The following is a 144,179-nucleotide window of genomic DNA, read 5'->3' on the forward strand; positions in this document are numbered from 1 at the left end:
GTAGTTACTCCAGGCTATTCCCCCACTATAACCAGACCATCAAAAATACTTACTCCATGCATTTTTCCCCACTTCAGCCAGACCATCATCAGGTAGTTTACTCCAGAATATTTTAAGACGACAACCAGACCATCATAAAGTGTTACTCCAGGCTATTCTCCCACTATAACCAGACCACCATAAGGTTGCTACTCCAGGCTATTCCCCCCTTATAACCAGACCTCCATAAAGTAGTTACTCCAGGCTATTGCCCCACTATAGCCAGACCATCATAAAGTAGTTACTCCGGGCTATTCCCCCATTATAACCAGACCATCATAAAGTAGTTACGCCGGGCTATTGCCCCACTATAACCAGACCATCATAAAGTAGTTACTCCGGGCTATTACCCCACAATAACCAGACCATCATAAAGTAATTACTCCGGGCTATTGCCCCACTATAACCAGACCATCATAAAGTAGTTACTCCGGGCTAATACCCCACTTTAACCAGACCATCATAAAGCAGTTACTCCAGGCTATTCCCCCATTATAACCAGACCATCATAAAGTGGTTACATCAGGCTTCCCTCCCACTATAACCAGACCATCATAAAGTAGTTACATCAGGCTTTCCTCCCACTATAACCAGACCATCATAAAGTAGTTACTCCAGGCTATTCCCCCACTATCACCAGACCATCATAAAGTAGTTACTCTGGGCTATTGCCCCACTATAACCAGACCATCATAAAGCAGTTACTCCAGGCTATTCCCCCATTATAACCAGACCATCATAAAGTAGTTACTCCAGGCTATTCCCCCACTATAACCAGACCATCATAAAGTAGTTACTCCGGGCTATTGCCCCACTATAACCAGACCATCATAAAGTAGTTACTCCAGGCTATTCCCCCACTATAACCAGACCATCATAAAGCAGTTACTCCAGGCTATTCCCCCATTATAACCAGACCATCATAAAGAAGTTACTCCAGGCTATTCCCCCACTATAACCAGACCATCATAAAGCAGTTACTCAAGGCTAGTACCCCACTATAACCAGACCATCATAAAGTGGTTACATCAGGCTTCCCTCCCACTATAACCAGACCATCATAAAGTAGTTACATCAGGCTTTCCTCCCACTATAACCAGACCATCATAAAGTAGTTACTCCAGGCTATTCCCCCACTATCACCAGACCATCATAAAGTAGTTACTCTGGGCTATTGCCCCACTATAACCAGACCATCATAAAGCAGTTACTCCAGGCTATTCCCCCATTATAACCAGACCATCATAAAGTAGTTACTCCGGGCTATTGCCCCACTATAACCAGACCATCATAAAGTAGTTACTCCAGGCTATTCCCCCACTATAACCAGACCATCATAAAGTAGTTACTCCAGGCTATTCCCCCACTATAACCAGACCATCATAAAGTAGTTACTCAAGGCTAGTACCCCACTTTAACCAGACCATCATAAAGAACTGTTCCAGGCTATAACCCGACCATTAAAAAGTAGTTACTCCAGGCTCATCCCCCACTTTAACCAGACCATCATAAAGTAGTTACTCCAGGCTATTCCCTCACTTTAACCAGACCATCATAATAAAGTTATTTGAGGATATATGAATTGCACACAACAATTAGCTATTTTTAGCTCTCAGATGCTCATAAAAACACTTTTATCTAAATATAAATAACGCTTACGCAATACCATTGCTTGCTGAAAATCAATGTCTATGTTGCAAGCAGTAATGGCGCAAGATGAAGCTGCCAAACATTTAATGTCCATTGAAGCACAACATCATCTCTTTGGAGGTGTTATCTTCAGCAAGGGAACCTTCCTAACTTTCCTCCGCTTGGTCATCCACCTGTGATGTCATGTCAACAAGGCAACCACCTCGGTTGGTGTGAAAGACAGGGAAAAAACATAAGTTCCAAAGTTTCTACTGAGTACATGAAGAATTATTTTTCTGGAATTAGAAATACAGTAAACTACGGTTAAAACAAACTCAAGGGGACCACTAATTTTAATTTGTAATAACCGTAGTTCATTATAATTATGCATACAGCACAGCATATATACAACAACTGGTCAGGCCTAAAAAATAAGTTTGTTATATCGGTCAGTTCGTTATAAGCGTGTTCGTTATAAACGTAGTTTACTGTATTTGAAAAAATATTTTATTTCAGCAATATTTCAGCTTAGTCTTAAAATCAGAGAAAGTGGAAGGAACCATTTTGAGATTATCTGGTAGGAACCCAGACCTTCAGTTCCTCATCGTGAACATCCTGATGGTTGAAGTTCCATGAGCAGGGGGATTTATCCAAGGTAAAACACACTCACAGATTCATTGTCCAGATAACTTTTATTTACACAATAACTCAACAAATATGGACATATATATATATATATATATACAGGTGAATTTGACTTCTCAAGCTTAACAGGTGATACGAAAATACTCTAGTAAACACAAATACACACAGCTGATGGAAACTCCTTCTGATTGTTGGTTCTTGTCCAGCTATGGCCCTATGACAACCACACATGCAGGCAGGACACTTGTCAAGCTATGGCCCTATGACAACCACACATGCAGGCAGGAAACTTGTCAAGCTATGGCCCTATGACAACCACACATGCAGGCAGGACACTTGTCAAGCTATGGCCCTATGACAACCACACATGCAGGCAGGACACTTGTCAAGCTATGGCCCTATGACAACCACACATACAGGCAGGACATATTGTACATGTATAAGTTCCTACAGTCCTTGGAATTCTGTAAAATCATAAATCTCCATTTTGGAAAATTTAAGGCACTTTCTTCTACATTCCAGTACGATAGCTGCTCAAAAATGTTACAACATTTTATCACCACCCTGTGATAACACAAACTGCCTCCCCTTGGAATTTGATGATCTAATGCCACTCCCATATCCCTCCCCTACTCACACCAACTCCCCCCCCAGAAATTTGAACACAAAGTCTTCATGATGCCACAACAGACAGGCCAGGCACAAATGATGAGAAACTATCCGATGAAACATCTCACAGCATTCACGGGGAAGCTGGGATGTTCAAGTAGAGTGGCTGAGATTGCTGTCTCAGCGCTGAGAGCAGTGATCATGAGTACAATCTCTCTGTTCAGCGTATCCCATTCACTGTCTCACCATAAGAAATGCAGAAATGACATAAAATAAATATTACATTTTGATTTAATGCTTTCAGCAGGAAAGGACTAGAAACAGCACACAAGTATGATGACCACTGGTCAAGAGACAATACACAAGGCACTTACATCACATTCAACATGACTGGTCCACCTTTCAGGTCTTTAACACTGGGCGTGATAACATGTTCATCTTCAGTTTGTCTTGCTGTAAAGATAGTTTTGAAGACAGAACATCCTCGTTGCCTACTTCTTGCAGAGATAGAACAACAGTTTCTTGTGATCACAGGCAACGATGTTGAGACACAATTTGAAACAAACAATCTTCTGAAATCTCTTGTCTATGAAATACTCTGTTCTGAAGTATTCTCAGCCTTCTTGATGAAAAATCAGTCACATGACTGTCACATGACAGACACAAGAGATCAATCACACATACACATCTTTGACTGGCATATAATCAAAATCTGGCATCTCGGACTTGGTATCGTCCAGTGTGATGCTGTAACTGCCGGATGTTGTTGTGTCATCACCATCCTCCTCACTCCGAGGGGAAGTCTGTAATGCATACGGATTGTAACCACTTGGTACAACATTGTCTTTCTTCGACGTCAAATTGAAATGTGACGGATAATGCACTTGACCATTTCTACCCCTAACTGCCATCTTCGTTCCTTTAATGGGCGACACCTTTGACCTTGGAGGGGCATTGTGCCCTGGATGTGACTGGTGTTTTATGGCACCAATACCAAGGCGTATTTTCTGTGGTGATGTGGATCTGTCGGAGAGGATGTGGGAGTCTTCGTCACTCCCATGGCCACTGTCACCTGTAGTTATTTCACCCGAACTGGTACTGTGGAAGTCATCAGCTCGCTTCTGGGCATCTCTCCATTCGATGACCTGTAAAACATAACATAAATATCAAAATAGTGATAAAAATCTAAACAAATATTGCTCCCAATTATTTGAATTTTCATCAAACTATCAGCATTATAGCATTGGCTGGTGAAGTTCTGGATGTCAAGACACACTTCGTTGAGTATCTCATTACTAACTGATCCAGACAATCTAATGTGGAAATTACTGAAGGAAAACCATTGTCCTTTCCCTTCCTGTTTGTCTCTATACATATTTTATTGCAGTGTTCCTGACCCTGGTCATTCCAGTAGTGGCCATGTGAAGCCCTGCATGCAGATGTCCCCTGTACTTTGTGATGGTATTTAAAGTGATGTATAACTATAGTTCGTCTATATCTCTTCAATCATCGAAAAATTAAGATTGTGAATATAATTATTGTGAAAATTCTTTAATGGTGTAAAAAAATAACTGTTAAATTGTTATAGTAAAAAACAGGTTAATTCCCATTCAAGGATTGAGTAAATGCTGCAGTTCTTCCTACAGAAAGTTTCCCTGATATTTTCCCCTACTGAAATCAACCTGCAACGGATGGGGAGGTGTGGGGTGGTGGGGTTCTTGACATAGACAATTACAACAAGCCTAGATGCTATCTAGCACTTAAGACAATATTTCCTCTCTGCAGTGCTGCCTTGATGGAATTTGATGGCTTACCCTGAATACAAACTTTCTTTGAGATTGGTATCAATTATGTTGGAAGAAGACAAAGACTTGGATATGTTTGTTTTAACAACACTAGAGACTTGTTTCTACACAGGTCAGTTACAGCATGCCATCAAGATAGCGCCCAGGGTATGGGCCACCAGTGTTGGCTTTGTTTCATGTACAAGACAATCTTCGTAATAGACCACTGTTTGTGTCCCAGTGGAAGACAAGCACACATATTTATAGCTCCAGTGGAATGTTTTGTCATTATAAATGAACAAAAAGTAATTAGCAAGAAGAACACTATGTTATTTATCATGTGCATGATTATATTTAACACATTGGCACTAAAGTAGCTGTATTTTGATTGTGCTTTTATAACAATTGTGATAGTAGAAACTTGTAGGTTTTACAGTGACATTATGTTCTGCTTCCAGTGAATTCCATAAGTAATAAGTAGAGTGATCCATCCAATATGTAACATACATAACACAATTGATGGACGCGCCCCCATCCTCATCTCTCATCCAGGAACATCAATAATGTGCTTGAACTATTTTTTCCCTCTACAACACACTGTGAGCTCAGATATCAACACTCATCTTACTCTGAAAACCCCACTAGAGTTTTTAGAAACACCCCTTTACCACTTAGATTTGCAGATCACATTAGTTTCCCAAATGACCTGACAGCATTGGGAGATGTTTACAAATCTGTTTTCACTCCAACCTTCTCAAAGTGCCCAAACCCTCCGAAACAATTCCCCAGGCCCCGCTCCCTCCATACTCTCTGCCCTTGTTGACAAAGGTCCTGATCTCTGAGTCTTACCACCTGCGATCTTTCAGCGTCTATTTGGTTGGGGTGCTCTAATTGTCTCCTGGGGATGAATCAGGTGAGACTAAACTGTGGCGATGCGTTATTTAGGAGACATAGGTTAAGTGCTTGGTGGGCACCGGCTGCAATGTCTAAAGGTGTTTAACAGACTAAATTAACTCTTGGGGGAGAGCTTCCATTGTGTTTGATAAAAGCATGAAATGGTGCAAGTACAGATTTGTGCTGGAAAAATTAGGAAACTGAGGGAAGCAATGGAAGACACTGATATGAAACAAGCCACTCTTGAAGACAAATACTTTCAAGTCTAGACACAGTAAATAAATGCCAACCAAAGACAACAATTGTATTTGAGAAATCAAATGCCAAACAGATAAGAGGAGAGAAAACTTTGCTGTGAGTGCTTCAAATAATTTTGAACTTTCCAAGACACAGAAACAGAATGTGTCCACTCACCACTGTAATAAGCATTCCACTACAGGAAAAACAAAACAGGAACAAATGAGTTTATATCCTATACATTTAATGTTATGATCAAAGTATCTATTAAGTTTACTGATTAACCCTTTCATGGACAAATTGGTACCTGTATATATATATACAAGTAATAGTTCATAACTTAAGGGGGATGGTCGGGTAAAGCATTTGGTCATCTCACCGAAGACCCGGGTTCGATTCCCCTTCATGGGTACAATGTGTGAAGCCCATTTCTGGTGTCCCCCACTGGGATATTGCTGGAATATTGCTAAAAGCGGCATGAAGCCATACTCACTCATAACCTAAGGCATAAGCCCCTGACAATGAATGATTACATATGTTTTAATTTTGTTTCTTAATTGTTTTACAAGCATTTAAGGAAAAGCTGGAGCTACATGTATATGGATAACACCTTTGTTCCTTTTTGTATTTTTGAACTTACTTCTACCTGTTATTCTCTAAATGTCTAGTTGCTTATATTCATACTCCTCCAGGAGTTAGATGTGTGATACTGACAAGCAGCACGACTTGTATATTCCCAACTTGTGCCCATATCACCAGCATTGAGGCAGTTAAATGTATCATAACTATGTATGATGGGTACAGAGACAGCCTTGATTACACCTATCTGTTAACAGCATACGTTAAGTTGCTCTTGCCTCCTCACAACGATCATTCCGGAGGCCCAGAGCTCAGCAAATTTAGTTTATTGTTGGTCATTTCCTGAGCTTGGACTGGACATATCTGGTGTAAACACACTAAAGAGGGTGTTAAACACTGCATGGTGTGGACATAGTTGTTGTGGAGGGGAGAGACTGCTCGTGTTTCCGCTAATTTATGATGGCAATCAAGTTTAGGACAGTCGTGAGGGCTGCCACAATTTGAGTTGCACCCAGCTAGATGAGGAGGTTATGATTGTAGACAGGTATAGTATGTAGATACAGAGATGTTTACGTGGCACACAATTTCTGTCAGGAAGATAATTCTTTATATGGGGTTAACTAAACTATTGGGGGTTTTGCTAAAATATTTTTTCACAATGTAAAAAGCAATGATAATTATGTAAGTCTATATTTTTAATCATTTTACATGAACTGTTCTCATACAAAATAAATGCCAAATCAAAGACTTTATTCTCCTAACACTAATAACGATGCATTACTGGGGGTAACCCTACATAATTGTCACTTGTCGTACAATGTTGATACATAATACCTCAATATTTACACATTTAGAAAGTTTTGACAAACTTACACAACTCTTTGCCTTCTAAATGACACAACTTGTTGTGGGCAAACTATCACACACAGTGTGATAAAAAGCAAGGAGAGAAGGGCCAACCCTGCAGGTCCCCACTAACAAGGGAGTTTACCTGACACTGCAGCCCCCCACCACACCTCTCTCTTCCTTCGCGATTGTATCACAACAATCACACAGATTGAGTTGTCAGGGGTTTACAGGGCATGAAATCCCCCACAGTTCTAATTATGGTGGTCGTCTCACTCCAACACAACACCCTATGATTGACCATTGTCTACTTGTCAATCAATTTTCCTTCATTTATTGGAAAAAAAGTTCTGAGCTGTTTTTGTAAATGTTTTCAAGTGGAGAGCAGAGGCTAGCATTCATTGTGGCGGATGTGTAGCATAGCATGTCCCATCTCTCTGGCGCAGGCTTGTCAGGTTTAATAGATGGAATCATTTTTAATATTGACTAAGTTTGATTTTTCTCATAATCTGAAATACTAGATTTGCGATAAGCATTCCAATAACACATTCTTTATTACTTTCAAATGACTTTGTGAATAGATACATATCTGATTTCTAATATCTATCATGGCATTAAAAAGTCCTATTTCTAATATCTATCATGACATTAAGTCCTATTTCTGATATCTATCATGACATTAAGTCCTATTTCTGATATCTATCATGACATTAAGTCCTATTTCTGATATCTATCATGACATTAAGTCTCATTTCCAATATTCATCATGCCATTAAATCCTACTGAACTAAAAACAGCAGTATCAAAGTAAAACAACAACCAATTGAATGATATTAGCCACTTAATGATGTTATTTTACTCAATCTGCTAGAACAATGCCAGTCATTATTGGATGTTTTAATGGATTTCACACAAGGGTGCAAAGAAGTATTTCCAAGTTCCCAATGTTTTATTGGTTTCACAATAGGCTGTGATAAATCACCAAGGAGGTGTCATACCTGGCTGAACCTAATTAACAAAGATCAATTAGTGGGCAGGTGAGGTGTCATAAACCAGCCAGGCGTGAAAACAAGGGTCACTCTGAGTCCCACCTTGAGTGTTTCCCCGCTCACCTTGCCTTTACCTGTGTTGTACTGCCTATTGTCCTGATGATAAGGTTCAACAGCAAATAAAAACTATCAATTTGTAATGAGGTTTCAAGTCACACTGACCACTTAGGTGGTATGGCAACAATTGGGTTTAGAAGAATGGTGAACTGAATGAGATCTGGTTTGTATAAGACAATGGACAGATGCACTTGAGAAGGAATAAGAGGTTTTGATTAGTGTCAACTTAGTAAGCTGTCCCTATGGCTTTATGATTTTACTTATTTATGACGTGGCCTTTGTGTGTCTTTTTTCGTTCGTTCGCTCGTTGGTTCGTTGGTTCGTTCGCTCGTTTGTTCGTTCGTTCGTTTGTCGTTCGTTCGTTCGTTCGTTCGTTCGTTCGTTCGTTCGTTCGTTCTTGCGTTCGTTCTTGCGTTCGTTCGTGCGTTCGTTCGTTCGTTCGTTCGTTCCCTCACCTTTGCATTAGCCGCCATGATCTTGTTTTGGTCGAGGGTGCTGGTTTCACTGTTCAGTCTCTGCAGCGCCTGGTGTAGGCGGAAGGACATGAGTTGGTTCTGGCGCTGGTGTTCCCGGTCTGGTACAACATGTTCTACACTGGTGCTGTATGTGGTGTTGGCTGGGGCGTCATGGGAGGAGGACACCTGCAAATAAAGGAAATCAAACTGCTCATTACTTCCATCAGCTAATTTGGGAGCAAACTATGTCCTCCTGATTGCACCACAGACTACCTAACTATATGGATGGAAATAGAGGCATTTCTCTCTAAACTGTCACTGCAGGTGCTCATAGTAACACATGAATGACTAGTACACTATAAACTACTCATGGGTGAACTTATCCAAGTTAATTGTCTCATGCCATATACACATTAGCAAACATATAGCTATTGATCAGTAATCCAGCCATCTGGATACTTATCCAGGAAGGCCCCCCCACCCGAGTATATTTGCCCCCAGATGTGTCCAGCTGCCACTACACAATTAATTAGTCAGAAAATAACAGTGACCATTTTTGAAAACCTTTGCATTTTGCATGACATCTTGTTCTGTGCAAATAACGTCTTTGACCCTCAGCTCCTAATCATTGTGTGCCTTACAAATGACAGATCCACCTTTGCATATTGACATATAATTTACTTCCAGACAAGAATCAGATTTGTTATGATGAGATACAGATTGCCAGGTGAATTGTACTCAGAAGCTTATTTAGTGCAACGTTAACAGTCATTGAAATAAATGTGATCTGCGACCCCCCATGACGGTGTGGATAGCTGCACTGACAAGCTGATATTTTGATAGTTCTACAAGCTCTGCTTAGATTAGCTGTACAGTTCCCCTGACAGATCACACAACGATCACACGACAAACCACATATTGCCTGACACCAAGGGCTACAGGGACTACAAGCTTCTAGAGTTAGGGGCACATGATATGAATTTCAATTTGACCAAAATTTGTTGGTGAATGGAGGGTGTACATTTTGAGTGACAAGATAAGCATGTTGATATCCTGATTGGGGTGTCGGTTTCAGGGGGATCACAGTTCAATTATAACCTCCACATGGGTCAGTCCTTCCACAGTAGTCTGTCAGCATAACGACAGGCATTGACATTTTCATACAGGATTAGTTGAATAAATAACCATGTATCCTTACAACACCACTGCTGATCAACACATTCATATCACTGAGGAATTAGATAATACTTTGTCAATAAATAAATCCTGAACACAGCTATTACCTGTCCATTGACAGTCCATAAACACAGTCTAGGGCCTAGGAACTGCCAATTATGTGATCACATGTTTAATATATTTAGTGTTCTAATCCAGTGAAACATTTAGAATTGAAATCAGTATATTTCAGTTTTAAAATCTGTCAATCAAGTATACAGTGAATTGTGAGGTATAACAGGGTTTGTGCCTTCAGTCTGTCTGGGAACTATATACATTTCACAATATATATGTTTGCCGGGCTAACAGGCTGGAGGCCAGTACATCATCATGTAGTCATACATTTCCATTTCATAAGTCCATATATGGAAAACCTAAGAAATGTAGTAACCAAGAAGGCCCTCTACCATGAGCACCATGGTCCCCGACGCTGGCTTGACAGAACCACTGTTGGCCATGTGAGCAGGGATGGAAGAAAGGCAGAGAGTCACATGTGTCAAACTAACATAATTTAGTTTGGGTTCATTAAATTGATATTTTGCATCCTTTTTAGGAAATATAATAATCTGTATTTTAAAAAAGAAGAAGACTCGTTGGCTCCTCATTTTAGACTGATGGAAACAAAATTTCCTCACTTTTACTCCCTCCAGGATCCAAAAAAAATGGCTTAATGTACAGTACCTGGTATATATATCTGAAGTCGAGTGGGGAGTATCTGGTCTAGGTTAAACCTGGGTAAGTTTAAAGTCTGAGTGATGATCTGTCTTGGGATTGGCAAGATCTGGTCTGGGATAATCCTTCCCCATGGAAGGTTCAGCCCAGGCTGTTTCTACCCCGGGGAAGATCTGGTCTGGGATAATCCTTCTCCATGGAAGGTTCAGCCCAGGGTGTTTCTACCCCGGGGAAGATCTGGTCTAGGATAAACCTTCTCCATGGAAGGTTCAGCCCAGGCTGTTTCTACTCCAGGGAAGATCTGGTCTGGGATAATCCTTCTCCATGGAAGGTTCAGCCCAGGCTGTTTCTACCCCGGGGAAGATCTGGTCTAGGATAATCCTTCTCCATGGAAGGTTCAGCCCAGGCTGTTTCTACCCCGGGGAAGATCTGGTCTAGGATAATCCTTCTCCATGGAAGGTTCAGCCCAGGCTGTTTCTACCCCGGGGAAGATCTGGTCTAGGATAAACCTTCTCCATGGAAGGTTCAGCCCAGGCTGTTTCTACCCCGGGGAAGATCTGGTCTGGGATAATCCTTCTCCATGGAAGGTTCAGCCCAGGCTGTTTCTACCCCGGGGAAGATCTGGTCTGGGATAATCCTTCTCCATGGAAGGTTCAGCCCAGGCTGTTTCTACCCCGGGGAAGATCTGGTCTAGGATAATCCTTCTCCATGGAAGGTTCAGCCCAGGCTGTTTCTACCCCGGGGAAGATCTGGTCTAGGATAATCCTTCTCCATGGAAGGTTCAGCCCAGGCTGTTTCTACCCCGGGGAAGATCTGGTCTAGGATAAACCTTCTCCATGGAAGGTTCAGCCCAGGCTGTTTCTTCCCCGGGAAAGATCTGGACGCAGCCAAACCTTCCCATGGAAAGAACTGGCCAAGGGAAGGATTAGCCTGGTACACCAGTAATCTGTGTACAGCATTAAACTACAACATAACAAAGAAAAACAAAAGCTCCTATATTTTCCACAAAATTGCCTTTCATATAGCATGCCAGCGCCGACTAGGATCATACCAAACAGGATGAGACTGAATACTGGACTTGATATTCTGTGATTAAAAGCATTCCTTACTAACACTGTTTTTATGATGAACAAATTAATGCAAAAAAGAACATCCATTCTGAATGAAGAGTAGTGTATATTATTGTAAGCATGATGCTGAGGTGCAGTGTTTCAGTCATACAAAGATATTGTAGCTTCATCCCACAAGTCTGTCCCCATCCATCACTGAGGCTGCTAATACCTCCCTCCCACATACTCTAACACGGGGCCAACATGTCACAGGACCTCTCACTGCCAATGTTTTACCCAATAACTTCAACAGGGATTTGGGGATTAAGTTTAAAGGGCCTGAGAGACCACATGGTTATAAACTGGGTTTTCATCTACATAAAGTTCTCCACTAGGGTAGAAGCTGATGAAGATAAAAATATTTGGGATTTATATCTCTCGAAGCATTCTGATGTGAACTTTGATGGATGAGGCCCAAGGCATTAAGTGTCATCAAGTGATGTTAATTTCACCGTATGGCACATTCATCTCACTGTGACATGTCAAATATAAGAATTGTGGGCATATACAGTGCATTATTATCCATAGAATTATTGCTGAGCAATATTAATATTCTATGAATACAATTCATACTCTTTCCCTTTAAAAATAGTTATCAATTAACCTCAACTCTTTGAAAAAAAGGATTTTCATATTTATATATCAACACTAGAGAATATTCTTTACCACAGAGTATGTTCCCAATGTCTACTGATATCACAAGTTTCAAGTATTAAACATTGAAACAATTGGCTACTGATATCACAAGTTTCAAGTATTAAACATTGAAACAATTGGCTACTGATATCACAAGTTTAAAGTATTAAACATTGAAACAATTGTCTACTGATATCACATGCATCAAGCATTAAACATTGACACAATTGTCTACTGATATCACATGCTTCAAGCATTAAACATTGAAACAATTGGCTACTGATATCACATGCTTCAAGCATTAAACATTGACACAATTGTCTACTGATATCACAAGTTTCAAGCATTAAACATTGAAACAATTGGCTACTGATATCACAAGTTTCAAGTATTAAACATTGAAACAATTGTCTACTGATATCACATGCTTCAAGCATTAAACATTGACACAATTGTCTACTGATATCACATGCTTCAAGCATTAAACATTGAAACAATTGTCTACTGATATCACAAGTTTCAAGCATTAAATATTGAAACAATTGGCTACTGATATCACAAGTTTCAAGTATTAAACATTGAAACAATTGGCTACTGATATCACATGCTTCAAGCATTAAACATTGAAACAATTGTCTACTGATATCACAAGTTTCAAGTATTAAACATTGAAACAATTGTCTACTGATATCACATGCATCAAGCATTAAACATTGACACAATTGTCTACTGATATCACATTCTTCAAGCATTAAACATTGAAACAATTGTCTACTGATATCACAAGTTTCAAGTATTAAACATTGAAACAATTGGCTACTGATATCACAAGTTTCAAGTATTAAACATTGAAACAATTGTCTACTGATATCACAAGTTTCAAGTATTAAACATTGAAACAATTGGCTACTGATATCACATGCATCAAGCATTAAACATTGAAACAATTGGATACTGATAATGCATGCTTAAAGCATTAAACATTGAAACAATTGTCTACTGATATCACATGCTTCAAGCATTAAACATTGACACAATTGTCTACTGATATCACATGCTTCAAGTATTAAACATTGAAACAATTGGCTACGGATATCACATGCTTCAAGTATTAAACATTGAAACAATTGTCTACTGATTTGACATGCTTCAAGTATTAAACATTGAAACAACTGCCCATACATAATGAATGGACCTGATACCTGGTGTTTTCCATTCAGCTGTATGTTTGTGATTTTGTGTTAATCTTGTGACTGATCCCTCCCAATGAGCTGCATGCGCCCATGTATCCTGTCTTGGACAAACATAGACGTTGCCAGAGTGTGTTCTATTCCTTCTTTGGAATAAATATAAGGAAATTCCCCTGCACATTTCCCCTTGACAACAAGCCAACCAAACAAAGAAACACTTTTGCTTTTTAGTTTCCCCTTTCAATTTGTTTAAAATTTTTAATCTGTGTGAGAAAAAGAACACATTGTTCTGTTTTGTTGTGAAATCTCTTAATCGGAGAAATCTAACTTCACATGACATCAGTGGCATGCAGACATTTTTATCACGTTTTTACCTCAATTTGAAATATTAGTTGTGTTTGTAGATTGGCATTCTGAATCTTAAAATAATCTGTCTAAAATATGAACATTGCTCTTAGATGGCACAAGACTTGCACTGTTAGTGACAAGATGAAATGATTTGAAAGTTTAAAGCCATGTAAAGAAATGGATCCCAAGGAGTTATTATTGATTTGAAAAAGGAAATCAATTACTGAACTAAAATACATTAGGATATTAAATCTAAATAAAATGAAAATAACAACTGTTTAAATCTTCTAACTCAGTTTTCATGGGCATTAAAAGTGATTCAGAGCTATTTCCACAATGTTAGTTTTTGCCTGTTTCATTCTGTGTCACTCAATGATGCAGAGGAAGGAAGGCGATGCAACCGTCTGCCTTGTCCCCTGGCAGCCCCCTACACCAGTATTTGTTTGGGGTGAGACTTCCTAGGGCGAGGGCTGCACTTTCTCCCCCAAAGTAGTTTTTTCAGGTATGTTGTCTGTGGGGAGAGGACATTCCTCCAACAAGGTGTGGATTGTCCCAGTGGGATCTCAGGTACATGAACAAGCTCCGTCGGGGAAGTGATGACGAGGTTTCACAGGTGTCATGCTAATCGACAAGTGACAAACTACTGAGAATGCTATTGGCGACTGAAATGCTGCTTGTTGAAATAGACAAGAGGTTCTCTATTGTCTATAGACACGTTTGATGTAATTACACTAGGGAAACAGGAGGTGGGGAGTTTCACATTTTTGCTTTGCAAACCCTGTATCTTGTCAAATGGCTTCCTTTGATGTTGGCTTTTTTCTGTGTAAGTTGATAAGGATTGCTCACTGGGGTAAGGAGGAGGGGGATATCCATGGTAAGACCATTATGACATCATCGTAAAAGATTTGATGTTCCAATACATCTCATTCATTACTTCATCCCCTACAATCTTGTTATTCTTATTGTTATAATCATCATATTGGTATCCAAGTTATTATTCAATAACTAACTAGTCATGTTTTGGGACATACACTGAGATTCCAGCAATCAATTTTAATGGAAATAGAAAGATTTTCAATATGAGCTGCTTCACTTCTGATTTTCATTCTTAAATGAATACAGTCATCATAAGAATAGGTTCAAACTTACCAGTTTCCCAGTAGAAATAATTTTTCCATTGACAGTGCTGGAAGATGTGTCAAGATCGGCTTTCTTGTCAGACTTGTGGATGCTCTGATGTCCGGTGGTGGCCTTGTCAGCAGCGGTCACTCCATCAACAGTGCTGACCGAGCTCTGTATACTGTAACTCAATGGTTCCTGTTGACAGTGCTCCTTCAGCTGTTGATCCTTGTCCCGCTTGCGTAGATAACATAAAGCCACAAGAATAGCTGCCGCAATGAACAAGGTAGAACACACCAGGACAATGACGGTGACGATGTACTGGTCACTAGATGGCAACAAATGTCCTGGCTCTGTGCGATGGGATATTAATATCTTCAGTCTCTGTGAGACAGATTTGGCATCTGGGTTTGTATTAGAAATCATAATTGCCAGGTAGAATGTGCCAATCATGTTTGTGTCAATGTCCTTAGTAGTGTAGATTTCACCCGAGGTGTTGTTCATTTCAAACAAGCCGGATGAATTCAAATCTCTGGTTGTGTATTTGATTTGGGCATTACTTTCATCATCAATGTCAGTAGCTTGTATCCTTACCACAACACTGCCTGATTTAGAGGGTATGAATACACTCACGCTGTAGTTGTCATCGTTTGGGAACACAAATGATGGGTCATTGTCATTCACATCATCAACAACAACAGTGACCTGGGCTGCCCCTGACAGTGGCATGGTTCCATGGTCCGTAGCAACTGCCCTGAAGATGTACTCACTCTTCACCTCCCTGTCCAGCTCCTCTGTTGTCAGAATAGTTCCGTTCTGGAGAATGGTAAATGGCAGATGATCAGTTGACAAGAGCGGTGAGAGTTTAAGGGTATATATGCCCCCATCTTCTGTGTCCCGATCGAAGGCAGACACGTTCCCCACTCCCATACCCAAGGGAAGGTTCTCGGACATGTGGAACCTGTACTCAGTCTCCAGGAAAAGAGGCTGCTCATCGTTGATGTCCAGGACATTGACGGTGATGGTTGCTGTGGCTGTTCTTGAAGGCACACCGCCATCAATGGCCAGAACATGGAACCTATACTGTACAGTGTCTTCTCTGTCAAATCTGATCTTTGTTCGGACGATGGGGATATTGGAGTCAACAGTGAAATTAATGCTTGCCTCTTTCAACACAGAAAATGTTAATTTTTTGTTGATACCTGAATCCTTGTCTGTAGCACCAAGTTGGACAATCATGTCACCCACTGCATTGTTTTCAGCAATGTTCAGTACGATCTCATTCTGCATGAACTCAGGGGAATTGTCGTTAGCGTCTAAAACATCCACCCCAAACTCTGCCGAGGCATTAAGTGTAGGACTACCGGCATCTCGGCAGAAAATTGTCACTTTATAATGTTTAGTTGTTTCATAGTCCAGTAGTTTGGCTACAACAGCCTTGTATTCCTTGTCGTCAAGAGGCTGCAGATCAAAGCCTGCTGTTTGACTGAAACATGTAACTATGCCATTAGCACCAGTGTCAGGGTCATGAATCTTTATGTGAGCCACTGGGAAACCAATGCGTACAGATTCTTTGACTTTTGCATTCCCAGTCTCAGAAAGAATATTGATAGTTACAGCTGGTGGGTTGTTTATTGTGTCGAGTATTTCAACCTCTACGAAAGCTTGTGATATTTTTGGTGGTGTGCCTTGATCACTGGCTTCAATGATGACCTTGACATGACCACTATTTAGTTGTTGCTTTAGAACCATGTTTCCACTGATGACATCCATTGCAAAATAACGATGTATTTCATCAGCTTGATGTGAACTCAGTCTGTAAAAAACATTGCCATTTTCACCTTCATCATTATCAGTGGCTGTCACTTGTAGAATGACCATTTCTAAATTGGTGTTTTCCTTGATGGTGACATTGTATATGGAATGGCTGAACACAGGAGAATTGTCATTAACATCGGTGATGCTGATCTGAACATCCATGCTGCTGCTGAGAGGTGGCGCTCCTCCATCTTCAGCTATCAGTTTCACGCTGTACGTATTCTGAGTCTCACGATCTAATTTCTCTGTCACAATGATCAGGACCACGGATGTCCCATCAAGATTCTTGGTGAATTCTACCCGGAATGGCACATTGCTTGGAACAATTTCCACACTCTGTAAGGAGTTATTGGGATCAGTGTCATTGTCTGAGGCACCAGGGAGAGAAAAAGAAGATCCGACAGTTGATGATTCAGGAATTTCTATATTCCGAGACTGGACTGGAAACTTTGGTGCATTATCATTAATATCTTTCACTGTGATCTCTATTTTCAAATTGCGAAAAATATCTGACACTGTTGACCTGGCTATAATTTCAATTTGAATATCACAAGTTACCTGGAATGGGCAGAGTGTTTCTCTGTTAATTCTTGTCTTAACTGAGAGAATGCCTGCAGTGTTGATGAGGAAGAGTTCACTGTGCTGATTGCCTTCAGTGAGGATACTGAACTGTAGCTGATCATCTGGATTCACGTTCAGGTTGGTGTCGCGGGGGATGTCTCCGATCACCTCGCCAACTCTCACTTCTTCTGGTATTGAATATTCTGCATCCTGGCCAGCCACAAAAACAATCACAGAAAACACCACCAAAACTACAAGTCTTAATCTACTTGCATCCATCTTGAAAAATATATTTTTTTACCGAAAGTGAATTATCTCATTTGTAGTATCTCCTCTTCAGTGTTGTCAATTCAGCTGTACACTTCACCCCAACTGTAACTCTGTCAATCTGAAATGCACAAGAGTACAAGAGTATTTGACCTGCTGATTAACTCAGACCAGTAATTAACAACTAATACCTTTCACCTGTACATGACCATGACAATATTGACAGTCAGTGATACAGACAGCACAGACAAATGGACACAGCATACCTCATAGCTCATCAGATGATATGAAAACACCAAGCCCTAGCGTAATGTGTAGGAACACACGAACACACACATAGTTGTGCCTAGGCTGAAGCCTTCCAGTAATTGAGCTCTCTTCTCTGTCACATGCCTTTCAGCCTGGCTCAGCCCACCCCTAGTCCAAGCAGCCAATCAGCAAACAGCCGCCACACCTGAGCCAGCCACCACCTCCCTCCCAGACTGGGGCTCTAATTGACAGCTTAAGGCCTATGTTCTGGCTGACTGGCCACCTAGCCACTGGCTACTGTGGGGGGCTGGCCCCTGACTACTGCAGGGTGCCTGCTACCCGGTCGGGCTGTACTGGGTCTACCTATACCTTACCCTGCTCTAATCTGGCTTAATAGCCGTGTTACAAGGGCAGTTACATTTACGATGTCTGTAAAATGAGTGCAATCAACAAGATTTGTCACAGCTCTTTAACAGTTAAATTAGCATGTGATATATGGATTGTACATTTCCTTCAACATGTTAACGTCATAAACAATTCTTTATAAGTATTTTGTAACTTTAAAGATACTATTTTTATAATAATACATAATATGCACGGCTATAATTCATGTTTCATAAATCAAACATGTTATTAAACATATGGTTTAATCAGTCAAAATCCAAATATTTATATTCATGTTGAGTGTTTTACATAAACCCAAAATATGGATTTTTCATGTCCTTTTGTCAAAAACGATGTGTTTAAATTTAATCATTGAACTGCATTGTAAAATAGAAACTTTATTTTGCTCTTAAACATATGATAGCATATATCATCCCTAATTAGATACAGGGGAAATCTGACTGACTGATTATACATACTTTATCATTTACACCTGGAAGCTGGTATATTGCGTTGTCATAGGGTTTAACAAGGGAGGTCTACCCCCTGGATGGTCTGCTGGTGAAACTGTGAGGGGCACTGGTCAGCCGACTGGACACTACATCACATACATGATGATACTCAACCAACAAAGCCAGCATCCTCTGATACCACAGCACACATGTGGCCAGTCAGAAGAATTTGTGGACTTGGTATGAATTTCTCCTCCTTGCTACAAACATCTTTGTTACCTGCCGTGGCGAGTCACAGTGTGCATTACTATTTCTGAGTCAACAACAGCACAATTAACGCACATACAACCCTTGTGAACAGTTCTCATATTTGCTCATAAAATCTCCAATAAATCTTCATGAGGATTCTTTGCAAGGGCGAGTTACATGGATACAACTGGACAGGAATAATAATACTGAAACACACACCATGAAATCTACATGCTAATATCAACATGTATTCCTACATCTAGACACCTTGAAGCAGACAGTCTTGAATTGATAATTGATAAATTGATAATTTGATAATTTAAACCTGATTTATATCATATTTATATACAAAGCATGTTTATATATAAAAATTTTCAAATATCACATTTTGACAAAATGGATATCTCTTGAAAAGACCTACATCTATCACAGTCACGCATGTTTTGCTCTCTCTCAACAAGGTATAACACCTCCAACATTAGATAATGAGCTACCTACATCTCCACACTTGTAACCCATGCTGCTGTATAGTGCAACTGTTGGATGTAGTTACAGGTGCAATGGCTGACACACCTATCTGAAATAGACAACTGTCCATCACTGCTGTAGGCTGTTGTCTTATCACAGCTGGGTGTAACAGAAATAACAGACAACCCTAACCATAACCAGAGATATGCTAATGACACCTGGTGCCCCAGCGAGCTGGTGATGATGTAACTGTTATCTGTTGCAGCCATTGACACTCATTTCATTACGCTATCAACACCACTCCATCTGATACTGACGGGGATGAGGACAACTAGCTCATTTCTAATTTGTAGATTTGGAGCTGGTCACAGGTGCTTTTTTTAGTGTTGGAACATTTGGTTCACAACAAAATTAAATTACCTGAGAGTGTACATTACAATCAGGAACTGATTGATATAAATTTGTGTATTTTGTCCTGACAAAATAACTGAAATTCACATCAGTTGTTGCCAAAGCTTTTACCATTGTCAGCTCACATAACAAGGTCACATATTTCAGGAAGCTATAGTCATTTGTCTGTGTAGATATATATTTCAGAGTTGAAACTGACATGTAATTAGCATTCTGGTGCATATTTCATTGCAGTTAATTGATTCATGACATCCTCTTCTCCACCTGAGTCAATAAGCAAATCTTTAATCAAACCTACAAGTTCCCATTACAAATGCTGACCCTTATCGACAAACCCCACGGCAAACCCTACACCAGAGAGGAAAACAAATTTCAGCACAGAATGGAGCTGAAACTGTATACCGTCTTTGGGTGACAAAAGATAAGATGTTCTCCGAGTTGTGAACACAGCTCTGGATTAAATGTTTATACTGATGGCAATGTCAGACTCTCTTATTTATCACCTAATGGTCTATTTCTACTTCAGGTGGGATTAACCGTCCTACAGTAACTCAGATGGGTTTGTGTGCAGGGCTTATATTATGTTCACATACTAATAGTTGGATTTCAAAGCAAGGTGATTCAGTTACATTTTGATTCACATTATAGGCTAATTGACAGGATGTTGGAGGTTGAAAAAACGGACAAAATGTTGTTCAGTTAAGTGAATGGTGAAATGGAATTTTAGGATTTGTTGGATGACTGAAGACAGAAGTTATCTAGTGATGAATGTAGGTGGGATATTATTGTTTGTAAATAATTACCTTATGACAAGAACAATAAAATGATATGTATTTCTATATCCCTGACACAAACATTTACAGCTAAGAATGGAGGGGAGAGAAGACTGTATCGTAAGGATGTATAGATAGATAAGACAGGTCCCATTAAGTCTGCAGTATCCCTCTCCAATAACCTCTCATGATCATGTAAACACCAACACTTCTATCACTCCCAGTTAGTGTGTGACAAGGTGATTTACCAATGTGACAAACCCATGAGTTTTATAACAAATACTAGCAATGTTTAGGATAAGTATATAAACACAAAGTGCCCTATCACATCTGCTCATTCACTTTAGAAATCCCCCCTCAAAATAACGAATTTATCCTCCCGGTATATCCCCCAGGTAAAGCCAGGTAACCATGCTGGGCAGAGGCCATACACCTATCAGGAGTAGAGTGATCCCCTGCAAGTCATGCTGTTCATATTAAACGGTCATTTTCTCTATTCACACGTAGATTTAATTCTCCTAATCCTCTAATGTGATAGTGTATCAGCTTGGAGGAAACATTCCTGTGTTGTCATTGACGTGCTATGTACCACCACCCATACCAACATACACCTGGCAAACTTACTTCCAGTTGGGCCAAATATCATAGATATTATCAAGAAACTACAATGTGTTCATAAACATAATGAAACATTTTGTTAAACAACATTATTTTTAAGATCAGAGAAGTTAAGTCAATTTCACTCCTGACAAGTGAAATGAAGCTGTATTTCCCTAGAACACAATGTGCCATGTTTCCATGACATATACCACATACATAGGTATGCCCACATGAAACAGGGATACCAATCAGATACATGTTCTACACAAAGGTCTACAATTGACATCCGGGACTAATGCTATTGTAGTTAAGACTACCTCTCATTATGAAGCACTCACAGTCCGCAGGTGGCCATAACAACATGACATGTACATGGCAATATACACTGCCGCTCCAACAAACCGGCCTCTGTGAATCTACGTTAATACTCACTCAAGTCCTTCATTGTGCAATCAGAGAAGCAGATTTATTTCACATGGCTGGTCGTCCACGAGGTGACGGGGGGACAATGCAGTCATTAGGATTACCAATGAGTCTTTTACAGGGCTACTAAAGCTGGGTTACATATTGACTTAATTCATGGTGAATCGGGAGTAATCAATTCCATTATTTATTCTGTAAATCTGATAAGTATGTGTTGCATGATTGCAAGTCTAAAGCTTGTGTTACGAAGATACCTTTTGATGTTAATTAGGATTAAGGTCTTCCATCTCAAATGTCACTGATAAAGTGGAATAAGTGTTGCACGTTCAATGTTGTGGAGATAAATGAAACATTTTCTTATTTGTTTTACTAAATCTTAATGCATCTTTTAATGATTTCAAAGCTTGTTTCATATAGTCATATCTTGATATATGATATTTTAAGTTTTTTTCTAAAACTAATTACTAATAACACAAATATGAAGTGAATTGACTAAACATAATCACTAAATATCATCTTTCTCGCTAAGGCGCCATTAGTGTTAATATTTAACAAACCACATTTTTCCAAATAATGGGACAGACAATCTTTTGTTATGAATATTCATGTGCTTTCCTTAGCTTAATAAATCAAGTAAAATCTACAAAATTGTCCCTCAGTTTGACCAGTACAAAAACACCTGTGGATGAAAAGAGGATGGTAAATCTTGTAATTTGTGGTCAGTGTTGACACAGGGTCATCTCTAATGATAGCAGGACACTAAAGAGGCTGGAACCCTGTCAGATAGCAAGATGTACACCCTTTTGTTACTGTTATCAGGGTAAGCTGATCCAATATGGCTGCTATGGCGGCCATATCTGTTTCAAGAAAAGACTTTGAGGATAATGGCACTTTATTAGGGACTCTTATCTCCTTTGAAAGCAGTTTCAGATAAATTGGAGAATCTTTCAGTTCCATGATCTTTGAGTCTCCTGCTGATGTCAATAAATCAATGTATGCGATATTGAACCTGTCTGTTGAAATCCCACATCAACTCAAAAGGTTATGAAAAAAATTGTTAAATGGGAATGGCATTTAAGATCAAAGAAACTTGATTAAAAAACGCATTAACTATCTCAAGGATTTTTTTTTTAAAAAGATGAAATTATTGGATGCTATCAATTGTATTTGGATGACTCAAATCAGTATCAATTGTCTTTAGTCTACACAGTCATGTGAACTTTACATTGTCACTTACAACCCACAAAGGTAAGGAAAAATGGCTACTGATTGACATACACAGGGCATCTTCACTAACAGGTATGTCAATGTTATTTTGAATCATTATGGGAAATTACACAATCTCGATACATTTTAAATAAATGTTTGAGGACAACAATCAGTTTGCATCTTAAGGTTATTGATAAATACAGAAGACTGTGAGCTTCTATTAATGCTTTATGTACAGCTACTACCAGCGACGGCTAGCTGAGAGATACAACCAGTTTGCTCCTTGCCATTAGAAACAATTCTATGCCAAACCCTATGCACAGTGCAGTAACTCAGGTGGAAACTTCTCCGAATCACCCCATCATATTGTATCAATACAGAAAAAGCTTTTACCGGTATATGTTGATCTAAAAGTGTTAAATCCGAAATTCATATTGACCAAATTCAAACTTTCTTACCTTGACAGAGCTAGCAAACCATTACAGGCCATGAACGCGTGAAGGTGAGCATGGCCACACACAACCTCCCTGATATTGTCTACTCTGGACCTCTGTCCACACCAATGACTAGCCACAGACCAATGTGCAAATTGACAGAGCATGCCACGTTAAGATAGATACATGCATGTCCTTCCCAGATGTGGAGGGAGGTGGGCCCAAATACATTAGATAGCCTTTCAAATACGGAGCTCACATGCAAATACTTAAGCACTAAAGGTTTAATTGTCAATGTGTACATCCCATTTTCGCTCTCAGCCTTGTCGACTAACTGCAAACAGTATGGATAGATCGCTATTTAAACTGGCCACCATATACATTTCTTAACAAGGTACTTATGGACAAAGACTATCAAGCAAAGAGTACAACATAAAATTTCCCATCAATGAAGGACTGTGAGAGTTTCGTGTTTTTCTCTGTGGAAAGCTGGGCTATGAGGCGTATGCAATGTGTTGCCACAATGTAAGCCTTTTTTACTGAAATGTATGAGCGTATATAATCACTGTGTGGATGACAAATATACACTGGAGATGAGAGTAAACTGTCACTGACATCGCAATGATTGGTGTTGGGAATGTCAGCAGATTTACTTTATAGTGATGACTTTTCTCATGTAACTTTCTTGTAACATATGGGGAATACCTTGGTTATTTTATGACATAAAATGAAAATAAAGAAATTTAAAAAATAATGAATATTATCCATTTAAAATAAATCAACTCTCATGCTGACAAATCCTATGTGTAAGAAACCTGTTTGTCATTTTCATACATATAGAAACTTGAATAGTAATTTTACAGTGAAAAATAAAATTACTAATAAACTATTTATATATGTGTTGAGGTAAAGAATTGTGGTTACTTCAGAGTTTGAAGAATAATGTGGAGAATCTAAGCAAAGGGAAAATAGGATTTATGTCACGTTATTTCAGTTTGTGATAAACATACATAAACTGTTTTCCCAAGTTGACTGTAAACAGATTGTTTCACATAGTTACGTGTGAGAGAACCGCAGATTGACACTGTACCACAGCTCATCATCACCCTACCACACAAAGAAAACAATATAATCTCCCTGTAAGTGGGGACCTTGGTAAGAAAAGCGTGAAAGGTGAGGACAGTTCAGTGATTTCCTGTAATGTTCCCCTGAGGAGGGTTTCAACAGTTTCAACTTATCAGATCTCTCGCTATCTGAGACAGGGACAATGGCCTCCTCCCCACCCCGGGGCTGAGTCAAGTTGGTGGTATATTGTCATACCCTGGGGGTGGAGATGGTAGCCATATTCCACCACATCCAAGGTAACATCAGGGTAGGTAATTAGACCAAAATCTTAGAAAACAAACTTTATTTATTTAATGATGTATGACTTTTCTCCTTTTTAGGCCATCCAATTTTATTTCTTGAATTACAGTTTGCTGGCTATGAATTGTTAGAAAAAAAGTGTCAATAAAAAAATAAATAAATAAACTTTCAAATCATTTTTTGAACCATGTAAAAAAAAAAAAAAAATTAACTTACAAACTTAGTCTTGGTTTGTGAAGTTCATGTGCAACTCCTGCAAATAGTCAAGTAACTGGACAAACAGAAAGAATAAGAATTGTCTGATGCAGGTTGTGTTGGTTTGCACTATTTCCTGTGCAGTAAATAAAACATAACAAGTCATTTGATAGCTGTGTTTTCAGGGCCCAGTTTGTTTTTACTCTAACCCTGAATACATTCCAATAATTACCATTTTATTTGCTCCAAAGAAATGACACTTATCTTAGGAATGATATACCCTTAATACATTCTGACTTGAATATAGATATATACTTGTAGGTTAACACTGCTGCTTCTAAAGTTCAGACAACATATGAGTGTTCGGGTAAACCAATGGTTTGGTTGCTGCAAGTGTGATTATCAGCTATTTAATATCAATTATTAAATTTGATGGCCATCTGACACTTCAGGGCCTCTCAATAACCCACATTGTCTTACATGGCTTAAAGGGGGGTTTGCGTGGTTTGGCATGATGGGGCAGGGGAATCTACAGTATTGATTTCTGGAATCCTCTGCTACAATTGCTGTGTTGTACCAGTGAAAACAATCTTATATTTCATGATTGAAAAAAGCACCACTTATGCAAGATATTTTGGGTTCATATGGTTTAAATTTGTAAGTTTGTTTAATGAATGTCTGCCTTTTGTAGAAGAGTCATTTGGCAGAGGTAAAATTGATTACTAAATTTAGATAGAAATAACAACCAATGAATTTCAAACAGATTGTTAATTAACAAACAAGTAAATTACATGCCATTAATCAGAATGAAATTGACATTTCTGCATCTCATACAGTGTGACTGTCTATCACTCAAACATACACTTGCACGATTAAATGTTGAAATTGACATGAAATTGATCAGCAAAACAGTACAAAGAAGAAACTTTTTCAGATTTGTTTTCTTGTCAAGCCAAATGTAAATGTACTTCCTATCCAGAATTTCCGATAATGAAAGAAGTGTATAATTTGGACCCACGCCTGCACTTCCCCCTGCGTCTGCCGGCGGGAACAACTATTGCTGGTTTGACAAACATTGACAGGGAAGAGAGGGATCTGGCCTTGGCACAGACTTGAGACAAGAAGAGGTTTTACAACAAGGAAACCACAAAAAAGCAGTGGTTGTCCTTTTTTTAATTGGGGGTATCCAGAACTAAGGTGGGGCAGTGGGAGCATCAACATAGCCAAACATCAGGATTGCATGGCAGGGTTTTCAAAGACTCATCAAAGAAAACAGTTTCATTTTCCATAGTACTTCTCATCTAAGTTGAATTTAATCAAAGTATTTCTGATAGTGAAGTTGTTTTAGCATTAATCATCAAACATCTCAATGATTAATATCATTGATACAAATAAATTATCTTAAAAGAAAAATGCATTGCCATTTCTGTATCAAAATTCATTAATAATAAAGCCAGATTCACATAAAATCATTTACACAAACAATTAATATGCTGATAAGGAGCAATGGGATATGGCAGACAATAATTGAAGCATTTGGTTGAAGAAGATGTTATTATCTTGAATTCTTCTCATGAACTAGCTCTTGTAGTGGTTAGATATGTGATCAGCACGATATCTGATAATACGAGGAAGACCCTGCCTCCTTACCTGCTGCCCAACTCACGTCTATCTCCACTGTGTGCAACTCTCTCAAATAAACACTCCAACACATGGAAATAAGTTCCGTTAAGTTCATCAAAACTTGATCTAAATAACTTGTCTTCCATAGTGATTCTCAGGGACAACCACTGACATGCTGCTGTTCCTCATCTCCCTTCACAAGGAAGGTTTCTGCTGCATGGAAGGGGAAACATTTAAGCCTGGTGGTGTTCATGTCATGTAAACATAGTATGGGGCTACGTTGATACATGACGCTGCTGATAACAGGTTAAAGTCAAACATACATATGTACATTTCGACTTCCCTGATAAAACACAGATAACATACCAACAAGTCTCCACTTTCCTTCATGACGAAACATTTGACAGCAATAATTTAATTATCTCATGTTATGTTTTGGAGAAATTAATATATATTTGCCAATAAATATATTAATATTGATATTCACTTTCATGAGATTATTAAAATGTCTGATGTGATAACTGTAAAAAAAATCCAATTTGGGGTAATGAGCATAGCTCTTGGAATATGATAATATGAAATGCAATAAATTGTAGAGGCAAGATTTGAAGACATGTTTTCCGGCCCGGAGCGGGACCATGAATTGTTGGTGGCATCTGACATGCACACCGCCCAGTAGGAAATGGGGCTGTTGTATCTATGTCAGGCATAATGATACAAAGTGCACTAAGGTGGCAAAGGTAAAACACATGCTTATAGATTATGAAATTCAACATACATCCTTCTTTGTTAAAAAGAACTGCCATTTAACAAATACATACAAGTTTCATATGGTTTCATGTCTTTTGATGATGTCGAGAAAGTTTATTTTGTCTCTTTCTGAAATGACTTTTTTATTGGCCCAAACCTGCCTTAATATTTTAAAACAATGTAATGTCTGCCTGTCTGTCTGTCTGTCTGACCCCTCTGTCACCTCACTAAAGAAGCTGCACACTTTCCCAGGTTGACATATTTCCCAGCAATATATGTGAACAAATATCAATTTGAACTGTTTGATTGGCAAATTTAGAACTTGGTAAGTAACAGTAAAGACAAAATATTTTGTGGACAACTTCTATTATGAAGCAACATTTTGGTATGGATCCTCATACCGTTGTCAAGCAGGAGTGACACAGTATGAGGATGTATACTGAAACATTGCATCACAATAGAATGAAGAAGTTGTCATCCATAAAATATGTTGTCTTTACAAATACCAATATGTATTCACATTATTTATTCCTGGCAATATATAGGAATCACATCACACTATATATCAATGTGTCCTGGCTGAATACACACACAAAAATATTATGTTCTTTACACTTTGTCCTTTGTTATTTTATACAGCATGACGGGATATATTCAAGAAAAGTGTATATATCCTGTCAATTTCAAGACTATTTCTGCCCATGTCTAGCGGTATGACAAGAAAGCACTGCCAGAGAACATGTATAAATAATGGTAAACCAATACACATGTACAACCAGGCATCCGGGCACTGAGATCCTTGACAAGATGTCTGATGCTCAACAAAATTCTGATCAACAAGATTACTCAATATATGTAACATTTTCAAATACAAATTATTAACAATTTCATATGTTTTTAACAATGGTATTAACTTCCTCAGAAAATAAAGAAGAAAAGTGACATCATTTCACATAAATATTCACAGAAGAGAGACAGTCTAACAAATGAAGAATGAAACTCACAAGATATGTGAAATCCACAGGTAACTATTGCAGTACCGAGCAGTCAGGTGAGATGCCGACACACTGTGAGATATTGGACAGTCGGCTCGCCACATCCTTTGTTAATGTTGTCAAGATGGAACAAGTAACATGCCAGGATACCCCTACCACAAGGTAGCTGAATAATTAATGGCTGCTGAATCATTTGCATATTGGCATTATGAATATTTGATGTGAGGCAGTGTGTAAACTGTTCCCATCTCTAGTTTCAGTAGGTGACAAGCGGGCAAGGCAGATTGCAATTAACCTGTAGTGTGCCTGTACAGCCCCACAGTAGACAGTACTGGAGGGTAACAAGTGGCCCAAGTTCATCGCACCCTGACCCTACATTATCACATTTCTCTCCTTAGAAACCTGCCTCATATCAACCATATGTTGACGGGAACACTAAAGAAATATTGACTTCGGAAGAAATCTATATCCATAATAACATTCATTTGAATAGAAAGTTTCATCACAGTATGATGACAAACATGTTCGAGATAGATAATTGTATGATTTAAGGTGATTTCTAAAACATGTATCTCTATATGAATGCAACTATGAAAAAGGTTAAATATGAATAGCATTGCTGAAAAGATCTCACCTTTCATACACATGAATATTACATACCATTCAAAAATCAATTTTTTGAATTTTGAATAAAAAGTTATCATTTATATTTTATTTTTAAGTGGATTTCAGAAGTCTTAGTTAATTACTAACTATTGTCAAATATAAAATCTTTTTGTCAAATTGCAGCCTTCATTTCATTTTCAGGGACCATCGATCAAGGTTTAGCTGAGAGATGAGTCCCATCAGCACAAGCAGAAAAAGACAAGTAGGATATATACATTGGAGGGGGTGGGGTGGGGGGGGGGGGTGGGGGTATATTGACATGGTGGTGTTGATAGATAGCTTATGGCGACAGGGATTTAATGTCTCTACTAGACGACAGCAAGCACTCATCAATCAACATTACTAGATGAAGGTAATGATCATTGCCAAAAATATTTCTTTTTCTTATATTTAGCTAAGACTACCATGTATGGATATGTAAATACCTTTTATACCTTTGTAAATGGCACTATATGGCTGTCCCTATTTGAATCATTCTACTAACTAATAAGTTTGTCTTTGCATGAGACATGTTTTATGTTTTATATGAAATACTATTTCCTTTAATTGTTATCAATAATGTCTATCAAAATAACTATAATAACATACAAGCAAATGTATTCATCATGTACAGATCCTTTGAACAAAATCTGAAAAATAATTTTCAAACATATAAATAACAGTAAAAAGTACCTTAGTAAACTACTAGCCCAAATTTTGAAACTAGCAAGATTTCCCAACATCCCTTACAATGAACCCATTTTCAAATGTGTCTACAATGCTCCCTACTGTATCCCTCATGAAAGGAAGTCCCAGCTTAATTAATACATGGAGTGAAATAAGCTTACCATTTCCATGTGCGCTGTACAGGAATCTGCCACTTAATGAGAAGCAAGCATGCAATCAGCGACAGTTGTCAGAAATTCACGCCAGGAAATGAGTGTCAAAGTGTAAGGTACATCGCTACATACTACAACAGTTCCGTCATGTGTGTCCTCACCTGTGCCGTTGCTAAAGACGTCGCCGCATCTCTGCATCACCTGCTGTCATGTTCGAGTGCAGCCCACGCCTCGCTGATAGCCGCTCTGTAAGAGACGAGCAAAACCTTTCAGCAAGAGAACACTACTTCCTGGGCCGGCCCCACTGTAGAGACAGCTCCCTTGTCTTGTAGCCAGCCAAAGACAAGAGTGTGTAATGATGCAATAAATACATCCTCACTATAACAACTAAGCTGAAATGAACATTATATATGTTAAATTTGAAACACACTTTGAAATAGAGATCGTAATCAGTTGCTATACCAACAGATACTGACATAACCTGACATATGTGAGATAAAGATTAAAATGTACATGTCCTTATAGTGAAGGTATTGAAATCGATTTCTACTTGTAGACTCAGGTAGAAGTGGCTGTATTCAACTTGTAGCCAGGGGATTTTAAGGTAAATTCATGAAATACTGTCAGATTCTCCTGCTCAGACCCAACTGAATCGTGGTGCCTTAAAGAGATTACCATATATTAGTGTAGGTACATGCATTCACACACAGCTCACCACCACCCAGTACTGTTGGCATTTGTCACACAAAAAGGGATAGATAATAGATGTAACCAACGGAAACAATTGTTCCATATTGACAGGAAGCAAGTGAAACAACTAAAGCATGCCAGACAGTGGGACTTTGTTGTTGCCAAGTGAAATCAACATCAGACTGACAGTTGATTAATGAATCAAAGCACTTGCACAGTGTCCTCACCTGCAAATTGTCATATTAAAACCAGAAACCCTTACCACAGAACCTTCATATTTTCTTTGTCAAAATAAACCAACAACACTTCTTTTACAATTCAATGTTTTTTAAGAGTACCGGTAAGTAGTATTTTGAAATAAGATTCCGGTCCGGGTTCAGATCAAACGTTGGTTCTTCATTTGGGTGAAGTAAACTTACATCAATAAGAAAATAGAAGAAATATTAGAGACAATTAAGTATGGGTAAATGTACCATAGAAGTATGGGTAGGTTGTGTTTGAGATGTTGGCCCTCGGAAGAATCTCTATCAAACTGATGTCTTACCTGAGATGTTCAAGCTGATGACATCAGCAGAAATGAAGGCACCAAGACAAACCCAGTCCAATCTATCTGTGATTGATTCCTCCAGCCTCCATCAACCAACCTAACATATACTTTATCTCCCAATTAACTATCACTGTCATGTGACTAAGTTCAATCTCCTTAGCATCTGCTTTCTTCTCTGTGGGAGAAATTATTTCACAAACAGAAACTTGCCTCAACTATTGTACTGCCAGCACTCAGTAATCAGGTTAAAGACAGCTGTTGATTTAATCCCAAGATGAAAGAGTGAAACATTGGCCACTCTGACGTTCTACTTTCACAGGTATATTGTTTTCCAATCACCGTCTACTGTCTCCCCATCTGCCCTTTTAACAGCTTAACACTCTGGGGTGAACTTGATAAAAAACACTTTTTCCACATTGTGAAGTAAACAAACACATTACTGTCTTCAAAGGAACCAGAGAGGTTTCCATAAACTGAAACTGGATTAATGAAATGTTTAGTTTTAAGTGTTGAAGAGGAATTGTAATCAACCTAAAGTCTAGCCGTGTGTTAATTAGGCCACAAAGAGTGGCCAGATAGCAGAACAATGGTCTTTAAATCCTGTGTGACCCAAGGTCTGTTAAACAATGACCTATCACAACACACTTAGTTTTAATGAGTTTAAAAGCAAATGTGGCAATTATTCATGTGAGATGTTTGAGGAGAGATAAATATTTGACATTTCCCAAGTGTACTTCACTGCTTTGGTATATTTGATTGATGAAGTCATTGTTTCAACTGAAGCACTTCAAGTAAATATTCCACTTCCTTTGATGTACAAAATGGAAGTCGGAAGTACTTTTGTCAACTTTGAAAAAACACATTCAAAAGTACACTTTAAAAACAAATCTTCTGGTATCTTTTAAATATAAAAATCAATTATGAATATGTTTTTTTCTATCAAAACAACTAATAATTAACTACCAGTGAATTATTCTACAAGTAAAGTTTAAGTAATAATAACAATAGTAATGAATAGAATTGTTTAATGAAACTATTATATTGATCACCAATATTAATCTCACTTATTGTAACATTGACCGAAGACATCACTAATTGTCTTACATACCATTATAATTGCTTCAGGTCCTTAAAACCACAGCCTTTTCTGATGATAATGAACATAAAACTCAGTCAAATGGAAATCCTACCAGGCGCCACCAGGTGCTCAACCATGAACAGTTTGAACATGTTGCTCACCCATAGAAATATGTTTCAGCTGATGTGTTTGTGTTCAAATTGTGGCACTCTTTGTATAAAGTGTTGTTTCTACTGTCATGAGAGTGGGCACAGCAGTGCTCATTAACTTGACATCTTTAATTACAGTCTTCTTTCTGGATGTTTTACAATTGACATATTCTAATCTTTAAAAAAACCTGACTTTATGACACTAAAAGGAATTTTGAGAAATAATTTATATTAAAATTAATGTTGATAATTCCTTTCTTTGTAGTCTGTAAACTCCTAGACATGTGAGTGACAAGACTCTGACAGCACTTTCATATCATGGTTTATTATTTTCTTATGAAATATTTATATCAATTACTTTGTTTTATTGAAAATTGATAGAAAATATCTGCTAGGCTGAGGTTAACTTGACCTGTGGCTTCTGACTTTCATTTACTGTGTTGGCAATGTGCAGCTTTTTGCTTTGTAGTTGGGCAAAGAAGTGACTTGTTCTCCAACTCCTAAATTTGTTTCCCTCCCAGGCATATATGGTATTTTATTAACATCACTAGAACAAATGAGATCTCAACATTCGGACATGGAGGTAAGGACATTTGTCACACTCTAAAGCCAAAATGGTTGCTTGTCTCAAACTGACATGGTCAAATTCTAAAAGCAATTAAATGACTTTAAGCTTCACTCTTGAAAACAATTGTGATGAAAATCTACAAAAGTCTACATTGTTTTCTAGCTGAAAAAAATATACTAACTAAGAAACAATATTTTGGTGTTTTAGCGATGGCATCTGCAGTGACAGTTGGACAACTGCTTTTGTTTTTCATGACAAAAGTAATTTTATCTTGAGAGGGACTAAGACAATTTTAAAAATTCATGCTGGTTCATCTTAAGCATCTTAGTTGTTCAAGCATGACTGGCTAAGGCTGCAACTTTGGATGACAAGTCACTTGTAACTACTGAAGCAGAACCATTCTTAATTTATAGCATCCAAATCAATCTAGTTATTCACAAGGCAGCTCTGTGTGTTCATCAGTTCTTGGGTAAGCTGAAGCTGGGTTTGTAAAGGTTGTGTAGATGACATCACTCATTCTCACCTCTCAACAAGGTGTTAATTGTCTCGTCACAGTTACATTCTTCTGGTCTAATTGTGTCTCATCAATAAAGCATGCACTGGTGCGGAAATAAACTCCCACTTGGAAAACATGTTGAGACAATACCATTGCAAAACAATATTTGTAAAAATTTAAGAAACAAATGACTTTGAAATCGATTTTTTAGATCATACATATTGCAACAATTGAAAGAGGATTGAAAATTGAAAACAAAAGTTTTAACAGCAAGGACCATGCAAAGAGCAGATCAGTGCAAACTGGCTTTGCATCATCTTGGCCTTCAGAGTGGAGTGAGTGTCGCTTCACACAGCAGTCATGAAACTCCAAGCCATATCATGCTAGCCTCTAAATAATCAAGTCGCTGGTTACTTGAAGCATGTGCAGTAATCTCCACCATGAGGGTATGATGACACAGCCAGGTCACCCAGCCTGACCATCGGATCCCCATTCAGTCTTACAACAAACAACATGAGGAACTGAAGGCCTATCTTCACCTGAAATCCCTAGAGGGATTGTTTTAATAAAAACAGACTTTCATAACTATTTGGTCAAGCATATTGGCTGTATAAATCATTTTGACAAACAAACACATCAGGATATCCCCATAAATATATATTGTTACACTGTATCTCCTATGAGATGGAAGACTGGGAGGCCACAGACTGGGAAGTGCATGGGTCTTGTCTTCACATCCTAGTTACCAGGCTCCGGGTTGATACTCACACGCTACATCAACTGATGCTAACAGATGGTTCAAGTGTGACCAACATTTGTCTCTCCTCTCTCAGACACCCATTAAATCCATTAATTTTCTCACCTTCTCACAAGTGATTTTGCAATCCTCTCACTGCACGCTATGTCTCTTGTTAGATAAGATATGACCCAATCTCCTAATCCTTTATTTACACAATCAGTCATCCTCCAATATTGGCTAACACCATTCATATTCAAGTAGCTATATCATTGCAATTCCCCTGTCTGTCAAATAGACACTTGATAACTACCATGTCTATTCTAGTATATTCTATTAACACACGTTTTCTATAGGCTGGTGCACACTTGATGCTTGATGAAGATGTGCATATATCAATGGTATGGCATGATAGGACCATGTAGAAGGTCCTTACAAGTATCAGGTCTTGTATCGGATCAAGGTTTCAGGGTTTCAAGCTGTTTGAAGGATGTAAACTATAATCATTTGCAAAATGATGGCTCCTGAAATTGTTTTAGATTTGACAATAAAATGCAAATCAATACACCAGTTGATGTTCTCTTCAACTTTGATTCCACACATTTGTCAGAGTCTACACAGAACACAACTGTGTCCACCAATGCCTTCCCAAGTTAAAACCTGGTTGTTTTCATTCATTAAATGTAAGTTACTATGAAAGTTAACAATAAAATTTAACCACCTATGTTTTTTAAACCATTTTGTAAACTGACATAAAAAATACAGAATAATGCTAGCTTTTTAAAGAACAGACTCTACAACATCTATTTGACACTGTCGACCTAACTGAAACAGTTTTGGTTCATGTGAGCAAACCGGGGAAGGCATTTACACCTTCTCCACATGGTCCACTGCACCTTGATATCTAGATGACAAATGGTGATGGATTGATGTTGACAGGCCTCGGGTGTGGCGGGATGCTGGAATAGGTACGTCTTGTGTCAGAAAGGCAATTATTCATAACATGTGACATACACAATGTAAACTGTATGAAGTGATGATCTGTGACAGTTTCATAATAATGGAGCCAATGAAAAAAGGTCATTAAAAGACAGCCACAAACTGTTGGAGAAAAATGTAACCAAACAACTGTGTTCACTTAATCAACATGTATTGTAGTGTCAGTATTCAAGTAAATTATTCTTACAAAGTCAGTATATAATGACATTAGATATGTATTTCATTTGTAATGTTCAACATATACATTTCTGCAGAGTTGTTTACGAAAGAAATCTGAAAAATTTAGAAATTTGTTTTGTACTTTTTCTGCGTGGCCAGGTGCAATGTGTATCGATGTCGAGGTAGGGGTCAGTGCTGACCCATTGACCTACAAGGGAGCATTGTCCACTCCCCTGACTTTGTGTCACCTTCCTCTCTTCAACAGGATTACTACAAAGTGCCACCTCTCCAGTCAGCCTGCACAACACAAGTTGCCTCTCATAGCCACTCCGTTTCAATGCCAAATCTCATTAAATTCTACAGAACACATTTTCCATTTACCATTCCCACACGGGTCAGATTGGTGGTCAAAGGGCTGTGGTCACTGTGACCTCTGCACTGACCACCACTTGGACAAACTCTTCAGGTTACTTTGATTCCACTTAACACTGGGCTGCACCCACTTTCCATCAATTACACCCTCCATGCAGCCATTGAGAACAGTTCTTGGGACTGTGTTGCCAGTGTGGCGAGTACTGCCAACATGGGCTCCTTTCAATAACTAGTCCCTGCACATGTTAAGGAGACAAACAAGGGTTCTAGTAGCATGGGTCAAGACCAACAAGGGTTTTAGTTTTCCTGAGGTCAAGGCGATGAAAACATTCAGTTTAAAAACAATTCTAAAAATATATAAAATAACTGGTTATCCTTTATTCTCTTTTATGATTTTTTTATCATATACTATACAAATTACATACAAGACTTGGGTAGAAACATTCATACTATTTGTGTCTTTAATAATTGTGTGTTTCCTTGTAGAATGAGTTTTACTTACCCTTATACATAACTATATTTCAAGGAGTTATGTTATGTTAATCTGGACATCATCCAGACAGGAGTAAAGTTATGTTAATCTGGACATCATTCAGAGAGGACTAAAGTTATGTTAATCTGGACATCATCCAGACAAGAGTAAAGTTATGTTAATCTGGACAACATCCAGACAGGACTAAAGTTATGTTAATCTGGACATCATTCAGACTGGGCTAAAGTTATGTTAATCTGGACATCATTCAGAGAGGACTAAAGTTATGTTAATCTGGACATCATCCAGACAAGAGTAAAGTTATGTTAATCTGGACATCATTCAGACAAGAGTAAAGTTATGTTAATCTGGACATCATTCAGAGAGGACTAAAGTTATGTTAATCTGGACATCATCCAGACAGGACTAAAGTTATGTTAATCTGGACATCATTCAGACAAGAGTAAAGTTATGTTAATCTGGACATCATCCAGACAAGAGTAAAGTTATGTTAATCTGGACATCATTCAGACAAGAGTAAAGTTATGTTAATCTGGACATCATTCAGACAGGACTAAAGTTATGTTAATCTGGTTATCATTCAGACAAGAGTAAAGTTATGTTAATCTGGACATCACCCAGACAGGACTAAAGTTATGTTAATCTGGACATCATCCAGACAGGAGTAAAGTTATGTTAATCTGGACATCATCCAGACAGGAGTAAAGTTATGTTAATCTGGACATCACCCAGACAGGACTAAAGTTATGTTAATCTGGACATCATCCAGACAGGACTAAAGTTATGTTAATCTGGACATCATTCAGAGAGGACTAAAGTTATGTTAATCTGGACATCATTCAGACAGGACTAAAGTTATGTAAATCTGGACATCATCCAGACAGGACTAAAGTTATGTTAATCTGGACATCATCCAGAGAGGACTAAAGTTATGTTAATCTGGACATCATCCAGACAAGAGTAAAGTTATGTTAATCTGGACAACATCCAGACAGGACTAAAGTTATGTTAATCTGGACATCATTCAGACTGGGCTAAAGTTATGTTAATCTGGACATCATTCAGAGAGGACTAAAGTTATGTTAATCTGGACATCATCCAGACAAGAGTAAAGTTATGTTAATCTGGACATCATTCAGACAAGAGTAAAGTTATGTTAATCTGGACATCATTCAGACAAGAGTAAAGTTATGTTAATCTGGACATCATTCAGAGAGGACTAAAGTTATGTTAATCTGGACATCATCCAGACAGGACTAAAGTTATGTTAATCTGGACATCATCCAGACAGGACTAAAGTTATGTTAATCTGGACATCATCCAGACAGGACTAAAGTTATGTTAATCTGGACATCATTCAGAGAGGACTAAAGTTATGTTAATCTGGACATCATCCAGACAGGACTAAAGTTATGTTAATCTGGACATCATTCAGACAAGAGTAAAGTTATGTTAATCTGGACATCATCCAGACAAGAGTAAAGTTATGTTAATCTGGACATCATTCAGACAAGAGTAAAGTTATGTTAATCTGGACATCATTCAGACAGGACTAAAGTTATGTTAATCTGGACATCATTCAGACAAGAGTAAAGTTATGTTAATCTGGACATCACCCAGACAGGACTAAAGTTATGTTAATCTGGACATCATCCAGACAGGAGTAAAGTTATGTTAATCTGGACATCATCCAGACAGGAGTAAAGTTATGTTAATCTGGACATCACCCAGACAGGACTAAAGTTATGTTAATCTGGACATCATCCAGACAGGACTAAAGTTATGTTAATCTGGACATCATCCAGACAGGACTAAAGTTATGTTAATCTGGACATCATTCAGAGAGGACTAAAGTTATGTTAATCTGGACATCATTCAGACAGGACTAAAGTTATGTAAATCTGGACATCATCCAGACAGGACTAAAGTTATGTTAATCTGGACATCATCCAGAGAGGACTAAAGTTATGTTAATCTGGACATCATTCAGACAAGAGTAAAGTTATGTTAATCTGGACATCATCCAGAGAGGACTAAAGTTATGTTAATCTGGACATCATCCAGACAGGACTAAAGTTATGTTAATCTGGACATCATTCAGACAAGAGTAAAGTTATGTTAATCTGGACATCATCCAGACAAGAGTAAAGTTATGTTAATCTGGACATCATTCAGACAAGAGTAAAGTTATGTTAATCTGGACATCATCCAGACAAGAGTAAAGTTATGTTAATCTGGACATCATTCAGACAAGAGTAAAGTTATGTTAATCTGGACATCATTCAGACAGGACTAAAGTTATGTTAATCTGGACATCATTCAGACAAGAGTAAAGTTATGTTAATCTGGACATCACCCAGACAGGACTAAAGTTATGTTAATCTGGACATCATCCAGACAGGAGTAAAGTTATGTTAATCTGGACATCATCCAGACAGGAGTAAAGTAATGTTAATCTGGACATCACCCAGACAGGACTAAAGTTATGTTAATCTGGACATCATCCAGACAGGACTAAAGTGATGTTAATCTGGACATCATCCAGACAGGACTAAAGTTATGTTAATCTGGACATCATTCAGAGAGGACTAAAGTTATGTTAATCTGGACATCATCCAGACAGGACTAAAGTTATGTTAATCTGGACATCATTCAGACAGGACTAAAGTTATGTTAATCTGGACATCATCCAGAGAGGACTAAAGTTATGTTAATCTGGACATCATCCAGAGAGGACTAAAGTTATGTTAATCTGGACATCATTCAGACAAGAGTAAAGTTATGTTAATCTGGACATCATCCAGACAAGAGTAAAGTTATGTTAATCTGGACATCATCCAGACAGAACTAAAGTTATGTTAATCTGGACATCATTCAGACAGGAGTAAAATAATTCTTATCTAAGTTTTCTCAGACTAACATCTAGTCTCTGAAATAAACATATTTTACAGAAAAAAACAGTTGTTAAATTATAGCTATAAAATATATCTTGACTTGCATGGGTTGTATTGGATATATTTGTTTCAGGGTCTATATGACAGACTAAAGTTTTTTTCACAACCCATGAATAAGAAAGTTTATACAAATACACATATTAATAAACAAATGGCAAAGCTTTATCAACAAATAATATATCCTAAAGAATTGTTTTTATGTTTCATTTTTTTTACAAATCTTTGTGGTTTAATCAAGACTTCACACTGAAATTGTACATATCTGGAATTCAACAAGCAGTTAACCTCTGTTAGGGTTCACATATGAATGATTCTTTACCCTGAAGTCAGGAGTCCAGCCACACAAGAAGTTTATCAACATGGTTCCCACTGAGAAGCCAACACTGATCATCGGATCTCCATCACACACTTCCCACTAACAAATCTCATTAAAACTTTTCAAAACTTTTTGACTCAGCTGGCCCGGAGAAGCTGAGTGAGGGAGCTGATAGATGAAGGAGGTAACTCTCTGCTATCAAGACCCTCATCACAAAGGCCTGACTCCTTCACAGAACCAGAAACTATAGAACCCTAATAGAAGCAGCCATCTTGAATCCCTCCTGGCAAGATCCTTTCTGTCCCTGTCACCTCCAGTCTAAAGAAATCCAGCTTGAAAAACTTCACGAGTTTGATTGAGCTAATGAAATTGAAAGGTGACTTGCATGAGAAGGCCCACAATTAGACAGATTGCATATGTCTTTTATATTCCCAGCATGCACCAGGGTAATCAGGGGTAGGGCAGGAAGGGGGAGGGGCTGTACTGCTGGTTCTGGGGGAGGGGAGGGGGACTTAGGCTTGTAAGTGGACATAATGTCTGTGATTGACCTTTAATGGAGTATGAAGCATGCTGGCAGAAGACCAACATCTGCTCCAATCTACAAGGGTCATTCTGATGACCTAGGTCAATTGCTTGTACATTTCAACTTGACTGTATTCGCTGTGAACCGTTGCTATTGTCTTTGGGACCTTACTTTATGTGCTTAAACATGGAGGTAATGTTAGCCTAAACACTGCAGGAGTAACAGGGCAGAATTATATCTGTGCATTCAGTGGCACTTATTCAAGGACCAACCCTAGGGTGACAAACAGTCCACACTTGGAAACAAACATGATTCACATGAAGATGAATATGGATAGTGCACAAATTACAAAAAAGCATATTTCTTTTCCAAACTGACTGTAGTTGGTTTGTTCTCAAATCCACAAATGATATCCTGTCTTCTAATGTGGGGTAACTAGGGTCATGCCTGGCTGAACTCCTGTTGAACCCTACTGGACAATTGCTGGACCCTTGCTGCACCCTACTTGGCCCTTGCTGAACCTCCTGACTCCTGTTGAACCCTACTGGACAATTGCTGGACCCTGCTGGACCCTTGCTGCACCTTCTGAAACCTGTTGAACCCCACTGGACAATTGTTGGACCATGAAGGACCCTACTGGACAATTGCTGGACCCTGCTGGACCCTTGCTGAACCTCCTGACTCCTGTTGAAACCTACTGGACAATTGCTGGACCCTGAAGGACCCCTGCTGATACCCAACTAGTCCCTTCCTGAACCCTTCTGGACAATTGCTGGACTCTCGGAGTCACTTTGCCAATAGTTGAAGAATATTTTTGACTGATATGGAAATAACCCACTGCCACAGGTTTGTTGAGTCCTTCCCATATGTCCTGCCTCAGCCTTTCTAACTGACTTGGATGCTGCAGAAATCATCTCCACATTAATAATCTACAAGTCTCATATTTAGTTATAATACTCAATTTATGCTCACTTACAACATATGTATTTGGGAAAGTGTGCTAACAAAACTGATTTCTCCTGAGAAATATATCATAGATGGATCCCCTCTCTTTACTTCACTGTCAACTTTTCCATATTAATAAACAACATTGTAGTTCAGTTTTGCTCATTGTCCAAGAAAAAGAACTTTTGTTTGAGGAATATAACCGGGGATATTAATCGTTAAATTCAACTTTCTCATGGGAAAATTATTTGATTTAACTTTATACCTGATAGGTATAGATAACAAGAAAATATCTGAGAAAATGTCAACTTTGTAATTCAGTGCCTCCGGGCCCCCAGCTATCTCCTGAGAAAGGTATAAACTAAAGCAGAAAGATGTGAATTATTGATAACCTCATTGTTTTGTCCCATAATGCCCCTTCAGGCCCAGCCCACCAATACACGACTGTAACCTCAAACACTCACATTCAAATCTGTCTGTCACCTATGTTTTTACAGAAATATGTTGGGTTCTGTTGGCCATACATCAGCATACTTGTCCTATGAACCAATATGACAAATGCTTCTATAAGATGGCTAAAATAGAAATAATGTAGACAAAAATAATGTGCAAAGCATTACATGGCTGACATATATGGCTGTTGTGACAATATTTGAACTGTTATATTACTCAAGGCAAGAGAATAATCAGTCTAGATTATCTGCTAAAACAGATTCCATTGGGTGTAAAAGGCAAAATAGTGATGAAAAATACATGAATGAATGGACCACTGAAAATCCGTGATGACACCCAGGTGAAACAAGGCATGGCTTCATCTTCAAGTGTCAGCTACAGTGTATTGGTGTCTGTAACATCGGGGAGATAGACTGCTCTCTCAAACACATGAAGGTACGAAGCTGCACGTGCATGTTGATGTGCAGTTGTGCATGTCAGTTCTTCAGCTGTGCACATGGAGCAGTGCGTTTAGCAGCTAGACCCAAATGATAATGATAGCTTGTGGTGCATTGTGACAGTTTTGCAGTGAATTACAGTGAACTTGGATGTTGACGACATTGGATCATATGAAACCTAAATAGCTTATTGAACTATTAGAATAGAAATACAATGGATGACAGTGTGAGCAACTAAATCCATGTGCTCACGAGTATGATTGTACACTACAACAGCCAGCACATCACCGGCTTGGTCTAAACACTGATCTGTGGCAACTACTCATGACAGAGTATGTTGCAGTTGATCAAGTCTGGACCAGGCTAACCAGTGGTTGATAGCATGAACACCAACCTATGCTGTCAGGTGACACACTGCAACCACCTAATCCCATACCATACAATACTAGTGGCCTAACCTTCCCCCACACTCCCAGGCAGGTGTAGTCATGTGGCACAATCATGGGAGCTACTGACTCAGCCTTTGTCCTCTTATATTCTATGTTGAAAGTAGAACTTGTTTATGCATCAACTGTTGGTGCACAGAGTAGAAGCAGCACCTTATCATTTGATGTGTTTCAATTTGACAGAGGAATATTGGAAGGATTTCTAACTGAGCTGATGCTTTCGAATATGGATTACAAAAAATGTATTTTAATTTAATCTACTGTTACTATTAGAGGATTATTTAACAAAAAAACCCATCTATTACATTATTCTCTGACAGCAACACATGTTGTTTGTTTCAAATACCACTCTTATTAAATATTCATTGTGAGCATGTTAATGCAGGAATGGAAGTGCTTACAAACATGTAGCCTTCATGCATGCCTTCATGGACAGTTGTGACTTGAGGATGCTGCAGGCTGCCTCACTCCAACACTGACATAAGTAATGCAGGAACCAGCCCACTGCCCATTCCACCATTGATCTGTGGGATAGTGTGTTCCACGCCAACATTCCTGTGCTATTCTCTCAACGGCTTACTGGCGGTGCTCATTCATCATACAATAATTCATTAGTAAATTGTTCAGAAGAAAAGGCATCACTTTCTCGATCAATGGATTTGTTGACTAAAACTGCGATCAAGTCAGGTGTCAATCTGTATCAAGGGTGAAATTAAACGATACAGCTGACAAGTTGTACATTGAACGCAAATAATGTTGTACCATGTTGATACCTGAAATGTTCAGTTTATTCTAGGACACAAGTTTTATTGATTTTTAAAACCGGATGGCATTCTGCACAAACACCACAATGTCATCAGGAAATATGTTTGTAGTTTGATAGTAATATTAGAATGATTTCTAGCTAAGGTAAAAGACTGTTGATTTAAAATACTTTCGATTTAAACTTTGGGCAAAAATGCCCCTTCTGGACACCGGATAGGTGTCCGGTATAGTGCATGTGTACCAAGCTTTTACCTATATATGTAATAGATAAAAAATGTTTTATACTTTTTACAAATTGTGACAAATACATAATACGATACAAACTAGTGACAGTGTCTAAGCAAACCTAGATGTCATTTTTCTTGGATGCTAGGGTGAAAATATTTCAACACACAATACACCTACAATATAAGTATTTCAGATCCCAAAGAGCACAGATTGTAATTGCCTCTCTTGGCTGTCAGTTTGAATACATGTCAAGTGCCATGTAACGTGTCCCTTGTCACCAGCCACACGAGCAGACAGTGTCAAGTACGTGGCTGGTGTAATGAAACATCAGAAACCCTCATTTAACTTTGTTCCTGGGGCAGTGAATAGCCACTCCAGTGTGGTCAGATAGTGTTTTGTTGATCTAGGATCCGATTTCAACTGGAGATCAATTCTGAATGTGTTGAAATGTGTTGACAAGATTCTATTTCTAACTGATACCATCTACAACTTTACATATTGACAGAACACTTTCCATGGCTGTGTGATTATATTCATAATGTTTTGTTCTAGTACTTCGATTAAATCTTGCCCCCCTCCATAGAAGTCGTGTCTGTTCACTATTTGGCTCCCGCTGAACTGTTGGGGGGGCATTTCACTCAGTCAGGACTTAGTTGACACCTGAGATGCAATGAATGCTTGTACATTTCACATCTATTTCAAACCAGAGATGTCAATTTCAAAGATGTATATTTGCTATAGAGTTATTGGAGCCACTGAAATATACATCCTAAGTAATTGTCATCCTGTTTCACACTCTTCACTATATTGCTAATCTCATTCCTAATATTAGGATATTTAAAAATGATTTCAAAATACAAGAGGAATGCTTTTAAAGGGGAAAAGCCAATGCAATTCCAGGAGGGGTCCCTAGGGTCCCCATTCAACGCAGGGTCACTTGTGATGGCGGGTTGTATTCAAACAATCCCCCTACACCCGCGTGAGGGATCTAGCGATCAGCGCCAAATGTCTGTGTTGAATGTTTGTCCTGAAATACAATGAAAACAGACACAACCCCACTAACTTCTGATGATATGACATGAACGTCTTTACTAGAATGAACCTTTAACATTGTTGCCAGATTATCAGTTCCCTCTTGACCGGACAGATGCATTATGGGAGAACAAGTATCCTAGTTTTCTGAAAAGGTTTTTAAAACGCACTTTTTCTTTAGAGTGTTCAAGTGGATCAGCTCAGCAAGGGAGAACTCGGAATAAAAAGCGTTCCACTTCAATAGTCTGCTAAAGATAAGCTGGAAATCCTATTTCATTGTCCATGTGTTTGGTGGCGAGAAGAAAGGCTTCAAAGGAAAGTAGCTCCGTGTGACTGTCACTTCTCTGATCACCTTCACCTGATATTGGAACTTACATTTATAAACTAACAACTCCGAAAGAGACATTGACAATAATTATAGTGTTGGATGTTCCACAGCATGGTCGTGAAATTTTTATTTACAACTTTCATTCTGGTAGGTTACTTGGATTAGTTAATGACTATACTTAGTGTATATCTTGTATCTACCTCCTTACATAGTTCACAATTACCACACACACAGAGTCTGGGTCAAGCGTCATGTGTGTCACGAGGTTATTTCATCATGTTTTTAGAGACAATGACATTTCAGAAGATATAATTTGACCTTTACAAAAATCAGTTATGTCACTGATACTGCACTGAAGGCCACTTGTAAAGTATACATTATGAATTATAAATTAGAATACTTGGGACACACCTCATGGCAAGGTGTCATTAACATAACACCAACATTAAGATGGCAATTTGTATTATTTTGGAGTTTACAGATTTTGCGTAAAAAATCCTGGTTCTAAAAAAAGTTCTGTGAATAGGGAAATAGTTCTTTTCACTTTTCATATTTTAGGGTCAGTATATCAGTAAACCATATGAATAAATACAACCCATGTTGAAGTTGTAACTATGTATCACTGACTGTATGTTGACAACCACATGCATGGCTCATGTGACCAGCTTGTAGAAAACCTGTAACCAGCTGTTCAGGGAGGCTGACATTTACATTTTCTTCTATTATATGTCGACTGTGAAAGTCTAAATTGTCTTTTATCTATTGCATAGAAAATACACAACCTAATCTATGTGTTATCTTGTGCATTCTACAGTATTATAAAGTGTACAGAAAATACAAGAAGAATGAATTGATCAAAGCAGGAATTTTTTGAATGAACAGGCCTATATATCTTAATGTCTTAAGGTATTTTCTTAAGATAAGGTCAACATATATGTATTTGTAACACTATACTTCATTGGACCGGATAGTGATTATCATATCCTACCTCCAGTATTGTGCAGCACCACTAGCATAGCAACATGAAAGACGAGCTGATTGATGAGTGACTAATAAGCCCTGATTGATGATGTAACGGATTAGACGAATCCATGTACTTGGTGAAGGGCCACACGAGTCAGCACTTGACTGGTGGTCATGTTTACATCAGTTGATATGTCAAAACTCACATAGCATGGTATTAAGACAACAACTGGCAATCAAATTGATGATATGGACATATAGATATAGATGTTACAAAACATCTCAATTATATTGGTAGAGTGGTGTTTGTGAGGTTATTTTTGAAACCCATTCCTCAAGATCAAATGCAGTCAACAGGACTCTTTTCTACTGGCTGATTAGAAAGCTAGGGTTTCTGACCGATCCTGATCAGGATAGAGCCCCCTAGTGTTTATAATGCCTCTATAATGAACCCTGAATAAATATTGGTAATCCATTACAAAGTGAAATTTGATTCAAATCACACAAATAAATGCTGGCTGAGTTATGCTGAACAATGGACTGGCAAGGACACCTGTTTTATTCACCTGCCAATGACATGATATTGACATCTGATAGACAGATATTGACAAGGCCATGGTCAAGTTTCCCTAAGGAAAAAGCACTACTTCCTACAGTACAGGGGAACAAGTTTAGGTTAAACAGTATATTAGGTCAGGAAATACATAAACAAATAATCAATCTCCTTGTGCCAAGGAGGTTTTCAATTAATACACTTTCCATGGCATGAATGTGCTGTAAGCCTTCAAATAATGGTAATTAACAGTTAAGATAATAGATGTCATGTAGTTTAAGCGTTGTCGTTAGTTGACGGCTTTATGTAAATTAGGTGTACACATGAAATCACCAGTCATAAGGAAATGATTAAAGGATTTACCAGTTGACTTGTTGGCTGACATAACATGTCAATCACACAAACATGTCAGTCAAAGACCTGGAATTGATGATGTCGCTGCCAGTGTGTGCGGTGTGGACCGTGGTCAGGGAAGGGGCACCTACTCGACTCATCTGTCAGTCAGTTGATATGGACATGCTATTGAGCTGTGATTTCCCTACAGATCCTCACTGTGACCAGCTACACGTGGTGGATTCCTACTCTCAGGCTTTCTATTGTACGTTAACCTTTCATGGCAAACTTACAACCATATGCTGGTCTAACATTTCTTGGTGTATGCACAGTGAATGCTTATGTTTTGATATATGTGTAATACTTATGTCATAATCTTGGCTGATTTTAGAAATCCACATCTAAAAAACAAATTGCTAAATGATTAAATGATTATGTTTAAGAACAGAATCAAACAAACAAAAAATCAAACCAGAATCCTGCCTCTTTAAGAAATACAACATCTGTAAGGGTTAAACATATATTTTAAGCTAAAAGCTTTCAACTAACATATGTTGATATCTTTATGTATTTGATAGAAGTCCATTTGTGTTTTGGGTCAACCCAGCTGAGGTAACCTGAACTTAGGCTTGTAGTGCTGACACTTATAATTCTCTTACCAAGTCTGAAGGACTTAATTCATATTGCCCTTAGTCAATTCACATACCAAATGTAATTCAATCCATTATGTTCACGCTGCTGAAAAACTCAAACTGATTTCAGTAAACACTGAGTCTTACTTCAGCATGAATACATATTACCTTCTAATTTGTACGTAAACAAGACCATTGTGTCTTGTAAACTTTACAGTATTTACAAGCCATACAAAAAAACGGGTGTGCCATTGCCTTCAAAGCTTTGAGTGTGTGCAAAGTTTGTCAATAGCATATCAATATCGCAGATGTATGAAATATACGCCATGGCACCAAATCAGGCATTAGACGTGAATAGTGAGCATGATTTGCACAAAAAACTTGGGGAGGATTCCAACAGGACATACACAAACCTGTCCTTGCTGGTTTCATCTGGTGCTAACAATGCTACAGCTGCAGAAACATAATCAAAATAAATTCAACCATGATTTTATATTCTTATAAGTCAATCAGCGGTTTTACCACATAAATTAAAAAAAGCAAATAATATAAATATTAGACTTAAATATAGATAAGAGGTATCAATTCTAAGATAATATGTCTCTAAATTCAAATACCAGTGGATTAATTTCCTTAAAAGTTTGCATTAATGATTTCAAGAAACTGAAAAATTGAATATTTGAACAACACATCATACTTGAACCAAGCCACACAGTGTAGAGCATCCTGCCCCACTCCTCACACGATATGTATAGAGACCTTCATTACCTGGGTACTGTGAAAATGCCCATTGTGAAGAATCACAATTCAATTATGTCAGATAGTTTGACAATGATGCTGTTTAGATGCTGTTTAGAGTGCGAGGAGAGTGTATAATGCTACCATGGAAAATATTCAATTTTGATTGGTCAATCAGAGCTTTCAGTGAGTGAGTGAGTATGGCTTTACGCCGCTTTTAGCAATATTCCAGCAATATCAGCAGGGGACACCAGAAATGGGCTTCACACATTGTACTCATGTCGGGAATCAAACCCGGGTCTTCGGCGTGACGAACCTACGCTTTAACCACTATGCTACCCGAACGATCCATCAGAGGTTTCAAATTACAATAACAACCTTTGTATCAAAAAGCTAATATTTACAGAAAAGAAGAAGAATGATATGTACAATGATATGTTAGAAAATGTAGAGTTCCAGTAACTTCAGTATTCAAACTATGTGCAACAACCAGGAATGGGCTACACACAAGACTAACATATGATCATAAATAATGATTAATTGTAAATGATAATGCTGGCAAAGTAGATTAATTCCATTTATTAATTAGATGTGATTTCAAAATAACATCTTCATCGTATGTTTATAGGAACCCACATTTATAGGTGGAAAGAAATAAGAAACAATAACCAAGTATATAATGACAGGAAAGAATGCACAATAAACAATGCCGAGACTGAGAACATGAAAGGGCATGTGAACTACAGTGCATGTGGCAGCTAAGCCCTGTCATTACCAGTAGTGTACACTGCTGCTGCTGACAGGCAACAAGGGGATGACAGACAGCACCGTGTAATGTAATCATCTGTAGCAATCAATATGAGGTGGATAAACCCTCTACTTGTGATGCACATAACAGTCTGACAGCAAGTCATATATATTTGTAATGGAGATATATTAGGAATTTTTCTGTTTTTGTTTGATTGGAAATCTTCAAGAGCATTCATAACAATTATCTCATTCCAATAAGGTGTTTCTATAATAACCTGTAAGGCATTTAAGATTCTTTCTACTTTTGCTATCACATGGAAATAAAAGCGACAAAACCCTATCCATATTCATAAGAAATCTCTGCCAAAAACAGAGTCGAGTGTACGATTCCGACTATATCGTGAACAGGAGTTTATGAATCACGGTCAAATAGTGATGGTACCAGGTGTTCGTGAAAAGGTGAGCGTATCCTGCCCCACCGGTGGCACCCGTCACAAACACATGTAGGTCAGGTGGAAGTCATGTGGAAGTCATGTGGAAGTCATATGGAAGTCATGTGGAAGTCATGTGGAAGTCGTATGGAAGTCATGTGGAAGTCATGTGGAAGTCATATGGAAGTCATGTGGAAGTCATGTGGAAGTCATGTGGAAGTCATATGGAAGTCATGTGGAAGTCATGTGGAAGTCGTATGGAAGTCATGTGGAAGTCATGTGGAAGTCATGTGGAAGTCATATGGAAGTCATATGGAAGTCATGTGGAAGTCATGTGGAAGTCGTATGGAAGTCATGTGGAAGTCATGTGGAAGTCATGTGGAAGTCATATGGAAGTCATGTGGAAGTCATATGGAAGTCATGTGGAAGTCACATGGAAGTCACGTTGAAGTCAAGTGGAAGTCATGTGGAAGTCATATGGAAGTCATGTGGAAGTCATGTGGAAGTCATGTGGAAGTCAATCATGAAGGCCATTTTGATCATGATATATTCTGTATTTCAAAATAATACTTAACAACTATACATGTATTAGGAATATTCCTTGTTGTTCATTTCCCTACAAATACAACGTGATCTTTGAACTGTAATGTGACATATGAGCATGATTCATACTTGATATTTTCTGTAATCCTGTAAAAAGCTTTTACTTTTGTGTATGGATGAGAACACATTTCATGAGCTGCCTTTCATTCATAATGGTCACTTGAAAGTTGTATTGCACCCACAATATTCCCTCTGCTAATACTGTAAGAGTCATAGCTTTCAATAACATACAATCAATAGACATTTCGTATTCAGATGATATTCAATATTGTTTCCTGGCCAGCCTAAGACGTTAATATCATTACCGCTTGAAGTTACAGAAATGCATTTCCTTATATGCAGGTTAATGCTTATTCAGAACAGCAATATTTCAATAACATAAAGACAAAGACAGAAATATATTGCTTTCATGTATATTTCTATCATGTCAATTGAGTATTGTTTATGTGCATTGAACAGCGGAATAACTCACCTTAATCCGTCGCAGCACCATCAGTAATATGAATGAATGGGTCTCCCCTAAAGTCTAATAAAGTCCTACTTAATAGGCTTGGTACATTCAGTGTTTACAGGAAGCGACAAGTCCCGCCACCCAGCCCAGTAAGCCTGCAATGAACATGCACTTTCTCAACTTGCTGTATTGTACATATCATCTGATCCGAGCATCGGACTTCATAGTACCGACACACCGACAGTCAGTGAGCGATTCATTACCTGGACTCCGCTATACACACGTCTTCTTCTTTTCACTGAAGTGTGAGTGGGGTGACATGGAAAACAGATAAAGGCTGCAAGGACCATAAGCCTTCATCTATAGAGTTATTGACAGTCGTCAATAGCAGTTTTCATGAAATTGACAGCAACAACTGTCAATATATCCTTGATGAAGAGCACATGTCAGTTAGAGCTAGAAACTGCTTACCGGACAGTTGCTGTGTTATTACATTTAATACCTCTATTAGCAGTCTCTAAACCAACATTACAGACCGAAGTATTTGAGTAAGTGTGTCGGCGACGGCATGCACGTAACTAAGGAAGCTATATGTGAAGCAGCCGATCTGTTTGCTGACATGATCATACATTGTCACTGAAATAAGACAAATGCAATGAACGTGCTATGGTAAATAATATTGATACACCATGGTATGAACCTGAGTATGACACACAATAAGTCCCTAGCTGTTGGATCGGTCAGCAAATACTCAATTATTGCAGGGGGAATGGTAAATAGGAACATGAATGGCAGGTTTTTACAGCAATAATAACACCTAATGTTAAAGTGAAAGATGAAAGCATGGCTTGTTTCAGATGGGAGTTGTCGGAAGTAATGACAAGACAACAGTTGACGTTCCCAGCGGACTACGACGTCAATCAGGAATCAATTAATAAATCATGCATGTGGACATCATAAAAATAGTGGAATGATCCCATAAAATCTATAGTAATCATAGGATGTAATTCTGGGTGATGATGCTTCTGTCACAGTCTAAGTACAGCCTTTAGAAATAATGTCATGTTATTGGACATTAAGGATCTCGTCGTCATGTGATGCTCATCACAGATATCAATCAATTTCTTATACACTGAATCTTTAATGTTGTTAATATCTAGTGAAAAATGTTAATTTATTTTGAACTAAACCACATACAGTCAAAAACTGTTGTCTCAAACTTTCGTCAAACAATGCTAGTTTTTTTCTTTGACAACATGTTATTTTGATGTGATATTAAATTTGGTATATTTTGTACAAAGTTCAACCTCCTTTGGAATAAAACTGCTAACTCATACTCACTCAATTTTGGGAAAATAAGGGCACTGAAAGTTGATAAAACATTAACCTTTTCCATTTTGGCAAGGCAAGTTGATATATATAATCCACTGATTCAAACATATAATCAAAATTTAATCTTGAAACCCTGAAATTCAAATTTAATCCTTAAATTGTCTGTGTCATTTACTAGCACCCACTAATCAAATCCTCAACAACAATGACAGGTATATATTAAAATTTGAGTTAAAAGCACATGAGGTAGACAACGTCCTTGCAGTACACCACGCAGACCCACCTGTGGACTAATCAACTAGATAAAGTTTCTAACAGCAATTACCCCCACTGTGAAAACAGCTGTTTAAGCCTGAACTGAAACCAAGATCCCAGTACACTCAGTATCTCCTTACGACCCCTTTAAAACCCCAGTGAACTGTCTGAATGCCCCCACACAGTCGACCTGGGATCAGTTTCTGTGTCAGTTGAAGCAGAAGGTGTGAGAAATGGACTGTGATGAGTGGATTAGATGTAACAACTGCCTTTATTCTGTGCATGGTGGATGCACCCCACTGATGACTCTATCCCAGGCAACAGCACATATCTTCACACACTGCCCTGTTGCTGGATACCTGCCTATCACCTGGCAATGCTTCAGAGACTACCAGAATAAGGGGTGACTTCTGGGAGCATTACTCAGACCACCACTCTCACACTTCACCATCACAGTATCTAGATGTCCTGGTGTATGCCAGCTTAATGGTATGTCCTAACAGGGAGTGCAGGGAAAGAGATTTGAAGAAGAAATATTATTGCAAATGTCATCTGAAGTTGAATAAGAAAACAACATGTGAAATGCTGGTCTTCCTCATGGATAACATCTATCTAAACTTTGGAGACAAGACATTTGGAAAAGACGCATCCTCATGGGCACAAATTATGCTCCCATCCTTGCTGATTAGTTTTTTTTATGCATATGAATAGGAAGATTTGCTTGGATTAGCTTACATCATTCAGTAATGGTCAAATTCCCTTCCACTTATTTACCCACCTGAACTGGAACGGAGACCAGTGAAACAGACTCATCTGTTTCATATTTAGATCTATTTAGATCTATGCATGAAAACTCAGAGCGGCATCATATCATCCACAAGGCTGGAATGACATCAATTTTCCAATAGTCAACTTTCCTTTTATGTTGAGCAATATTGGTGTCCACATTTCAAAACTTTTGTGGTACAATCGAATATACTTTCTCTGCAATGATTTCAAAGAGCGCCATATGACACTAATTCAAAAGTTGTCTGATCAGGATTTACAACATTCAAGACCTCAGAAAACCTGTCAAATTTGTTTGTGGTAGACATGTGGAGGACATTTCCAAATTTGATGCTCTAGTGACCCATCTGATGTTCGATGCAATTCCGTATTTTGATGTGTTTTGTTCAGGTGAACATTTGGCTTACCTTTGCATGTGTCTGTGATGGGTGCCATCGGTGGGGCAGGATATGCTCACCTTTGCATGTACACCTAGTATCATCATGGTTTGACAGTGATTCAGTATTAAACACATGCTTATATATAGTTGGAATGGACTGTGCTTTTAGCAGAGATTTCCTGTGATAATGGGAAGAGTTTTGTTGCTTTTATTCATCTGAATGGATGCACACTTCACACAAAGTTTACTTTGTGTCAAGAAAACATGTTAAAGTACATACTATTGATGCTGATTATAAGTATTTTGTCACATGTTTAAGCCTTAAAAGACATACTGTAGTGTTGATGTCAGCTGTCATCAGTGCATTGCCACCAGGCCACAACAGAGTTGCACTACACTGATACTCCATCAGCTGGTACACTCACACTTTAGGGTTACATTCATTTAGGTTCATACATATTTGTAGACGATAGAAAGTTTCTGAAATTAATTTGACCAATATATTTAAAATAGGAGTACTGAAATCTTTCCATTTCCAAGTTACTTGATCCATGTGTAGACTTCAACTGTCATGTTGTAAATTGCCTTGGCCCATTAAGCGTGACTTAACAGCAGATATTAAACACAACATAAATTTGTAACTATGAATGCCCTAAAACAAGTGCCTCCCTTTACATAACGAATGAAACCTGACCGAGTAAGTGAAGATATAGTCACAATGTAGCCGTCAAGATAGAGTCGATACATGTATGTCAGCACATGGCACACGAAACTATTTCTGCTATTCCATGCAGCACATCATCACAAGACTTGAGTTGTCCATGGCTTAGATTCAATTGATCATATCATTGTTGCCATATCTCGGGCATCTGTGAGCATGTTTCTTGGCACAGTACCGTATGATGCACTTCAGTGTGAAGTAGTGGCAATGTAGCACTGTTGACTTCACTCTTTGAAGAAGTTGGCCAACTGCAGAAGGAATTTATCAATATTCATTTTTCTGGCAGCTTTGACGAAAGACATTTCACATGTCATATTTTCTGGTGATATGCAATTCTTTGAATATTGACTGATAGGGAAACAGATAATATTCTTTATAATATAATATCAAAATTGACACTAAACAACGATTTGGAAATTTGTATTCAAATGCAAAATTTTAAGTCTCTGATTCAAATGGAAACATATTATTGCCATCCATATTCATCCAGACAAAATATTATAAAAACTGGTTTCATTCTGTTTGACAAACCATTGTAACACCCTAGGAATCTTCACTGACCAACAGCTTCAAGAAGGGGAATGCTGACACATTTGGAATATTTGGCTGAGGATATTGAACATTCTGTAACAGATTTTTTCATAAAACATTCAGTAGATATTTTATTTTCACCTAGTAATAAAGGTATTTAGTAGAAGTAGTACTACTTTGTCATTTTGTGTCATTTTGATCCAAGTATGCATTGAAGTTTTAGCTTATAAACTCATTTGATTCATTTGCAATGAGTTGAAACATTAAGCTGGCTGTAGTTGACTATTGAAGAAAGCTTCAGATACAGCATATCCCCTCAGCATTGTCAGTGTGTGCAATACTAGGATAACCCTTAAAACAAATACGGGGACATCTGCATTGGCTGGCATCAGATCCTGAATGTCAGTGTTGTGTAATGTGATTGGCGTAACTGTCACAGATAACATGAACGTTTGCAGCAGGAGTAGCCCTGTAACTCCACCCAGTAACTGTTTCTCCGTCACACGGTCATGTTCAGGTTGAAGTGAGGTCAGGAAAACACACAATACTAAACTACTTGACATAGATTCACAAGTCCCATCTTCTTCTACGTGAATATATTGCTTTCTGAACAGCGGGCTCATCCTTTTGCCAGTGGTCTTCAGGACCAGTGACAGTTGCCTGTGGACTACCACATGCCCAGCTGCAGACTAGTGAGAGTATTCATGAATACACTGACAACACTGCATTTGTAAAAAGTCACATGTAACTTAAAAATATCAGTATTGATAAGTAAAGGTATTAATACTTGTATATTCATGTCAAGGGACTAAATGTTGATTATTTGTCTAAAATATTAAAGGTGTCATAATTAACTAATTACCTTCCATTCATATACTAAAGTGATGATCAATAGCACTTCTCTTCAAAAGCCTCTCCTTTCTCAAGTTGTCAAATGTAATGAGTAATTATCTATATTTTCAATGACAATCAATGACTTTCATGAACAACCTATGATCTGTGAAGCATTGGGGTCCTACACGGAGAAGTCAGTGGTGTCCCTAAGTAGTAATTAGAAACCTGAGTACATACACATCTCATGTCTCTTAGTTCAACATCCCATATTTCTTTGTCCAGTATTGACTACAGTCTGGGGTTTGGTGTCCAACTCGTGAACAGGAATATTACAGCCACCACAAAGTATTTCCATTGGTCAGGATTACATGTTTTCAAACCTAAATATAATGAAAGTATTGTTCAAACTAATAACAGATTATAATTACAGACAAAAAACCTCTGCATTCTGTTTCATTGGTTAGTAAATATCACATTTTTACAATAGCTTAAACACAACTTTTACATTTTATAAAACGAAATGTCAAATAATACAACATGATTTGTCAACATTCAAACAATAAACCATTTTATCTATAAAGACAAACAATAAATATGGCATATTACAATACCCACAATATCTACAAATGCTTGTCATATGATATTAACCCTGTTACCTGTAGTTGCTGTTTAATACATCATGCATGCTTGAATAAACAGTCACGACTTCCCCACACTCATCAGTATGCGACCATGTCTTTCTCTTTTACATCTTGCTTCATTACGTTAATTGCTGACCTGGACCTTTCTCTGTGACTGAGCCATTATAATTTGCCGCATAATACACGTGGTCTTCACAATGTAGCAAGCAGTTTTCCAAAATCAATATACATGCCAAGAATTGAAACTACTGAAGTTGTTGGGTGAAATGTTGGCACCAACAACTCGTCAACGATGTCACAAGATGATGAAAAGAATTTGTCCTCGAGAAGTCGACCAGCTTCAATAATTGATTATAGAGTTATGTTTCATTTTCTGGTTGCCACAACACACACTACTCGAAGATTTAAACAATACCAGCTTTTTATTTGCAGCTTCCATTATAACATAATTGACTTTTTACCTTCAAGAAAAGCGGGGTCTTGCTTCCCCGGTTCACATGGCTGTTTCGATATTAGGTAACATGGCTTTGCTGTGAATGTGGTACTTAAACAATGGAGTCATCAGCATAAACATGACCAGTTGTGCTTTTTGTAAATTGCAAATTAGGTTGCTTTTAAAGGAGACACAATTATAGCAAGGAAGATGATGTTGGGAACAGTCGGAGCGATGGAGTGTGGAGCTTGATGTGGCATGTTTACAGTGATTGGCTGAGATACAAGCCCTCATACAAAGGGAAACTGTAACACTGCGATAATGGACTAGTTTGCTTTGTAGGACCTTTATAGATATATTTCTGTTTGTTCTTGAAAAATGAAATACAATCGTGAAATGTCAGTCAAGCATGCAATGTAAATGTGGGAGTGAAGTCTCCATGTGGATATCCTTAACATTCTACAACCCACAACAAACAATCAGCTGGGATTTAATTGTTTAAACATGGTTGTAAACTTAAGAATAATGTATGCATGTGTGAACACAAGAAAATCACAATGAATTAAATAAGATTGATGACAAAATTGCACTATTCATCATGTGCATGCATTCTTTAGGAGTGTAATAACAGGGATATACAGCTCAGAAAATCAACTTCAGTCATTAAAATCAAAGGCTTTTGGAGTAAACAAAACTCAATTTCTTCTTCCAGTATTTGACCTTACAACTGCTCTACCAGTAAAACACACACATTTACAAGTATAGATATGTGAGAACCCCTGTCTCCCCAAGATAACCTGCTTCATAAGAGTGGAGTGTCACAGATGCTCTAGTCATTCAACCCAAGCCATAGGTTATGGCAAAACACTTTCTAGTAACAGAATAAAAATATGTTTTATGAAACAGAAAATGAAAATGTAAATTACTTTGGTAAAACATTAAAATATCCATTATCATATTACACATGATTGAACCTTTATTTTGTGTTTGAATATTTATAAATGCCCCTATTATCTTGAAACTGAATTATTAAACAATAGCTCTTATTTGGTCGAATGTGGTAAGAAAACACAAAATTAGTTTCCATCTCCTTAACTCCTGTTTGTGCAGAATATCTACATACTTTCAATATCTGTAGGGTGACCAGCTATTGTCCTTACCAGTCTGTCTTGGGACAGCTAGTATTTGTTGACACAGGTAGCCATAAATAACACATGACATACACCTGCATCTCATCAAGGGAAATGGACATTCTGCTAAGTGACATTGACAAGAATACATTGCCCCTTCAGTGTAATTACCAAGGGGAAATCTACATGTGGCCAGACAGGTCCTCGGGTCAGTGTACAGGGTCAATACAGTTTAACAGCAGTACCTAAGAAATGGTCCATGGTATGGTTACTGGGGAGGAACAGCAGTAGCAACCACGGGCAATAACATCACTACCCCAAGTGACAGTCATAGCAATTCTGTTTCTAAAACTGAGTTAGAAACTCCTACTAGTGACAGAACAATAGGAGTCCTATTCGTGTCCACATCACATGGACTCCAAGGACCCAATCTATGGTATAGTGTTTGGCCAAACTTTGAAATGTGCACAAACAGATTCCATTGGACATAAGAGGCAACATAGTGATGAAACATTATATGAATGAGATACAGAGAATTAGTGATGACACGATCCTAACTGATAACTTTTTCCTTTGACTATGAAGATCATACTCTTCATCTTTAGTGTAGGTGATGTTGAAGCCATGTTTACAGCTGGACATACTTTAATGGAGAGATGGGACTCTTGTAGCAATACAGATGCTTCATATGCTATGTATATATTATATAGTTGTTACTTTCTTTACATTTGATTCAGTGAAGTCTTAGCATTGATAACAACACTTTAGCACCACATGCTGTTGTTTGTTTGTTGTTTAACGCCACACTCAGCAATATTCCAGCTATATGACTGTGGTTTGTAAATGAATGAGTCTGGACCAGACAATCCAGTGATTGACATCATGAACATTGATCTATGCCATTGGGATACAATGACATGCATCAACCAAGTCAGTGAGCCTGACCACCCGATCTCGTAAGTGGCCTGTTACCATTGTGATGTATGATAGGGTTGTCGGTATGTATGAAATGTACACTCCATCTACATCCTCCTACCTGCATGTTGAGCCAGCCTCCTACTTCAACAGGCTACAGACGCGGAGTATCTGACACTGACAACCTCTCAGTTCACAACATATTCTCCAGTTGTCCTGGACAGATTTAAAAAACTAGTCGACCTTATGTGACCAAGGTCTCCCACACAAAACCTATTGAAAAGTCCACGACCCCACAAACATTTCCTCAAATGTGCTAAATTAACCAGTCTCAATAGTTAAATGGATGACATTAACCAATTTTGCTACATCTCATGTTTTATGATAAAAACCTGCTATCAATTTAACCATCCAAGCATGAGCTGCTATAAACGCACTCATTGAGGCGGCCCTACCTTTCCACACGTCATGCATTAGGCTTTTCATTACACTGAGTGCTTTCATCTTTCAAACATCTACCGGAACTGTTTCAGTCAAAAACAGACTTTAGCATAACACTGACAATATTAAAAGCATAGAGGTATAATTAATGGCATCAAAAAGAGTATGGTAAAGAACTTTTGACTATGATGTTAAGATATATATTTTAAGGTGTGCTGGATATCATAAATGATTTGCAAGTGATGAAGGGATATTCCTTTTCTCAACATGCTTGTTTGTGGACAGCGGGATATCAACCCCGAATCAAGGATGCTACAAGGACCTCCTCTAACTGCTTGCTCAGTGTGTCACACAAAAACCAGGAAAGGATATTTCACTGATATGCCTCAGGGAACATGAATTGGGGAGCGTGGAGGAGATGGGGGGATATTTGCGTTTTACAAGGTATTTTTCAGCAGGTCATGTTTATTACCTCTTATCACTTCTCTGTTGTGTAATCTTTTTCTTTAAGAATGAAATAGAGGATTATTTAGTCCACAATCTCAAACGTCTGATACACTTTAGATAACATATTTTTCTGGAAAATCAGCTGTGTGAACAAAGGACCATTGTTAATGCAGGGTCACATTCTTTATGCAGATCTAAGACAAATTTTTCATATAATGGTGAAAGAGATTGTTAGAGAAATTGACAATATTCACATAAAGATGTTTATAGGCCAAATCAATTTCACTTGTTTCAGAGATTGTCATGAAACAAAATTCAATATGAAATAAATATGATATGTTAATAGTTGTCTCTTAAAAGCTAAAAAGCTCCACAGAAGTGATGCAGTGGGGTGAATCAAACAGTAACTGTAGATATTTTGTCCCAAATTGGTATGGCCTTAAACATAATATATATAAATCTTACTGTATTTAAACATACCCTATTCATTCATCAAGATTATTGGAAATGTAAATGAGAAAACTACTGAAAGTGGCCATCTTGCACATATCCCCAAGCCCAGGGTCAATAGCAGTACCAGACATGCACCAGGTTCTTCAAGAATCCCATCCACCAAAGTGTGGTCTGCTTCCAACAGAAGGTCTTTTACACAGTGAGATTCATCAAACGCTGAATGGTTCAATGTCCATGATGAATTAAAATCTACCACTTGACTCCCCAAGGGACCTAATGTAGTCTATTAATGACAGTTGTGTTTTAATTGATACAGACAATTCTATATTGATCTCTGACCAGAATTAGCACAACACACCCAGGGATTGCTCAAGTGGCCATTATGTTTTCCCAAACTTGTTACACATTAGGCCATTCAACTGGTCAGCATGGTGATTGACAAGTGTCATTAATGTCAGTTTCACATAAAGGTTAGGGCAGAGAAACTAACTGACCTAACTAGAAATCCTTTCTAAAACAAAGAATGAATTATCTCCCCTAACAGCGAAGACAATGTATGAGACAATTGCCTCGTCCATGTCGACTAGTACATTTACGTCGTCGCATGCTACAATCGAACCATTCCGCTAAACTGATCAATAACTCACTGGCACTGAACGAAATATACGTCTACCAGGTAAAATCTATACCGACCTAAACCATTCACCCAATACAGGAAAACATAATCAGCTATTTATTTGCACAAGCTTGTAGAGATTCATAACGGATTGAAATTAACAATGGTCAATAGCGCTCTATACAAGCTCTATCCCAGAAGATGGGGAGATGCTGCAGGCTATAGGCATCACTGCTGTGGGTATTTCGGCCAGGCAATCACTTCATTGTTGTTGGGGATAAGTTAAAGTCATGGGTGACCAGGTCCTTGAGATTACTCTAACGAAAAGATTACAGGCCAATGTAAAGATGTCCCATACTGGTCCTGGTATCGGGGTCGTGATCTATGTATCGTTCTTGTGATGAAGTGTGTAGCAGGATGTAGAGACAAGGACCTCATTACCTGGGGCTGATGTCTGAAGTCTGACCGAGGGCGGGCAGGTAGATGCTATCACTCCACAGACAACCACTGCCACATCTGCTACACTACGCTACAATATACCACAGCATCACATTATTACTTGATAGCTAGTTTGATATCATCAACATGTGAGTTTAATGCAAAAGATTTTCACAGGTATATCAACTACTTTCATCCCCATACAAGATGTTTATCAGATGTGGAAGTCCCTTATCAATCTGGGGATTCGGATGTGGGTAGCATGGACTTTGAAGAAGATTATTGAAAAAGTATTGGTTTAGGTCTGATTATCAGCTTTGGTTGAGAAATGTGTGGCATTATAAATGTACCCAGAGAAACATCTGCTGATCACTGTATCACATGGCTGTCGTCACACTGGCTTCGGAGAAAGTATTTTCCAGTTGCTTTTCTAATCATACATACTATGTAACATACTATATCATTATCTGACATGATTGTGTTGTGTGATCCTAGATATTATGAAGTTTTTTTCACATAATTTGAATTAGAAATATTTCATCTACATATTTTAAGAATGTTTCATAACTTGCAAGTATGTTTAATATATATAACAACTTATCCCCTTTCACAAATGCACATCAGCAAATTTACAACAATCACATGTCACATTTCTGTGCACTCTGTACAGTTACAACTGGAAGCATCATTTAGACTGGGTCACAGTTTTATAGCTTTATCAAATGACTAAATATTCCTTTTGCAATCTTTTCCAAGGAATCTATTTTAACTGATACCCATGCTGGGAGTGGCCTTTTTCAGGGGTCAATACTTTCACAGATTGTGTTCTGTAGATCTGGTACTGATATTTTCGTTTCTAATATCAAATAGGCTTCAAATAAAAACATTATTATACAATTTGCAACTCCCATCTTGAGTCTTGAAAACATCACAGTATCAGTCCAGTCATCACAAAGCTTCTCAAGGGTTTACCACACATCCTTATATCTGTGTCCATTGCAGTTGTATAGGACTCTATATTCCCTGACTTGTGTCCCCTGCAGTTGGATAGGACACTATATTCCCTGACTTGTGTCACCTGCAGTTGTATAGGACACTATATTCCCTGACTTGTGTCACCTGCAGTTGTATAGGACACTATATTCCCTGACTTGTGTCACCTGCAGTTGTATAGGACACTATATTCCCTGACTTGTGTCACCTGCAGTTGTATAGGACACTATATTCCCTGACTTGTGTCACCTGCAGTTGTATAGGACACTATATTCCCTGACTTGTGTCCCCTGCAGTTGTATAGGACACTATATTCCCTGACTTGTGTCACCTGCAGTTGTATAGGACACTATATTCCCTGACTTGTGTCACCTGCAGTTGTATAGGACACCATATTCCCTGACTTGTGTCACCTGCAGTTGTATAGGACACTATATTCCCTGACTTGTGTCACCTGCAGTTGTATAGGACACTATATTCCCTGACCTGTGTCACCTGCAGTTGTATAGGACACTATATTCCCTGACTTGTGTCACCTGCAGCTGTATAGGACACTATATTCCCTGACTTGTGTCACCTGCAGTTGTATAGGACACTATATTCCCTGACTTGTGTCACCTGCAGTTGTATAGGACACTATATTCCCTGACTTGTGTCACCTGCAGTTGTATAGGACACTATCTTCTCCGACCAAAGCATCAACTTATAATACCTTCAAACCCATACCTGCTGGCTTGGTCACATCCAACTTGGACAGTTTAACTGATCAGGCATATCAAATTACAAAATTACATTTCCACGAAAACAAATTATTCCAATGACTGAGTACAACAATCCCCAACCTCATCCAACTCCTCCAGTCACGTGTGTGCATTTATTCCAGCATCTTGATCACTTCCAGATTGCAATCAGTGCATATCCACCGTAGACTAACAAAAAACAAGATGAAAGCCCTCTGACACCACAGATCTGAGCCTAATAATTTACACTCACATAAATCTCTGCAATTAGAATGCAATAATCCTTCATGATAGCTGTGGGTTTTTGAAACCCCCAATTTGAAGATCATAAATTTAAATTGGTCAGTTCTATTTGCTCTGATGGACCATGGCAACCATATTTGTTTAAAAGAGGCAAAAAGTTTGATTTCTAGAAAAGAAAATCAATGAAGAATTGTTTGGATCTTGATTGAGTTTTTGTCAATCCAACGTACTGAGTGACCTAACACTCGGTGCATGTTGTCTTAATGATGAGACATATTACATGTGCCAAGATAGCATTTGTAGGTGAGGTGAGGTGAAATGGGGTTAAACGTTGCGTTTAAGATTATTGCACATGTGTGAGTGTGTGTGTGTGTGTGTGTGTGTGTGTGTGTGTGTGTGTGTGTGTGTGTTCTTGTACTAGTTGGGACTAATGCCAATACCACCATACCACAGTTTAACATGAATACCCCACTTAGACACAGTATACCAACTCCGACTTGACCAGTCCTTGTTTTAGCCCCTTAATCTGAGCGGTTAACGGCTTTTGATAGGACATGGCCAGGGATTGAACTCAAGACCTTTCACTCTCTGGACAGACGCTCTACCACTAGACTATGGAGGCAGTCTAGATAATATTTGTAGAAGAGAGGAGGCATTTATATAGACTAAGCCTTGGAATAAAATACTATTTATACCAAACAAACATCCCCAAAATATGTCAGAACCAAATAATTTGACTGTCATGCTACGTGCATAAAGTTTTAAAAGACGACAAATCCCACAATACATCCCCCATGAGAAGAATCAGTCTTGACTCCAAATTCTGTTCACTTAGATTGCTCCGATTACAATCTCCACACCTGTGATCCGTAACATCAGCACACAGAAGAGGAACCTGGCATGACATAAGTATTACTGTGTTGTTCTCAGATCCTGTGAACAAACTCCTATTATTTGCTCTTTAAACATTGCATATTCTGTATGACAAAATGGATTTTTCCTTTTAATGGTATATCGTTTAAACATATTTTTATTTTATCACATACATGAAGAATGAAATGGGGATAAGTATGCAAGCAACAACGCTTATATCAATACCGCTCCTGACGATTATATATACACGTTGGCAGTTTTAATACATAAACAAAAAATACAAATATCCTGTAACAATATAATAGAAAGGCATAATTAATGTACAGCTCACGTACCACTATAACAGGCATAGTTAAAGATTACTTCCTTAACACTTCCGCAGCTGACATACACACTGTTATGGAACACTGTATACATGGCGAACTGTGTTCAAAATCTTTCCTGTGCTGAGTTGCGTTCCTTGGGCACGCCAGAAACCTATGATTGTGGGTTCGATTCCCGGTTCACCCCGATTATGTTTCATACCCGTGCTCATGGGTTTCACCGAAGTGGTAAACGCCTGACACCTGCATCACTTCGGGCTTTCCTCCCACATTAATCTGACGCGCCGTGATATAACTGGAATACTGCTAAAAGTGGCGTTAAACCCAACCCAAATCACTCACTCACTACCTCCATGGTAGTAAACGTATATATCATGCCTAATACATACATGCATAATGTTTACAGTTGAACATACACATGCTCTGTGTAGCATCTTCTATATGGTGACCACATGAACATTCTGATCTATCTTGTATATGTAAATGGTATATTTTCCATGCAACAATAAGCTACATGTTTGACCTTGGACCACTCCATAACCCTATCCAACAAGTTCATCAACAGAGCCATTAAGACACCAGCACATAATAACATAATAATTCTCACCAGAAAAGCAACATTAAGATGCTATCCTGCTCGTGATCTACAACCCCCAGCATACACTGTTGATAGGTCTTCAGTCTATCTTTATTACCTACTAACAGCAAGTAAGTTGCTTCAATTGCCCCAGCATTGTCCCAAATAGGTCAAAATCCCTCTTAGCTGCTGCCTCGTACACCCAGGTAAAGTGGCGTTAGTCTTATCAGCATGGGCCGTGGTACACACCATTACCCTGCAGTCCCCCTGAGGAGTGGCTGACACTCCCCCTGGCTGTCCACACTCCATGCTTATCTGGAGTGGGCTGAAACACGCCCCTGTGACAACCCTCCTGGCTGATTATCTGGTGACGACTTGAACCTACACCCAGTGCAGCCAGATGTAGACCAGCTGCCACCCACTCCATGGCCCACCATGTCGTGGGCAACACAAGTGTCATGTGTCTGTAACACAGTGTCATGGTAACTTGGTACACTGACATGCGGGCTAGACATGATGATGTAAGTAGGCATGTCACATCACATAGATCTCTCCCTCCCTGCAAGCAATCAGCCATGAATGTTAAGAAGGATTTCATTATTATATTTATATCAATTAATGATATAAAAGAACTTGATAAATAATTATTCTTTATTAGGACAGACCAATCTAATCACTTCTTCCATGTGGTTTTATCCCCAAACTCCCTGAAGCTAGGAGGGGGTTGGGGTGTGTCAATCCCATTTTCGCATTAAAAAAATCAATGACAATATTTATTACTGAATTTTCTTGTGTGTTATAAAAAACACAAAAATATTTTTGGCATTCAATTTCTTTTTGTTAAAAAAAGCTACCCTCACCCAACATCTCTTCAAATTACCACACACTTCTCACATACATAATGACAGATACCAGGTTCTGCATGATCAGTTTTCACATATTTCAAACATTTTCAGAATATAGTATTGGCAAATCTAAATTGAAATAACAAGACCGAAAAACACCCAAAAGATTCCAATATCAAAAATTCTGCTGCAGGAAATACACCTGAATTCATCTTAAATGGAAGGAAAAGACTGCAAATCAATAGCCACTGAACATTTAACAGGATTAGAAAAGGCAATCTTTTAAAGGAGACAGGGTTACAATATAAGATACAGACATCCTTCAGCTGCCATCCTGCAGCAGGACCACAGGAAGACCAGAAAGCTTGGATACTTACCTATATCAGGCATACAAGAATAGCCCGGAATATTAGATCCCCCAAATCCATGTTGAGATATGAATTTTCATGTAAAATTTCACAAATATCTCCACCAGTGATACTACACAGGAACAAGGTCATGAACACAAAGAAGCATCTCTCATATGTTGCCTGGTCTGCATCTGTGAGTCTCGTCCACCAACCAGAGTAACAGACTTGACTTCTGTGTTAACACACCTCATAACACAAGGCATATCTTACAGGGATGCTCTAGGACTGTTGACAAACAGCTGCGACTGTCCTACGAAAATATACTGTCTATTCCGAGTTAATCTGTTGACAAACATGTGTCCATAAAAGCATAGCCTACGAGTCAAAATAGCAGCGAAGACAAACATCACAAGCCGCCATAAATCTGTGTAAACGCTGGGACCTCAAACACATGCCACGATCATGTCAAAATTATCATAATTCTCGGGATGATTTGAAACAAGAAGTTGCGTTCTTGACGGCTTTGTATTTGCGTGTGTTTTTAATATGTGAGAACAAACAGAAAATACAAAGAATATTTGTTGAAGCTTGCCATAATCTTGACAAACAATGGCAACAATTGGCTATTATATGTAGTGGAAAGTCTTCATTGTTTCACTGTCTTTCATGACATAATTACTACAGATAAGCAGAAATAAAGAGTGAAATGTGATGCATTATATATATTGATTAACGTCCTACTTGCTCTGGGGATGAAACTGAGGAGTGATGTGGTTGCCAGGTACATACCTCCAGACATGTTATTACAGCATAGCTGCATATTAAACATACATCAATATATGACCTAACAATTAGCAATATATTATTTAATACCATCATTCCTAGTTTACTTACAACAATGTGCTGTAAACCACCCATACAGATATACAGGACAATGATGAAATCGATAAATATTTGTCTTTGTTGTTACTTTTTTCAGTGATGCTTGCATCAGGATTGTAAGCATAAATGATTAATGTATACATTTGGAAGGATGTAGGATGTGTTATTGATACCTATTGATTGTCACAGATATGACAATATGGAAAAGGAAATTGTATATTTTGTCATTATGATAGATAATTCTGTGGTAAATTATTACAATCATATTTTTCTTACTGAGTGAATTGTTATGTTATAGATTAACATGATTTTCATACCTAAACAACATTATATTTTTAGTGCTATTGACATGGTGAATTATTAAATCAAACATCAGTCTGCATATTACCCTCTCACTCATATTTATATATCATGTAAAAGACATTTTATGCCATTCAATAAAACAGTTTCTTAGAATAAAGTCTTACTGAACAAGAAAACCATTCACTTCACATTCACTCCCATATTTAATAATGTGAATCACAAAGGTAGGGTTCCCTCTCTGGCACTAATTCACCTCCACTATTCACATCACCTTTAATGGCTGAGACGTCTCAGTGAGACACCCGCATAACAGGTGACACTTGGAGTGTCGGCTACAGAAATGAACTGAAATGTACAACTATATATCACTTATACACAGCAGTTAACTCGCACTACTATTGAGATCTACCACTCAGTGAGCTTAATCCTTATATTATTAGCATTGAGATTATGAAGCCAAGTGTGTTATAACTGATATACCATGGGGACAATGCTATCAGCTGATAATGTACATCAGTGGCTCCTACAGCTGGTGAAATCAACAAGATGTGACCAATTGTCCATTTCATGTTGTTTTCAGGCATGTACAGCCCTGAGCAAGGACTGTAGCATTCTCTCATCCCTATTGCAGCCATTGTTACCGTGAACATGTGTAATGTTTTATCATGTTGTTCCATAACAAACTGTCAATTTCCCACGGAGGAAATAAATATTGTGTATTAGCGATACAATGTTGTTGACCTGTTTGTTTCATTTAATACATGTTGCTGGGAAGTAATCAATTATCCACGGTAGATTAATTGGATTGGGTTTTTCACAACTGGACTCGAACAAATTGCACCTAATGTGAACTTGTTTTTTCCCTGGGTCAGTGAAATTAGAAACATGCCTACACAATGTTCAGTAACTGAGTGTAGAAGACTGTCTGGCAACTAAGTAACAGACATGGCTTCCTGAACCCTGATTTGGATATTGCAATATTTTATTACCTGGTTTATAAATGTGGAAGCCAATCCCGAAATGTAGAAAATAGCTTAAATGGTCTTCCCGCAGGATCTGTAAACTATGTTCAGTGATGTAAATTAAAGCGACAAAACCCTTTCTATATTCATAAGAAATCTCTGCTAAGGGCAGAGTCGATTGTACAATTCCAACTATATTATGAGATGTGTTTATGAATCACTATCAAATAGTGATGCCTATTGGTGTTTGGAAAAAGGTAAGCGTATCCTGCCCCACGAGTGGTCCCCCACAACAAACGCATGCAAAGGCAAGTCAATTGTTCACCTGAAAAAGCACAGCAACATATGGTACATGTAATATAGGGAAATGCATTGGACATTTCTGTCACAAAACCCCTTCTAGGTATATAAGGGAAATGTAGTGACCCTGCATTTTGTCTTGCCAATACTTCTATAACATCTATATTACAAAATTATATCTTTATTTTCATTCAAACCATTGAAAATACATCTTTAGGAAATAAAATCTGTATGTAAGCAATTTGAGAAAGACCTGAGATGTGATGTTCTGATGATGTATTGTACTCACTCACTGACTGACCGTGATGCAATGATGGATCGTAGGTTTCCATGATCGACTGGTCGGAAACCATATCATTTACAATGTTATATCTGTTCGACACGTCATTAATATAATCTTGAACTTGAACATACAGGTGACACTTTACCAAACTTCTTGCTTAGTAAGATTTAAACCTTTATTTAAGAAATTAAGGAGACGGAGGAGTTTATCATACAATAAAACACTGCAGGGAGAATTAACCATGAAAATCTTATCATATATTTGGATGCGATTGTTCGGCCATCACGTTTAAATGTGTTGCCCAGCTAGGAACAATCACTAGGCACTGTCCTCTGAAAAATAATGATGGCATCAAGTTGCGAGTCCATGTTGGAATCTCCAGAAATGACATCATGACAGAACAATGTTTTATTGTGAAATAACCACATTTGTTTCTACATTGTTCTTTGCATTTAATCGCGTATACGTAGCTATCTTATATGACAGTGTTTAAAATACCCAGTCTAATTGTTGACGGATGGTGAGTTTTGGAATGTTGCACGCCCAATGTTTGCGCTATTATTGTATTCCCTACATTCCTTAAGCATTCTAGTTTTAATTCAATGTTAGAGGTGAATGAACTGTCAACAGTTAACACATGATTCAGTCACTTCCACGTATGTTGATATCAAGTTTCTGTCCTCATACAATTCTTATGCTTATCCTTTTGTTTACTTCTGTTTGTTAAAATTCTGGACTGGCAACATTTTCTCTGGTCTGGTAACTTTACAAAGTTGCCAGTCCGGTTGTGTGACTGAAACTTTGGGGACTTCTATACTGTATAAGAAGATAAACACAAGCATTTTGACCAGTTTTGAAAAAAGAAATTAGTAGCTGATTATGACTGATTGTGATGGATCGATGGGTGATGAGGAAATTTCACTGCGAGACATCCAAGGTCTGACTGGCATGGTGTCATGAGGTTCGTGCTCTGTAGTCACCTGATGTCATGATATCCATGGAGATGTCATGTGTAATAAACATACCACACACTATAGAGCTTTGTGGATGTGATGCAAGTACCATTTTATTAAAGTGTACGGATGTAATTGTTGATGTCGTGTTGACCTACCTTCAGTTATCAATATACAAGGCACTTCCTCTACACTCCTGCTGATTATTAATGATCATTGCAATCATGCCTGCACACCTACATTATGAAATATGTGTAATCATTCATGTACCAGTATTTCCATCGCTCTCACTAGGGAAATAGACCACCTTCGTGGTCTAGTGGTGGAGCGTGCACCTGGAGAACATCAACCAAAAGATGCTAAAAGATGGTACCTGCTGATACCTTACCTAACACTCGGCATAAGGGGCTAAAACAAGGACTGGTTGGCTCGGAGTCAGTATACTGTGTCTGAGTGGAGTATTCATGTTAAACTGTGGCATGGTATCTCAGTGGGCTAGCTCTATAAAGTCGGCACTGGTCGGGACTAGTACAAGCAGCCATACACATGTGTATGCACATTGCTATTAAGTCCAATAATCTTGAATGTGACGTTACACCCCATGCACCTTACCTCACTGGGGAAATATAGTAATTCTGACATTCAGTTTGTAAACTCAGTTGATCATATCTACTCATGTAATATTCTTTATATTTTGTACTTAGAAACAAAAAGACTAATTATCACATCACCATAGATCTCATTTGGCCAATCAGCAAATACAGAATCCAACATATATTTACATATATATCCTAATGCTTCATAACTGTCCTAAATGCATGCCCCCCTTGAAGATCCGGGGTAGAATAGGTCTTCAGCAACCCATGCTTGCCGTAAAAGGTGACTATGCTTGTCTTAAGAGGCAACTAGGTAATAGGATTGGATGGTCAGGCTCGCTAACTTGGTTGATGCATGTCATCGTATTACAAACGGGTGGATCGGTGCTCATGATGTCAATCATTGGATTGTCTAGTTAAGACCTGGTTATTTACAGATTGCCATCATATTGCTGAAGATTGCTGAGTGTGGCGTCAAACAAACCTTCATGCATCCAGTTGTTACTGAGGGGGTCCAGCAGAGGGTCCACATGGTGGCAGATACCAGAGTTGGTTGGAACAAGGCATAGATAGTCCATAGTTTGGGTCCAAGCTAACACAGGCCAGATATGTCTAAGAGTTGATATTCCACCAAACTGCCCAGTATTCGATAAGAAACAACCTATTTATTTGATATTTATATTTTATTTACCTCCTGCCTTCATATAGGTAGCTGGAATACTGTGTGAGGCGTTAAAAAAACAAATTCTATAGTCATAAAAATACCTGCATAAAGTCCATATTAATTAATTTTTTTGTTTTTAAGTGTCACCTCTCCTGTTTTGTGATTGCACGTTGAGTGTATATGATGTTTAGTATGTGAAGAATCTCTGAATTAGTGAGTGACACACTGACACTTACTAATATTCCCTTTGTACACAAACAAATATATATTACTTCTTTCAGTGGCATTTAGAAGTTGGTGTGATGAAGAAAGACAAGTTCTATGGATGAACAACTTCTTTATTACAATTATTGTGACGTTTCAGATCTACACCGAAACGTCGCACTAATTGTAATAAAGAAGTTGTTCATCCATAGAACTTGTCTTTCTTCAAATATATATTGTTGTGTACTTCTCTATTTGAAATATTAACACTGGACAGGAAATGTATTAGTTCTACAGGGAAAACACTATCATCAGCATGCAGGCAGATTTCAGCAAAGCATGAAATTGGCAAACATCAGTTGACAGCAGTGAACATGTTATAAAGATAACACAGCAAACCTGGCCATGCACAGAAAATAAAGAGGGGGCCATGCCCACCCACAAACACAATCTCTTCCACCCTACAGAACCTACTCTCAACACCCCTCACCTCCCCAGCCCCTGCCTTTCACTCACTCACTCACTCACTCACTCACTCACTCAGAGTAAGCATGGTACAAAGGTCTACAATGTCAGGGAGGTAATTTAGCCGTGCATGTAAGCTGTAACTGTCAGCCCAGACTCGTCATACTGAGACTGATATGATTAGTTTTACCCTCGAGTGATCACTAGAGATCAAATATAATGTACAATAAGTATATCTACCTGAGGAGACAATTAGATCTGCCCAATTTAGGAGCCAATTCTTGGTCAGCAATCCACATCCAGGTGTTCGTTGAGGATCAAAGGCTATCACGACGCGTCTATAGAATGGAACTGTATGGCGTCAGAAACCCCCTCTCTGTAATTCACCTTGATAACTCGTCTGGAAGATAGTACAGTGATCTAGGGTATGTTTGAGACTTGGTGAGGACAGGTCCACTTCACCACATGACCTGTGTATTGAACTCAACGTGGAAGCAATCAGGGAAAGTGTAATTAATGAAGCGTAACAAATCTATTAACTCCACAAAGCGGCATCTAATCCACTGAGCTCTATACAGAAGCTCCCACTACAACAATCCTTTGATTATGGGCCTTCTTCGTCACACTTCAAAATCAGTTTCACACTATGAGCTCAGAGTTCTAATCCATTTTTGGGTAACAAGTCAATGAATAGAGACAAGAAGTTTCACATCAACACTATTGAAAAGCGTTCCCACTCTAGAACAATATAAAAGTTCCCGGCAGGAGGCTGTCTTCAAGCTCTAACCCATCAATGACATAGGGCAACCAAATTTCTTTGTCACTCGCCGACTATTTAGTTGAAACATTCATAAGGAGCTGTACGAAGCCTCACCACATCACTGACTAAGACAATGCTCAGTACTGTTCTAAATCCCCGAAAATCTGATCAATTCGCCAAAAATTCAGTTGTCAATAATCAACGAATAAACAACAAGGGAAAAGCAAAGGTATTACCCCCCTTTATTGTAGACACAGCAAACGTTCGCGTACAATGGTCAACTATTGACAGACATGTTGCGAACTGTCCAAACTTGGTTTCAGAGGCAGAAATTCACTTAATTCTCTATTGTGGTGAAAAGCCTTTGTGAGAGCCGCTGTCTTGATGGGCTGTCATACTGCAAACACGGCTTGTGGCGAGCGGGGCTCTACTAGAAAAACTTCACTATTGTACTTACTCATGATGAACTCTCATCACTTTGACAAGCGTCTGTCGCTGAAACCCAAACAGCCTCAAGCCATCAGGCCTCAGACTGGCAAAAAACACAATTCAAAAATTACTAAATTATCAGGTAAATGAAGAAGGGAGGTAAAATAAACTGACACCTGGACAAAAGGATCAAATTGGAGTGTCTGAAACATTAACGACAGTGACAAACAGTCATTGAGGTTGAAAAAAGGTGTTGTGATATATACATAAAGGCAAGCACACGATGGCTGTCCATTTGGGCTGAGAGTCGAGGTCAGTGAAAGTTAAACAGACTGGACTTCACAAGGGCTTTTTTGATCATGTTTCACTGGCTGCTTGTATGGTATTGTCTATGTAAACACCTACAGAATGTCCTCGGTGCACACCTGCACAACATCCAACGTTCCTGACCAGTACAGGTGGACAGTGCTCATACAACTACTTGCTACAGTTTCAACCTACAATATTTTGATTGCACATGGACTAATGATGAATTCACCAGAAAGAAAAATAAAATTATTGATTTGTGAAAAAAATGTTTTGATTCTAATAGAACAGGTGTTAATTTCCTAGGAGAACACAATCAATTTATAATTGCAACAACAACACATGCCAGTTTTGCCTGAGGCAATGCAATATTTGTTTAATATCTTCATGCTTATTTAATAATGAACATAACAATTAAAAAATTTACTGTATAGAACATTAAAAGTTTCTTAATTCAAAATCATATGAAATGTGTACTTCACCTATGGATATTTTGTTCCCAATTATCAAAAAAAGAAAATTAAAAATGTTTATTTCACAATTTCATTTCAACCAAAATTTGTGACAACATTTCTAATGTGCATTCATACATTTAAAAAAAATGAGTACCACAAATTACATCTTTCTGAAGTAAATAAGCATCATATAGTTTGTTACTGGTAAATATCATAAAAATACTCATTGTCATATTATGTACTCCGATTCTAGGTCAGCACACTAAAGAACTGGGTTGAAAAAGGTTGGGAATAGGTCAGGTATATGAGCATATGCAACTTTTGGACCTTGGAAGTAAAAGCCCATCTACATAGGTTAACATACCGCCATGTGAGGAGATTAGTTCAGGTTTACCTGTAAATCCTGCACAGAGTCCAACCATTGTGTGTTAGTTGTTGGTCTGCTCACACTTGTCAGTTATCTCGCCCCAGTACAGCTGCTAAACCTTCAGATTATCTCACAGCTGAAAATGGGTTTGTGTCTTTGCTTTGTCAGGATCAAAGGGTTATCTGCCCTTTCTCTATTTGGTACATAGAAATAAGGAAGGAAGACGATTCTGATGTCAGCATAACCTTACAGTGGGACCGACCGGATCTGAGATTCACTTGTTTAGGGGAAAGACATATTTCTGTATGGTCTCTCAGAAGGAGGTATACTGAGCCCAGTTGTTTTGGCATACAAATACACAGCTAATCAGGCAGGGATTTTGTATTGAGATTAGATATATTTTCAGCTACAGATACAGTCAGCATGAATATTTTTTAAGAATAAGACGTTGCAACAATGAACAATGAACTATTTCTGGCAGGACTTTCTTTGTTTTCTACAGTCAGGAGCATAATTATTCTTTTCAGGAATTTTTGGGGACAAGTTATGTTTTTATAACGTCCCAGCCCCACGCAGAATATGAACTTGTCAGTCCAACAATTGCAGTTTTCAATAACAGCTATACAAGCCTCTACTTATGAGCATCTTATTTATCCCTCTTCAGTGTAACATGTTAACAGAATAATATCCCCAAGTCTGATCTTTGTTACTTATTGAAAGTCATTCCTTAACATTGGTTTGCCAATTGTTTACCATAAAAAAAACTACAAATGAACCAAATGCTACTGGCTTGAATATTTTTACATTTTAAAAAAAACATATACTTTCATCATTATCATGAACACAGACTGTGACTGTCAGGGGCACACAACATGACATTTGTGTCCATTGGATGGTGGATTCTGAAATTGGGTGTTTAACAAATTCTCCAGTTTGTAGTTTAAGTGAACCTTGTCATATGTGAATCCAAATTAAAAGGTCAATATTGAGATTAACAGATTCCTATTGGTATAGAACATTCTATTTCTCCCTTCATTCATATGCCTCCTCAAACCCAACACACATCTAATCCAGTGTGGTGATCCAGTGTGATTGTCTGTGTAACAAAGACTCACACATCTAATCCAGTGTGGTGATCCAGTGTGATTGTCTGTGTAACAAAGACTCACACATCTAATCCAGTGTGGTGATCCACTTTGTCTGTGTAATAAAGACTCACACATCTAATCCAGTGTGATTGTCTGTGTAACAAAGACTCACACATCTAATCCAGTGTGGTGATCCAGTGTGATTGTCTGTGTAACAAAGACTCACACATCTAATCCAGTGTGGTGATCCACTTTGTCTGTGTAATAAAGACTCACACATCTAATCCAGTGTGATTGTCTGTGTAACAAAGACTCACACATCTAATCCAGTGTGGTGATCCAGTGTGATTGTCTGTGTAACAAAGACTCACACATCTAATCCAGTGTGGTGATCCACTTTGTCTGTGTAATAAAGACTCACACATCTAATCCAGTGTGGTGATCCAGTGTGATTGTCTGTGTAACAAAGACTCACACATCTAATCCAGTGTGGTGATCCACTTTGTCTGTGTAACAAAGACTCACACATCTAATCCAGTGTGGTGATCCACATTGTCTGTGTAACAAAGACTCACACATCTAATCCAGTGTGGTGATCCAGTGTGATTGTCTGTGTATCAAAGACTCACACATCTAATCCAGTGTGGTGATCCAGTGTGATTGTCTGTGTAACAAAGACTCACACATCTAATCCAGTGTGGTGATCCAGTGTGATTGTCTGTGTAACAAAGACTCACACATCTAATCCAGTGTGATTGTCTGTGTAACAAAGACTCACACATCTAATCCAGTGTGGTGATCCAGTGTGATTGTCTGTGTAACAAAGACTCACACATCTAATCCAGTGTGGTGATCCAAATTGTCTGTGTAATAAAGACTCACACATCTAATCCAGTGTGGTGATCCACATTGTCTGTGTAACAAAGACTCACACATCTAATCCAGTGTGGTGATCCAGTGTGATTGTCTGTGTAACAAAGACTCACACATCTAATCCAGTGTGGTGATCCAGTGTGATTGTCTGTGTAACAAAGACTCACACATCTAATCCAGTGTGGTGATCCACATTGTCTGTGTAACAAAGACTCACACATCTAATCCAGTGTGGTGATCCACTTTGTCTGTGTAACAAAGACTCACACATCTAATCCAGTGTGGTGATCCACTTTGTCTGTGTAACAAAGACTCACACATCTAATCCAGTGTGGTGATCCACATTGTCTGTGTAACAAAGACTCACACATCTAATCCAGTGTGGTGATCCAGTGTGATTGTCTGTGTAACAAAGACTCACACATCTAATCCAGTGTGGTGATCCAGTGTGATTGTCTGTGTAACAAAGACTCACACATCTAATCCAGTGTGGTGATCCACATTGTCTGTGTAACAAAGACTCACACATCTAATCCAGTGTGGTGATCCACTTTGTCTGTGTAATAAAGACTCACACATCTAATCCAGTGTGGTGATCCAGTGTGATTGTCTGTGTAATAAAGACTCACACATCTAATCCAGTGTGGTGATCCACATTGTCTGTGTAACAAAGACTCACACATCTAATCCAGTGTGGTGATCCAGTGTGATTGTCTGTGTAACAAAGACTCACACATCTAATCCAGTGTGGTGATCCAGTGTGATTGTCTGTGTAACAAAGACTCACACATCTAATCCAGTGTGGTGATCCACATTGTCTGTGTAATAAAGACTCACACATCTAATCCAGTGTGGTGATCCAGTGTGATTGTCTGTGTAACAAAGACTCACACATCTAATCCAGTGTGGTGATCCAGTGTGATTGTCTGTGTAACAAAGACTCACACATCTAATCCAGTGTGGTGATCCACTTTGTCTGTGTAATAAAGACTCACACATCTAATCCAGTGTGGTGATCCAGTGTGATTGTCTGTGTAACAAAGACTCACACATCTAATCCAGTGTGGTGATCCACTTTGTCTGTGTAACAAAGACTCACACATCTAATCCAGTGTGGTGATCCACATTGTCTGTGTAACAAAGACTCACACATCTAATCCAGTGTGGTGATCCAGTGTGATTGTCTGTGTATCAAAGACTCACACATCTAATCCAGTGTGGTGATCCAGTGTGATTGTCTGTGTAACAAAGACTCACACATCTAATCCAGTGTGGTGATCCAGTGTGATTGTCTGTGTAACAAAGACTCACACATCTAATCCAGTGTGGTGATCCAAATTGTCTGTGTAATAAAGACTCACACATCTAATCCAGTGTGGTGATCCACATTGTCTGTGTAACAAAGACTCACACATCTAATCCAGTGTGGTGATCCAGTGTGATTGTCTGTGTAACAAAGACTCACACATCTAATCCAGTGTGGTGATCCAGTGTGATTGTCTGTGTAACAAAGACTCACACATCTAATCCAGTGTGGTGATCCACATTGTCTGTGTAACAAAGACTCACACATCTAATCCAGTGTGGTGATCCACTTTGTCTGTGTAACAAAGACTCACACATCTAATCCAGTGTGGTGATCCACTTTGTCTGTGTAACAAAGACTCACACATCTAATCCAGTGTGGTGATCCACATTGTCTGTGTAACAAAGACTCACACATCTAATCCAGTGTGGTGATCCAGTGTGATTGTCTGTGTAACAAAGACTCACACATCTAATCCAGTGTGGTGATCCAGTGTGATTGTCTGTGTAACAAAGACTCACACATCTAATCCAGTGTGGTGATCCACATTGTCTGTGTAACAAAGACTCACACATCTAATCCAGTGTGGTGATCCACTTTGTCTGTGTAATAAAGACTCACACATCTAATCCAGTGTGGTGATCCAGTGTGATTGTCTGTGTAATAAAGACTCACACATCTAATCCAGTGTGGTGATCCACATTGTCTGTGTAACAAAGACTCACACATCTAATCCAGTGTGGTGATCCAGTGTGATTGTCTGTGTAACAAAGACTCACACATCTAATCTGACATCATGTCAGGAAAGATTTATTCCTTATTTTAATGCCTACCCCAAGCTACTTGGACACTTTTGGACAAGCTCTGTGACACTGAGAGAACCTACCCCTGCAAACAGAAACATATATGACCGATTTCCTGTGTCATAATTTACCGATATCAGCCACTCTTGCCGCTAGTGTACTGTACAAACAACATCTTTCATAGAGATCAAGGGAGATTATCAGTGTTTTTCATCTTATCTGGGACAGGCTCTCGCACCTCCACTTGACATCTGACTCGATCCCTGTGAGGAGCTCACTGGCCACATAGGAGTCGTGAGATACATGCAAGCAATTGCTTTACGATATGTTAACTCAGTAATATCACATGGTATCTCATAAAACAGCGTGGAGGTCCAGGGCAAGAGCTAACCTTGCGCTTAAGGTGAAAATAAATTTGATTTGACTTGAGACCATTTTTTATGTACTTTTAATGGTCTGATGGTCTGCCATTGGGAGAGTCATAGAGGGTAGACGGCAAGTGAATTATTGGCATATTTATGGTAAGACAATAGGACTTCGACAAGTTTATTACATACGACTTCATTCAACACATACTAACTGCATGTTTTTATGGCAATATTAGTTCATTGGGTAGAATACGATGCACATTAAAGTTGGAAACCTATATTTACTACAATCAACATGAGCTGCCTGTCGACAGATGAGATTCTGTCGTGTTTGTTTCATACAAAATACTTTGAAATAGAACTAATTGTGGGCACATTTACTTGAACTATAATGTTGAAAATTATAGTTCAATTCATTCTGTTTCATGGTTGTGTGATTTGTTGTTCAAGTTGAGTGGTAAAGGTCAATGATCAGCAATTATTACAATATTTTTAATATATTTCCTATTTGGTGTATGAAAACAAGTACCTAAATCTGACATCACAAGCTCAACAAGGGGGCACTCCAGAACAAGCATCAGCTAAAACTATCCATTGGATCATTCTGTGAAGGCATTATACAAGCAGCCTGTCTACAAGATGCTGCAGGGCGAAGTAAGCCAGGAACCCTACCTTAGGGAGCAGGGAAATACAAAGCTTCATGGAAGCAGGCACAAATTATGCAACTATGCATATTTGATCACTTTATATAAAGTAACATAAATAGATTGTAAATCCCAAATAATGTAATATTAAGTACAGTACAATGATATCCTAGGGTGGCAGTGATCCACTCACCATTACTTCCTGTTAACATAACAGACAGAAAAAGATCACATCAAAATCAATGATAGCTTACTTTTCTGTGGCACTTAGTAAAACTGTGGTGAACACATCTATGTATTTTCTGTGCCAGAATTGTATGCACTATAACATATTGCACAATATAGAAGTATTCAGTGACATATTTTTTATTCAGTACTTTATATTTCCACATTCTTTTGAGCTAGTTGTAATATTTGATGGGTGTTTTTACTGCATTTCTCTGCAAAACAGATTATTTTTGGGTTGATTTGGATCAGTATGGATATATTTTCCCTTTCATTTCATATGGTGCAAACCAATATATCCTGACTGCTTTAAATATACTGATCTACTCAAAGATATTTTGTGTGTATATCTTGGAATTTACTCTCATAGCATTTATATATAATAATCTAACATATTCAAAACAGAATGTATTGACGACAGGTTATCCAAGCACCAGGTCTTTCTGTTGCTGATATTTTCATTTTCACAAGTCATCCATTACAAACTCTATAAATTCTCACAAGTAAATTGACTTTGAGGTGTATAACATGTACAAGTACCCATACAGTGTCCCAGGTGTGGCGGAGATTGACTGCGTGTGTAAGTGTTCAACTTCAAGGGATTACCCCTAAATCAAATGATCATAAAATGTAAGTATTGCTCCCCACCTGACTTCTTTATAGTGATAGGGTCAATCCTTGTCCAAACCCGGCCATGCTTATATGTGACACCTCCAGCGAAATCACTTGCCTGTGTCACCTTTGTAATGTTGTAAGGAATTCAGTGCTAAGGCCACAACAAAGTGAATGTATTTCAGTGATTTTTGTGATTTTGATTATTTGTAAAAACATTCCATGATAATGACCAGTGCTACCATGGTTGTATAATGTCCCCTACAACCTCCCATGTTTGTATAATGTCCCTGACAACCTCCCATGTTTGTATAATGTCCCCTACAACCTCCCATGTTTGTATAATGTCCCTGACAACCTCCCATGTTTGTATAATGTCCCTGACAACCTCCCATGTTTGTATAATGTCCCCTACAAGCTCCCATGTTTGTATAATGTCCCTGACAACCTCCCATGTTTGTATAATGTCCCTGACAACCTCCCATAATTGTATAATGTCCCTGACAACCTCCCATGTTTGTATAATGTCCCTGACAACCTCCCATGTTTGTATAATGTCCCTGACAACCTCCCATGTTTGTATAATGTCCCTGACAACCTCCCATGGTTGTACAATGTCCCTGACAACCTCCCATGTTTGTATAATGTCCCTGACAACCTCCCATGTTTGTAAATTGTCCCGGACAACCTCCAATGTTTGTATATTGTCCCTGACAACCTCCCATGTTTGTATAATGTCCCTGACAACCTCCCATGTTTGTATAATGTCCCTGACAACCTCCCATGGTTGTATAATGTCCCTGACAACCTCCCATGTTTGTATAATGTCCCTGACAACCTCCCATGTTTGTATAATGTCCCTGACAACCTCCCATGTTTGTATAATGTCCCTGACAACCTCCCATGTTTGTATAATGTCCCCTACAAGCTCCCATGTTTGTATAATGTCCCTGACAACCTCCCATGTTTGTATAATGTCCCTGACAACCTCCCATAATTGTATAATGTCCCTGACAACCTCCCATGTTTGTATAATGTCCCTGACAACCTCCCATGGTTGTATAATGTCCCTGACAACCTCCCATGGTTGTACAATGTCCCTGACAACCTCCCATGTTTGTATAATGTCCCTGACAACCTCCCATGTTTGTAAATTGTCCCGGACAACCTCCAATGTTTGTATATTGTCCCTGACAACCTCCCATGTTTGTATAATGTCCCTGACAACCTCCCATGGTTGTATAATGTCCCTGACAACCTCCCATGTTTGTATAATGTCCCTGACAACCTCCCATGTTTGTATATTGTCCCAGACAACCTCCAATGTTTGTATATTGTCCCTGACAACCTCTCATGATTTATATAATGTCCCAGGCATACAGAAGAAAAAAGAGGCCCTGTCTCTCCTGATGTCAGCATGTTGAATGACTGTAACCAGACAGAGAACACAAGAAAGGACCTGTCTCCCTGATATCAGCATGTTGAATGTCTGTAACCAGACAGAGAACACAAGAGAGGCCCAGTCTCCCTGATGTCAGCATGTTGAATGACTGTAACCAGACAGAGAACACAAGAGAGGCACTGTCTCCCTGATGTCAGCATGTTGAATGACTGTAACCAGACAGAGAACACAAGAGAGGACCTGTCTCCCTGATGTCAGCATGTTGAATGACTGTAACCAGACAGAGAACACAAGAGAGGACCTGTCTCCCTGATGTCAGCATGTTGAATGACTGTAACCAGACAGAGAACCCAAGGGAGGACCTGTCTCCCTGATGTCAGCATGTTGAATGACTGTAACCAGACAGAGAACACAAGGGAGGACCTGTCTCTCCTGATGTCAGCATGTTGAATGACTGTAACCAGACAGAGAACACAAGGGAGGACCTGTCTCTCCTGATGTCAGCATGTTGAATGACTGTAACCAGACAGAGAACACAAGAGAGGACCTGTCTCCCTGATGTCAGCATGTTGAATGACTGTAACCAGACAGAGAACACAAGAGAGGACCTGTCTCCCTGATGTCAGCATGTTGAATGACTGTAACCAAACAGAGAACACAAGAGAGGACCTGTCTCCCTGATGTCAGAATGTTGAATGACTGTAACCAGACAGAGAACACAAGAGAGGACCTGTCTCCCTGATGTCAGCATGTTGAATGACTGTAACCAGACAGAGAATACAAGAGAGGCTCTGTCTCCCTGATGTCAGCATGTTGAATGACTGTAACCAGACAGAGAATACAAGGGAGGACCTGTCTCCCTGATGTCAGAATGTTGAATGACTGTAACCAGACAGAGAACACAAGAGAGGACCTGTCTCCCTGATGTCAGCATGTTGAATGACTGTAACCAGACAGAGAACACAAGAGAGGACCTGTCTCCCTGATGTCAGCATGTTGAATGACTGTAACCAGACAGAGAACACAAGACAGGCCCTGTCTCCCCAATGTCAGAATGTTGAATGACTGTAACCAGACAGAGAACACAAGAGAGGACCTGTCTCCCTGATGACAGCATGTTGAATGACTGTAACCAGACAGAGAACACAAGAGAGGACCTGTCTCCCTGATGTCAGCATGTTGAATGACTGTAACCAGACAGAGAATACAAGGGAGGACCTGTCTCCCTGATGACAGCATGTCGAATGACTGTAACCAGACAGAGAATACAAGGGAGGACCTGTCTCCCTGATGACAGCATGTTGAATGACTGTAACCAGACAGAGAATACAAGGGAGGACCTGTCTCCCTGATGTCAGCATGTTGAATGACTGTAACCAGACAGAGAATACAAGGGAGGACCTGTCTCCCTGATGTCAGCATGTTGAATGATTGTAACCAGACACAGAAAACAAGGGAGGCCCTGTCTCTCCTGATGTCAGCATGTTGAATGACTGTAACCAAACAGAGAACACAAGACAGGCCCTGTCTCCCCGATGTCAGAATGTTGAATGACTGTAACCAGACAGAGAACACAAGAGAGGACCTGTCTCCCTGATGTCAGCATGTTGAATGATTGTAACCAGACAGAGAACACAAGAGAGGACCTGTCTCCCTGATGTCAGCATGTTGAATGACTGTAACCAGACAGAGAACACAAGGGAGGACCTGTCTCCCTGATGACAGCATGTTGAATGACTGTAACCAGACAGAGAACACAAGACAGGCCCTGTCTCCCCGATGTCAGCATGTTGAATGACTGTAACCAGACAGAGAACACAAGAGAGGACCTGTCTCCCTGATGTCAGCATGTTGAATGACTGTAACCAGACAGAGAATACAAGGGAGGACCTGTCTCCCTGATGACAGCATGTTGAATGACTGTAACCAGACAGAGAACACAAGAGAGGCACTGTCTCCCTGATGTCAGCATGTTGAATGACTGTGACCAGACAGAGAACACAAGAGAGGCCCTGTCTCCCTGATGTCAGCATGTTGAATGACTGTAACCAGACAGAGAACACAAGGGAGGACCTGTCTCTCCTGATGTCAACATGGTGACCACACCAGGTTCTCACAACCTCTGTATTACTGACATCACAGCACAACTGGTTGTATTGACTGGTCAGGTTAATGGTAGATCCTATGTTTCCCTATCTGAACAGCCTCTGTACATTTAGATATAACTATTTACATGTGTTCCCTCAGGTGATGGAAACAACCAGCCTGTCATTACACCACCACATTATTTGTTCACAGGACTTGATGGATGTTCGTAATAAAAATGGGGGTCCTGAACATTTTGTTTGGCTTCAACTCCTTTTGCTGAAAACAATTGAATGTCCTGAAGCAGTGACAGGAAGAATAAGTCTTCTACAACAAAACTCCCACAGCTCCCCCACCCCTCTCCCTTAGATATTTAATGGTTGGTATGCTATATATCTACCGTCCTGGGTGTGTGCCAAATGCTGAACAGTTGCTATATCAAAGAATGGAAAGATTGATATTAAACATCAAAGCTGCAATTCCAATTCTTCTACAGAGGATTAGCCAACTCGACCATAATCCTAAATCTGAAAATAAGTTCTTCACATCAATTGATAATCAAAGAATTTACACAATTAGTTTCTTGTAAGTCCCCTTTAATGCTGACACAGCACATCCTTCCAAATCTAACCAAGTGCTGCACCTTGTGGTAAAGCCCGGAGGATATCAGACTATCTACACTTCCCCCATACTCAATCTGCAGGTGCTTTTATTTCAAAGTGTTTAAGATCAACCAAATAATGTTAAGGTGTATAAAAACAAGAAGAGACGGTGTTTCAGTCACGGTGCCCTGTGGAATCCCACACAGTGTGAGCAGTGTTTGAACTGATGCCGCCTCAACAGGAACATGGGGGATAGTCACCCCTCATCATCGCAGAGGCTCTTCAGGTGGGGGGAAATTCAGTTGAAAAAAAGCAATTTTGTTTTTCACTGAATTCTCATTGATTTGATCATCAGAGAGAGGGTATTGGGAATTGCCATGTGTGGTGGTTTGGCAATTGTCTGTATAATATATATGTATGACATATATATAATATTTATGTACGAATAAGCCATCAATAACATCAGAGTGATGGACTGGGAAGGGCTACGTGTGGTGGTTTGGCAATTCTTTTAAAATGTTTTCAAGTAATTTTATGCACCTAAATATTGAATGAATAAGCCATTAATAACTTGAGCACTTAAATCTTCAGAGTGTGTACACATGTTTCAGTTGACATACAATTTACAGTTGTTGTTGTACAGGTTCTCTTATCCAGAGGGGTTTCATTGGAGTGTGCCCCACACAGGTGCCGGAGACTGACACACAGGCCACTGACACACAGGCCACTGACACACAGGCCACTGATGCACAGGCCACTGACACACAGGCCACTGACACACAGGCCACTGATGCACAGGCCACTGACACACAGGCCACTGACACACAGGCCACTGACACACAGGCCACTGACACACAGGCCACTGATGCACAGGGGCAGGAGACTGACACACAGGAGACTGACACACAGGCCACTGACACACAGGCCACTGATGCACAGGCCACTGACACACAGGCCACTGACACACAGGCCACTGACACACAGGCCACTGACACACAGGCCACTGACACACAGGCCACTGTTGCACAGGGGCAGGAGACTGACACACAGGAGACTGACACACAGGCCACTGACACACAGGGGCAGGAGACTGACACACAAGCCACTGACACACAGGTGCCGGAGACTGACACACAGGCCACTGACACACAGGCCACTGACACACAGGTGCCGGAGACTGACACACAGGCCACTGACACACAGGCCACTGACACACAGGCCACTGACACACAGGTGCCGGAGACTGACACACAGGCCACTGACACACAGGGGCAGGAGACTGACACACAGGCCACTGACACACAGGGTCAGGGCACTGACACACAGGCCACTGACACACAGGGGCAGGAGACTGACACACAAGCCACTGACACACCTTGTCTGTGTCACACCACAACACACACGGCACACATTTCATACAATAATAGTTGTGTGAATAGAGGAAACAGACATTACAAGTCAGGGCATGGGGGCCATTCTCCACATTAGTTAACTGTGTTAGGAGTTGGTGAGTCCTGGATTTACCTTCATCTGATCTGTACTTGTGGAAGACATCACTAGGATATTGGGTTTCACACTTGCAATCACAGGTGGGCGGGGTTATGAGAGTATTCATGCTAATTACCGCAGAAGTTCTGCTGGGTAGAACGGATTAAGGAGGATCATGTAGATCACTCCACTGCTTCCACTACAGTGGAACTTGCTGTTGGGGATTGGCCACACATCTTGCTGTGTCGAAGTCAACTACAAGTGCAACCCCGACTCCAACAACAACTACTACACCCTGTACTTCCACACAGCATGTGCAGCAACTGCAACAACTATCAAGGCATCCACTGACAACCATCACTGCTACTGCCACCACTAACATCTACACACTTTGTACTTATGGACAAACCATTTGATATGCTGGGGGGCTGGGATTTTATAAAAAAATATAAATTGACCTCGAAAGTTCTTGACAAAACTTATGCTTCAGACTGTTGAAAAAATAAGAAATCGCCTGCCACAAAAATTACATTGTTACAAGTGATGATGTTTGCATCCAAGAGACCCTCCTTATACCGAAATGGTCCGCCAAAGATGCTCATCCAATAGAGGAATTTAAAAGAACACAATCTTAATCCCATGTTAATCTCACAGAAAACAAGAAAAGACGGACAACAGCAAACAGCAAGCATGAAACGATCGTCATTAGCGGACGTAAATTCTGTCGGGTTACAAGCTGCAAACAATCAGAGACCAAAACAATTCACGTTAAGCTGGCAGTCAACACACCCCGGTCAACACTGGTCAATGAAACCTCGGACAGGAAACATTCCAATTGGCTGTTTTGAATTCATGTCAGTCATGTTTGTAAATGCATAGATGACTGTTGCATCTGATTGTTTGTTGATAGTGATATCGATTAGGAAATCTATGTCACGTGTTGAAGGTAAAAAAGTTTGTTAGCATAGGAATTCCAACTTAACCCAGTGAAATGTACTTGACTCCTGTCACTGTTACTTGTGGTGCTGGAAATTGTCATACTGATCATATCGTCTTCATTACATTTTTATTTATAAATAATTTATGAGAATAAAGAACTGTTATATTCTAAGAAAGATATGGTGCCAGAAATTTCAACCATGTAACAAATGGAAGCTCTGGTGGCTACAAGACTATAACTGAATCATGTATATACATTTGAGTAAAACTTTCCATGGAATTTAAAAATGTTTAATCTCATGTTTGCAGACACCCATGGGTGAAGTAGGCAAGACGAGATGGTTGACATGATGTGAAATACACAGAATATACATTGAAACTGAAGCTAATAACATATGAGTGTAGAATATTATTTTGAAAATTACTGTTAACTAAAACACATATTGCTTTTTGAATTTCTGATAAATATTAAATAAAGTTGAAGACAGCATTAGCATATATAAATACTTGTTATTGTTGTTGTTACATAAGAAAATCCTCAGCCCTAAAACACATCTAAAGTTTGTGACCTCACACGACTATGTAAATAGCATGGTATGACAGAGAGGGACCTATAAACATACTGACATATTGATGAGGAGGCAAACTAGGCATGACAATCATATAACCCTAGGACCTAGTCCACGCTTCATTCACACAAAATTGAGTTTGAGTTTCAAGCTCTGTATCAGCCTTTCAGTACTGATGTGTTTGTAAGGCAGTCACTCTCCTCTACAAGACGCTGACCAACTCCAACATACACCGACCTAACGTGAACTTGATGTTGGGATGCAGAGACATCGGACAGATGCACCAGCCAACTGTGAATTGCCCTTTCACCAACACTCAAGCTCTGGCCATAAAAATATGTTTTCCTCTCCAATTTTCCCCAGTACTCTGTATGCAACTGACACAGACATTGCCAGAGACAAACATGATAATCCCAGGCCAAGCAAGACAATGTTTACCCACTTCCATCATCATCTTGTTTACCCATCATGCAAAATATTTGATCTTTTCCACATATCTTGTGAAGAAGGCCTATACAGATATTGATAACATGGCAGTGACGGGGGTCTGTGTGTGGAGGTATGTTTGGGCACGTGCTCCGACCAGCTGCCGTCTCAGAACAGAAAGCCTCCAGCGTGTGGCAGGATATTGTTCCCAGTGAAAAACCTGTCATGTTACAGGGAGTGATGTGCAACTGTGCTCAGGTTTCATAACATTCCAGAAAATCAAAGTTTGAATTTGTCGTTTTGACTTGATTTGAAACATGAATTGTACATATTATTTGGTACAAGTGCTCTAAGTTTAGTCTTGTAGTTATTTGGGAGAAGTTATTTAGCGTGAAGCAATCATAATGTTGTTCACAACACCCATGTGCCAAGTACTGTTTTGCAGATGTGGTAAGTGCTTATGTCAAGATGATCACAACAAGGGCTGACTGGAGTCATATACAGAGAAACAAAGAAGAAACATCAACATTAGAATTCAGTTAATGCCTGTTGATCAGAAGGAAATGGGTGTCATATTCCTAAAATGTCTTTAACTTAAAGGTGAAACAAGTTTGGAAATATTCTCCTTTCCCAGAAAATACATCAAGGGGGATGTGGCTAACATATTGATAATTTGCCATGTGGCTTACACTCACAAACACATGAATACTTGACATTGCGTATCTTGATTATTCATTTACACATTTCTACTACATGTAGTAATACAGTTCATCAAAGATCAAAGGTTGTGCACATTGTATAACTAAATGTGAGATCGAGGATATTTGATACAGAAACATCCTACACTTGTAGTGGTGGATGTGGATGAGACGATTATTTGTGACAAGGATGGGATTACAATCTGTAATACTCTTCAATCAGTTACATGGTGTACACTGGGGCTAGCCTCTACTGGGGACAATGCCCCTGTGAACATTCATCAAGGTAGCAATCAGTGTTAATGACTTCACACCTGGGACTTCGACAGGTGACATGATTGTCAATTTCATCTGTCATATTGTCAGTAGTGGACATTACGCATGGTTGACTGTGTGATTAAATATTCTGTTCAGAATGATATGCTTGAAATAGTTATGATCTGATAGGAGATGGCCTAGAACTGATGCTGCATACAAAGTGTGGCTGAAACGTTCTGGACCTAACTATGATGGACAGCCTTGATGGAGATGGTTGCTAATTATTTTTTAACATAATCCCCCAAGATCCTCACAGGTCTGCCAACAAGGCTGGGGTGCCTGAATCCTATTGGAGTAGAAGGCCTCCTCCTGGTGGTGTAGAAAGTCCTCCACAGGATGAAGGATGTCATCATCATCTGCAGAATGCTTGCCAGACAGTTCGTTCTTCAAGTTTGGGAAAATGTGGAAATCTGATGGCGATCATATCTGGTGAATACGAAGTATGTTCAATGAGTTCAAAGCCACATTTATGCATGGCGACTTGTACACAGGTGCACTGTCCTGGTGGAACGGCACACCTTTTATAAGTGTTCCAAAAGCCAAAGCCATCACCTGGCAAGACGTTAGATGGTTCCACTGCTTTACATGTCGTTTAGTCTCTGGCTGATTGTGGTGAACACAACACAAATCCATGGTTCCAAATCATTCAACACAATCTGCAGGGTCTGCTTCAAAATGACGTGAATTCTCAAAAGAGATGACAAACCTGGAGTGTTTCCAAATCAGGAGTCATAAGCCTTGGAACCCATCGTGCTGAAACCTTTGTCAGTTCATTCCTCAGATTGTTCTCAACTCTCTCAAGAGAGATGCCTACTCTGTTGGTCATGTGATCTATGGTGTGTCATCATCATCCATAATCATATGTATTGTATCAACATTTTCCTAAGTAGTGGAGTTGAAGGTCTTCCTGATCCTGGATCATCTTCAAGGCTCTCTCTTCCCTTCTTGAACTCTGCTGGCCACCTCTTAACAGGAGCATCATCTCCTAAAGTTGACACCATGTTGGCATGGACGGCGGTTGGAGTTAGCCCCATCAGTTGGAGATAGGGCTGGGACAAGTCCAAATTTAGTACCCAGGTACCCGCTGTAGGTTGTATAAAATGTCCCATTGCCAATTTTTCAGCCCTGGCGACAACTATTTAGATACACTCATAAAATGATCTGATTATGCACATAAACTAGAATTGACTGTACTTTTATAAACATAAAAAAGTCAGAAGGAAGTTGTTTTTGTGATTTAAAATATTTGATTGATAAATGAGTTTAATTGAGTAATACCGGTAGTATTTTTCAAAACCATGTAGGAACACTTTTTAACTGTATATCTCTAGGTTACAAGTGAATTTTGAAGATTTATGCATATTAGCATTTTTGTCAATGTTTTTTTATGAATATTTCATTTCAGTTCAAATGAAGTTGTATTTGTAAAGCAATAGATTTGTTGATTTGACTATGAGGTCCGGTATGGCGAAGTGTGGTTTCATGATTCACTACAACCCGTGTCACACCGGGGTCACCGTCACCAGGTAATCATATGCAAACATAGAAGTTAATTTGCATTGATTATTCATGAGTAAACATGGGAAGAATGGCCTGTGTTTACTGGGAGACTTGAGATCAACCACTTCATACACAGGCCAGGTAGACATCAAAATGCCAGGCCTTGAGTGCTTCTCAATTGTGGTTAGATTGAGTAATAGTTCTCCTTTATAGCAGGACACAGCGGTGGTTATAGAGTACCGAATATAGGGTGGTTATAGAGTACCGGACATAGGGGTGGAGTACAGGACATAGGGGTGGTTATGGAGTACAGGACAAAGGGTGGTTATGGAGTACAGGACATAGGGGTGGAGTACAGGAAATAGGGATGGTTATGGAGTACAGGACATAGGGGTGGTTATGGAGTACAGGACACAGCGGTGGTTATAGAGTACCTGACATAGGGTGGTTATGGAGTACAGGACATAGGGGTGGAGTACAGGAAATAGGGATGGTTATGGAGTACAGGACATAGGGGTGGTTATGGAGTACAGGACACAGCGGTGGTTATAGAGTACCGGACATAGGGGGGTTATAGAGTACCGGACATAGGGGTGGAGTACAGGAAATAGGGATGGTTATGGAGTACAGGACATAGGGGTGGTTATGGAGTACAGGACATAGGGGTGGTTATAGAGTACCGGACATAGGGTGGTTATAGAGTACCGGACATAGGGGTGGAGTACAGGAAATAGGGATGGTTATGGAGTACAGGACATAGGGGTGGTTATGGAGTACAGGACACAGCGGTGGTTATAGAGTACCGGACATAGGGTGGTTATAGAGTACCGGACATAGGGGTGGAGTACAGGAAATAGGGATGGTTATGGAGTACAGGACATAGGGGCCGTTATGGAGTACAGGACATAGGGGTGGTTATGGAGTACAGGACAAAGGGGGTGATTATGGAGTACAGGACACAGCGGTGGTTATAGAGTACCAGAAATAGGGTGGTTATAGAGTACCGGACATAGGGGTGGAGTACAGGAAATAAGGATGGTTATGGAATACCGGACATAGGGTTTTTTAAGGAGTACCGGACAAAGGGGTGGGGTAGAGGATATAGGGATGGTTATGGAGTACAGGACATAGGGATGGTTATGGAGTACAGGACATAGGGGTGGTTATGGAGTACAGGACATAGGGGTGGTTATGGAGTACCGGACATAGGGGTGGAGTACAGGAAATAGGGATGGTTATGGAGTACAGGACATAGGGATGGTTATAGAGTACCGGACATAGGGGTGGTTATGGAGTACAGGACATAGGGGTGGTTATGGAGTACAGGACATAGGGATGGAGTACAGGACATAGGGGTGGTTATGGAGTACAGGACATAGGGGTGGTTATAGAGTACCGGACATAGGGGTGGAGTACAGGACATAGGGGTGGTTATGGAGTACAGGACACAGCGGTGGTTATAGAGTACCGGACATAGGGTGGTTATAGAGTACAGGACATAGGGGTGGAGTACAGGAAATAGGGATGGTTATGGAGTACAGGACATAGGGGTGGTTATGGAGTACAGGACACAGCGGTGGTTATAGAGTACCGGACATAGGGGGGTTATAGAGTACCGGACATAGGGGTGGAGTACAGGAAATAGGGATGGTTATGGAGTACAGGACATAGGGGTGGTTATGGAGTACAGGACACAGCGGTGGTTATAGAGTACAGGACATAGGGTGGTTATAGAGTACAGGAAATAGGGATGGAGTACAGGAAATAGGGGTGGTTATGGAGTACAGGACTTAGGGGTAGTTAAGGAGTACAGGACATAAGGGTGGAGTACAGGAAATAGGGATGGTTATGGAATACAGGACATAGGGATGGAGTACAGGACATAGGGTGGTTATGGATTACCGGACCTAGGGGGGGTTATGGAGTACAGGACATAGGGGTGGTTATTGAGTACAGGACATAGGGGTGGTTATGGAGTACAGGACATAGGGGTGGTTATGGAGAACAGGACCTAGGGGTGGTTATGGAGTACAGGATGTACGGGTGGTTAAGGAGTACAGGATGTAGGGGTGGTTATGGAGTACAGGACATAGGGGTGGTTATGGAGTACAGGACATTGGGTGGTTATGGAGTACAGGACATAGGGGTGGTTATGGAGTACAGGACATAGGGGTGGTTATGGAGTACAGGACATAGGGATGGAGTACAGGGCATAGGGTTGGTTATGGAGTACAGGACATAGGGTGTTTATGGAGTACAGGACATAGGGGTGGTTATGGAGTACAGGACATAGGGGTGGTTATGGAGTACAGGACATAGGGTGGTTATGGAGTACAGGACATAGGGGTGGTTATGGAGTACAGGATATAGGGGTGGTTATGGAGTACAGGATGTACGGGTGGTTAAGGAGTACAGGAAGTAGGGGTGGTTATGGAGTACAGGACATAGGGGTGGTTATGGAGTACAGGACATAGGGATGGAGTACAGGACATAGGGTGGTTATGGAGTACCGGACATAGGGGTGGTTATGGAGTACAGGACATAGGGGTGGTTATGGAGTAAAGGAAATAGGGTGGTTATGGAGTACAGGACATAGTGGTAGTTATGGAGTACAGGACATAGGGGTGGTTATGGAGTACCGGACATAGGGGTGGTTATTGAGTACAGGATATAGGGGTGGAGTACAGAATATAGGGTGGTATACAGGACATAGGGGTTGTTATGGAGTACAGGACATAGGGATGGAGTACAGGACATGGGGGTGGTTATGGAGTACAGGACATAGGGGTGGTTATGGAGTACAGGACATAGGGATGGAGTACAGGACATAGGGGTGGTTATGGAGTACAGGACATAAGGGTGGTTATGGAGTACAGGACATTGGGTGGTTATAGAGTACAGGACATAGGGGTGGTTATGGAGTACAGGACATAGGGGTGGTTATGGAGTACAGGACATAGGGATGGAGTACAGGACATAGGGGTGGATATGGAGTATGGGACATAGGGATGGAGTACAGGACATAGTGGTAGTAATGGAGTACAGGACATAGGGGTGGTTATGGAGTACAGGACATTGGGTGGTTATGGAGTACAGGACATAGGGGTGGTTATGGAGTACAGGACATAGGGGTGGTTATGGAGTACAGGACATAGGGATGGAGTACAGGACATAGGGGTGGTTATGGAGTACAGGACATAAGGGTGGTTATGGAGTACAGGACATAGGGGTGGTTATGGAGTACAGGACATAGGGGTGGTTATGGAGTACAGGACATAGGGATGGAGTACAGGACATAGGGGTGGTTATGGAGTACAGGACATAAGGGTGGTTATGGAGTACAGGACATAGGGATGGAGTACAGGACATAGGGGTGATTATGATTTAAACATATTTATTCACAAGAAGTGAACAGGTTTGGGCGACAAGTTCTTCCTACTTAGATTGCCCTTAGAGAGAGAGTTTGAAGGGGAGAGATGCATTGTTGAATGAACAGTTCATTACACAAATCTTTTAATTGTACATATATTATGTTGTACTGTCTTTATTATAGCTTCATTTTCTGTAACACCATGATCAACAGGTATGTTATGAACAATATTTTTAAGGTTGTTAAACATAATTTCACACTGATGAGTAAACAATGTACATTCCATGAGATAATGATATGCATTTTCACATGTATTTTCACATGTACAATTTGGGTTATCTATATGATATCTATATAATATATATCCTATCAGACCACCCCAAAACAAGAATCAATATTAGTTATTCAATTCCCAACAGTATTATGGGTGCCCATGAACAAACTGAAGTTGTATACTATATTCAATTCTGAAGCATACATTAAAAGGAGAGCTTCTCAAGGTTCTCATGCGTACTCTGTGTAGTCCAATGTTGCAAACCACACAAACACATGTTCAGCGAAGCCATTACCAACAGAAGACCCCACAAAGAGATGCAGATGGTTACACTCTTCACATTCTCAGGGGAGGATTTTGCTTCTGCTTGAAATTGATATGTTTTAGATTCAACATTTGGAAACAATTTTTTTAACAATACAAATTCCAGCACAAAACAAGATGCAAGGACATCTGTGAAGAGCTGAATATTTAACCTTCCAATTTCATGGTTACCGCTATGGAGCTATTAACGCACACACCAGAGACACCAGCTCTGCCGATATATGTGATACTCTAACACAGGAGTATGAATTTTTAATCTCATAAATATTTAGAATCAGCATCTGGGGTTCCTTTTTAATACAGCCGTTTATTGCATTGATTGGTTTATAGCTGCAGGCTGCATAGTACTTGGACAACATAACATAATGAAATATTTTCTTTAATGGGGAATGTTAATGACTTCAGACTTTTAATTTTACATGATAAAATTTGAATATGTTTTGTTCATGATCTTTAAACAGAATATATAAATAAAATTATTTCACAAATTATTTTATTTCAACTAAAAAGTGTAAGTTTTCAAAGTTAGGATTGCTTTTAAAAAATGAATTGATATAACACTAAGGTTATGGATGAATCCAATAAAATAATAAAATATGTGTTTGTTACCTGATAACCCTGGATCTGTCGAAGCTGGTGTGGACACTGGCTGCTTGATTAGTGTTGGTAATACCAGTCTCCCTCACAGTGCACACAGTTGTCACACTGTTGAGTGGATTGAGAAATATATCCCGGAGTTGACATTCAACTACGGGTGATGATGGTGCTACATCAGACGCATTGGTTGCTTTCAGCGTAGATCAATTAACTGCCCCAAATTGTGGATTATTTCAATCAGGCAATCACAGGCGCCAGAAAGCAATACCCCTCACAGTAACAGGAGATTTCTACATTAAAACGTCCTACTTACATGAAAATAGTAATTTCCACTTCGAAACTTCAGTTGACGTATATATACTACTCAAAAGAAGTTAAAGATCACCCAATGTTTGTCAGATTTTATGTCCGCTTCAAGTTATCTTGTGGAACACGTCCATCACGTGCAAGTCCCGGACAGCTAGCGGGGTTGGTCCTCATTTGGTAATAAGTTGTCTTACTTGACTCTGATTATGTCATCATGTACAGCTGTCGTCATCACGTGACGACGGCGCAATTTTATGTTCAACACGCTCCTTCGTACTGGGAATATATCTGTCTATGCCATTGTTTAAAACTAGCAATGTGAATGATCCGAAAACGGACACGGCTAAACTATTTATCACGCCCCGTGTAGTGTGTTTTAGAGTATCCATGTTACCATCTTTGGGGAGCCTTGAATCATTGAATCTGGAGAGTTTTCAAGAGCGGCACTCCAAATTTCTAAAGCCAAAATGTTGAATGATTTATACATGTAAAACTATACCAGGAAAGACATGCGCAGTTGGGACAGTGACAGCGTCTCGGAGGATTGTCATGAAGCAAAAATATTTCTTTGACAACTAAATCAATGCCTATGTGATTCATGCATATTGTATATGACAAAGACAGGTACATGTCAATCCGCATTTGTAGCCAGTACAAGAGCACACTGTACACTGTACACACATTTCGTCGCCATATCTACCCGTACAGTTAGTGCACATGTGAGGTATGTGTTGGTTGGAAGAAAGGAAATCCGGTACAAATTAGATTTTCTATAGACTCTGATACACCTCTAAATCAATCATTGTCTCCCTGACAGCATCACCGTGTAAAGTTGTCTAACTTTTTTCATCGTTTGTTGTTGTAAGATTTATTGTGAGAAAGACCCCGGAACGAACGGAATTTCCAAATCCACTCAGGGATACGTACACTCGGACAAGATGACCACGGCAAACTCCCGTTTGATCTTTTGACCAAACTGATCCCGTATTGCCAATTTTGTCTAGCTGTCCCGTCAAACCTAAGACAGAATAATTTGAGCCCAAATCCCGTAAGATAACTTCTTGTGAAAGGCATGTCTCGGCCGGGGGTAACCCTATACTTTAATAGGGAGGGTGGGGGCTATTTGTGTCCGTCACAGGGTGTCAGCTGTTAATTGTATCATAAAATCATCATTACCACTGTCATCAAAACACATATTATTCTCCCGTCTTGCAACCCCTCGCTCAGAGGGTTAGTGTCAAATTGTAGCGCGGCGCGAACGAAACGAATATGCCACCGAGGTTATATTTGCAGGTCGGTTCTTTTGTGTCGCGGTGACCCTGCCTTGAAACTGTATTCCTTTTGAAATCGTATAACTCAATTAGAAATTTCATATCTCTGTTCTCCATCTTGGATCTCCTTTTAGGCGGAGGTCTAATTGCTTAATTTAGATTTACAGTGGTGGTTCCGAGTGTTTGCTATCAAAACTGATTAATGAAGCGATTCCGCCTGAATCTATCACTCCATGCGCGGGGAGGTTTAATAATAGGTTTTGGGAAAATGTAACCCCAAGTGCCGCTCCAATTGATTTTAAGTCTAGAAACTCGAGAAATTTGAAATTTACACTGTATAATTTTGTGAAAGGATGGGCAGTGGCCATTAAGACTTGTTATTATTGTCCACAGATTAGCTTTAGCGAGGAATATTATCCATCCATTTACTCCGGACAGCTGGGAAGTCGTTGACCACACATTTCGGACAGTGTCCATTTCACTTAATCAATTACTGCCCTTTATTGTGTCTATCCAGGTGGTCCATATCGCACACGCTAACGCTATCCTGCACGATCTTATTAACGTGCATGAATGCGAGGATTTATCTGATTATTTAAATACTAGATGTAAACTCTTGACAAGTTTTCCGTGGAGACTTATATTGCTGGAACCCGGGCCTCGTAACACAAAGCGCACAGTACAACAACGTAAGTCTTTTGGAAATACTAAGATCGCCTTGTGAAACACACGGCCTTGGTGAAGATCACAGTGACAACACGCCAGAGTGTTAATATACCGAGGGACAATTATATACATACGCAACTACAAGACATATCGCCACTGTATTTGGAGTGAAGGCGGTACATGTCAGTATGGTGCAGGGTCCGGAATTAGCGGAGCGGGCCGTGGACGGACAATAGCTATAGGTCCATTAAATATGCCCTATCATGATAATTGATATGTATTATGAACGTATAAGCTGGTTTATCTCTTGGGGTATTCGGCGCGTCGTACAGATTGGCACGCACGATTCCAGCACAGATACAATGTGAAGACAACATGTTGATATTGTGTTTTATCACGGACCTAGATAGTCTGAGGGTTTTATGAAGCAACCTATTTAAGGATTTGAGTGGAATGGTCAGTCAGACAGAAATATAAGGGAATTATTTAAAAACGATGACTTATGCCAGTATCTATGTATTGCACTATATCCAGACGTTACATAAGAGTTTGCATGATCACAAAGGGACATCAGTTTACTTTGCTATGAAGGCTGTTCTTAAAAAGCAAACATTAATGTTCGAGTCAACAAGAAAAAAACCCATTTATTTTCGGTCGGGAAAAAGGGACGTCCCTGCGGGAGATTGGAGTCAGTAGGAAGAGTCGGGTATCTTTTCTGAACACACCGCTACATCATATAAATCCTGGCCGTGTTTAACGTAATGTTTCATTCACAGAACCGTGCAGAGTTTCGAAGATCTCCACAACACATGGATGGATATTTCAATCCAAAGAAAAGCTTCAAGTTGCATGATTTACTTTTGTTAGTGAGTGAGTGAATTGGGTTTTAAGCCACTTTTAACAGTATACCAGTTATATCACGGCGTGTCAGCTTAATGTGGGAGGAAAGCTCGAAGTGGTGCAGGTCTAAGACGTTTACCACTTCGGTGAAACCCACGAGCACGGGTATGGTGCTGACAAACCTAGAAACATAATCGGGTCGAACCGGGATTCGAACCCACAATCATAGGTTTCTGGCGTGCCAAAGCGACGCAACTCTGCACAGCGAATCGCGGCGCCTTAGACGACTGGGCCATCCGTGCCCCCTTACGTTTGTTAAGTTCCCGTCATACACCTACTACACCGATGGAAACAAATAAGGGAACAATGAAAAATACTGTCAGTACATTTGTAATAGCGCGCATATAAATTCAACATATGTCAAAATCAAATTTTAAGTTGTGTTTGAGTGCTTTGTTTCCAACGCATATTTGGTGGACAAGGCTGGGAACCCATGATAGCATATCACTTTACTGTGTCTAAAACTAAGTGCTCCCTTATTCAATTCCATCAGTATGTTTCGTAGAAAAGATAAATGTAAGATGACTATTTGACACTTAGCCAAAGGTCAATAAAAGGGGCCATGTGATCTCCATCTGGTCCCACGCTATCTGCCATCACCGTGCCACAGGAAGAGCAGTCATGATACAAGTTCAAATTAATTATGAAAATGTTCCTCTGTTTGTAACAAAACGTGTGCTGAAAGGACTTAATCTCCGGTCATCCCCGTGGGCTGGGGCAGGCCGTGACACATCACAACAACGACAGCTTCATCAAGATAATAGCAGCCAATGATAGACGTCCGCATAATTGTGACAAAGTCGAGATAAATATCAGATCGCTAGTTACGGAGGGGTAAGACCATGTATAAGGGTGGTCATTCCCGTGGCCTGGACATGGCTTGACCTGGGTCAGTCTGCGATATCTGTAACAGCTATTAAGTTCTTTGCTTGTCCTCTTGAGATGGAAGGATAAGGAATCGGAAACAGTTATCGAATTACTTCGTTAATCAATAATATATTATCTGCTGGTTTGGGGAATTTGTAAAATGTGTAGATTCGAAACATTCTTGTCAATGTGATTTTGTGTTTCATTTTCGAGGGCGTTGGGTGTGACGAAATAAAAGTGCTTATAAAACCTTCAACCAATTAAACTAAGGGAATCTTCACCGTGGTTGATATGTATACATTATTAATAACCATAACTTGGATGCTGGTTTGTGACTTGTCTGAGGTTCTTGATGAACTGTGGCACAGAAGGAAGGGATCAAAGCTGGACGGGTTGCTAAATTTCACCACGTTGTTTTTGTATTGACATATAATGTTAGTTTAAGTCTCACCTCGTTAGATCTGTTTAAGATACAAGACTCAATAAACACCCAAGTAATGACTCAATTAAAATGAACGACTCAATAATTATATACAGAAAAAACATAACGAGCCACCCCATGCGGAGTTATGAGAGACTATAACAAAACGTATAATATAAATTAAATAACATGTACAAAATACTGAGGTTGACACTAAAATCTATTGCATAATTTTTTTTCGATCTTTAGGGGGTAATGACACGCCCGGTCCCGGCAGATAGTAAAATTACAACATTACATACGTGTTAAAATTACCAAAATTACCATACACTTCATTGTATCTGAAAAGAAGCTCTGATTTTTCAGCTTCGTACATGTAATAATTCGATAGAACGTGTTTTTCATCCTCAAGGTCATAGGAACTTGAAGAGCAAACTCGATCAGAGAGAGGAGTGTTGTCATAACGACCCGTCTCCACTCGTATGGGGGCAACACCACTCGGAACTTTGCAAGAGCGCTTCATCGACTTCCTGGGAGGAAAATTTCTGACATATTGTTCAGCCCCATATATTTCCTAAGGGTACAGTGATGCCTCAGTTTATTTCGTCCATTCTCTCGTTTACTTCAGTCTGTAACTCTTCTTTCCTCCAGTTATTTATAATATTGTTATACATTAATCTTGTGTTTCAGACACAGCATGACGGCTCCCATATCTGTTGGTAATGGGTATGATGGGTATGATGTGTGAAAGCTGTAACTTGTCTAGTTGTTTGTGAATTCTTAAGTCAGATTATTTTCTTCTGATGGCCCATTGATAGCTCAACTGAAACACATGCTGTTGTAGCCATCATAGGCTCCGTATACGCATAATGTTATAGTGCCGCATAACACTGCACTATTTATATTATATATTGATGAGTATATACGAGTTTCCACATACTGCATTCTTGCGTGCAAACTACCTTAATCCCAAGAAACACGGCACTGCACCACTTCTGTACGAGACATGTTGATGTACCTCGTATATCATTTCCATACTCGACCACAGACCAAACCAGACGTACAGCTTTGTACATGTATTATATTCCATATCCTCAAGTAATCTGTATTTGGCTTTTAATAATCCAATGGCTCGACTGGCGGAACTCGCTGGTGCTCGAGCCTTGCGATTGTAGTTTATCATGCAAAAGCGGCTTTTGTTTTGGATGATAAATAAAGAATCTCCCCCTCGTGTCTTAGAAGTCCCAGATAGTTGTACCTCACAATCACATCTAGAGTTTCGGCGCCACAAGCAAATGCACACTCAGTCCTACTCATTGAGACTGGCCGAAAATGCATCATCTTAGATTTTGCTTTGTTGATTGTCATGGAGTTAATTTGGCACCACGGATTAAGGCAATCTAACTTAATACTGAAATCACACTCAGATTCACCCATTAGTAGGAGATCATGCGCATACGTTAGAATGCCAACTGTCCTGTTGTCAATGACGACGCCAATAAAAGGTTGGTTGACTGCAGTGACGAGGTCATCTTTATACAGGTTCAACAGTAAGGGAAATCACATACATCCTTGTCTCGTTCCACCATTCACAGCACACCAGGTCCTAGATCGTCCATTTATACGAACGCAGCAGTGTACATCATGCATATAGAAATGATGGTGCTAAACATGTTCCTCTTTATTTCCTCCAGTAACTTGATCCACAGCTGATGCCGGTCTATACAATAATAAGCATCGCGGAATAAATGCAGCAAATGTAGACACGTTTTCATAGATCTGCGTGTTTCCACCGCAGACGTGATAGATGCAATATGTGATCCGTTGAAATCCTCTGTAAGATTACGGGTATCTGCGGTCTTCAGTTGACGACTTGGGATTAGGGTTTACTATCTATCCGGTCCAGCTCGTTGGATTATATCCAGGGTTAAAACATGCCGTGACATGCCTATGTACATAATTAATACAAATATAATTTCTATAAACCTCAACTGGAATGTTGTCTGCGCCTACTGTTCTTAGCGCTAAGTGCTGCCATCTGAATTTCTTGGAAAGTTTCGCACATGTTATTGTCTCCTGTGATCTGGGTACAGATATCATGATCATTGCTAGTATTGTAGTGACATTTTCCTTACGTTTTCTTCACTATGTCGGAGTCCTTGCAAACAGAGCCATCACTTAACGTACATGGACAACGATAAGAAACAGCGCAAGTTGGGGCAATACCAAGTTGGTCTACTCAATGACATTGCCGATGATCTAAATAATATGACAATGGTCAGTGTCTATAGGGTCTATTACAATCTCATTAAAATCCGATCTTAGTTCTCGCTACCGCTAAACAAAGATCTTTGTTTAGCGGTAGCGAGAACTAAGATCGGATTTTAATGCAATTGGGTCTATCAGAAACCCCTGAGGAACGTTACACAGAATTGTCTCTCCACTTCCGGCGCTTGAGAGCTGATGAATACGTGACATTTGTTTATGGATAACAACCTCTCTATTCATTGTCTACACACATGACATTGCTGTTTATCTAAAGTGCCGATGACATATCATTTGGACTAAAAACCTACGAACAAATATTATTGTGATTCTGCATGTTGTTGCACATAATCATTCAGGCGTAGTTTGGGGAACAGTTGGAAATGGTCTCTCAAATAGACGATGCACATTATAGTTAACACTACGTACTTCCAGAATGCTACCCCAAGCATCACCCAGCAACTCCTGGTAATACACACTGACTTCGCGTAAACCGGACCGTACCGTCATTTCCAAGTAAGATCGCCCGGGTTGATCCATGCCCCGCCTAACAAGTGGCGGTGTGAAGTCGCTTTGTAAACACGTTCCCATCTGTAGTCGGACTGACGTTGTTTCACTGTTGTTAATAAGACCACATATTTATTATGCATGTAAGGTCTGGAGAGTTGTGGATTAGAATGTTTACACATGCGAGCATGTAGGACTGTCCTGGCTTGCCATTATACACCACTACCTTTATCATGCAACCGGATTTGAACCTTTACAAAGTAAAATGGAAATACAGGCCCCCACCCCGGAGTGTGAGTGCCACACGCAATCCTCTCCCAGTCTGCAGGCCAGGGGCAATGCGAACATTTTACTACGCTTCGTGTGATGAAGGTAATGCGCAAATCTAGAATGGGGGTTATCTCCCAAGGACAAATCTTTTCAGACAAGGAGAACGTGTCAAAAATCGCACACATTATTTAACAGTTAGAAAATAGAGATTTGTAGAAAAGTGATGACATGTTTAATTGTTCTTCTCCCTACAAACTCTACATGTATACCATTATATATAATTTTACTCTAACAGCCAAATCAACCCGTTATGTTGGGGTAGGATTTGCGCATACAAAATGTCATCAGATGTTGAAGAGGGGGTCTCTCACCCCCAGAAACACCCCACTTACCAGCGTGCACATGGAGTCAGCATTTGGAGTGTGTACAGTCCACGTGGCCGCAGCTACTACGCGACTGGACTCGTCACTGTCTTATACCGCTACTACTGTACTTCTATCCACAAACTACAAATTGTGCTTGGGTTTTTCTACTGTATGTACGTCGTTATATTAATGTGTCCTAAAACAACATTTTGATCTTTGTCGGCAACAACAAAAATCCCAAAACTGTTCAAGGTGATATACAACTCTCTCGAAAACATACTGTTACAATATCATGTTCACAACCATTTAACACGGCTTACGTGAAGATTTATATATGTACAGGACATAGAATAGAATATATTTAGAATTTCTTACATATGTAGCTTCACTCATAAACAGTACGCCAAATCATATGACTTGATATTACTTATTTTGGAAAGCAACCTTTTAGAATCCATAGTGTTTAGTAATTCCCTGTACCTGTCACAATGCTGAGAGCGGTCTGCGTGTATGAGGATTCTAATTTAATATGATTCACTGGTTAAATAGATTTATTCTGAATGAGTACAGCTGGACTTAGATGTTGTTTGTGAAGGCCCTTCATGGCGAGGGAGCCGAGCCATGTCCTTGCGCCACCCCTAGAGGGAACACGACGTGCCTAGCAGAATCAGAATCGAAATAATATTTTTCAATGATATAATATATAAATAATGAAATAATAATAATATAAGTGTGTCATATCATCAACAAATAATATTTTGGGATCCGTGTGAATGTGGCATGACAGACGGGTCAATTTACGCTGGAGGCTGGAGGAGTTATCTCCCTTTAATATGCAATGTCATAGCGTCCGTAAAATGTATTATCAACAAGGCCAGGTTCAGCATTACTGAATAAACATCAACAAGTGTCAAGAATTTTCGAAATGTATAAAACCCACCCACCCAAACAGCTGCGTAAGTAATAGCCACTATACACAGCACAAAGCATCACATTAGCACATAAAGCAACTTGAGGAAGTTGCACTTCAGGCAAGGCTTGGCAACAGTAATTGCTTAATCAGTCCCCTTGCAACACACTATGCACATCTCAATGTAGCGAGACAACAATTGTGTGCATTTTGGTTGCACTTGTCATGAGTTTTTTTCAAATAATACCTGCCTCACTGACACAATTTCTAATCATAGTTATGTACTTTTAGTTTTACTATCCAACACCTCAGGTCATTAATACAAGGCTATGATTCATGCCCCCCCCTTTATACTTATTAAAGTTATATCCCTGACCTGCACAAGCTCCAGCTGAGGGCAAGTTACAGAATAGGTTGATATATTTGTACACCTTATTCACAAACCATTTACCTTTGAATACAGCAAAACCTTTCCTGTCAAAATGTATACCTACGAGAGAAATGAGTTTTTAAAAGCAAGATTTCAGCCCCGGACATTGTTACAATTTTATTTAACCCAGCGCCGGTGCAGTACACTTTACTCGTACATCCTGATTATGTTTACAGGTTCATAACTTCTGAAAATATATATTTTTATCATAATATCTTGTAAACTTAAAGATAAATAGTTTGGAAACAAGGGGCATAAATGTTTGCACAACATTCCTTGATTCGCACTCAGAGTTTCTGAAGGCCGTTGAAAAGTCAGCATCAGATTATAGTTGAGTTCCATGAAGGAGTGAATTGTAGCAATGTGCTACCGACCTACCAGTGGATGTCGCATAGTAAAACAAGACAGCTTCACAGCTAATTAATTGCTTCTTTCTGAACAATGAGTCTTCCACATGGAACTAGAACCAACAAACGAAATTCAGATCTTCCGTTGAAATGGAGTCTCTGTACTTTTAATACGTTGTTGTCATTTGGCAGTTGGACACAGCATTTGTTGCCCCTCAGACAATGAAACAACATATAAGCACTTGAGATATGCCAATAATGTCATCATTTCAGCTGTTCTTTCCAACATTTTCAGCAGAACTTTTGGTATGTCGTGTCCAGTGAGGGGGGGAGAACTGACGACATCACTTCCCGTGTTTCTCTCGGAAGTGTGTCCACCATTCCCCGGTACTTAACACAGCTCCACATTTCGGCCGTCTCTAAATGAATAAACAAAATCACCATTACAACACATCATGACATTAGAAATTCAGCTATTTATGGCGGTCATGTGATGTGCTGTATGCCGATGTCTGTTACTTCAGGGCCCTTGACTGAATACCAGGATTCGTAACTATGATAGAAACAATTTCCTCTGCTTAAAGGACATGTTCATGATGTCCCTCTCTCATGGAGTAATACAGTATTTGTCATGTTCATCAGTAGCTGTAATGTCTCTCATGTCTCTCAGAGTTGAGGATATCAGCCACATACATAAGGCAGAGAGACAGTATCCACCTGTTCCTTGAACACGGACAGAACATCTCCATTGAGAGTGTGCCAATGTGAACCGTTTTGTTTGACTTCCAGTTTGATAGTTTGCAGCTTTTTTACAAAAGGGTCATGTTTCTCCCTTGTCCATGGAGAGTTTGAGTGTATCCACCAGTCCCTTGAACACCATCATCCTGTCTGAATGCATCCTCTCCCTTCGGTCAATCTCATCTTCAAACTGCGACTGCTGCATCGACACGAACGAGTTCATCATCATCATGACGTCTTTTATCTCCTGCACTGTTGACTTCCTTCGCTCAGTGTCTGCAGGCCTGGAACTGTCTGCATCCATCACCGTCTTGCTTGGCTCAGAACTGGAAGGCCCTGCACTACCGTTGTCAATCACTGGCTTGCTTGGCTCAGAGTTGGATGGACTGGCACTACTGTTATCAATCACTGGCTTGCTTGGCTCCGAACTGGAAGGCCTGGCACTACCGTTATCAATCACTGGCTTGCTTGGCTCAGAGCTGGAAGGTTGGGCACTGACTTCAAACACCATTGGCTTGATTTGTTCAAAACTGGAGCTCGTGGTACTTTCTGCACCGAATATTGACTTTGTTTCCTCAGCACTTAAAGGTCTGGTATTGCCTCCATCGATGTTTGTCTTGCTTTGACCTGAGCTGGATGGAGTCGCAGTGTCATCATGACCAACCAGCTTGCTCCACTCTGATCTTGAAAGTGTGCCTTTGTCTGTATGTTCCGAATGTGACGGAGCATTGAAGTCGGAGTCAGAGTCAGAAGGTGGTGAGGGTGGGGGTGAGAAGCATGCATCGTTGTCATCCTCCTCAACACACTCCATCTCTAGCAGGATGTCATCAAGTGGGGTGTCATCAAGCGGAGTGTCATCAAGTGGCGTGTCATCAGTGCTGGTTGTCGTTGCTGTTTTAGCTATCAAGTCTTTGTAATTTGCTGTTGTTTTATTGCGTTTTACAGCTGCTTTATAATTGCTGTCCACCATGATCTTCTTCGGCGGAGCTTTCTTCTCCTTGGATTTATCACTTTGTTTAGATACTGAGGAAGAAACAAAGCAACTTCAGACACTGTGTAACAAAGAATCACTATACAGAACTGCTGCTCTGGGAGCATCTACTACAACGTGTGCTACATGCTCCTTTACACCTTACACCTTTAGAGAACAAGAGCATGTCTGAATAAGCTCATCTCTCCCCACTTGACTTGCTATAAGTGCCAGTAGAGTCATGATATTAACAGGTCCAGGACACTGCTGGATGTATGTACATCTCACCCTCTCTAACCCGTGTCACTACACAATGGTGAGGTCAGGACACTGCTAGTTGTATACACCTCACCCTCTCTAACGCATGTCACTAACCAATGGTGAGGTCAGGACACTGCTAGTTGTATACACCTCACCCTCTCTAACCCGTGTCACTAACCAATGGTGAGGTCAGGACACTGCTGGTTGTATACACCTCAACCTCTCTAACCCGTGTCACTACACAATGATGAGGTCAGGACACTGCTGGATGTATGTACACCTCAACCTCTCTAACCCATGTCACTAATCAATGGTGAGGTGAGGACACTGCTGGTTGTATACATCTCAACCTCTCTAACGCATGTCACTAACCAATGGTGAGGTCAGGACACTGCTAGTTGTATACACCTCACTCTCTCTAACCCGTGTCACTACACAATGGTGAGGTCAGGACACAGCTGGTTGTAAACACCTCACCCTCTCTAACCCGTGTCACAACACAATGGTGAGGTCTGGACACTGCTGGTTGTAAACACCTCACCCTCTCTAACCCGTGTCACTATACAATGGTGAGGTCCCTGGACACTGCTGGTTGTATACACCTCACCCTCTCTAACGCATGTCACTAACCAATGGTGAGGTCAGGACACTGCTAGTTGTATACACCTCACCCTCTCTAACCCGTGTCACTACACAATGGTGAGGTCAGGACACTGCTGGATGTATACACCTCACCCTCTCCGTGCCACTACACATGCATGATGCATGGTGAGTTTAGGCTTAATGTGGAGTTGAGAGAGAGGGAATGAAAAGCACCTTATTTCAGTCGTGTCATGGCATGTGAGCCTCAAGTGTGAGGAAAGTCACATATGTTCGCAAATAGCATGGCGATGATGGCCAGGGTACTGACACACCCAGGATCATCAATGATCATAGGAAATCCACAAAATGATCCCGACAAGCAAGGAATTGTGACCTGAAAACTAACAATAGGATGACATGCAGATCACTCAGACTACTTCAAGGTCAGCCAAGCAACAGCCCCCCAAAATGGGAACAAAGATTTATTATCAGTGATGTTGTCAAAATATCTCTTGAAAAATGTATTATCCTTGACACAAGGCATCGGCTAATGCTGATTATAAGTAACTGTTACTGTCTGCCTTGGCCTGTTTCAGAAGTGATTACAGCATTGTTTGATGTCAATCTGGTACATTACAAGACACAGGGCCCTGGTAATTAGGTTTAAATCGAATAGCATGACGAGGTCACATCAAGATTTCCCTGGACATGTGACAGTCATATTGAGAATACATAGCTTTAGAACATTGCCAGGAAGACAGGGAAGGTTACCTTCATTATCCAATAACCTCTTCCTGGGTGACCTTCGTTTCTCATTCCCCACCAGTGCGCTCTGTGTAGGGTGACCAAGGCTTCTCTCCCTTGACTTCTCTTTCCTGCTTCGAGAGTTACTGTTACTTCTTTTAGCTGATCTCCCCTTTGAGTCATTCAGGTTTTCTCCAAGACCCTTTTCAAATAATTTGGAAGCCTTTCTACTTTTTCTTGGAGTTTTGGGTGAATCTGCTAGGGTCTTGCTTAACCAACTCCTTGGCTTGGACTGTGAAGTCTGCTTTGAGACAAGGTCTACAGTTTTGCCTGCCAGTGACACAACAATGGTGTCAGGGTCAGTGCTGCTTGGAGTGTAGGTGAGGACGGTTTCCACAACATCAGTGTTGTAATTGTCCTGGGATGTGCCCGATGCTGTGCTGTTTGTTGTGTTGGGCACAGTCGGTTGTGTGGAGTCTGTGGTCTGAACCTCATTCTCATCCCCCAGATTCACAATAGCCTGGCCAACCACACTGTCCCTGCAACACCACATAGACACCATCACTCAACAAACCTTATTGGAGGTCATAGTGTCACTACACAGTCCTTGCTGGAGGTTATAGAGTCACTACACAGACCTTGCTGGAGGGTATAGAGTCACTACACAGTCCTTGCTGGAGGTTACAGAGTCACTACACAGACCTTGCTGGAGGGTATAGAGTCACTACACAGTCCTTGCTGGAGGTTACAGAGTCACTACACAGACCTTGCTGGAGGGTATAGAGTCACTACACAGTCCTTGCTGGAGGTTACAGAGTCACTACACAGACCTTGCTGGAGGTCATAGCGTCACTACACAGACCTTGCTGGAGGTTATAAAGTCACTACACAGACCTTGCTGGAGGTTATAGAGTCACTACACAGACCTTGCTGGAGGGTATAGAGTCACTACACAGGCCTTGCTGGAGGTTATAGAGTCACTACACAGTCCTTGCTGGAGGTTATAGAGTCACTACAAAGACCTTGCTGGAGGTCATAGCGTCACTACACAGGCCTTGCTGGAGGGTATAGAGTCACTACACAGACCTTGCTGGAGGTTATAGCGTCACTACACAGACCTTGCTGGAGGTGATAGCATCACTACACAGGCCTTGTTGGATGGTATAGAGTCACTACACAGTCCTTGCTGGAGGTGATAGAGTCACTACACAGACCTTGCTGGAGGTTATAGAGTCACTACACAGACCTTGCTGGAGGTTATAGAATCACTACACAGACCTTGCTGGAGGTTATAGAGTCAATACACAGACCTTGCTGGAGGTGATAGCGTCACTACAGGCCTTGCTGGAGGTTATAGAGTCACTACAAAGACCTTGATGGAGGTTATAGCATCACTACATAGACCTTATTGGAGGTTAAAGCATCACTACAAAGACCTTGATGGAGGTTATAGCGTCACTACATAGACCTTATTGGAGGTCATAGCGTCACTACACAGACCTTGCTGGAGGGTATAGCATCACTACACAGACCTTGTTGGAGGTCATAGCGTCACTACACAGGCCTTGCTGGAGGTTATAGAGTCACTACACAGACCTTGCTGGAGGTTATAGAGTCACTACACAGACCTTGCTGGAGGTTACAGAGTCACTACACAGACCTTGTTGGAGGTTATAGAGTCACTACAAAGACCTTGCTGGAGGTCATAGCGTCACTAAACAGACCTTGCTGGAGGTTATAGTGTCACTACACAGACCTTGCTGGAGGTCATAGCCTCACTACAAAGACCTTGCTGGAGGTTATAGAGTCACTACACAGACCTTGCTAGAGGTTATAGAGTCAGTACACAGACCTTGCTGGAGGTTATAGAGTCACTACACAGTCCTTGCTGGAGGTTATAGAGTCACTACACAGACCTTGCTGGAGGTGATAGCATCACTACACAGGCCTTATTGGATGGTATAGAGTCACTACACAGTCCTTGCTGGAGGTGATAGAGTCACTACACAGACCTTGCTGGAGGTTATAGAGTCACTACACAGACCTTGCTGGAGGTTATAGAATCACTACACAGACCTTGCTGGAGGTTATAGAGTCAATACACAGACCTTGCTGGAGGTGATAGCGTCACTACAGGCCTTGCTGGAGGTTATAGAGTCACTACAAAGACCTTGATGGAGGTTATAGCATCACTACATAGACCTTGCTGGAGGTCATAGCGTCACTAAACAGACCTTGCTGGAGGTTATAGTGTCACTACACAGACCTTGCTGGAGGTCATAGCCTCACTACACAGACCTTGCTGGAGGGTATAGAGTCACTACACAGACCTTGCTGGAGGTCATAGCGTCACTACACAGGCCTTGCCTGAGGTTATAGAGTCACTACACAGACCTTGCTGGAGGGTATAGAGTTACTTCACAGACCTTGCTGGAGGTTATAGAGTCACACACACCTTGCTGGAGGGTATAGAGTCACTACACAGACCTTGCTGGAGGTCATAGCGTCACTACACAGTCCTTGCTGGAGGGTATAGAGTCACTACACAGACCTTGCTGGAGGTCATAGCGTCACTACACAGGCCTTGCCTGAGGTTATAGAGTCACTACACAGACCTTGCTGGAGGGTATAGAGTTACTTCACAGACCTTGCTGGAGGTCATAGCGTCACTACACAGGCCTTGCTGGAGGTTATAGCGTCACTACACAGACCATGCTGGAGGGTATAGAGTCACAACACAGTCCTTGCTGGAGGTCATAGCGTCACTACACAGGCCTTGCTGGAGGTTATAGAGTCACTACACAGACCTTGATGGAGGTCATAGCATCACTACACAGGCCTTGCTGGAGGTTATAGAGTCACACACACCTTGCTGGAGGTTATAGAGTCACTACACAGTCCTTGCTGGAGGTTATAGAGTCACTACACAGACCTTGCTGGAGGTCATAGCGTCACTACACAGGCCTTGCTGGAGGTTATAGAGTCACTACACAGACCTTGCTGGAGGTTATAGAGTCACTACACAGACCTTGCTGGAGGTTAAAGAGTCACTACACAGACCTTGATGGAGGTTATAGAGTCACTACACAAACCTTGCTGGAGGTAATAGAGTCACTACACAGACCTTGCTGGAGGTTATAGAGTCACTCCACAGACCTTGCTGGAGGTTATAGAGTCACTACACAGTCCTTGCTTGAGGGTATAGAGTCGCTAAACAGACCTTGATGGAGGGTATAGAGTCACTACACAGACCTTGCTGGAGGTTATAGTGTCACTACACAGACCATGCTGGAGGGTATAGAGTCACTACACAGACCTTGCTGGAGGGTAAAGAGTCACTACACAGAACTTGCTGGAGGTTATAGAGTCACTACACAGTCCTTGCTTGGGGGTATAGAGTTGCTAAACAGACCTTGATGGAGGGTATAGAGTCACTACACAGACCTTGCTGGAGGTTATAGTGTCACTACACAGACCATGTTGGAGGGTATAGAGTCACTACACAGACCTTGCTGGAGGGTATAGAATCACTACACAGTCCTTGCTGGAGGTCATAGCGTCACTACACAGGCCTTGCCTGAGGTTATAGAGTCACTACACAGACCTTGCTGGAGGGTATAGAGTTACTTCACAGACCTTGCTGGAGGTCATAGCGTCACTACACAGGCCTTGCTGGAGGTTATAGCGTCACTACACAGACCATGCTGGAGGGTATAGAGTCACTACACAGTCCTTGCTGGAGGTCATAGCGTCACTACACAGGCCTTGCTGGAGGTTATAGAGTCTCTACACAGACCTTGCTGGAGGTCATAGCGTCACTACACAGGCCTTGCTGGTGGTTATAGAGTCACTACAAAGACCTTGCTGGAGGTCATAGCGTCACTACACAGGCCTTGCTGGAGGTCATAGCGTCACTACACAGACCTTGCTGGAGGTTATAGAGTCACTACACAGACCTTGCTGGAGGTTATAGAGTCACTACACAGACCTTGATGGAGGTTATAGAGTCACTACACAGACCTTGCTGGAGGTCATAGCGTCACTACACAGGCCTTGCTGGAGGTTATAGAGTCACACACACCTTGCTGGAGGTTATAGAGTCACTACACAGTCCTTGCTGGCGGTTATAGAGTCATTACACAGACCTTGCTGGAGGTCATAGCGTCACTACACAGGCCTTGCTGGAGGTTATAGAGTCACACACACCTTGCTGGAGGTTATAGAGTCACTACACAGACCTTGCTGGAAGTTATAGAGTCACTACACAGTCCTTGCTGGAGGTCATAGCGTCACTACACAGGCCTTGCTGGTGGTTATAGAGTCACTACAAAGACCTTGCTGGAGGTCATAGCGTCACTACACAGGCCTTGCTGGAGGTCATAGCGTCACTACACAGACCTTGCTGGAGGTTATAGAGTCACTACACAGACCTTGCTGGAGGTTATAGAGTCACTACACAGACCTTGATGGAGGTTATAGAGTCACTACACAGACCTTGCTGGAGGTCATAGCGTCACTACACAGGCCTTGCTGGAGGTTATAGAGTCACACACACCTTGCTGGAGGTTATAGAGTCACTACACAGTCCTTGCTGGCGGTTATAGAGTCATTACACAGACCTTGCTGGAGGTCATAGCGTCACTACACAGGCCTTGCTGGAGGTTATAGAGTCACACACACCTTGCTGGAGGTTATAGAGTCACTACACAGACCTTGCTGGAAGTTATAGAGTCACTACACAGTCCTTGCTGGAGGTTATAGAGTCACTACACAGACCTTCCTGGAGGTTATAGAGTTACTACACAGACCTTGCTGGAGGTTATAGAGTCACTACACAGACCTTGCTGGAGGTTATAGAGTCACTACACAGTCCTTGCTGGAGGTATATATAGAGTCACTACACAGACCTTGCTGGAGGTTATAGAGTTACTACACAGACCTTGCTGGAGGTTATAGAGTCACTACACAGACCTTGCTGGAAGTTATAGAGTCACTACACAGTCCTTGCTGGAGGTTATAGAGTCATTACACAGACCTTGCTGGAGGTTATAGAGTCACTACACAGACCTTGATGGAGGTTATAGAGTCACTACACAGACCTTGCTGGAGGTCATAGCGTCACTACACAGGCCTTGCTGGAGGTTATAGAGTCACACACACCTTGCTGGAGGTTATAGAGTCACTACACAGACCTTGCTGGAGGTTATAGAGTCACTACACAGTCCTTGCTGGAGGTTACAGAGTCATTACACAGACCTTGCTGGAGGTCATAGCGTCACTACACAGGCCTTGCTGGAGGTTATAGAGTCACACACACCTTGCTGGAGGTTATAGAGTCACTACACAGACCTTGCTGGAAGTTATAGAGTCACTACACAGTCCTTGCTGGAGGTTATAGAGTCACTACACAGACCTTCCTGGAGGTTATAGAGTTACTACACAGACCTTGCTGGAGGTTATAGAGTCACTACACAGACCTTGCTGGAGGTTATAGAGTCACTACACAGTCCTTGCTGGAGGTTATAGAGTCACTACACAGACCTTGCTGGAGGTTATAGAGTTACTACACAGACCTTGCTGGAGGTTATAGGGTCACTACACAGACCTTGCTGGAAGTTATAGAGTCACTACACAGTCCTTGCTGGAGGTTATAGAGTCACTACACAGACCTTGCTGGAGGTTATAGAGTTACTACACAGACCTTGCTGGAGGTTATAGAGTCACTACACAGACCTTGCTGGAGGTTATAGAGTCACTATACAGGCCTTGCTGGAGGTTATAGAGTCACTATACAGGCCTTGCTGGAGGTTATAGAGTCACTACACAGACCTTGCTGGAGGTTATAGAGTCACTACACAGGCCTTGCTGGAGGGTATAGAGTCACTACACAGTCCTTGCTGGAGGTTATAGAGTCACTACACAGTCCTTGCTTGAGGGTATAGAGTTGCTAAACAGACCTTGATGGAGGGTATAGAGTCACTACACAGACCCTGCTGGAGGTTATAGTGTCACTACACAGACCATGCTGGAGGGTATAGAGTCACTACACAGACCTTGCTGGAGGGTATAGAGTCACTACACAGACCTTGCTGGAGGTCATAGCGTCACTACACAGGCCTTGCCTGAGGTTATAGAGTCACTACACAGACCTTGCTGGAGGGTATAGAGTTACTTCACAGACCTTGCTGGAGGTCATAGCGTCACTACACAGGCCTTGCTGGAGGTTATAGCGTCACTACACAGACCATGCTGGAGGGTATAGAGTCACAACACAGTCCTTGCTGGAGGTCATAGCGTCACTACACAGGCCTCGCTGGAGGTTATAGAGTCAGTACACAGACCTTGCTGGAGGTTATAGAGTCACTATACAGTCCTTGCTGGAGGTTATAGAGTCACTACACAGACCTTGCTGGAGGTCATAGCGTCACTACACAGACCTTGCTGGAGGTTATAGAGTCACTACACAGTCCTTGCTGGAGGTTATAGAGTCACTACACAGACCTTGCTGGAGGTCATAGCGTCACTACACAGGCCTTGCTGGAGGTTATAGAGTCACTACACAGTCCTTGCTGGAGGTTATAGAGTCACTACACAGACCTTGCTGGAGGTTATAGAGTTACTACACAGACCTTGCTGGAGGTTATAGAGTCACTACACAGACCTTGCTGGAAGTTATAGAGTCACTACACAGTCCTTGCTGGAGGTTATAGAGTCACTACACAGACCTTGCTGGAGGTTATAGAGTTACTACACAGACCTTGCTGGAGGTTATAGAGTCACTACAGAGACCTTGCTGGAGGTTATAGAGTCACTATACAGGCCTTGCTGGAGGTTATAGAGTCACTACACAGACCTTGCTGGAGGTGATAGAGTCACTACACAGACCTTGCTGGAGGTTATAGAGTCACCACACAGACCTTGCTGGAGGTTATAGAGTCACTACACTGACCTTGCTGGAGGTTATAGAGTCACTACACTGACCTTGCTGGAGGTTATAGAGTCACTACACAGGCCTTGCTGGAGGTTATAGAGTCACTACACTGACCCCTTAAGGGAGAAAACTCTTCACAGTGAATTGCGGCACCTCAGAAGACTGGGCCACCCGAATACCACAGTATTCACAACATGTGTAGGACTAGGAGTGGTATGTTGGTGTACATCCATATGATCATCCATTTCAGAAACAATAGAATTAATAACAGGTAAAACAGGCTAACAATGTTTCTGTGATAACTTATCTAAGGTAGGTTTCATAATAAAACATCTTACACAAACTGTAATTGAGGTAACCCCAATCCTTTTGAAGCTATATGACAACTGCTAATAAATTTCATGATAGAGTCAAAGCTATATATATATGATATTTCAAACATAGTTACAAACCAGTTGCTCCCAATGTCCGTATCTGATCAAAGGGAGATAACTCCAACAAACACCACACTGGATTCAATACCATTACCACACAAACCCATTTAAATGTATTCAACTGACATAACTGTAAACAATGCCTACGTTTGACTTAAACACCCTAGATGACCCAAGTGAACCCATGTTGACCAAGATATAACCACGATATTGATTGACGTCCCCCTTGGGTTGACCTATGTAGCCCATGCCTCCTGAACCTGTGGGGTGTGGTCCTTAGGCTGGCTGCCCCCAAGTGATGGCATCGGTAAAGCTAAAGTAGAACCCTTTGGTTTGCTATCAACATTTTGTTTGTTAATGTTTTTGGAGCTCAATCAATTTTTTCAACACAAACAGGTACTCAAATATATTTAAAAAAAAAAAAATAACACACTGCACTTTAAATTAGTCTGTCTTGTGTACAGGATGTCAGCAGATGCCAAAGGGTAGGTAGCAACTATCTAAAAAGGGCACATCACTTTTTTCCTACAGAGTAAAACAGGTGCTTAATTATTTCTTGAGAAAAATCTCTGAAATTGTTATCCATAAAAATACTCCTTGTTAAGAAGTGTATATGAATCTGTGTACTATCCATGTCACACTGAAATGTTACTTACAATGCATTGGGAGCTGCATCATCATCATCAGTAAACCTGAAACACACAACACCAGCACCAGTCATTCCTATACCCTACACCTCTCTGGTGATATGCACAAAAAACAAATAAAAGGTACCATTCATTATTATTTATTACATTGTGATTTTATAGAAGCATAGAGTGTTTAATTTAGATGAAGATGGGGCCCCATGCACTTTCTAAAGATTTTCTTAAAATTTAAATTCAAACATACTGTAGTCATAAAATAGAGTGAAAAATAGATTGATGTATACTGTCGGGTGATCATCATGTCACAGGATGGTATCATTCATAGCTTGTGCGAATGTTATAATTTATTGTGTCTTTATCGACATATGTCTCTTGTAAGATAGTACTGATGGTGGGAATGTACAGGGTAAATATGTAGGCAACAAGTGTCTATTTGGGTGATAGAAAGGTGATGTAAGTAATCCTACTTTGATGTTAAAATTCAAATTCAGCCTAGCAATTCTGATTATTCTGATTATTGATGCCAAATTATTTAATTTCCCCATTTGAGGTGTAAAATTCTTTTTTTATCCCACTTCTCAAGCTACTTTTTCTTTGTGTTGACGTAGTTTGAGGTGTACGCATTTAACTTTCTTTATCAATCTGGAAAGGCATATAGTCCATATTGTGAGAACTATTATTAGTTTTCAGTATAGATATATTTATATGATTGCATGTAACAGCTGGTGTTTGGGAGAGTATAGAACATATATTCTACAACTCAGGAGAAGATACACAGCACAAGTGTATACATGTACCTTGTTCAGGTGACACTTTGACATGAAGACAAGTGTATACATGTACCTTGTTCAGGTGACACTTTGACATGAAGACAAGTGTATACATGTACCTTGTTCAGGTGACACTTTGACATGAAGACAAGTGTATACATGTACCTTGTTCAGGTGACACTTTGACATGAAGACAAGTGTATACATGTACCTTGTTCAGGTGACACTTTGACATGAAGACAAGTGTATACATGTACCTTATTCAGGTGACACTTTGACATGAAGACAAGTGTATACATGTACCTTGTTCAGGTGACACTTTGACATGAAGACAAGTGTATACATGTACCTTGTTCAGGTGACATTGAGCAGGAGCAACATGTCAGTGCTGACAATAGCAGCCTTTGACATGAAGACAAGTGTACTTGGCGAGTGCGAGACAGCTGCCTGTCATTTCATCTACGTCAGTCTCACTAAATACACCTCATTCTTATCACTGTTCACTTCAGCAGAATGGTGGTTTGGCCAATCAGCTCAATTTGTAGCCTTTTTCATTGTAGTAAATATCTCCCTGTATATCTTTTTTGAATGGCCAAGTCCTAATTTATTATCCAATTTCAATCTACTGTTTGTGTAGAATGGCAACATGCGTCACATTCACAGCCTTTCACAACAAGATATATGCCACACAGTCACACGACATCCCTTCAAACTCCCACACAGAAACAGGACACACCTCCAAACTCCCACTAGGAAACAGGACACCACTCCAAGCTCCCACACGGTAACATGACTCCACTCCAAACTCCCAACCAGAAACAGGACACCACTCCAAGCTCCCACACAGAAACAGGACACCACTCCAAACTCCCAACTAGAAACAGGACACCACTCCAAACTGCTACACAGACACAGGATACCACTCCAAGCTCCCACACAGAAACAGGACACCACTCCAAACTCCCACTAGGAAACAGGACACCACTCAAAATTCACACATGGTAACAGGACTCCACTCCAAACTCCCACTAGGAAACAGGACACCACTCAAAATTCACACATAGTAACAGGACACCACTCCAAATTCACACACGGTAACATGACACCCCTCCAAATTCACACATGGTAACAGGACACCACTCAAAACTCCCACACAGAAACAGAACACCACTCCAAACTCCCACTAGGAAACAGGACACCACTCAAAATTCACACATGGTAACAGGACACCACTCAAAACTCCCAACCAGAAACAGGACACCACTCAAAGCTCCCACACGGCAACATGACTCCACTCCAAACTCCCAACCAGAAACAGGACACCACTCCAAACTCCCACATGGTAACAGGACTCCACTCCAAACTCCCACACACAAACAGGACACCACTCCAAACTCCAACACAGAAACAGGACACCACTCCAAACTCCCTCACAGAAACAGGACACCACTCCAAGCTCCCACACAGAAACAGGACACCACTCCAAACTCCCACACAGTAACAGGACACCGCTCCAAACTCCCACACAGTAACAGGACACCACTCCAAACTCCCACACAGAAACAGGACTCCCCTCCAAACTCCCACACAGAAACAGGACTCCCCTCCAAACTCCCACATGGTAACAGGACTCCACTCCAAATTCACACATGGTAACAGGACACCACTCCAGGCTCCCACACAGAAACAGGACTCCACTCCAAACTCCCACATGGTAACAGGACTCCACTCCAAACTCCTACACAGTTACAGGACACCACTCCAAATTCACACATGGTAACAGGACTCCACTCCAAATTCCAACATGGTAACAGGACTTCACTCAAAACTCACACACGGTAACAGGACTCCAAACTTAATGTCCACAAGGTAACAGGACACAAGTCCACTAGCAAATTTGACGAGATACATGGGTAGTACAATTATGAAATACTAAGATAATCCTGGATCCTGCTGGTGTCCCGCCAGGTGGTTAAGACACCCGGTAGTCTGTGCCCCTTCCCCAGCAGGCAGGACATACAAGGGTTACAGGCTGAACGTCAACTAGAACACAGAGCACATTCTTGACACAATGCAATGTGAACTTACATATGTTGCCATCCATCACTGTCGTGATCATCATCAACATCTTCATCTGAGTTGAGCGAGAAGTCCGAGTCTTCCTCCACGTCGGAGTCAATTGCCTTCCTCCACTGCCACTTAGAACCATGCTTCGCTTTCTTGGGACTGGGAACAGCTGAGAAGACAAGCATGTTACACAGATCTCACGCTTCACACACACGCAACTTGTACCGGTACCCTTCAAGAAAATGTTCCAATTTTAAAAGACTGACACAAAAGAATTACCTCCCCTATCGCATGTCAGTGCTACCTTACAAACTTGGAAAGTCGAATGCACCAACCTTTCACAATGTTCACATCATTCCATGTAGTGACAGGAGTAAACGCACGTGACAGGTTTGTGGTTTGTTTACAGATTCGATCAAACAGAAAACAATCTAAATCTGGTCTACATGTATATCTACTTGCCTGACTGCTCTCTCAGTCATCAGAAAACAAAAAGATACAACAATATGGAACAAAATAAAACAGCTGTTAACTTTCTGAATAATAATTAATGAAATGAATTGTAAATATATGTAGTCAGTTGCTCCTAGAAACACCTTCCAGAGACAACAAGGGCAAGTACATCTGCCTACATGGTGCTGTGAGAACAAGTACATCTGTCTACATGGTGCTGTGAGAACAAGTACATCTGTCTACATGGTGTTGTGAGAACAAGTACGTCTGTCTACATGGTGTTGTGAGAACAGGGGCAAGTACATCTGTCTACATGGTGTTGTGAGAACAGGGGCAAGTACGTCTGCCTACATGGTGTTGTGAGAACAGGGGCAAGTACGTCTGTCTACATGGTGCTGTGAGAACAAGTACATCTGTCTACATGGTGCTGTGAGAACAAGTACATCTGTCTACATGGTGCTGTGAGAACAAGTACATCTGTCTACATGGTGTTGTGAGAACAGGGGCAAGTACGTCTGTCTACATGGTGCTGTGAGAACAAGTACATCTGTCTACATGGTGCTGTGAGAACAAGTACATCTGTCTACATGGTGCTGTGAGAACAAGTACATCTGTCTACATGGTGCTGTGAGAACAAGTACATCTGCCTACATGGTGCTGTGAAAACAAGTACATCTGTCTACATGGTGCTGTGAGAACAGGGGCAGGTACATCTGTCTACATGGTGCTGTGAGAACAAGGGCAAGTACATCTCTCTACATGGTGCTGTGAGAACAAGGGCAAGTACATCTGTCTACATGGTGCTGTGAGAACAGGGGCAAGTACATCTGTCTACATGGTATTGTGAGAACAAGTACATCTGTCTTCATGGTGCTGTGAGAACAGGGGCAAGTACATCTGTCTACATGGTGCTGTGAGAACAGGGGCAAGTACATCTGTCTACATGGTGCTGTGAGAACAAGGGCAAGTACATCTGTCTACATGGTTCTGTGAGAACAAGTACATCTGCCTACATGGTGCTGTGAGAACAAGTACATCTGTCTACATGGTGCTGTGAGAACAGGGGCAAGTACATCTGTCTACATGGTGCTGTGAGAACAAGTACATCTGTCTACATGGTGCTGTGAGAACAGGGGCAGGTACATCTGTCTACATGGTGCTGTGAGAACAAGGGCAAGTACATCTGTCTACATGGTGCTGTGAGAACAAGTACATCTGCCTACATGGTGCTGTGAGAACAAGTACATCTGTCTACATGGTGCTGTGAGAACAGGGGCAAGTACATCTGTCTACATGGTGCTGTGAGAACAAGTACATCTGTCTACATGGTGCTGTGAGAACAGGGGCAAGTACATCTGTCTACATGGTGCTGTGAGAACAGGGGCAAGTACATCTGTCTACATGGTGCTGTCAGAATAAGTACATCTGTCTACACGGTGCTGTGAGAACAAGTACATCTGTCTACATGGTGCTGTGAGAACAAGTACATCTGTCTACATGGTGCTGTGAGAACAAGTACATCTGTCTACATGGTGCTTTGAGAACAAGTACATCTGTCTTCATGGTGCTGTGAGAACAAGTACATCTGTCTACAAGGTGCTGTGAGAACAAGTACATCTGTCTACATGGTGCTGTGAGAACAAGTACATCTGTCTACATGGCGCTGTGAGAACAAGTACATCTGTCTACATGGTGCTGTGAGAACAAGTACATCTGTCTACATGGTGCTGTGAGAACAAGTACATCTGTCTACATGGTGCTGTGAGAACAAGGGCAAGTACATCTGTCTACATGGTGCTGTGAGAACAAGTACATCTGCCTACATGGTGCTGTGAGAACAAGTACATCTGTCTACATGGTGCTGTGAGAACAGGGGCAAGTACATCTGTCTACATGGTGCTGTGAGAACAAGTACATCTGTCTACATGGTGCTGTGAGAACAGGGGCAAGTACATCTGTCTACATGGTGCTGTGAGAACAGGGGCAAGTACATCTGTCTACATGGTGCTGTCAGAATAAGTACATCTGTCTACACGGTGCTGTGAGAACAAGTACATCTGTCTACATGGTGCTGTGAGAACAAGTACATCTGTCTACATGGTGCTGTGAGAACAAGTACATCTGTCTACATGGTGCTTTGAGAACAAGTACATCTGTCTTCATGGTGCTGTGAGAACAAGTACATCTGTCTACAAGGTGCTGTGAGAACAAGTACATCTGTCTACATGGTGCTGTGAGAACAAGTACATCTGTCTACATGGCGCTGTGAGAACAAGTACATCTGTCTACATGGTGCTGTGAGAACAAGTACATCTGTCTACATGGTGCTGTGAGAACAAGTACATCTGTCTACATGGTGCTGTGAGAACAAGGGCAAGTACATCTGTCTACATGGTGCTGTGAGAACAAGTACATCTGTCTACATGGTTCTGTAAGAACAAGTACATCTGTCTACATGGTGCTGTGAGAACAGGGGCAAGTACATCTGTCTACATGGTGCTGTGAGAACAAGTACATCTGTCTACATGGTGCTGTGAGAACAAGTACATCTGTCTACATGGTGCTGTGACAACAAGTACATCTGTCTACATGGTGCTGTGAGAACAAGGGCAAGTACATCTGTCTACATGGTGCTGTGAGAACAAGTACATCTGTCTACATGGTGCTGTGAGAACAAGTACATCTGTCTACATGGTGCTGTGAGAGCAAGGGCTTGTACATCTGTCTACATGGTGCTGTGAGAACAAGTACATCTGTCTACATGGTGCTGTGAGAACAAGTACATTTGTCTACATGGTGCTGTGAGAACAAGGGCAAGTACATCTGTCTACATGGTGCTGTGAGAACAACAAACATCCTGCATTCTAAACACAATTAGCATTCATTTTTTTTTTAAATATGCCATTTATTGATGCCATATAAAATAAAAACATTCCATGATGGGGCGTGATGCATTCTTTGATGAACAGATAAACTGTCTGTATTTTCTTGTCAGCTCTTTATAACTGTTGATATTCTAACACTAATAACTATAGACAATACACAGAATGAACTGGATAAAAATTCATACCGCTGGATAAGAATGTTTGCTTCTCTTGTTTCTTGCCACAAGGTCTGAAATTGGAGGAAAGAATCTATGTATGATTTACAAAAGTAGATTACAGAAGTAGACAACAACTTATACAACACTCAAAAGTCAGATTAGTACACATTAACTTTTGAAGTTGGCAAAATAAGTAAGAAAAACGTTCATTTTTATGGATAACAATTTCTGGTTTGTTGCATATAGAAAAAAATAAACAAGAAGTTGTTATCCATAAAGTTGTTCGTTTTTCTTACTTATTACACATAGTTCGACAAAGATGTTTCATCTGTACAATCCTCATGGCGCAGCTACTTCCACTATCCCGGGAGAGGCTTTTAGTCCTGACCCTATGATGGCCTATCACTCAAAATACATTCATGAGTGGGAAGAAAACTTGGACTGACTGTGAGATGAAGTTTTACCCCAGATGCAAATGCTCCCAAATACAGAACAATGTCTAGATTCAATAATCTGAAAATTTGCCAATTCATCTGAATTTCCTGGAAGAAAGAATTGATAAATGAGTGAGTCATTGAGTGTGTTTTTTTACCATGTTTACACCAAGTTCAGCAATATTCCAGCAATATCACAGCAGGGAACACCAGAAATGGGCTTCACACATTGTACCCATGTGGAAAATCGGACCCGGGTTTTCAGTGTGATGAGTGAACGCTTTAACCACTAGGCTACCCCACCACCCCTGATAAAATGATATAAGGAGTCACATAAATATAAAATAAATGTTTACAGGCCCGTAGCTGGGTTGAAGTCATTTATACTGATTTTCCTCGAGTTTCAGCCAAAACACTAGTTTCAGGTCCTACAATGAAACTAGATGTATTGGCCGACACCCCGAGGAAAGATGTGTGCGTACATAGTTTGCCAAGACATACATGGACTTCTTGCCAGCAACTCCAGTGGACAGGGGCTCCTTTTGGATCAGCTTGCCCTTCATGTTGCACACACAGATAGACTGGAGACGGCTGTCCTTGCCGGGCCGGAACATCTTAATGGCCTTATCCATCTCGCTGTCATTGGCTGGGAAGTGGTGCATCCTCTTGGCCGTCTTCTCCGTGAAGATGGGAAGACCTTGTTCAAACCTCTCCAGGAGTTCCCCTGAACAAGACACACACACGGACATGGGGATATGTTCTTGTACACCATGCAGCTGTCACTAAAGGGGCATTCACATGGTACAACTAGTTGTATGCAATTAGTTGCACGAACTGAAGTTGTATACAACTGGGCATTCACACGGCGGCGAGTTGCATACAACTCGGGTCTCGCGAGATCTCTGACAAAAAACTTGTGATTCACTACATTATCGCTGGAATCTTGGTTGCCGAGTTAATGTTCAGACGCATCGCTTTGAAAAATCAACGCTGTGCGAGAATTGCGGTCGCGCGGTACTGGACCAACCTCTGACTTTGCAATTTAACGTACTTGTATATTATTGAATTTTTAACCCCATGATGGAAAATTAAATGTATAACGTGACACATTCGATACGAAAACGTACTTGTTTTATGTGGCGAAAACAAATTTTCCGTTACATGACGTCAAAACACGAGGGCAATGTCCACATGTACAAAGACAAAAAGGGGCATAACTCCCCAATTCTTAACCTAGTCATAGCAATACCCAGTTTCCGTCATGCATGTCTGTGGTGAGCATCTGCTTTGGCTCAGGACAATACATTCTAGTATCTTTTTGTTTATGTGTATCTACAAAGTTCTCACACAGCTATCGATTTTAATAACCGCATCGGTTCCTTTTCTGGGACATTGAATGATTGTCATCCAAAATGTCCTGAAGACATATTTCAGATTTTGTTATAATATAGAAGAATGAACTATATAAATCCTGAAAGTTCCCTTTGGCCAGTTGAAACCAGATACTTTTAGCTTATTTCCGAATTTATAAGAAACGTTGAAATCGGTAACACAAAAAAGTAACAGTATATTACCACTCATATTCGGTTATAGTATAGAAAATTTCGATTAAAAGAACAGAATGTTGGGCTTTATTGGGCAACGCACACCCAAACCCCAACAGACCATGACCCACCTCCACCCTGGAATCTCAAATGGTCGGCCCCTATTTTGAAGCGCGCACCTGATGCAATCTTTAGCTGTCAATGTTCCGCCAATTAAACGATAAAATTCAAATGTAAGTCAAGTAGTTGTCCAAACATGAGTTATACATTAATAAAAATATAACGTGACGAATTTCCTTCAGGTATACATTTACTTTAATTTAAGAAATGAAGTGCATGTTTTATTTAACCTATCTATATAAATTTGCCACAATGCATATTTCACAATTCTCCAAAGGAAATATGTATATGTTGCAGTGTGTTCACATAGCATCTTATGGGAAGAATAACACGATGAATGTCAATTTCTTCAGCTGATTATTATGAGTTTCATAAATTCTATGGCATGTTAGATTATATAAGTAACAGTACTGCATACATGTACCCATTTTGCAGCAGTACATTATTTTACTGGGTGAAACGATTTTGAAGAGATATTCAAATTATAATTCAAGATTGAAACAGTAAACTACTTCATGAACTGAATGAGTTGTGTACTAGTTCACCCGCACCTCGAAGAAAATAACAAATTTGTACAACGATGTTGATGCTGACGTATACTAATATGACATCACTACCGGTAACCTCCCGTCATAACATAGCGAGTTCAGTGATAGCAGTTCCGGAATGTTTGGAGTAGGTTTTACCGTGATGCTGGGATCTATACATAAATGAGTCATGTAAGTTAAGTAATCAGAATCAATCTGAAATCAATTTAGTTCTATTAGTTATTACGTTTCCATTCTCGCCTTGACACTACGTGGAAAGGCAGACCAATACCGTTGTCGGTGTGCGTGATTTTGCGTCAATCATGGCGGCACGTTGAACGATTTCTGTTGACTTTTCCAAATAAGTATCTGGACTCTAATTATCAATTCCTCAATTCTTGCAACGATTATCGACCCATGCATATTCGTAATAATCTGAGCTAATGTATGCAACAAATTGACGACCGAATCTCTCGGAATAGTAGAAAATGTTAAGCAAAACTAGAAGTTTGCTTTGTTTACATTTTAAATGAGAAGGCCCACTGGTAGGTTTCAGAGCACAGGGTTTGGTTTCACACTTGAATATTGCGGTTGATTTCATTTGGACCGTTTGTATTAGTGACTTAGACAAAATCTCAATTGATTGTTAGGCCTAATGGTGTGATGAATTCAGGAATGTATGTATCGTAGCTGAGTGTGAAATACATGTGATGTGACAGGTATCTCGCCTGACGCGAAAAGAACCGTGATTTTGCAACGCTATCCAACGTTGAGGTTCGGTCCAGAGTTTGTATGTTTCGAAAACGAATATATGGGTCACTATGGGAGTCTTTTCGGAATGATGATTGGTGTTTTGACAAAGAGCAGACACCCAATGGTTTTGTAATTAAACTTCGCATGTAGCTATACGTTATTTGAATAAATAATCCTAATCACATTTGGAACAGTGAATTGGTAAAATGCTAAAATGGCATTTTTTTCGTTGTACACTATTTTCAGATGTCGTTAGTGATACATATGCTTGGGCTAAAATAGTTGTTAATGTCATCATATTATAGATACTTTCCCACAGAATCTAAAACTGTGACGTGTATTTGTGTGTATGATGTATTTTAAGTTTTAGAAACGTATTATGGACCTAATCTCATCTTGCAATTGGTCTACACTACAGTGTACAGTCACATAGCCTGTCGTTTCAAATAACACCATGAACAGTTTAACCAGGAGAACTAGACCGATGCAAATGTCAAAATATATAATTTGGTACAGTGGTATTCTACGTACCTACTTTTCATAGGTCCTTTATTGAGTGGTGACACTTAGGATACCGAAAAACAGGAGTTACCGACGTGAATCGGCGTCGCCATTTTTGTTTACAAATTGACGTGTAAATGTCACGTGATTTTCATACGCGTTTTGATTGGCTGCGTTCATACAACTTGTCGCATGAAAATAGAGCATGTCCTATTCCGTACAACTCACGTCCAACAAGTTGCATGCGTCAAAAGTTGGACCGACTTGCCCGTTCACACGATGCAATGTGTTGCATGCAACAAATTGTATACAACTAGTTGTACCGTGTGAATGCCCCTTAACCTAATCAAGCTGCTGCATGAATTGTTTTCAACACATCATACCTTGCTATGTCACTGTTTCATGTTTCATTAAGAGGAGGAAGTACTTTTTCTGAAAATCTGAAGTCATACTGAGTTACAATCTATTCTATGGCCTTGTCTTTTCGTATTCCTATCTGTGTGTACCTACCTGTACCGGAATACTTGATCTGCATGCAGTCTGTTGCCTTAGCTGTGTGTACCTACCTGTACCGGAATACTTGATCTGCATGCAGTCTGTTGCCTTAGCTGTGTGTACCTACCTGTACCGGAATACTTGATCTGCATGCAGTCTGTTGCCTTAGCTGTGTGTACCTACCTGTACCGGAATACTTGATCTGCATGCAGTCTGTTGCCTTATCTGTGTGTACCTACCTGTACCGGAATACTTGATCTGCATGCAGTCTGTTGCCTTATCTGTGTGTACCTACCTGTACCGGAATACTTGATTTGCCTGTAGTCTGTTGCCTTATCTGTGTGTACCTACCTGTACCGGAATACTTGATCTGCATGCAGTCTGTTGCCTTATCTGTGTGTACCTACCTGTACCGGAATACTTGATCTGCATGCAGTCTGTTGCCTTAGCTGTGTGTACCTACCTGTACCGGAATACTTGATCTGCATGCAGTCTGTTGCCTTATCTGTGTGTACCTACCTGTACCGGAATACTTGATCTGCATGCAGTCTGTTGCCTTAGCTGTGTGTACCTACCTGTACCGGAATACTTGATCTGCATGCAGTCTGTTGCCTTAGCTGTGTGTACCTACCTGTACCGGAATACTTGATCTGCATGCAGTCTGTTGCCTTAGCTGTGTGTACCTACCTGTACCGGAATACTTGATCTGCATGCAGTCTGTTGCCTTATCTGTGTGTACCTACCTGTACCGGAATACTTGATCTGCATGCAGTCTGTTGCCTTATCTGTGTGTACCTACCTGTACCGGAATACTTGATCTGCATGCAGTCTGTTGCCTTAGCTGTGTGTACCTACCTGTACCGGAATACTTGATCTGCATGCAGTCTGTTGCCTTAGCTGTGTGTACCTACCTGTACCGGAATACTTGATTTGCCTGTAGGTATTGGGATCTTTTTCACGCAGGATGACAAGGAAGTCCAGGGCCTTGGTTTTCAAGTTGTACAGCCCATTCAGACCCGCAAATACCCTCTTTATTTTACGGTACTTTTGAGCCTGGAAGCTCTTCTGCTGTTTATTAACTTGAGGATCCATTTCTGTTGTCGTCTGGGCAGTTTTTATAAATGACTGTATTGTGACACACTGAAACAAACCAAGGGGAACAACATTCATGTTTACATACATAGTGGCTATTAATACAAGGACTATGTATGTCAACCATTCTGAAGCTTTGTTTTTAAACATAGCCTCAACCTTAACTTGACTCTAATTGCCCTATTCCGCAGGAGGAGTTTCTGCTCATATGACCACACAGTCGGTGCAGGCTTATCACGTGACCAGATTTTTCTCTTGTTTGTAAACAAACACACTTATTCTGAAATATGAACCAGCAGACCTAATGCAAGCCTTTTGGTGTGCATTACATATTGGATTTCATTATTATGTAGATCTGCTACTACAACTGCGACAGTGAGGTGCATAACAGTACAGATTTACACATCAAAGTGACTGTATCCTTGGATCTCCATAGGGCTTCGATGACCACGATGACCGCCCATCACAGAGCCTTACAACCAATGTAAACAAAGAATAAATACACAAATGGGAATGGCAGATTTAAAAACACACAGAAACGTCGATGTAATATCCCTTTAAAAGTTGACTGACCGCGACAGGAACGGCCTGTCCCAGATAAGTTAGGCAGGCATGAAATTTAAGAACATGCACATCCTATGGACTGACAACCTTTACGTACACCTATAGAATGCTGAATACCTACCTGCCATATTTGTTTGATGCTATATCATATGACTATAAATAAAAGCTTAATGATTAAACCTCAAAATGGAATAGCAAAGCAATTCACAAACATCACGCATGGACACGGAGGACAACCCCGATCTGTAATTATGTTCACCATCAACACTGCCACCACCTCATTGCCAGTCATACAGCTGTAACTTTCCTGCGGAATACCTCATTTATGCTTTTAGATGTTGCATTATTAGGCATCCCATTTGGACTTTCAGTTTCGCAACCCGTATGCGATGCTCTGATTAGTCTGATGAAAGTCGTGCTGACGTGATCTGTAGTGGGATGTGGGTCTCTATGTAGCGATAGGGAGCACGAAGATCTAGATGCGACACGACACTATCTGAGAGACTGCTAATTATTGTGACCATTGATTAGCGGCCCTCACACACACATTGGTGAGTGTGTGTTTTATCAATTGTGTGTGCTCTGAAATTGATTTCATCATGTTTGATAAGCTGTCATTCTGATATGGGTTACCAGCAGCCACTGTATAGGCTACTTTCTTAGCTACTGACCTGTAGGAATGTGCATGGCATGTAGTCTTGGCCTGTGTATCTTGCATTCACTATTCTTTTTCAGGGATCTGGTTGACAAACAGATGCCAAAACAGGTGCCATAGCCAGGTTTAGTTAATGACAGATTGCTGTAAACTCCCTTTCACTGTGTTTTACAAGCACCGAGAGCCACAAGAGGACAATCACAGAACTGCTAAACAGCTCAAATAATTCTAGTTCTGAGGAAATACAGGAATGATATCAACGAAGTGACAATGTTGATGTAAGAAAAGCTCCCCACAACGCTTTCGCATCTAGCTCCTTCTCAGCGCGTTACACTCTCGGTATATAGAGCTCGCGAACGGGCTATCGCTGTGAGGAGCTTGATGATAAGGGGGTTATTTCCAAGCTCCTCACAGCGATAGTCTGAGAGTGTAACGAAGGTGTCACGCGCTGGGAAGGAGCTTGAGGTTATTTCCTGTATCGGTAAACTGGCATCGGTTTTGGAATACGCGGCCGACAATGATAGACAAGAGGCACAGCTCGCCCTTACATTTTGTGTCAATGGTAAGACTAGTACAGACTCCTTGCACGTACACATATTTCTGAGACATTTTAATATGATCGATGTGTGATAATAACAAAAATATTATGATTTGAGTACGAGCAATATTTTAGTTTTACATGGCTTTTAACGAAATATATACGCAATACGACCGATGGTGAAGCAGGAGAGTCGTAGCGTACGTGTATATATAGTCTGAGATATGCCGTGGTCAAAGCATCAAGTCAGACGCATTCAACTTTGATAAAGACATATTACTTGTTTTATTTACACCCATACAGTGATAAAACATATTACTTGGTTTCGTTTATTAACAAATTGGTATTATATGTGTTGAGTGATCTAGCAGTAAGTATGTTGATTTTAACTCGTACTAGAGCTAAGGGGACTTAAATTATTAACTCACTCATTACCAGCTGATCAGACTTTAGCGGAGCTAGACGTACAGGCGGTGAGTTGGTCTGCGTTATTTAACTAAAACATCCGTTGAAGAACATCCCTATCACATTAACATGATTGGTTTTACTGATGATAATCTTTCATTGGTGGCAATTCAAATATAACTGTGCTATGGTTGACTAAATATGTTCATTACGACTTTGTGTAATTGTATCAAATATTAGTAAAACGAATCAGAGACCATATACCGATCGGTATCGGTGTGTATCGGTGTGTATCGGTGTGTTGGAAATTTGATGTCGTCTCACTGTAGATTTGATATCTATAATTGTAAATTTGGGAGCGTGTGCGTCGTCGGGAGATTTGTTTGTGAATTCTTTGAAACAGATCAATGTTTTCTGGGTGTAATTTGGACAGATGCAATTTAAATGAAGCCACGGGACACGAAGAAGTACCAGTCGCATATATGCTTGTTTTCGTCTGGTTTGTTTGAATCATGATCAACGCAGTGTTTTTTGTCACCTCACTGTGTGTGCACGTGCTGAACTCACGCATCCCATACGTGGTCGACCTCCACACCGAAACAACTGGGGTGAGGTCACGTTGACTTACAAATCCCAACCTACCAAATCCTAACGCAAGGACAAACCACATCTTCTCCTGAAGGCTAACTGTTATATCATTGGTCGCATTCTTTCTGATTTTCACCAAATCTCTCTCCGAAATAGGCTAATACTGAGTCGCTACGTCCAACACCAGTTTTTTTTCATTTTGTCAAAGGATCCCCCAAAAGTCCTTTCCTTACCTCCGAGAAAGCGAACGCTCAAATGGTTTGTTTGTTTCTTGTTTAACGCAACACACATCCATATTCCAGCTATATGGCTGCGGTATGTAAATAATCTAGTCTGGACCAGACAATCCAGTGATTGGCATCATGATAATCGATCCATGCAATTGGGATACGATGACATGAATCAATGTTTGCTTTCCATGAATGTTTTTTAGACATGGTAAAGTGTTTGTTGTGTTCGTTTTTAACGCCTTACTCAGCAATATTCCAGCTATATGATGACGGTCTGTAAATATTGACCAGAACATCCGGTGATTTATATCATGAGCATCGATCCACGCAATTGGGATACGATGACATGAATCAACCAAGTCAGCAAGTCTGACCACCCGATCCAATTAGTCACCTCTTACGACAAGCATGGGTTGCTGAAGACCTATGCCCACCCAGATCTTCACAGGTCTAGGGCACGCTCAAATGGTGGTTGATGGAGATGGCGACAAACAAGTTGTTGTTTTTACACTTTCGTTTACTCTACTTTTATTATCGTTTGTTTCAAAGAGAAACTCACTGGACATGTCCCCAACAGTTGTATAACGTTATAATTTGTATGCAAACGATGTGTAAATTTTCGTCATCTCATCATCACACCAGTCAGGATTAAGGTCTTGGACGTCAAAATCATCGCCAAAACATCCGATAATGTTCCGATATCGAACGAAAACAGTTCTGATGAAATAGTCCCCGAAGCGTACTTAAAATATATGTTCAACAATTTTCTCGCAAGAAGTGTTTGTTGGGAAAACATGTCTTTCCTCACATTTTCGTTGCGAAATGTTTTATATAAATGCTGGAATTCACGGCGTCTTTAGAAACATATTTGTTATAACGCACTTTAAACAAACCGACAATGCATGTATCTCCAGCCTTGAATTACCTGTGGCCATCTATATTCGACTCCAGGCCAGAATCTCAGTAGTAATGTTGGTGAGGTGAAATTGGGTTTAACGTCGCGTCCAAGATTATTGCACTTATATAGCGACGTGCATGCACGTGTATGTGTGTGTGTGGCTGCTTGTACTAGTCCGGACTGATGCCGATTTATAGTGCTAGCTCACTGAGATACCATGCCGCAGTTTAACATGAATACCCCACTCAGACACAGTATACTGACTCCGAGCCGACCAGTCCTTGTTTTAGCCCCTTAATGCCGAGCGCCAGACAGGGTAACAACAAGTACAATCTTTTAACGTCTTTTTGTATGACGCGGCCCGGGATCGAACCCTGGACCTTCCGCTCTCCGGGCGGACGCTCTACCACAAGACCACGGAGGCGGTCAGTAGTAATGTTGGGGGATATCAGACATGAACATTGGGTTCCAAAGGCTTCACTTGGTTTCCAAGACTTTTACTAATGTCATATCTCTGATCATGCTCAGAATCCTTTACCCTATAATAGAAGGGGGTTTCAATATTATCCTGAAGAAAAGCAAACACTGGAGGCCTACCTTTAGAATACCACAAACCACAAACGTTTCAAACACGTGACAATACCCTATGACGTAATTTGTAGTATTTTGTTGCCAGTCACACCGGCGAAACAATGCCCTGTGACGTCAGGGGTCATCGTGTGTGCAATAACCTCCTCCCAGTGATCTATCATCTCTAACACGAAATGTCATTGAATACGCCAAGCGCTGTGGAGAGTTTTGAATATTTGTTTACTGAATATAGCTAAGCTGGTTCCCGGCTCCCTATGCGCGTCGTCAACTTGCGCCAAGCTAGGAGCCGGTACAGGCCAAAATAAAAAACACTCAGCGTGTTTATTTGACGTCACATCCGGTGATTTTCAAAAATGGCTACGCTAATGCCGGTACAGAGGAGGGAGGGACACACCTGTGAAAAGCGTGTCATCTTGCGTTTGCTGTGGTTAAACCAAAATCTGATGGCGGGCAATTTTATAGAGTGGAAAATTGACAAACAAAATCAACTGACAACAGTCTCGCTAATCTTTTGGAGCGCTAAGGCAGATTAAAAGTGGTTCATGGGTTGAATTCTAAGTCAAGACAGTAAATATTTAAAAAAATTGTATTTCTGAAATTCGATGATTTTGTTTGCGTTTGTATATTCACATAAACCTAAAACAATTAGATCCTGCCCTCTAAATGGTTAAAAGAGCTGCATTGTTGACATATTTATTTACAAGAATTCACTTCTATATTTTGGAGCACCTTTAGAATACGGTACTGAATTCTAAAGGTAGGCCGAAGATTTTATAGATTTTCGGGCAACGAGGTCCATTTACACCTGGTCCAGAATGAAGGCTTACAAAATTCCTCAAAATGTTATGAAGTAGAGAAACTGACACAGGCTTTCCCCTTGGATGATAGAGGGACATATTTGTCCCTCCTCTTCAACCCTCACTGTGAAGTCGAATAAAATTCAAACTGCAGCAGTCACAAAGACACTTCACAGTTTTGAATACGGTGGGAAATTCCCTGTTTGGTCATGTCATCCACTGGCATTTTTAGCCAAGCAAAATTACTGAAAATGAGGGGCATAGTAAAAAAATGTCGACATTTTTTTTACACATTTCTAAATTACCACTCACGGCGTTATTTACAGCATGTTTTGAAATAATAAGTTCGGCTATTCACTCGGCGAAATGAATTTCAAAAATAGCATAGCATCACCGGTAATTGTCGTTGATCAAATCCTCAATGATCATTCCAAAACGTCGCCGATAGCCTTAGAATCGTTTAGAATGTCTTGGAAAATACGCAAACACGAACGCCGAAGTGAACTTTCCGTCATATATATTGGATAGTGTTTACAAAATCACGTTTCACGTATACCGGTTATGAGATGCCTGTAACATCATGTTAATTTTATACTCAGCTGCGATACATACATCCTTGAATTCCTCATACAGAGTCGAATCAAATGACGCATGGTCCTTGTCACCAATACAAAGTGTGTAGATGAAATCAATCAAAATAAATTAGGTGTGAAAACGAACGCTGTGCTCGAAAAACTACACTTGTTAGAAATGTAAACAGAGCAAAATTCAGATTTTACACAGTGTAGCATTTTCTCCTATTTTGAACTATCCATTCGTCTATTCATTGAATACATTGGCACAACAATTTCAGAATATGCATGGGAAGAGAATCGTATGAAGAATTAGGGAACTAAAAAAAGATACATTGCAATGGTTGATATTTTCAACAGAAATTGTCAAAATTTCCGTCCTGTGTGACGCCATGACTGACGCAAAATCACGCACAACGACAACGGTATTTATCGGAATTTCTGACTATTTCCGTTGGTTTCAATGAAAAATATCACAACAAATAACAGTACACTAATTGTCGGAATGTTTCTGATTACTTACATGCCATATTTATGCATGCACGATTCCTGAATCAACGAAAGTCCCATCTTAAAATCCCGCGTATTGTTGACAGTGAACACGCCATTTTATAATGGTAGTGATGTCATACGCCAACGTTGTTGAACATATTAGGTAATTTCTTGGAGGTGAAGGTCTTTGAACAATGTTGAATGAAAGCACACACGATCATTGTATCCTGCTGTTTACAGTTATAATTATTTTGTAGATTTTGCATATCTTTAATACATTTTCTCGCCTACTTTGGATATTTGTCAATGTTCGATATGATATTATACGTAGATCTAGGCCACAACGTGTATCTACCTTTGATAATATCCTGTTTGTTTGGACAGGAAATTGATAAGTTTATATATATAGTGTCGTATACGATATTTCTTTAATCTGGACAGTGTTACATCATTACCTTACGTTGAGTCACATATTTTTGACAATGCAGTTAATAATGAACTGTACAATGTGCAGAAATGTTTTTATTATGCTAAATATTGAGATATGCAAGACAGCAATGCCCGAGACGAGGTAAGAGAACCTCTTCTCTCTGATTGTTTGGGGATAGTTGTAATGCATTAATACAAGTTTCCATGCCACAGCGATAACTCCTTTTGAGGATGATGCCCATGTCTGTCATGTTCAGTAATATGGAAAGCAGTTTTCTAAGAACGCATACCATAAGACCCCATACCATCTTTACAACGATCTTGAAAATTATCAACATAATCACTTGACACAGGTTTGATTTATGTAAATAGTTACTAAATACCATCCATGTTAAAAGAAAATCGACACCTGGACGCACTTAGGTGCAATCTTAGACTACATTACTACTATAGTATTATTTGTAACACTTTGAAACGGAATGTCACCTTCATACTGCTGTCACTCAGCTACAACGTTGTACAAAGTTAGAAGTGATGACTGGGTGAATGAATAGAAACCATCCACTATTATGATTATGCCCATTTGTTGAGTAATGGACATTGACTAATTTCGTTGGTATTATTAATTGTATTGCATTTGAATGTTGTTTAAAAATATATAGCTAGAAAATATCAACATCGGCCATCGTTAATTGCTATTCTATTCCAATTTCAATATTTTCAACAGAGGTTTTATCATTTTAAACGTTATCATCCAATAAATATATTGCAACCACATACAAGTCGTACAACACATTTCTATTTTGTCAGAATAGTCACATCATATTTATTACGAGTTATTCTTTATTCCTTAAATGGAACACCAACCCTCTTAAAATAAACTTTTTCGACGTCATGGAATGGAAAGACAAAGTTAGGAATATTTTCAATGCGACATTTATACTTTATGGGTGGCTCTACATATGTCGACATATATAAACTTCCTACATGCGTATCTCTTTCAAATACCTGAGAATATTTTATTCGCTCAAAGTTTTCTGACAAGTGTATAATAAATATTTTTCTCGCATAGCACAATTTGGGGGTGTATTCGAAAACCTGCGAAATGTTCATGCAAAGAATACGCTAGACTATGTTTACTATCATTTCTCTTACATATCGATATCATGTACGTAAAATATATGAAGAAAATAATTTTGGAAATTTAATTTCCTACAATTAATTACAATTTAAAGTTTGAAGGTCTTTCCTGCACCAGACGGTGGCACATCTAACAACATGACTTAAAGTAGTTTGTGATGTTTCTCAGTGGAGACTTTTGTAGAAGGGTAGCGCTTCGTCTAAAAATAGCGACCAATGAAAAATTACATAACATAGTGTATGTTTAATATTTCGAAGGCGCTCACAGCCATCGTCTCATTGGCCTGTACCGGCTCCTATAGTGTGATATTGGAGACGGGGCCCAGCTTAGAATATAGCCTGCGGCGGCGCATTTAATAGCAAGCGCTAGTTTTCGAAAGCACTTTTTTAAACATATTTTTTATTTCGTTTTTCTCGTAATTCAAGTGGCTAAAAGGGTTAAAAATGGGAACTGATATACACATATTATTTTTTCGGTGCATTAATTTTCATTATTATGCACAAGAATGTAGTTTATTAGGGATATTATATTGGCGCTGAACACATCCAAATATCGCTAGTGTTAAGGTAGATTTCACAATTTGTTACGTGTGGACGTAGCTTAGTCGGTTAGCTGTCGGACTAACAATCCGAAGGTCGCGAATTCGCGTCCGACGGATTCTCACAAAAACTGGCAACAAAATACTACAAATTACGTCATAGGGTATTGTCACGTGTTTCAAAAGTTTGTGGTACTGTATTCTAAAGGTTGGCCCAGGAGTGTTATTTGTCAACTTCTTTTGAAAAACTATGTGTTTTGAACACTTATTATGAACTACTCACTACTATGGTGTTCTTAATATTAAACTTTAGTAATAATTGTTACATATATAACTACCTGTGACCACTTTTCGGAATGTTCTAAGATTGCTGACCTGTGCACCTGTGTTATTACGCGTTACGCGTTACGCGTTTTCAAAGCGTTGTTGCCGTCATGGTAGAATTGAGATAAACCTACTGTGTTTTGAAATTTGATGTAGTCCCACTGTAGAATAAATATCTCTTTATTATAATTTGGAACCTCGCGCTAAAGCGCAATAGGTTTATCTCCAAATTGAAAGAACCCAAGCACCTAAATTGTTTTAACATTGTTTGATAACCGTATTTAGAATTATTCAATTACTCCCTATGCGTCTCATGTGCTCACCCCGAATTCCGGATACTACTTAACACAAATCTCTAAAGCATATGTCCCGTGTGCGAAATACGCATCAGTCGGAAAGCGCACGTTAAATCTCCAAAGTAAGTAAGTAAGTAAGCATATGTCAGAATTCACGATACAAAGGCAGAATGTCAATCACAGAAGAAAACCTATACTAGGAGAGGTTACTGCAGGTCACAACAGGGGGTTAGTCAAGTTGCCCGTGTTAACCAGGGTGTTGTCACTCCCACTACTACAGTATGGAGATAATGGCTGTTCAAGTTTCGAAGTGTTGTCATTTTATAATGAACAAATGAAGGAACCTGTAATTTATATACTTTAGATTGTATATAAGAAACATATATTTATTATAGTTTCATTCTTAAGTGTTTAGTATTATCAAAATAAGCATTTGGTGACATGGAGATAGATTAAGATGATTTGTTTTAGAAACATGTTCTAAGTTGCAGAATGTACTGTATATAGCTTTCAGTGGTTGTTGTGGGTACGTAATGAGAATGTTAATATAAAACACTGTTCTGCACCACGAGTTTCAAGACCCAACTGATACATATCAACTGGATATCAGTAACTCCATAGTGAAACACCATAATTCAATACAGAAAATTCACAAACACATTCAAACCAGTGACCTTGACTTTTCAGGTTTTCGAATGTGTTTTAAGCAGATATTGCAAACCAATATGACTCCTTTCTAGCATTTCCCCCAAATCATTCGCCAGGGACTTCGGAAGCCAAATACCAGCTTAATGTTCATTTCACCATTCTACGAGTAGACGCAACTTCAAACTTTTGGACAGATTTTGTAAATACTTCTTCAGCATTATGAAATTAAGTGGCAAATGCAAAAGATACAAAAGCTAGTCTTAAATTCTAGGGTAAAGACACAACTTCTTTTTGTCTCAAAGTCATATAATGTATTAACATGAACATTTAATATACACGTAAGAACTCCACACTGGAGGAAGGTATTGTCTTTACTGTAAAATGTAAGAATAAACAAGACCAACATTTTCCCAAAATGATGTTAAAGATGGACTTTCATGTTCTATTCATCAAGATTGATAAGTTTATACCTAAAGTAGATATTTAATATCCTTAAGTTTCTAGTAGACTTCTTACCAAACTGTTTCTTCGGGAAAGGCTGTCGTACAAACTTCACAATATCTTAAAGCAAGGCACAAAAGTTATCATAATATTTAAAATGTAAAACACTGATATTAGATTGAGTAAGTATGGTTTCATGCCGCCTTTAACAATATTCCAGCAATATCAAGTCGCGACACACCAGAAATGGGCTTCACATTGTTGTACCCGTGTCGGGAACGGTACACGGGGTTTCAGCTTGACGAGCGAACGCTTTTACCACTAGGCTTTCCTACCGCCTCTAAAATGACATTGAAAAAAGTAAATGATAAAGCGCTAGACTACATTCCTCTCTCAAGACTAGCAAAACATGTTAAAAAGAAGGGATTGACGCACATGAGATTTTTGAAAAACCTGAAACTGTAAGAGGTTTGAGATTCAAATGAAAATTAATTCGACAGTCACCACCACAAACAAAAACTTCATTGAGATAAAGATGCGTCGGCATGTTTTTGACAACCAAAACAAAATTACTACTTTCTAAGGCGACTTGTGTGAGTTGGGGTGCTACTGGTAAGGCAAGCTAGAAATGCTTCAAATATCTTTTTCGTGAACACATGGTGACATCACTGATTTCCAGTGGCCCTTTCATGCGATTTTACCACTATTTTGTCTTTTACGCTAATTGTAATCTGTTTCCCAGGATCATCGAGGGGATATTCTCTGGGGTAGACGTTTGATAGTTATGGTTGAAAAGTCATCATCAATGATGTTCTGAGTTTATAAGCTCTAAGTTTGATAGACTGATCTAGAAGGCAAGAGGTGACACTCGGCCATTAACCACAGAGATTTTCGGCCATAGTGACAAAAGTGTATTGAAATGAAAAAAACATTGGTACCAATAGAAGCTTTGGGAGTATCTAAACCAAACTCTATTTCTTAACAGCCCATGAAGCTGCAGGTTCTCTCATAACTCAATGTCTCTCCAAATTCTAGATGTATTTTCAATGATTTCCTTAAACGTTTTACATGTCCCCATTAGTCTATGAGAACATCGAAAGAAAGAAACGTCAAGCTGTGAATAAGGATTTCAACTAGCAGACTTGTAAGTTCAAACTCTATTACATGTAGAAAAAATTACAGTGACAACATAGGTGTATCTTCACTTTTATTCATGATATTGGTTCATAAAGATGGGAGTGAATTTAGTTTCAGAGTGTTCTAACTCCTTTTGACATTGAAATGGAATAACCGACTATATTATGAGCAACATTTTGATGAGTATATTTAATTGAAAATACAAGGTACTAATAATATATGCTGAACATATTTTTGCTTTATGATACTGGATTTGAGGGCAAACCTCCGTTTCAATTGTGTGCTTGGTTGAACATTCAGTACTTATTCTATCTCCATGTCACCTGACTTGAAAACGGTTTGTCATTTGACAGTTACAGACTAGTTTGGACCTTACAACTCTTAGATCTGGGACTTAGGAAGCAAATTTTCAGATATTTCAAGTTGTTCTGTGTTTCAGGGCCAGACATTTGTCAGAAGTTAGATAATAATGTATAATAAACCCTTGAACCCACTACTTGAAGTTTACCAACATGGACTCAGAACTCTTTGGTTTTCAAGCGACGCACTGGTATGTTTTATTTGCCTGTTAATTATACCACGACTTCTCTGCCTTTGAACGGGCATAAACAACATGAATTGTCGGTTAAACACCACTTGGCAATGACGGAACTTCACCCAGCGGGATTTGAAACCGCAAAGTCCACACCGAAGGCTGACTAATGTTGCGTCATTGAAGAAACTTTATGAAATGAACAACTAGTTGCTATTAGTTTCTCCATTTTGAACGATGCAGTGTGTTATTCTATGCAATGTACCTACGTGTGATTTGGTTCCATTTTGTTCAAAGAAACGAACTAGAAAATATGTCTTATATCAGGGATATGTTTGCTCGTAATAAAACCCATCAACATGGGCAAGTAATATTTAGGCAGTTGATAAATGCGCTCAAGTTGGTCCAAGTTCAATCCCTTATCCAAGTTAAACTGCGCCGTGGTAACTTATATAATCGGCATTACTCCGTACCAGTACAAGCAGCCACACACATACACGTCGCTATCTATAAGTGCAATACTCTTGGACGCGACGTTACACCCATTTCACCTCAACTTAAACATTTTAGGTGCAAGGGTCCTTTGAATGAATAGCCGGGACCACTCGAATTTCGATGTTTTAAAGTTTAAATGGTCAGTAACTCCACGGCGCTCCGAACAAGGATATACATGTTTACCTGATTGCGTCTTCGGCAGAGGTTTATCTAATTGCTTTAAATATAAGCATTGTTAAGGTAACCTGTGTGTAACAACATTATTTATTCAACTTTAAAGGATGACGCAAATATTTGAAAATATATAATAGTTAATTTCACGCCGTAGCTGAGGTCGACAATTAGACGTTCTCAAATCAATGCGGGTTTAATCAACACGTGTTCCGACAATTTGATCCCGATACAAAAACAATGACGTCCATAAGTGTAAATGAATTAGATATGTTTGCTCATATGTCATCGTATCCCATTTGTATGGATCGTGCGGCGTTAAACAACAAACGTCGTAACCACCTGAGGAATCCGGATCTTCGGCGTGAGGAGCGACTCGGATACCACCACCCCTTGACTGGACACGAGTCTTATAATATCACTGCTGAGGCCAACTTTATGAGATACAACTCGCGTGAGTTCATTTGTAAATCCTTGGAATTAGGCAAAGTAAATGATGTACTGACTTGGTATTCCCATTCGTTGAAGAGATGCTCGTACACTGATGGCTACGTTGACTGAGGCAGTCAGCTTCATCTCCAGGGTATACAGCCAGGCCATGTTGTTACTCAAGTAACCGCAAACACAGATCAAGTTTTTATTCCGTCCCTCAAGATACGTATCTAAACTAATTCTAATCCTACCAATATCCTTCCAATACACACAATGCTTATTCACAGCATTGGTTTACGTTATAAAGTCACTGCACTGACAGTTCACTGTAGGACGCTCCTCCTGTATAGTGATGTTGATTCTCGCATCCAGACGATGGTTTCCCCAGGGAGTTGAGGGTGCCTGTTTACATGGATCGTGTGACGCTCACATGGAGATAGTTCTCTTCTTACACGTCATCGGAGGTACAGCCTTCCTCCTCTCAGAAAGCCAGCCAGGCCCGGGACACTACAATCAGCAACTACCGTCACTTAGGTACAGTACATACAACAATGCGCCATCTACAATCACTGGGTGGAACTGTTATTTTTTTAAGTGACTACTTGTTGTTTCATTCAGTATATGCATACAATAACATCTACAAACAATATACACATGTACATTTCGAAAGTATTTTTGTCTAGATATATAATCAATCATATAAACGACGTGTAAACCGACCAGGTGTGTGTGCCTGGGTTGATACCACACCTGGGGCCGATGCTGCGCCAAGTATCTAGCGATCGAGTAGTACTTAATCGTCTGCAGAGAAGACAACTGTATACAGTACATCCAATCAGAACACAAACCTTCTGTCATATACGTCATAGAACAATACTATTAAATGCCTCATTTATTCATGCTTGCTTTCAGTCTTTACATGTATGCTCGCTTAGCCCTAGCTCCTATATGACAAATGAGCTCTACTATTATTGCTAATAGTACTTCAGTTTAATGCTTATACACGACCATAAGATGACTTTGGGATACTTATCTGTTGAAATCAATAATAATCACGAATCCACATTCCGCGTCTTCGTGTCTAAACACACATGTCCAAATACAAACTATATCTACAATATTGCAAATACAATTAATGGACAAAATCCTAAATCCAATAATAAAATACTAACCTTTGAATTTGATCCAAAGCTCCAAAAAGAGATCCAAAGATTATCCTTACGAATCACAAGTGAGAATTATAGATAAATTCTTCGAAGGATAAACATATACATATATGTGGAGTGACCACATATCTTCTGAGGTGTCCAGATGCACAAGCATACACTATTTACATACTGCTATATACACAGTGTGACTAGGGCGAACATCGACTGAAAACCAGTTGCGTAGATCGATGCTCATGATCTCAATTACTCGATCGTCTGGCCCAGTCTCGATTATTTACAGACCGCCGTCATTTAGCCGGAATATTGCTGCGTGCGGCGTTAAACAACAAACAAACCGGCTCAACAGGTCAGCCCCCATATTCTCAATCCCCTGGATTGCACGGATCAGAAACCTGTGGGGCCACCACATGGCTCGTCCATTGGTCAACTTTGCCTTGGTCATCTATACTAAGGGCTAATGATCCGTTTCTAGAATTATTCCCGCCCTTACATATCTCTCTCCAACTCCTGCACTGCCCATACCAAACACTCAACAGAATGGCCCAATTCCGACGTCAGACACATCAGCTCTTACCCCTTTCCTGGTTTGGTGTCATTAAACATTTTGTGTTCATCTACTGAACTTGAATTATGCCACTTCCTACTGTTTCTACCACCTCGTCTTCAGAGTGTTCGCCGACACATGCCTTCTGACATCACCTATTACTCCTGGCCAAGAAAACAGAAATAACCCGGTCTAGAGTCTTTGATTCCATGCCTGTCCAATAGCCAATAACATTGTTTCATCACCTGTGTACATAACCCTACTGGTACAACTGTCTGTACAACATGTTTACCGTGGAGATGTGCTTACTATAGGGTATACCAATCTCATAATAGTAAGAGGATGTACTATTTTGGGTCTCACTAATCTTACCTTCCTCCACTTTGTCCAGACTGGAGTGCTGACGTTGGTAATGAACTCACATCGACTCAATGTCAGTCCCACAGTCTCCAAGATCTTCAAGGGTTTGCCTTCGTACCTTACCTCTTGGTTCCAGACCAGACAATCCAGTGATTGACATCATGAGCATCGATCCACGCAATTAGGATACGATGACATGCATCAGCCAAGTCAGCGAGCCTGACCACCCGATCCCGTTAGTCGCCTTTTACGGCAAGCATGGGTTGCGTGAAGACCTATTCTACCCCGGATCTTCTGGGGTCGCTACGGGAAGTGTCAGGACCCTTCTATCAGCCAACATACAAACACTCACCATCTACCTTTTAACCTCCTCACTATGACGACAGTAGAGCCTCCGTCTCTCAGGACATCCACTGGCTCCCCCTTCCCCTTATGACTAGGCATATAGTGGTCCTGGGTACACATGCATCATGAGGCTGCATATGGTTAACTCGCCTTCTCTGAATCTGCTGCATCACTATCTTTAACTTGACGTATACTGGGCTCTACTTCTGTACACTCTGGGCGGATACTCGCCACGCTAAACGTAGGTTTCTTGTGTAGTAGCGGGCAAGGCTCCAGTTAGGGCAGCGCTAGCAAAACACAGAACGAGCTACTGGAGTGTGAGTGGACAGCTGTATCTTTATTTGATGTGCACTGCACATGCGCTAGTTAGTTCTAACTCTGCAAATATGCATAATAATACAATAAAAATATTTAATAGATGAAATACAACAAACATATAGTGTCAACACACCGATGCATTAACTACATTTAGACACACGGCTCATCCAATGTAATATGCAATGCATACTATAAACATTATTTATACTTGACATGATACATTAATGTATCAAACATGCAGAGCAGTAGTTACAGTTACACCAGTGGTTTTAAGCCAAATTACAACTTAAAATACTTGAGAGGTTTACATCAGTACCGCCTCTACAAATTACCATGATATAAACACAATATACATAGAAGTTACCAGTGTGTGGCAATGAGTTTGCAACTATGTGTATGATGGTCAAGTCACGGGCATCATAAGATCGTATGCCATATTCTAGAAAATTGAAACAATAAGAAACAGGAAATGGCAAATAAAATTAAAAACATGTAAAATCACCTTTTCCTACGTGTCCAGTCCATCATAATCTACATACATACTGCATTCACACATGTAGTTAGATGTCTCTGTGCTGCTAGATATCCAATGTTAGTACAGTTGTGATACGTACTTTCTTTAACAGAAAAATGTTTTGGGGTTTATTGTATATTTACCTGGAGTCTTGCCCTCTAACGGTTTGTCATTGAACCCCTGCTTGTGTTGACCTGTTGAACTTGCTTACCATATCTAACAGGACCTGTACCTCTGGTCCTCTAAATTGCTCTGCTAGTCTGACCATTTCCATAGTATCTTTTGCTTTCTCTCTTTCAAGAATATGCTCAGAACCCACCCAGTCACATTCAAAATCTACTCACGCAACAATAAATCGTTCACCCCTTGAAAAGTCTTTTGGGTACCACTCAGTCCAATCCACCTGCTGAAATGGCTCTCAACCCAAACTGTGTGAATATCTCCGCTGTATTAGCAGTTCTAAACTTCTGATGAAATCCATCTTCTGTCATTTCATAGTGTTCAAGCAATGCAGTCTAAACATCATGATAATCGTCTGCGTCATCTGCACTTAATCTGGAGTATACTTCCAAAGTCTTACCTGTTAGTGGCGTACAAGGATATGCTGCCGAGTGGGAAGGTTCCCAACCCTGTGTTACAGCTCCCCTTTCAAACCGCTGCAGATATGCATCAATGTTGTCATTGCGGCCATCAAACGGAGGCACCTTAGGTGCAGCACCTGATCTATTCTCTCCCACCTGTCCGTCATGGTTTCCAGCATTACTCTTTCCTCACTTGGCTAATTCTATTCTCTCTCTGGTAGTACTTTCAATTTTTCTTGCTCTTCTCTTTCCTCCAATTATAGCTTAATGATTTCCTGCTCCCTTGCTATTTCCTCTTTCCAGCCTTTCCTTATCGTTCCCTCTCTCTAATTCAGTTTATTCCTTCACAAACGTCCTCAAATCGTTTTGCTCATACCCTAAACTCTGACCCATTTGGTGATCTTTTCAAGTTACATATCTGACTGTATGCTGATAATATTAGGTACATGTACAGTTAAACTAACACAACTAACTAATACTAATGTCGTCCTACTAACCATAATAATATCTCCTGCTAATAATACTTATATCTGCCGTCATAAAGCTGGAATATTGCTGAGTACGGCAAATAAACAACAAACAAACATTACTATTATCTTATTACTGTCGATACCGCTATCCCAATAGTACTATACTAATACTAATAGCTTCTGACAATGCTACTACTATAAACTGCGAACACTAATATATTTACAAACAACAATACTAATACACACAATGAATCATTAACAGCTTGGATTTACACTATACGTTATGTTTACCAGCATAAATATACACAAAGACAACAACGCCGCTCCTCTGTCTCTTTCAAATCAACCAGATACATGGGTAGGATTTCCGCCCGTATCCCCTTCAAAAATATATATAATTGAAAGGATTGAGCGACAAGGCATACTTATTTAACTTTTGGAGGGGTGATACGGGCGGAATTCTTTCCCAGTATAATGTCATCAACTACAGTCACTTAGGTACGTGTCAGTACCTTACAATGCATACAACAATGCGTCAATACTGCCATTTACATGTCACAGAGTGGAATCATCTGTTGTAGATTTTCAAGTGGCAACTCGTTCTTAC

At 40.0% G+C, this 144,179-nt stretch overlaps 3 protein-coding genes across 14 annotated transcripts; 1 reads left to right on the plus strand and 2 right to left on the minus strand.

The window, feature by feature from the left end:
• Positions 1–2,341: 2,341 nt before the first annotated feature.
• On the minus strand, positions 2,342–73,324 carry LOC124139822 (protocadherin-11 X-linked-like). 10 transcript variants are annotated; one of them, XM_048387604.1, is made up of 7 exons: positions 73,243–73,307; positions 72,116–72,190; positions 71,139–71,298; positions 29,984–30,068; positions 15,143–17,879; positions 8,824–9,009; positions 2,342–4,067 (listed from the first exon to the last, which is right to left on the minus strand). In XM_048387604.1, exons 5-7 carry the CDS (start codon positions 17,768–17,770, stop codon positions 3,597–3,599), a joined length of 3,285 nt encoding a protein of 1,094 aa, XP_048243561.1. In that variant the 5' UTR covers positions 17,771–17,879; positions 29,984–30,068; positions 71,139–71,298; positions 72,116–72,190; positions 73,243–73,307; the 3' UTR covers positions 2,342–3,596. The 10 variants fall into 10 exon arrangements, with proteins under 10 accessions (XP_048243561.1, XP_046363131.2, XP_046363134.2 ...); XM_046507175.2 differs by lacking the exons at positions 71,139–71,298; positions 72,116–72,190 and having other exon boundaries at positions 73,243–73,324; XM_046507178.2 differs by lacking the exon at positions 73,243–73,307 and having other exon boundaries at positions 71,139–72,654.
• On the plus strand, positions 72,121–85,090 carry LOC125376184 (germ cell nuclear acidic protein-like). Its single transcript, XM_048388124.1, has 4 exons — positions 72,121–72,229; positions 82,784–82,846; positions 83,867–84,529; positions 84,963–85,090. The coding sequence occupies exons 1-4, from the start codon at positions 72,121–72,123 to the stop codon at positions 85,088–85,090; spliced, it is 963 nt and encodes a 320-aa protein (XP_048244081.1).
• A 17,007-nt stretch (positions 85,091–102,097) lies between these two features.
• On the minus strand, positions 102,098–127,927 carry LOC124139824 (dentin sialophosphoprotein-like). Of its 3 annotated transcripts, XM_046507184.2 has the most exons (8): positions 127,593–127,927; positions 126,177–126,405; positions 121,827–122,049; positions 120,919–120,962; positions 117,417–117,564; positions 114,568–114,603; positions 106,574–107,085; positions 102,098–105,012 (listed from the first exon to the last, which is right to left on the minus strand). In XM_046507184.2, the coding sequence occupies exons 1-8, from the start codon at positions 127,611–127,613 to the stop codon at positions 104,072–104,074; spliced, it is 2,154 nt and encodes a 717-aa protein (XP_046363140.1). In that variant the 5' UTR covers positions 127,614–127,927; the 3' UTR covers positions 102,098–104,071. The 3 variants fall into 3 exon arrangements, with proteins under 3 accessions (XP_046363140.1, XP_048243554.1, XP_048243553.1); XM_048387597.1 differs by lacking the exons at positions 126,177–126,405; positions 127,593–127,927 and adding an exon at positions 125,561–126,169; XM_048387596.1 differs by lacking the exons at positions 126,177–126,405; positions 127,593–127,927 and adding an exon at positions 125,281–125,550.
• Positions 127,928–144,179: the final 16,252 nt, after the last annotated feature.

The sequence above is a fragment of the Haliotis rufescens genome, unplaced genomic scaffold (assembly GCF_023055435.1).
Source record: "Haliotis rufescens isolate VD_foot unplaced genomic scaffold, xgHalRufe1.0.p SCAF_7, whole genome shotgun sequence".
NCBI classification, from domain to species: domain Eukaryota; kingdom Metazoa; phylum Mollusca; class Gastropoda; order Lepetellida; family Haliotidae; genus Haliotis; species Haliotis rufescens.

Bases quoted from the DNA above. Each gene is read 5' to 3' on its own strand.
- LOC124139822 (XM_046507175.2), bottom strand. From the start codon at position 17,770: ATGGATGCAAGTAGATTAAGACTTGTAGTTTTGGTGGTGTTTTCTGTG. The intron at 9,010-15,142 runs GTAAGTTTGAAC...CTTTATTTGCAG, and splicing joins TTATTTCTACTGGGAAACTG to GTGTCCTCCTCCCATGACGC. The intron at 4,068-8,823 runs GTGAGGGAACGA...TATGTTTTACAG, and splicing joins TCATGGCGGCTAATGCAAAG to GTCATCGAATGGAGAGATGC.
- LOC125376184 (XM_048388124.1), top strand. From the start codon at position 72,121: ATGAACTCTCATCACTTTGACAAGCGTCTGTCGCTGAAACCCAAACAG. The intron at 72,230-82,783 runs GTAAATGAAGAA...GTGTTCCCTCAG, and splicing joins AAAAATTACTAAATTATCAG to GTGATGGAAACAACCAGCCT. The intron at 84,530-84,962 runs GTCAGGGCACTG...GCTGTGTCGAAG, and splicing joins ACAGGCCACTGACACACAGG to TCAACTACAAGTGCAACCCC.
- LOC124139824 (XM_046507184.2), bottom strand. From the start codon at position 127,613: ATGCCATGCACATTCCTACAG. The intron at 122,050-126,176 runs GTAGGTACACAC...TGTCTTGTTCAG, and splicing joins AATCAAGTATTCCGGTACAG to GGGAACTCCTGGAGAGGTTT. The intron at 117,565-120,918 runs GTATGAATTTTT...TTGTCTTCTCAG, and splicing joins GCAAACATTCTTATCCAGCG to CTGTTCCCAGTCCCAAGAAA.